General features: G+C 59.6%; 41 protein-coding genes and 3 non-coding genes across 44 annotated transcripts in view; 23 read left to right on the top strand and 21 right to left on the bottom strand.

Annotated features, from left to right (window-relative positions):
- Positions 1–376, bottom strand: part of BXZ73DRAFT_54923 (Phosphomethylpyrimidine kinase-domain-containing protein) — a gene marked incomplete at both ends in the record, with an annotated part of 2,083 nt that extends 1,707 nt beyond the window's left edge. Inside the window, 3 exons of the mRNA XM_048021243.1 lie at positions 1–63; positions 127–252; positions 308–376. The exon at positions 1–63 is cut by the window's left edge and continues 637 nt beyond it. Coding sequence (XP_047872617.1) covers positions 1–63; positions 127–252; positions 308–376 — 258 coding nt within the window. The remainder of the gene's footprint in view (positions 64–126; positions 253–307) is intronic.
- A 244-nt stretch (positions 377–620) lies between these two features.
- Positions 621–3,313, bottom strand: BXZ73DRAFT_92805 (Mak10 subunit, NatC N-terminal acetyltransferase-domain-containing protein; the record flags this gene model as incomplete). Its single annotated transcript, XM_048026488.1, has 13 exons — positions 621–767; positions 820–1,089; positions 1,151–1,230; positions 1,281–1,485; positions 1,535–1,666; positions 1,718–1,897; positions 1,944–2,012; positions 2,065–2,364; positions 2,417–2,578; positions 2,632–2,853; positions 2,916–3,041; positions 3,101–3,168; positions 3,229–3,313. 13 exons carry the CDS (start codon positions 3,311–3,313, stop codon positions 621–623), a joined length of 2,046 nt encoding a protein of 681 aa, XP_047872616.1.
- A 185-nt stretch (positions 3,314–3,498) lies between these two features.
- BXZ73DRAFT_92804 (tryptophanyl-tRNA synthetase) lies at positions 3,499–4,942 on the top strand (the record flags this gene model as incomplete). Its single annotated transcript, XM_048026487.1, has 6 exons — positions 3,499–3,687; positions 3,741–3,953; positions 4,005–4,085; positions 4,135–4,250; positions 4,303–4,439; positions 4,491–4,942. 6 exons carry the CDS (start codon positions 3,499–3,501, stop codon positions 4,940–4,942), a joined length of 1,188 nt encoding a protein of 395 aa, XP_047872615.1.
- A 69-nt stretch (positions 4,943–5,011) lies between these two features.
- BXZ73DRAFT_54940 (uncharacterized protein) lies at positions 5,012–5,856 on the bottom strand (the record flags this gene model as incomplete). The annotated part of the gene is made up of 2 exons (XM_048021248.1): positions 5,012–5,609; positions 5,666–5,856. The coding sequence occupies 2 exons, from the start codon at positions 5,854–5,856 to the stop codon at positions 5,012–5,014; spliced, it is 789 nt and encodes a 262-aa protein (XP_047872614.1).
- A 538-nt stretch (positions 5,857–6,394) lies between these two features.
- On the bottom strand, positions 6,395–9,544 carry BXZ73DRAFT_92803 (P-loop containing nucleoside triphosphate hydrolase protein; the record flags this gene model as incomplete). The annotated part of the gene is made up of 4 exons (XM_048026486.1): positions 6,395–6,869; positions 7,293–8,075; positions 8,128–9,441; positions 9,525–9,544. The coding sequence occupies 4 exons, from the start codon at positions 9,542–9,544 to the stop codon at positions 6,395–6,397; spliced, it is 2,592 nt and encodes an 863-aa protein (XP_047872613.1).
- A 367-nt stretch (positions 9,545–9,911) lies between these two features.
- Positions 9,912–10,288, top strand: BXZ73DRAFT_92802 (mitochondrial ribosomal subunit S27-domain-containing protein; the record flags this gene model as incomplete). The annotated part of the gene is made up of 2 exons (XM_048026485.1): positions 9,912–10,200; positions 10,257–10,288. 2 exons carry the CDS (start codon positions 9,912–9,914, stop codon positions 10,286–10,288), a joined length of 321 nt encoding a protein of 106 aa, XP_047872612.1.
- Positions 10,289–11,311: 1,023 nt separating this feature from the next.
- BXZ73DRAFT_81660 (uncharacterized protein) lies at positions 11,312–13,237 on the bottom strand (the record flags this gene model as incomplete). The annotated part of the gene is made up of 1 exon (XM_048023546.1): positions 11,312–13,237. One exon carries the CDS (start codon positions 13,235–13,237, stop codon positions 11,312–11,314), a length of 1,926 nt encoding a protein of 641 aa, XP_047872611.1.
- Positions 13,238–14,404: 1,167 nt separating this feature from the next.
- On the bottom strand, positions 14,405–16,309 carry BXZ73DRAFT_81659 (uncharacterized protein; the record flags this gene model as incomplete). The annotated part of the gene is made up of 3 exons (XM_048023545.1): positions 14,405–15,034; positions 15,115–16,024; positions 16,047–16,309. 3 exons carry the CDS (start codon positions 16,307–16,309, stop codon positions 14,405–14,407), a joined length of 1,803 nt encoding a protein of 600 aa, XP_047872610.1.
- A 2,797-nt stretch (positions 16,310–19,106) lies between these two features.
- Positions 19,107–21,176, bottom strand: BXZ73DRAFT_106592 (uncharacterized protein; the record flags this gene model as incomplete). The annotated part of the gene is made up of 1 exon (XM_048016658.1): positions 19,107–21,176. One exon carries the CDS (start codon positions 21,174–21,176, stop codon positions 19,107–19,109), a length of 2,070 nt encoding a protein of 689 aa, XP_047872609.1.
- Positions 21,177–22,001: 825 nt separating this feature from the next.
- Positions 22,002–24,179, bottom strand: BXZ73DRAFT_92801 (DNA glycosylase; the record flags this gene model as incomplete). Its single annotated transcript, XM_048026484.1, has 8 exons — positions 22,002–22,040; positions 22,459–22,653; positions 22,742–22,814; positions 22,909–22,962; positions 23,033–23,167; positions 23,219–23,409; positions 23,653–23,673; positions 23,712–24,179. The coding sequence occupies 8 exons, from the start codon at positions 24,177–24,179 to the stop codon at positions 22,002–22,004; spliced, it is 1,176 nt and encodes a 391-aa protein (XP_047872608.1).
- A 110-nt stretch (positions 24,180–24,289) lies between these two features.
- On the top strand, positions 24,290–24,360 carry BXZ73DRAFT_t185. Its single transcript has one exon. It is a non-coding gene; the product is annotated as a tRNA-Gly (tRNA).
- A 1,090-nt stretch (positions 24,361–25,450) lies between these two features.
- Positions 25,451–26,761, top strand: BXZ73DRAFT_92800 (uncharacterized protein; the record flags this gene model as incomplete). Its single annotated transcript, XM_048026483.1, has 4 exons — positions 25,451–25,549; positions 25,604–25,916; positions 26,010–26,408; positions 26,679–26,761. 4 exons carry the CDS (start codon positions 25,451–25,453, stop codon positions 26,759–26,761), a joined length of 894 nt encoding a protein of 297 aa, XP_047872607.1.
- A 2,148-nt stretch (positions 26,762–28,909) lies between these two features.
- On the top strand, positions 28,910–29,960 carry BXZ73DRAFT_81656 (uncharacterized protein; the record flags this gene model as incomplete). Its single annotated transcript, XM_048023544.1, has 4 exons — positions 28,910–29,352; positions 29,420–29,736; positions 29,772–29,816; positions 29,878–29,960. 4 exons carry the CDS (start codon positions 28,910–28,912, stop codon positions 29,958–29,960), a joined length of 888 nt encoding a protein of 295 aa, XP_047872606.1.
- Positions 29,961–32,315: 2,355 nt separating this feature from the next.
- BXZ73DRAFT_92799 (uncharacterized protein) lies at positions 32,316–33,581 on the top strand (the record flags this gene model as incomplete). Its single annotated transcript, XM_048026482.1, has 3 exons — positions 32,316–32,988; positions 33,047–33,449; positions 33,500–33,581. The coding sequence occupies 3 exons, from the start codon at positions 32,316–32,318 to the stop codon at positions 33,579–33,581; spliced, it is 1,158 nt and encodes a 385-aa protein (XP_047872605.1).
- Positions 33,582–34,266: 685 nt separating this feature from the next.
- On the bottom strand, positions 34,267–34,337 carry BXZ73DRAFT_t184. Its single transcript has one exon. It is a non-coding gene; the product is annotated as a tRNA-Gly (tRNA).
- Positions 34,338–34,886: 549 nt separating this feature from the next.
- On the top strand, positions 34,887–35,457 carry BXZ73DRAFT_6993 (uncharacterized protein; the record flags this gene model as incomplete). Its single annotated transcript, XM_048021780.1, has 3 exons — positions 34,887–35,092; positions 35,152–35,287; positions 35,347–35,457. Coding segments are annotated over 3 exons (453 nt in total), but the record flags the coding sequence as incomplete, so codon positions are not given.
- A 2,001-nt stretch (positions 35,458–37,458) lies between these two features.
- Positions 37,459–38,281, bottom strand: BXZ73DRAFT_106586 (OPA3-domain-containing protein; the record flags this gene model as incomplete). The annotated part of the gene is made up of 5 exons (XM_048016657.1): positions 37,459–37,645; positions 37,695–37,919; positions 37,972–38,094; positions 38,152–38,198; positions 38,246–38,281. 5 exons carry the CDS (start codon positions 38,279–38,281, stop codon positions 37,459–37,461), a joined length of 618 nt encoding a protein of 205 aa, XP_047872603.1.
- Positions 38,282–38,750: 469 nt separating this feature from the next.
- Positions 38,751–40,507, top strand: BXZ73DRAFT_92797 (uncharacterized protein; the record flags this gene model as incomplete). The annotated part of the gene is made up of 7 exons (XM_048026481.1): positions 38,751–39,139; positions 39,163–39,325; positions 39,378–39,537; positions 39,633–39,824; positions 39,879–39,982; positions 40,034–40,349; positions 40,383–40,507. 7 exons carry the CDS (start codon positions 38,751–38,753, stop codon positions 40,505–40,507), a joined length of 1,449 nt encoding a protein of 482 aa, XP_047872602.1.
- A 404-nt stretch (positions 40,508–40,911) lies between these two features.
- BXZ73DRAFT_54895 (uncharacterized protein) lies at positions 40,912–47,564 on the top strand (the record flags this gene model as incomplete). The annotated part of the gene is given in 16 exon segments (XM_048021239.1): positions 40,912–41,708; positions 41,756–41,832; positions 41,882–44,032; positions 44,044–44,634; positions 44,688–44,741; positions 44,797–44,925; positions 44,980–45,151; positions 45,344–46,043; positions 46,106–46,237; positions 46,290–46,379; positions 46,430–46,534; positions 46,586–46,669; positions 46,719–46,779; positions 46,834–47,029; positions 47,079–47,238; positions 47,346–47,564. 16 exon segments carry the CDS (start codon positions 40,912–40,914, stop codon positions 47,562–47,564), a joined length of 5,718 nt encoding a protein of 1,905 aa, XP_047872601.1.
- A 3,478-nt stretch (positions 47,565–51,042) lies between these two features.
- BXZ73DRAFT_12456 (uncharacterized protein) lies at positions 51,043–51,621 on the top strand (the record flags this gene model as incomplete). The annotated part of the gene is made up of 1 exon (XM_048017468.1): positions 51,043–51,621. A coding segment is annotated over one exon (579 nt), but the record flags the coding sequence as incomplete, so codon positions are not given.
- Positions 51,622–55,139: 3,518 nt separating this feature from the next.
- BXZ73DRAFT_t186 lies at positions 55,140–55,210 on the top strand. The gene has a single exon. It is a non-coding gene; the product is annotated as a tRNA-Gly (tRNA).
- Positions 55,211–55,577: 367 nt separating this feature from the next.
- Positions 55,578–58,057, bottom strand: BXZ73DRAFT_106583 (uncharacterized protein; the record flags this gene model as incomplete). The annotated part of the gene is made up of 4 exons (XM_048016656.1): positions 55,578–55,676; positions 55,751–55,843; positions 55,889–56,017; positions 56,408–58,057. 4 exons carry the CDS (start codon positions 58,055–58,057, stop codon positions 55,578–55,580), a joined length of 1,971 nt encoding a protein of 656 aa, XP_047872599.1.
- A 1,119-nt stretch (positions 58,058–59,176) lies between these two features.
- Positions 59,177–60,125, top strand: BXZ73DRAFT_54902 (Phox-like protein; the record flags this gene model as incomplete). Its single annotated transcript, XM_048021240.1, has 4 exons — positions 59,177–59,293; positions 59,361–59,609; positions 59,718–59,792; positions 59,949–60,125. 4 exons carry the CDS (start codon positions 59,177–59,179, stop codon positions 60,123–60,125), a joined length of 618 nt encoding a protein of 205 aa, XP_047872598.1.
- Positions 60,126–61,002: 877 nt separating this feature from the next.
- Positions 61,003–61,869, bottom strand: BXZ73DRAFT_54925 (uncharacterized protein; the record flags this gene model as incomplete). The annotated part of the gene is made up of 5 exons (XM_048021244.1): positions 61,003–61,118; positions 61,205–61,359; positions 61,417–61,603; positions 61,661–61,774; positions 61,830–61,869. The coding sequence occupies 5 exons, from the start codon at positions 61,867–61,869 to the stop codon at positions 61,003–61,005; spliced, it is 612 nt and encodes a 203-aa protein (XP_047872597.1).
- Positions 61,870–63,000: 1,131 nt separating this feature from the next.
- BXZ73DRAFT_106580 (uncharacterized protein) lies at positions 63,001–64,700 on the top strand (the record flags this gene model as incomplete). Its single annotated transcript, XM_048016655.1, has 2 exons — positions 63,001–63,844; positions 63,901–64,700. The coding sequence occupies 2 exons, from the start codon at positions 63,001–63,003 to the stop codon at positions 64,698–64,700; spliced, it is 1,644 nt and encodes a 547-aa protein (XP_047872596.1).
- A 742-nt stretch (positions 64,701–65,442) lies between these two features.
- On the top strand, positions 65,443–67,488 carry BXZ73DRAFT_106579 (uncharacterized protein; the record flags this gene model as incomplete). Its single annotated transcript, XM_048016654.1, has 1 exon — positions 65,443–67,488. The coding sequence occupies one exon, from the start codon at positions 65,443–65,445 to the stop codon at positions 67,486–67,488; it is 2,046 nt and encodes a 681-aa protein (XP_047872595.1).
- An 832-nt stretch (positions 67,489–68,320) lies between these two features.
- On the bottom strand, positions 68,321–69,191 carry BXZ73DRAFT_106578 (uncharacterized protein; the record flags this gene model as incomplete). The annotated part of the gene is made up of 6 exons (XM_048016653.1): positions 68,321–68,491; positions 68,541–68,572; positions 68,653–68,671; positions 68,723–68,872; positions 68,941–69,082; positions 69,133–69,191. The coding sequence occupies 6 exons, from the start codon at positions 69,189–69,191 to the stop codon at positions 68,321–68,323; spliced, it is 573 nt and encodes a 190-aa protein (XP_047872594.1).
- Positions 69,192–70,517: 1,326 nt separating this feature from the next.
- BXZ73DRAFT_6958 (uncharacterized protein) lies at positions 70,518–71,051 on the top strand (the record flags this gene model as incomplete). The annotated part of the gene is made up of 1 exon (XM_048021778.1): positions 70,518–71,051. A coding segment is annotated over one exon (534 nt), but the record flags the coding sequence as incomplete, so codon positions are not given.
- An 8,289-nt stretch (positions 71,052–79,340) lies between these two features.
- Positions 79,341–81,445, top strand: BXZ73DRAFT_106575 (UDP-Glycosyltransferase/glycogen phosphorylase; the record flags this gene model as incomplete). The annotated part of the gene is made up of 11 exons (XM_048016652.1): positions 79,341–79,392; positions 79,454–79,613; positions 79,679–79,829; positions 79,889–80,089; positions 80,149–80,229; positions 80,286–80,335; positions 80,394–80,640; positions 80,697–80,786; positions 80,840–80,959; positions 81,012–81,082; positions 81,133–81,445. The coding sequence occupies 11 exons, from the start codon at positions 79,341–79,343 to the stop codon at positions 81,443–81,445; spliced, it is 1,536 nt and encodes a 511-aa protein (XP_047872592.1).
- A 1,951-nt stretch (positions 81,446–83,396) lies between these two features.
- On the bottom strand, positions 83,397–83,738 carry BXZ73DRAFT_13838 (uncharacterized protein; the record flags this gene model as incomplete). The annotated part of the gene is made up of 1 exon (XM_048017489.1): positions 83,397–83,738. A coding segment is annotated over one exon (342 nt), but the record flags the coding sequence as incomplete, so codon positions are not given.
- Positions 83,739–84,286: 548 nt separating this feature from the next.
- On the bottom strand, positions 84,287–84,814 carry BXZ73DRAFT_54907 (Cerato-platanin-domain-containing protein; the record flags this gene model as incomplete). The annotated part of the gene is made up of 2 exons (XM_048021242.1): positions 84,287–84,561; positions 84,634–84,814. The coding sequence occupies 2 exons, from the start codon at positions 84,812–84,814 to the stop codon at positions 84,287–84,289; spliced, it is 456 nt and encodes a 151-aa protein (XP_047872590.1).
- An 836-nt stretch (positions 84,815–85,650) lies between these two features.
- On the top strand, positions 85,651–86,710 carry BXZ73DRAFT_54903 (DUF1014-domain-containing protein; the record flags this gene model as incomplete). Its single annotated transcript, XM_048021241.1, has 6 exons — positions 85,651–85,746; positions 85,820–86,215; positions 86,285–86,347; positions 86,413–86,442; positions 86,502–86,542; positions 86,608–86,710. The coding sequence occupies 6 exons, from the start codon at positions 85,651–85,653 to the stop codon at positions 86,708–86,710; spliced, it is 729 nt and encodes a 242-aa protein (XP_047872589.1).
- Positions 86,711–89,717: 3,007 nt separating this feature from the next.
- BXZ73DRAFT_54950 (uncharacterized protein) lies at positions 89,718–90,536 on the top strand (the record flags this gene model as incomplete). Its single annotated transcript, XM_048021249.1, has 2 exons — positions 89,718–90,140; positions 90,315–90,536. Coding segments are annotated over 2 exons (645 nt in total), but the record flags the coding sequence as incomplete, so codon positions are not given.
- A 1,678-nt stretch (positions 90,537–92,214) lies between these two features.
- On the bottom strand, positions 92,215–94,318 carry BXZ73DRAFT_54937 (UDP-Glycosyltransferase/glycogen phosphorylase; the record flags this gene model as incomplete). Its single annotated transcript, XM_048021246.1, has 10 exons — positions 92,215–92,527; positions 92,576–92,646; positions 92,703–92,822; positions 92,881–92,970; positions 93,026–93,272; positions 93,330–93,379; positions 93,436–93,519; positions 93,581–93,781; positions 93,841–93,991; positions 94,068–94,318. The coding sequence occupies 10 exons, from the start codon at positions 94,316–94,318 to the stop codon at positions 92,215–92,217; spliced, it is 1,578 nt and encodes a 525-aa protein (XP_047872587.1).
- Positions 94,319–99,198: 4,880 nt separating this feature from the next.
- BXZ73DRAFT_81640 (uncharacterized protein) lies at positions 99,199–100,156 on the top strand (the record flags this gene model as incomplete). The annotated part of the gene is made up of 2 exons (XM_048023543.1): positions 99,199–99,906; positions 100,139–100,156. 2 exons carry the CDS (start codon positions 99,199–99,201, stop codon positions 100,154–100,156), a joined length of 726 nt encoding a protein of 241 aa, XP_047872586.1.
- A 1,430-nt stretch (positions 100,157–101,586) lies between these two features.
- Positions 101,587–103,726, bottom strand: BXZ73DRAFT_106569 (UDP-Glycosyltransferase/glycogen phosphorylase; the record flags this gene model as incomplete). Its single annotated transcript, XM_048016651.1, has 11 exons — positions 101,587–101,899; positions 101,950–102,020; positions 102,077–102,196; positions 102,254–102,343; positions 102,399–102,645; positions 102,704–102,774; positions 102,840–102,920; positions 102,981–103,181; positions 103,241–103,391; positions 103,457–103,616; positions 103,675–103,726. The coding sequence occupies 11 exons, from the start codon at positions 103,724–103,726 to the stop codon at positions 101,587–101,589; spliced, it is 1,557 nt and encodes a 518-aa protein (XP_047872585.1).
- Positions 103,727–106,558: 2,832 nt separating this feature from the next.
- Positions 106,559–107,418, top strand: BXZ73DRAFT_92788 (Calcipressin; the record flags this gene model as incomplete). The annotated part of the gene is made up of 3 exons (XM_048026480.1): positions 106,559–106,866; positions 106,963–107,221; positions 107,293–107,418. The coding sequence occupies 3 exons, from the start codon at positions 106,559–106,561 to the stop codon at positions 107,416–107,418; spliced, it is 693 nt and encodes a 230-aa protein (XP_047872584.1).
- Positions 107,419–108,261: 843 nt separating this feature from the next.
- On the bottom strand, positions 108,262–112,597 carry BXZ73DRAFT_92787 (oligopeptide transporter; the record flags this gene model as incomplete). The annotated part of the gene is made up of 24 exons (XM_048026479.1): positions 108,262–108,603; positions 108,681–108,828; positions 108,881–108,950; positions 109,012–109,028; positions 109,079–109,148; positions 109,181–109,247; positions 109,301–109,383; positions 109,426–109,494; positions 109,515–109,532; positions 109,596–109,644; positions 109,704–109,751; positions 109,793–109,804; positions 109,873–109,910; positions 109,984–110,119; positions 110,172–110,242; positions 110,296–110,324; positions 110,379–110,392; positions 110,467–110,601; positions 110,654–110,710; positions 110,762–110,825; positions 110,881–110,948; positions 111,000–111,097; positions 111,202–111,304; positions 112,223–112,597. The coding sequence occupies 24 exons, from the start codon at positions 112,595–112,597 to the stop codon at positions 108,262–108,264; spliced, it is 2,181 nt and encodes a 726-aa protein (XP_047872583.1).
- A 1,183-nt stretch (positions 112,598–113,780) lies between these two features.
- On the bottom strand, positions 113,781–115,130 carry BXZ73DRAFT_92786 (NAD(P)-binding protein; the record flags this gene model as incomplete). The annotated part of the gene is made up of 6 exons (XM_048026478.1): positions 113,781–114,208; positions 114,272–114,414; positions 114,442–114,460; positions 114,516–114,643; positions 114,730–115,030; positions 115,088–115,130. The coding sequence occupies 6 exons, from the start codon at positions 115,128–115,130 to the stop codon at positions 113,781–113,783; spliced, it is 1,062 nt and encodes a 353-aa protein (XP_047872582.1).
- Positions 115,131–115,718: 588 nt separating this feature from the next.
- On the bottom strand, positions 115,719–117,831 carry BXZ73DRAFT_106565 (uncharacterized protein; the record flags this gene model as incomplete). The annotated part of the gene is made up of 22 exons (XM_048016650.1): positions 115,719–115,821; positions 115,880–116,000; positions 116,066–116,123; positions 116,189–116,216; positions 116,277–116,298; positions 116,363–116,390; positions 116,442–116,549; positions 116,607–116,637; positions 116,695–116,710; positions 116,771–116,782; positions 116,841–116,865; positions 116,917–116,948; positions 117,006–117,031; positions 117,080–117,105; positions 117,156–117,173; positions 117,224–117,233; positions 117,289–117,346; positions 117,405–117,459; positions 117,511–117,567; positions 117,631–117,666; positions 117,706–117,715; positions 117,791–117,831. The coding sequence occupies 22 exons, from the start codon at positions 117,829–117,831 to the stop codon at positions 115,719–115,721; spliced, it is 921 nt and encodes a 306-aa protein (XP_047872581.1).
- A 1,652-nt stretch (positions 117,832–119,483) lies between these two features.
- On the top strand, positions 119,484–120,778 carry BXZ73DRAFT_81635 (NAD-P-binding protein; the record flags this gene model as incomplete). Its single annotated transcript, XM_048023542.1, has 5 exons — positions 119,484–119,526; positions 119,588–119,886; positions 119,943–120,099; positions 120,157–120,348; positions 120,405–120,778. The coding sequence occupies 5 exons, from the start codon at positions 119,484–119,486 to the stop codon at positions 120,776–120,778; spliced, it is 1,065 nt and encodes a 354-aa protein (XP_047872580.1).
- Positions 120,779–121,560: 782 nt separating this feature from the next.
- On the top strand, positions 121,561–124,638 carry BXZ73DRAFT_92784 (uncharacterized protein; the record flags this gene model as incomplete). Its single annotated transcript, XM_048026477.1, has 9 exons — positions 121,561–121,609; positions 121,666–121,731; positions 121,782–122,552; positions 122,604–122,942; positions 122,994–123,087; positions 123,117–123,166; positions 123,217–123,658; positions 123,692–124,174; positions 124,278–124,638. 9 exons carry the CDS (start codon positions 121,561–121,563, stop codon positions 124,636–124,638), a joined length of 2,655 nt encoding a protein of 884 aa, XP_047872579.1.
- A 752-nt stretch (positions 124,639–125,390) lies between these two features.
- BXZ73DRAFT_81633 (galactose mutarotase-like domain-containing protein) lies at positions 125,391–127,077 on the bottom strand (the record flags this gene model as incomplete). Its single annotated transcript, XM_048023541.1, has 8 exons — positions 125,391–125,425; positions 125,491–125,768; positions 125,840–125,933; positions 126,002–126,302; positions 126,371–126,658; positions 126,723–126,764; positions 126,820–126,918; positions 126,979–127,077. 8 exons carry the CDS (start codon positions 127,075–127,077, stop codon positions 125,391–125,393), a joined length of 1,236 nt encoding a protein of 411 aa, XP_047872578.1.
- A 952-nt stretch (positions 127,078–128,029) lies between these two features.
- Positions 128,030–129,037, top strand: BXZ73DRAFT_54939 (GTP-binding protein ypt1; the record flags this gene model as incomplete). The annotated part of the gene is made up of 6 exons (XM_048021247.1): positions 128,030–128,092; positions 128,165–128,284; positions 128,420–128,516; positions 128,574–128,704; positions 128,773–128,876; positions 128,935–129,037. The coding sequence occupies 6 exons, from the start codon at positions 128,030–128,032 to the stop codon at positions 129,035–129,037; spliced, it is 618 nt and encodes a 205-aa protein (XP_047872577.1).
- Between the last annotated feature and the right edge of the window lie 1,147 nt (positions 129,038–130,184).

The raw sequence follows: 130,184 nt of genomic DNA, 5'->3' as shown, positions 1-130,184 counted from the left end.
GGCGTCGTAGAGCATGCCTGTTTTGAGCGCGTGAACGTTGGAGTCTTCCAGCACCGCGCGGAGCTATGGGGAAATGCCATATGTGAGTCATTCGTAGGCGCCTAGAGTGTTTGAGACTAGCTATACCTGCTGAGCTACGAACTCGGGAGGGGAAGGGTGTACGGCCTGAACGCCTTGAGTGTTCTGAGCTGTCAACGCAGTGATAACAGCCATTCCGTAACAGCCATGGACGGTAAACGTCTTCAGATCAGCCTGCGAAAAACCATCAACATTAATCGCTGCGAGATGACAGCGGCCAGATACTGACTTGAATCCCAGCTCCTCCGCTGGGGTCAGAACCTGCAATCGTGAGTGCTACCGGAGGATGGCTGGCCATCGCAACAAGTGAGTCGTAGGCTGACGTCGTGGAGGATGCAGAACAAGTCGTTTGAACTTTGCCCAGCCTTGCCTCAACTTTGGCACCCACGGGCCGGTCCGGCGAAGATGCGGTCCGGGCCGATTCTAGATGAAACTGCACGATAATCAAGCATACAACCTACCATCTACGTTGTACAATCTAGGTAGTCGCGGTGCGGCGCGCATAGATCCACCACTACGGTCGACAGCGCCGCAGTCGTCGGTCACGACGAGAGAGGAACAGTCGGAAACCAAGGATGCACCTCGGGTATCCACTTCAACGTCCTATGGTTGAAATTGGGCAGCTCAAGCTGGCTCCTCGGAGTATGTTGTGTGAGGTTCTCGCAGACATCTGCCAGCTTTTGCAAATACTGCAGAAAGAAGGTGAACATATAAACGAAGACGGAAATGAAAGACCCTTACTTCTCGTCGGCCGTTGGCTGAATGTCCGACCCACTCTTGCGGCGACTCGCTGAGACGCGAGAGGATGTTTTGGGCCAGTTTGAAGGTCTCGGAAGGGGAGTAGTGAAGGTCCCGCACGGCTTCGTCCAGCTGTTGCGGGAATCGCGTGAGATCCGCTACAGGTTCCGCTGGCACAAGGTCGTTGAACTGCGGCGCGAAGAGCCACTTGTATCTTCGCATGAAGTTCAGAGCAATTCGGGACCACGGCGACGTAATACAGTTAGCTGTCAGCTACGAAGCAGAGGAGTTAGCCTCCACATCGTCAACATAAATCGGCAGCCGGAAGGCTCACAGGAACGAGAGTCACCGAGATCATCTGCAGCGCCGCGAGATGCTGGGATTGGAATATAAGCTCGTGGTGGGCCATGGTACCTGGTCGTCTGATGAGCTGATGAAGAACGAACAAGGGGGGAATGACGAACCTGGTGGGACTATAAGAAGCAATCTTTCGATGCAGTCCAGATGTGCCTCAAGGACGTTTGCAAGGCGCCAGTATGCGATCGGCTTCTCATCAGGCGCATATAGCTCTTGTTGGAAGCCAGACAAGATGACCTCTCGACATGCTGATAATCGCCGCATGAGTGCCGTTTGAGGGATGGCTTTGAGGATGGCGGCAGCGTCGGCGTCCTGTCTCTGATGAAGACTGTGCCTCATGGCATATTGTGAGAATACTCACAGGTGGTCGGTGTTGGTCAACGTCTTTCAACATCACATCATACAACATATGCCACTGTAGGACCTCCTTCATCAGGTGTCGTCGTCGTCGCGGAGGGTTGTACCAACTCGATCGAATGTGGGGGACCATCAACTGAGGAACGGTGTCAACCTTGAGCAACGAGAGTTTGATCGGATAACCCACCTTGACGATCCGTCGCTCAATAACATCTCGCATCGTTGCCTTTTGCATATAGGGAGCGCTGCGCTCGAACGCGGCCAAAATGGTCGAGTACGGCGTCCCGAGGGCTTCGTAGAAGAACCGCTCAAGTAGCCATGTTGTCCGATGGGAACCCAGCACGAATCCAGAGTCGAAGAAGAGACTCTGTAGAGGAATGAGAGCATGGTCAAAAACTGCAAAGGAGACTTGCCTGGAGTGATGAACGGTGAAATGCGGCCGGTGGTTCCCTGTTCAGCGCAATCCACGAATCTCCGCGGACCTGGGGAAGCGTGACATCACTCGATCTCGACGGAGAAACAACAAGGTCTAACCTTCCATTTGAGTAGCGACGGCGACGTCACGAGTTGCCCGATAGTCACCCAGTACTCGACGAAGTCTTGAAGGACATCCCAGCTTTGATTTGGCGGTGGCATCTCAGTGACGCGTATTGGCATGAAATTTGGTAGTCGCCGTGCAATGTAGGGGTCCATGACCAGTAGCGCAGAGGATCCCTGCGGCAGCTCTTGTGGCAATGACCGTACACGGTGGATGAGCCCTTGGGCTACAGCCAAAGCCAACGGTAGGTTTTCGACTTCTCGTAGGGGCTCGAGCTTGTAGAGCTCCATGAGGGCCTGAATGCAACATCAAGTCAGGAGTGGTGAAGTGAGAGCGCGATGGGCTTGCCTTCCGCAGAGCCAGCCTATCGCAGAGCGCAGAAACCTGTTGCGGCGACAAGTTAGACTGCCGCACCCAGTCGCAGGCGATGTCCAGCATGTGCAGAACCACGCTGGTGTTGATTCCCTCTAGCAAGGACACGTCGCACTTCTCCCCTTGCCAGTCCTCGATCTGAAAACGCGTCTGAGCACGGTCACACAACGGGACGCACGGCGGGTACGGACATCCTGCACACGGTTCTTCGACAGCTCGCGCCACGCGAGGTCGCAGCACTTGAGCATGCCGAGAACGCCCGCGCGGAGGACGATGGTAATAAGCCATCGCGGCCGCGCCAGATCTTCGTCGTCCTCGGGGATGAGGTACTCAGGGTTGATGTCCGGCAGATGGTGGACGAAGAGAATGGTAAACACGCTCTGGGAGAGCGTCTTCCCAGAATGCCATTCCATCTGTACCGACAAACGAAAGACATGAAATAGGGGCGGTAGATACGACGCAGGGCCGGATTCACCTCGCACGCGAAGGTCCGGTCCAGGATCCAGCAGACCTCCTCCGGCAACAGGGGCGCGAGCGGGTCGAACGGTGGGCGGCGCTGCTCCTCGAGGATCATCCCGCTGTCTAAACGAGGCTCTCCGATCTGTGGTTGCCGTGTGTGAGCAGGCAGCGCGAGCCTTAGGACGGTGGCGCTTTACGCACTTCGAAAGCACTCATTGCGTCCATGAGGGTCATGCCGTCCATGAGGATGACCTCTTCTGGTTCCATTTCTGCGCGCACCGAGGGGATTTGAGAACGACGATGTACTCGACGAGCGATAACAGACGTACCTTGACCCGCAGTAACAAATAGCCCTGTTACATCCTCGAAATCGTCGCCACCGGGCATGTCGAACCAATCGTCGAAGTCGGACATCGCAGCAAAAGCGCTGGAGAGCCCAGACCAGAGGGAAGAAACAGAGGAGTAGAGCCCAGGGAACGTGGCTAAGAGAGAAAGAGACTGGAGGGTGAGATGATGGACGTCCAGGCAAGAGCAGTGACTGCGCCACCCAACGCGCTCCGGGACGCGTCGGCAAGCGCTGTGGCCAGTGGCGGCGGCCCATGTCTCTCCTCCGCCAGCACGTCCGTAGTGCCGCCTGCAGTCTCTTTCCTTCATGCTTGCTCTCTCATAGCCCTAGTCATGTGCGGCGCACCGTCCATACCAAGGATGTCGCGCAGATCGCGTCTCAAACGCGGCCTCCCCGTCCAAGGGTGGTGTTTTCCGGGATACAGCCCACTGGAATGCCTCACGTACGTGTTTCACGCGCTCTGCTTCATACTCCCTCCCAACATCACGCATATAGCTGGGCAATATGCTCGGCGCGCTCATGAACTGGGTCAAGCTTCAGCGAGAAGCCGCACCAGAAGACAAGCTCATCTTCTCGATCGTCGGGTGGCACGCCCTTACGCTACCTCAAGATCCTAAGGCACTCAGCGCTGCGCGGAGAGAGATACTCGCCGTTCTGTTGGCGTGTGGGATTGACCCCAAGCGGTCGATTGTGTTCCACCAGGACGAGGTGGGTGTGCTCCATCCTCTGCATTCTAGCGTATTCTGACCTCTGCTTCAGAACCTGCACCATGCGGAGCTAGCCTGGATCTTGAACTGCATCACACCCATGGGGAAGCTGCACAGGATGACCACCTGGAAGGTATATACTGCAGTTTTTGTCTTGCGTGTCTACCTACAATCTCGGAAAGTCCAGGCTCGCCGCGTCTCGGAACGCCCGCGATGATTCGGAGGTAGACGAGTCTCTCCTCAACGTTGGACTTTTCACCTACCCTGTATTGCAAGCCGCAGATATCTTGGCTTACAAGTGCGTATGATCGTGCTATATGCATACAGGTGGTATGCTCACCGTCGTACAGGACTACGCACGTGCCAGTTGGTGAAGACCAACAGCAGCATATCGAGCTGTGCAGAGACCTGGCGGTCACCTTCAACAAGACGTTCAAGGGGGGCAAGGACGACCCGCCAGTGTTCCCTCTGCCTTGCCATGTCATTCGTACGTGCTCCTTCATCTGCCATGCCCCTTGAGTCTAACACATGCAACCAGCTTCGACGTCATGTCGAGTGCTCTCGCTAAAGGACCCGTCGTCGAAGATGTCGAAGTCGTCCCCTGATGTCAACTCCCGGATCCTCCTCACCGATTCGGCTGAGCAGATCAACAAGAAGATCCGCAGGGCAGTAACTGACTCGATCACGGGGATCTCCTATGACCCCGACACGCGTCCCGGAATTGCCAACTTGGTTGACATCCTTGCTGCATGCGAGGACGCCAAGCCTCAAGACGTCGCTGTGCGCTACGCGAACAGGAGCCACGCCGAGTTCAAGATGGACGTCGCGGAGGCCGTGGAGGGGCTCATGAGCGGGCCGCGACGCGAGTTCGAACGTCTTCGCCGAGACATTGCGTATCTCGACTCGGTCAGCAAGTCGGGCGCAGCGCGCGCGATGGAGATCACCGAAAAGACAATCGACGAGGTCCGCAAGCGTACCGGACTCTACTAATACTACACTCCTCCATATCGTACCTAATTCCCTGAAATGCTACTCTACTCATACATCCACCTTGGCCGTTCAACACATCCCCTTTGTGCTTGGCACGGGCTCGCTCCCCGCCAACGACCCCATCTCCGCCAGCGTCCCCGCAAACAGATCGTCGAACTCCCGCTCGAGCCCCACCCGCTGCAGCGCATCTGCGAACCCCTCCCCCGCGCCCCCCGCGTCAAGCCGCTCGAGCCACTCCTCGAGCGCGTCCGTGCCGGCGAGCAGCGCGCTCCGCAGCCGCGTCCGCTCCGTCTGGCTCGGCCGCGTCACCCGCGCCTCGCGCCGGCGCTCGTCCAGCGCGTCCTCACCGCCGGCGTCGGGCGGGGGCGGCGAAGAGATGCGCGCGGGCCGCGCGGCGGACGCGTTCGAGTCCCACGCGTCCGCGCGGAGGGTGGCGAGCCAGCCGGCGTCGAGGTCGCGCAGCCAGGCGAGGAGCGCGGGGAGCGTGTTGGGGTCGGGGGCGTAGCCGGGGATGGACTGCAGGACCTCGCTCGTGAGGCGGAGGAGGAGGGCGGTCCGGAGCGGGGTCGAGGGGTCGACTGGGGGGATTTGGAGGATGAACGAGAGGAGGCGGTGGGTGGCTTCGAGGTAGGCTGCGAGCGTGGGGAGCGAGGACGATGGGTCTGATCTGTGGGAGAAGGCATTGGATGAGATGAGGGCGAGAGGCTCAGAAGAGGCTCAAACCGTTTCTTGTAGTTTCGAGTGACGTCGAGGAACTGCTCTTCCAGGTATTCGACCAGCTTGCGTTCTTGGAGGGATGACAAAGGGCGCACAGGGACAGGCGCGACCGGAGTACTCAAGGTATCCTCTTCTGCGACGATATCTGTGCCTGGGGTCGGAGGTTCTATATCAACCTGTACTGAGAGGTCGTCCATATGATACCGCGCGCCCGATGTGACTGTCTATCTGGATGTATTCGATGAAGTTAATCCAGAACTCGCAAGTCCCATGAGACAAAGCTTGCCTGAGATGCTCAAAATGCGCCCCGTCGTGCGCTGTAAGACGGCGGCATAGAAGGCGGAAGGAAGAAGGAAATAGAACCGCGAGCGACCCATGACATCGACTTCCCACGCACAGCCTGAACGGGCGTGCAGTATATCTCCAAGTTGGAGAGGCCAAGGGGAACGCCAACTGAGAACACCAGGACGACGATGGTCACCTACCATCAACTCGCCAACGCTCGCGGAGTGTCCTCAGCACACCGCAGAAGTCACAGAGATCCAGGTAGCTGGCCGGTAGGCCGCGTCAATTAGTACCCTTACAGATGTACAAGGTCTATGTAGTAGAGTGGTGGTCTAGGTCATGATGCGCGAGTCGTGGTGTCCATTACAATTATCTAACGTACTTGGTAAGATCCCACTATGCATCCCCTTGAGACATTGGGCGCGCCGACGCCGCTGCCCTCCCCAGCCTTCAGAGCGCGCTCGCTGAGTGTGGCCCGGCGACTTTGAGCCCCTTGGCCTTGATCATCTTCTTCGGCGACGCGGCCGCCGTGTAGTTCGACGGCGGCGTGTACGCAACCACAGGCGGGGGGCCGTAGGGAGGGCCCTCGCTCGCATCGGAGGGCACGAACGGGCCCACGTGCGACACGTAGTTCGCTTCCGTCCCAGGAGGGATGAGATCGTCGACGGACGCGGCCCGCGGCGCGTGTGCCCAATGGGCGTCCGAGCGGTCTTGGAGGTACTTGGGGAAGGGCACGGAGCGGGACTTGCGTTCGGAGGGTGCGGGGTCGGCGCGAGCGAGGTGGGGGGTGGAAGAGGTGTGGATGGCGTGCTGGCCAGTGATGATGTAATGTCGCCCAAGCAAGGTGCCGGGCTCGAGGGAAGAAGCGGGGTTGCGGACCATCAGGGGCGTACCGGTGGGTCGCCCAAAGACGAGCGAGACGAGGCTGATTACGGGGATGAGTAACATGATGGGGCAAGAGTATAGGGTGTGTCGGGTCGCCGGAGGCAAAGGAGCGGAAGTGTCGCGGATGGACGAGCGTGGTGAGCAGGAGGGGCCGGGAGGAGGGATGGGCAGCGAATGGGCAACGACGCCGCTCGGAGCGAGCTTTTGAACCGGGCTGGACGGGCGGACAAAGCAGGGCAAACAACCTCTCACGTGGGTGAAGGGTGCGTGAAGGACGCGGCGCGACAACCTGAAGGGCACATCGATGAGAGAAGACCCGAAGAGCGACGAGGGTATACATACGTGAGCGATTTAGGTGTTTTATGCGACCTGTGGCATGTGTACGATCGGCTCAGAGCTAGCCTCTACAGGTCTGCGACGCCGAATCTTTGCCCGGGCTTCCGCGACTGCGGTATTCCTTGACCCCTTGCGCAGCAGATGCATCATCTCCAGACACCAGTCCATGGCGGCCTCTGTTGTGTGCTGCAGGTTGTACGCCTTATTGCGGTCCGGAAATTGGATGGTGTATCGGAATGTGAGCCAGAGGTAGACGACGAGCAGTTTGTGAATCGTCTCGAGGGAGCTGAGTGAACGCTGGATCATCCCCAACGACGGGTTGTCTTCGCCCTCTAGCATGACCAGAGTATCGTTGAGGGGCTTGAGCAGCTGCGCGCGCTCAAGGACCTCCTCGACAGTGACATACGATTTGCGCGAGAAGATTTGGAGCAGTTTCTTCACCGCAGCCGCGCACTTGGGGTCCCGCCACGGCACAGGTGCGTTGCTCAAGGTGACGCGGTCGGGAACAGGGAGCTTGATGTTCAGATCGTCGAGAGCCTTCAAAGTGTGCGTGATGTCCTGTAGTGACTGGAAGTCGTACAAGGGAGACTGCTTCGAAACATACTTGTGCACCATAGCGACGGTGAGATTCGACGAGCCCACGGGCAGCGCGCTCACGATGGCATTGAAGGTCCCTTTGGTCATGGTTACATAGCCGTGCGGAAGGGGCTGGAAGGCGGCCGCAACGGCTTCGCGGAGAGCGGGGAGGTCTTCCTGTTTCAATGTAGTCACGACACCGGCCGGATTCTCGTCGTGGAGACCAAAGCGACCGGCGCGCCCCGCAATCTGCTTGATTTGCGATGTCGACAGAGGTGTGAAGCTCTTGCCATTGAATTTCTCCACGGCCTCGAAGATGACGCGTTTGATTTTCCTATGCGGGGACGATTAGTACCAGGTTCGTGATGAAGGAACGACAGACATACAGGTTCAACCCCATCCCAATAGCGTCACTTCCAGCGAGGACGTCGTAGTTGTTGTTCGGATCGTTGAAGAGTGCAGCTTGTTCCGTGCGGAGTTCGGGAGGAAGACGTCCGTAGGCGAGAGCGCACCTGACTCCTTTGACCTTCTGCTCGATTTGTTCCTTGACGTGGAAGAGGCCGCTCCGCGAGAAAGTGACGACGCAATCGCCTTTGGTAATTTGCGAGAAGTCCCCCAGAGCCTTGTCCGCAACGACCAACGGCGTCAGGCGTTGATACCTCTTGACCTCCAGTGTGTCGCCCAGATCCTTGATCATGGCCTCGACCAGAGGGACCGCCGACTCCTCGCCGCATAGGTGGATCTCCTCCGCGTTCAACCCGAGCACCGCGGTGACCCACGCCCCTCCCCGCTGCGGGTCCGCAATCAGCTGGATCTCGTCCACCACCGCAACCTGCCACCGGGACGAGATCGGGACCATCTCGACCGTGCAGCTGAGCAGCTGCGCGTCCGCGCTCACGATCCGCATCTCCTCGCCCGTGATCATGTTGCACTCGCGCGCCCAGCGCGGGTTGCCCTTCTTCGTCACCACCACGTCCCGCTGCGCGTCGTCGGCGTCGGCGACGTGGCTGTCCGCGTCCGGCTCCGCGTCGGCGGCGTCGATGCCAGCGGGCACGATCTGGCCCTTGTTGAGCCGGTCGAAGATCTCGTACGCGAGCAGGCGGAGCGGGCCCGCGTAGAGCCCGCGCTTGGACGCGGCGAGGGCGCGGAGGGCGTGGTGCGTCTTGCCCGAGTTCGTCGGCCCGACGTGCATGATGAAGCGGCGCGGGCCCACGTAACGCGCGGCGGTGTAGTCCCACTCGAGGAGCGAGCGGTCCGCGGCGTGGAAGAGGGTCTGCATCTGCTGGAGGACGGCGGGGGAGACGTGGGGAGCAAGCGCCTTCGCGCCTTCAGGGTGGCTCGCCCATTCGTAGAGCATCTGGCAGAGGTACTTCTCGTAGGCGTCGCGCGAGTTTTCGTGCAGGTCCAAAGACATCCTCTTGAGACGGTCTTCTTCGTAGCCAAGGACCCGGAAGACGTTGCCCTCGCTCAGCTCTTGGGCGTAGACGTCGAGCACAGTGCTCGGCTCTTCGACACCGAACTCAGCGAGTCGAGTGCAACAGGTTTTGAAAACGTGGGTGAACCGGGTTCTGACGGATCTGGCGAAGTAGGACGGGATTTCGACTGGTGGAATATAGAGTGCCTTTGGAGGTTTCGCCTGCTCTGACCGCTCCCCCTTTTGCGGCCTCTCCCTGGACACGGGAGGCTCCTCCTTCTGCCTCCTTGGATTCAGTGTGGAATGGGCCCTCTCCTTTTCCGTTATCCTCCTGGGCTGACGGTGAAATTCGTCCGGGGGTAGGGGAACCTTCGGTGGTCGATGATCATGGCTTCGACGCGCCTTTGAGCCGTACGAGTCTTGCAAAGAGGTAGACGACTGGGAGAATAGACGCGCACCAGCAGCAAGGAGAAAGTTATGTCGGCATCGCTGTCGAAGGAGGGGCGTGAGGATCATCCAGCTGGTAAGAAGGGGTCTTCTAGCTGCCTTTTCAGCAGATGAGCAGCGGGAGAGGAAAAGGAGCAGAGAGCAGAAGGACGAGGGACGCGAGGGCGTAAAGAGGGTCGTCGACCGTGACGCGCTGCCAAAATGGCCACGTGTTCGATTCGCGCGCTGCAGCCGCGCTTGCCGCTGCTCAGCTCGACGTGTCCACCGTCCTTCGTCCTCTCCTCGTTCCTCGCGGGCCCACGACGCGCCATGACAAGCGTCGCACCCTCACGGCTGGCTGCGCTTACGCAGCTGCGCTGCAAAATCTTCCAAACCGCCTACAACCCCACCTGCATCCGCACAGGCGCGAAGTACCTTCGCGCCCACCTCCGTGGCCCCGCCATGGTCCAGTACTACCCCGACGAATTCACGGTGGCAAAGTTTAACCGCATGAAGCCCGAGCTCAAGATCCCAGACTTTGAGGAGATTCAGCGGCTGGAGGACGTTGCGGAGCGGAAAGCGAGAGGGAAGGGGCCGCCGAAGAAGGCCAAGTCGGCAGGTGCGTCCGTTGCGTCCGTCCTTGTTAGTTGTGCGCTGACGGGCGTGGGCATGCAGCGGACAGTCGTCGGTTGGCGAGGAAGCGGTAGAGAGTGGGCTATGTGCGGCGTTACACTATGCGTACAGCGGTATAATAAACCCGTCCTGTGTTTTCTCCATTCCCTCGTGTGGGTCAGCAACAAACCAGCATCCCGTCTCTCATTTGTCCTCAAGCCTAGCCTTGCAGAGCGTAGCTCTCCAATCTCAAATTTCGAAATAGGATATAACCTCAAGTACCGGCCCTCGTAAACCCAGTGCGTTCAAACAACTGAGAGCGATGTCTTGCCCTTGGTGACTAGCCCAGTCAAACGTCTATTCAGCTTCGCCCGCTACATCTGTCATCCGAGGTCGATTCTTTGGCCACCGAGAAACGCTAGTTTTCGAACGAGCATGTAGGTCCGCTCTCTTGCTTCATCCGCGGCTCGTGCTCATACACGTCTGTAACCTCCATATCCTCACAACTGCGACGTTTTCCGCATCCCAAGCAACCATCGCCCTCGCCGAGATCTTGACACACACCTCCTTACGCCCAGTGGGGTATCAACGAGGCTGGGCTCGCGCTGATGCCTGGACATCAGAGCACAATCACGCTCTCTCCGCATGTCTCTGCTAGGCTGGGATCGGGCCGCCGGGCTTTGACTCAAGAACGGGGCAGCACTTCCGGAAGGCTGAGAGCGACGGGAGGAGAGCAAGTACCTGCGGTGGACCGAAGCTGGAGGCGCACATAAGGTGTGAACCGCCGCGGTCTCGGTACGTTATCAGTCCTTCAGGCGGTGTTTCGCGTGCATCCGCCTTTTGATTGGCAGAGTTGAGAGCCGAGGCCGATCAGGGATATGGGACATAGGAAAACCGCACTTAGCTAGAGAAAGGTTTCTCTATTGTCATCGTCACGCCCTTCTGAATATCCAAACTCGTTCACGTCGTACTATACGAAGAGCGAGTCCAACAGCGAGTGCGTATGTGATCGAGAATCTATTTAAGCATTGCAACCACCCATAGCTGCATACGAAAAGGTCGAAAACTATTCAAGAGTCGGCGCGAGGCTTCGGCGATGCAAACTGCAAAGACAGAGGTCACTTCGTGGGTAATTCCAGATATGTGACCCCTCCGAAGACGACAGGCCCATCGACGAACTTCTCGAGTGCAGATTGTACGACCAGCCCCGGGCGAGGCATAAGCGTGTGGGCGATTGCTTGCGGAGGAGCCTCGAGTTTGCAGACATTGTCCCACTCCCATGCCTGCCACTCGAGGCGCTCCAACCGAAGTCCTTTCGCGGCCCTCGACTCTAGCACCTTCACGAGCTCGGCCTGATCATCCCACAGCGTCACCGCCGCCATCTCTTCCCACCGTGTCGGTTTCCGCTTCATCGTCCTCTGAAGCCAGCCGTAGTCGCGGGGGAACGAGACGACGAGGCTCTTCAAGTTTGGACAGACCACAACGCCGGGCTGGGTGTTGGGTGCGCGCTGGGGCCGTACTAGCAGCGCCGGAAGCACCTCGTCGAAGCATGGCCCTGCGATCTCGAGGGACGTGATGGAGGGGAAGGGGCCGAGGATGTCGAGCTTGCCATAGAATCCCCGCTGGTGTAGAATGATGCGCGCGACGTTCGTGCCGTGCTCGCGCAGCAGTGCGACGCAGTCGTCCAGGGTCTCCGAGGCAGGCAGCGGGTCGCAGTCGGGGCCTTCGGAGCGAGTGCGCGTGATCCGGATCGACGCCGCGTCCCCCTTGAACATCACGACCTCGGTCTCCCACTTCGAGTTGAACGGCTGACAAGAGTCGCTGAGGCGGATGGCGTCCGCCTCTTGGATGCGCCGCGCCGGGAGCGCGTGTCCGGTGAAAAGGTCCCGAAGCTTTGAGTCCTTCGTAATGATGTCGAGACTGGTACTCTGAGGGAATGTGACGCAGTCCAGGTAGAGCATGTGTGAGCTATCCGTGCCGACGTTGGCGACCACTGCTTGGAGGGAGGGGAGATTGACCACACCAGCGGCTGCCCACAAAGGCGAGTCCGGGTCAGGAATGAGTTCTTCGACAATTCCTTGTACGTTTGAGTCGTACATTGGGCAGTAGTCGTTCACCATCCATAATTTCAAGCGTTCGAGGTCCGGACACCCCACCAGCGCGTTCACGAACCCCTTCACGTGGTCTCGGTCGAACTGCGCGGGGGTGACGCATATTTCGCGCAACGTGGGGGTGACGAAGTGGGGGAGGAGGTCGATCGGGATGCAACGGAGGCTCTTCAGGCGAGGGGTGCCTTTGATGTGTTTTTGAGAATCAGTGGTACGTTTCCAACCTTTGACCCCTTCTCGGACTATCCCGAAACCGGCGTGTGAGTTGGAGCGCGCACAAACTTGGTCGTCGTAGGCGAAACATGTCGAATCCCAGTCTTTATGCATCCCTAAGTGACCTGGGAAAGTGATGCCCAACGTCTCGAGGTCCGGCGCGCCCGTTGCGAGTACGTCAGATAGATATCTTAGTTGGTGTGCACCATCGAGATGAACGTAAAGATCGACAAGGCGATTGGCGTGAGGGCCAAGAGTGAGAGCAAAGGAGCGGGGGAAATGGTGGACTTTGATGCGAAGAGGCTGTGGAAAAGATCGCTTAAGAGCGAAGGCTGCAAATTTGCCTCGGGAGTTCAGGAGGCTTGGGTTGCGACAATTGAAGGACAGTTGCTTGCCGGGAGATTCGATGGCTGCGGCCCATAGGCTTGCGGTCTTCAGTGCGATAGCACGCCAGTGGCGACAGACATGGGCTACCGCTATGCTACGCGTATCTTGCCAGCAGTACGAGAACACCTGGGAGAGCAATTCGGTGGAAAGGGCTCGATGAATGGGCGCAATGTCGTTATGGAAGGAGAGAAGGGCTAGAGCACTGTTGCGATACTCCTCGACGCGGGAGGCAATCCAGATGCGTCTAGCTTCGTCATCTGAGAGGCCAGAAAGAGCTTCACGGTCTATGACGAGGATTGAGTCGGGATATGTGAGGAAAGGGGTCGTGGCAGTCATTCTCATGTTTCTGGAAGTGGTCGTAGATTAGTATCTGGGATAACTTCGACCGACTCTCCTGATCACCGAACCAGGACTTACGCGAAGATGGTTATTCTTCAAACACCCGTGTACGTGTTCAAGAAGAGCAAATTGTTTCCACGTGTCGGCTTCGGGCGGTGGGAAGCAGGTGCGCGCGCCAATCCTGCTGAAGCGCCGCGCCGACTGCCGCGGTTCAACGGCACGTGCCGGGAAATCTTGGGCACCGGCGTTCGTTGAACTTCGCCGTTATACACATGATCGTTATATCTCCTTGTCTTCACTTGTTTTCATCCGCTTTGTGCACCTAGCACACCACCGACTCCGCAGTCGCCTGTTTCAGCCGCATCAAGCTTGATTGATGGGATCGAATTCCGTGGAAATCCACTAGCGGGGGACTTCGCGAAGTGGAAGGCGAGAAGCTGAAGACAGCCGAGCCGGCAGGTGCGTGCGCCGTCGTCCCCTTCCATGCGTTGACCGCTCTGAGTGTGCAGCGAGCAGTTGTCGCTTGTCGGGGCAGCGGTCGAGACTCGAGAGCACCTTGGCAACGCGTCCAACGTTTTGCCCACACGCGATCAACTCCCAAAACCCTATCGACCAACGTCTCGAGCTCAGCCTGGTCGACTAGCGCCGGCTTGTGCGATGCTGGCAAATCGAGTGCCGGAGCGCTCCACGAGGGCATATTGGAGTCCCCAGGAAAGTAGGTCGGTAAGATATTGAGGTTTTCGTCTTCAGGGCCTCCAAACCCGGCGTCGGCATGAAGCGACCAGTCGCTGCAGGACGGGACAAGGTGGAAGGCGGGGGAGAAGGGCCTGCTGAAGCGGTAAAGTCAGCAGGTGCGTACATCACGCACGACGTCCTGTTCTCTCGCTGACGGAGATGGTGCGCAGCAGTAGACGTTGGACAGCGATGAAGCAGAACCGACGAAACCCTGCTTAGTATTGTGTACAGCGGTACGATACTCATGACGTGTTTTTCCGTCGTTTTGTCACGTACACGTTTTCAACACACGAAGAATATATTCCTGTCACGCACCTTGGACGATGGCCCCTTGCATACAGTCATACATTCCGTCACGGTGTTCACAATCGATGCAATGTCTTTCACAAACAACCCTGTTCTACAACCGCCGACCCGCCCAAACGCGATCTATTCCGACGAAGCCTGGTATGTAATCCCGCCAAAGACGACCACACCGTCGACCCACTGCTCCAACCCCGCCTGATTGTACAGCGTCGGGTTCGGGAAGTCCGTGCGGACAACCGCTGACGGAGGGAACTCGAGTCTGAGATTCGTATCCCACTCCCATCCCTTCCACTCGAGATGCTTCAGACGATACCCCGCCACCGCTCGTCGACCGAGCATTCTCTCGAGGTCTGAGCTCCACGACCTCAGGCTTCCCGCAAGCTTCTCTTCCCACTCCGCCAGACCGGTAGTCATCATCTTCCCCACATCTCCTCGCGCTTGCAGCGGCAGAGGAAAGGTCACGACGAGAGTCTCCAGGCGAGGACATGTGAGCTCGTGAGGCCCTTCGACATGCTTTGATCGTAGTGCTGCCAGGGTTGATGCGATGCATGGGCCAGCGACCTCGAGGGAGACGAGGTGTGGGAACGCGTGGAGAACGAATTTGTCGCTACCACAGTTTACGATCGGCCATGTCTGCCGGAGGACGAGGTGGGTGATCACGGTGCCATTGACCTGGCGGAACATGGTGATGATTTCGGGAGGATTGATACTATTTGCGCGTATACCGGATGAAGATCGCAGCGTGAATCGGACCTGTGGCACGCCGTTCGCGAGCGTGACGAGTTCGGTGAGCGGGCGCATCGTCTCTTCCCGTACGAGTCACAGATGTGCACAGCGTCGACGGTTTTCATCCACTCCGCGAGTTGCACCGATCTGGACAACTCCCAGACGGTGGAGTCATCCACCACGACCTCAGTGTGTGGAGGAAGTGGGAGGGAGAAAAGGGAGACATAAGCGGCCATCATTGGATGTGTTTGGACGTTGAAGACCAGCGATTGCAGAGCGGGTAGATCGACCGTTCCGGCATCTTGCCAAACTGAAGGAGAGAAGCTGGGAAAGAAAGTGTCGACAATATCCACGCTACCCCCGTTTTCGTCCTCGTCGTCAGTGTCGTCGGTACGTTCGCCATTCAGGCACCACGTCAGGTGAGTCAGGTTCGGGCACTGTCTCAGGGCATGAGCCAACGCCGCGACGTGGTTTTGGGTCGATCGTGAGGGGGTCAAGCACAGCTCGCGTAGTGTGGGACAGGTGAAGTACGGGAAGATGTCGACGGGGATGCAGCGGAGGGTGTGAAGGCGCGGGACGACGGCGAAGGCGATGCGCCAAGCTTTTCCCCTCCATTTGCAGAGGTCATTTGCGACGGTCCAGTGTGTATCTGCGTCGATGTCTGCATTGGTCCAGTCGTCGTATTTCCCAACGCGTCCCACGAACGCGATTCCGAGGACTTCAAGCCTGGGTGTTCCCTTTTCTATAATCTTGCACAGAGCAGCCAGTTGCCCGGCGCCGGTGAGGTGGACGTACAGATCGACAAGTCGAGCAGCATGCGGAGCAAGCGCGTTTACCGCGGCATTCATGAGAAGATTGATCTTGACGCGGATAGGCTCGGGTGAAGACCATTTAAACACGGACGCTGCGAATGCGCCACGCCTATTTCTGCGCAGCTGGCGGGTGTTGAAGGAAGCGGGTGGCTCGAGTCGGGGTCTGGAATGGCTGCCTGCCACAGCTTCGGCGTCTTGAGCGCAACTGCGCGCCAGTGACGACAGACGTGAAGGAGGTGGACGTGCGCTTGTCCTGCCAACAGTGCGAGAGGACCTCGGAGAGGATTTCGTTCGGGCAGGTGCGGTGGATGGGTGCGATGGAGTTGTAGATCGAGAGGAGAGCCAGCGCGATGCGTCGATATTCTTCAGCGCGAGCGACGACCCGTGCGCGGACGGCGACATCCGACAGGCCACGCAATGATTCCAGGTCGGCGGCGGGAACGGTGTCTGCGAAGGAAGGGAAGGGAAGGGTATCGACGACGGCGGTCATGATAATCTGTTGATCATGTCAAAACGCGCTGCAGTATCCTTACATTGGCTGGAGAGGCTCACCAGAGTCTCCGATAAGCTTGATTCAATGGGTTTTATGGGAATTAGACGGGTGTTGTATCGCAGGTGCCCTCTCGGCGTATGTAATAGTGGTGGACAACAAGCTCGTCGCCTCGCCTCCATTGGCTGTATGATTGCCATTGGTCCGCCGCTCGCCGCACGTCTTTCCCACGGCGGGTCTCAACGGTTCGAACCAGCTCGAGTTTACAAGCGCCAACGCGGGTCACGATCAACTCACAAGCGCAGAGCGTCTCCAGCGTTCACCCTCCTCCCGCCAACGCTCAAGCAGAACCTGGCGAAGTGCGGGGGCATTCTGCTTGAAGTTAATACGGTACTGCTTCGTCGCTCCGCCATCGAGTAACTCGCCCGAAGACCAATATCGCCTCGACTCCCTGGACGATGTGCAGTACTTAGCAGGCAAACATACTTTGATTGGCCCACAACGATATGTCTCGCTCTGTATCGCACGGTCGATGTTTACTTGAAAAGCGTTATAACCACCGTTTCAGGTACCTATGTGATGCGTGGTCTATTCCACAAAGTCCTCTTGGAGAGTAACCCCGCCAAAGACTACCGGACCGTCAACCAAGCCTCCAGCGCCGTCTGGCTATACAGCGCCCCGCTCGGCATTTCCGTGCGGACAACCGCCGACGGTGGGAACTCAAGCCTGAGGGCCTTATCCCATTCGCACATCTTCCACTCCAGCCGTTGCAGACGGAAGCCCGCCTCCGCCCGTCGACTCAGCGCACTCTCGAGCGCCGAACACCCTGCCTTCAAGCGTACCCCCAGCGCCTTCCCCCATTTGGCAGGATTGTTCGCCATCAGCCTGTATGCGCGTCCGCGCTTCTTGAATTCCATCTCGAAGGTGACAACGAGCGTCCTGAGGCGCGGACACACCAGTATCTCAGGGGTGTTCCTGTCGCACGGCTTCTGCAACGCATCCAGAGCCCGGCCGACGAAGCCCGCGACGTCTAGGGAGTGGAGGTTTGGGAATGCGTGGAGCAAGTACTCGTCGTTGCTCCAGCGCCCGATGAGCCAATTCTGATGGAGGACGAGGTGGGTGATCGCAATGCCGGGTTTGCGGAATATATTCGTGAAGTCAAAGAGGGACAACGACCCCCTTCTGACGGCCAGAGCGTGAACCGAACCAGCGGCACGCCGTTCTTGAGCGTGACGAGTTCGGTGGGCCGCTTGCTGAGGTGCGGATGTGGAGGGCGTCGGCGGATGCGATCCACGTTGTGAGCGGCGCCGAGTGGTAGAAGAGCCGGACAACTCTTCGGCTTCGCCACGACCTCAGTATGTAGGGGAGTGGGAGACATAGGAGGGAGGCATAATTGTCCACCATTGGATGTGTTCGGATGTCGAAGACCAACGATTGCAAAGCGGGAAAAGCGACCGCCCCTGCGCCTTGCCAATATGACCATGACAGACTCGGCAGGGGAAAGAAAGCCCGACGATATCCACCCTACGCTCATTTCGTCCTCATCCTCGTCGGTCCATCTGCCATTCATGCACCACATCAGGCGTGTCAGGTCGGGCACCGCCTCAGCGCATCGGCCAATGCCACGATGTGATCTTTGGTACATCTTGCGGGGGTCAAGCACAGCTCGCGCAGTGTGGGACAGGCAAAGTGAGGGAAGATGTCGACGGGGATGCAGCGGAGGTTGCGAAGGCGCGGGGCGCCTGTGATGTACCAGCCTTCATCCTTCCATCCGCACAGGCCGGATTCGATGGAGCGGTGAGTGCTCCCGTTAATGTCGGCGTTGTCCCAGTCATGGTACTTCCCAGCGTATCCCACGAACGCGATCCCGAGCGTCTCAAGGTTCGGCACGCCCGTGTCCACGATCTGACAGAGCTCCTTCAACTGCGCCGCGCTGTTCAGATGGACGTATAGGTCGAAGAGTCTGGCGGCGTGCGGCGCAAGGGCGCAAGCAGCAACCCTAGGGAGTAGGTTCACCTTGATGTGGATAGCCAAGGGCTTCGACCACTGGAACATGGACGCTGCGAATCTCCCACGCATCTTAGTGCGCCGCTCACCGAAGTCGAAGGAGGGTGGTTCGTCTGAGTCGAAGGAGAGCGGTTTGTCCGAGTCGGGTGTCGGGATGGCTGGTTGCCACAGCCGCGGCGTCTTGATCGCGATCGCGCGCCAGTGCCGGCAGACATGCAGGAGGCGAACGCTGCCCATATCATGCCAGCAGTGCGAGAACACTTCGGAAAGGAGCTCGCTGGGGAAGGCGCGGTTGATGGGTGCGATGGAGTTGTAGATGAGAGGAGACCGAGCGCGATGCGGCGGTATTCATCGGCACGAACGACGATCCATTCGCGCACTGCCAGATCTGAGATACCGGAGAGCGACACATGGTCTGCGGAAGGACAGAGTCTGCGAATGAGGGAAGGGGAGAGTATCGATGGCGGCCATGGTCGGCACAGAGACGTTGCAAATACTGACGACCCATCATCAGAATACGCACGCGATGACGCTGCGTCTCACTGGGCTACTTACCAAGAAAAGACCCTAGCAAGATTTCGCGTTCTCGGTTCCAGGACAGAGGGTAGATGCAAGTGGTGCAGTAGTTTGGGACAAGAGGCTCGGCGCCAATTTTCATGCGTTTGCAGCGCGTCTTATGCATGGTTTCGCCGGCCCGCCGACCAAGAACATGGCAGGGATAGGGTTGACATCTATGTATCGGTTCTGTACATGACTCATGCGACTCGGCGTTATGTCAACAACCCTTCATCTACTCCTCGGACGCATCCTCAGAAGCTGGCGGCGTAGCTACATCAACAGGTACGTAGTGGAATCCCGAGAAGTGCACCGAACCGCCGTCCACCAGCGTCTCCAGCTCTGCCAGGGTGTCGCCAGACAAATCGGGCCTGTATATCGCGGTCGCCTCGTAGACCAATCCGTGCCCGCGGATCCACGACCGCTCCGCCCACTCCAGGCGTACGAGTCGGGTTCCACGCGCCGAGCGGCGCGCGAGCACCCTCACCAGCAGCGCACGGTGCGTCTCCACCGTTTCCAGCAGCGTCACTTCGCTCGCCTCCTCGGCGATGCCTCGCGCCACGGCGCTCACCTCCTCCTCGTCCACCACGGGGAACAGGACCGTGAGCCCTCGCAATTGGGGGCACACAGCCGCGGCGCCCGGTGCCGCGGAGACGTCGTCCGGCGACATCAGGGCCTCCAACACCGCCGGGACGCAAGGGCCGGCGATCTCGAGGTCCACGAGGTGCGGGAAGGCGCGGAGCAGGCTCCCTGTGTCCACTTGACGCGACGCCCGGTAGACCTCTTCATCGTCGTAGTCGTCCGAGTCGAGAGTCTCAAAGTGCGGGTCCGAATCCGAGTCCGAGTCCGGGTCCGAGTCCGAGTCCGAATCCGAGTCCGAATCCGAGTTCGAGTTCGAGTTCGAGTCCGGGTCCGGGTCCGAGTCCGTCTCGTCGTGTGTCTCCGCGGCGGCTTCTTGCGCTTTGATGAAACGGCGGTACTTGTGATCTTGACCGGCCACGAAAGACATATGGATAGAGAGAAGAGTGACGGCGGCAGCGTACGTGCGGAAGAGCGCGACGAGAGGAAATGTCAATAGTGTATCGCGGATAAGCTGGGTCGACTCGGACTTGAACTCAACACGCTGCGAGCGGCCGGTGCAACCGATTGCGAGAAACCCCCATGCAATCGGTCTCCATTCGTGCGACTCGTCGAGCCAGTCCCGCAAGCGCACAGTGTCGATTGTTTGCAGGAGAGACGTAATGATGCGTACGCTCCCGCGCCGCAAGTCAAACGCGTCGAGCGTCCAATCATCTGTGTCATAGGAGCTGGGCAGCTCAATCCGGACGGTCGCTGTGGGTGGGACAGATATCGGCTCGAGGACCTCAGCGACACGAGATAGGCTGCCAACGATATGAAGCGACTTGAGGGAGGGTATGTCCACCGTTTCAACCGGATTTGCTGTCGGAATGGGGTCCTCGTTCAGTGAGATCTTGAGGTGGACGAGATTCTGACATTTGCGTAGTGAGGTAACAAGCTCGTGGTGGATGCTAGTCTCGAATAGGGGTTTGGTGACGTGCGCCGTGAGTAGTGTTGGAAGCGCAAAGTACGAAAAGAGGGTGATGGGCATGTGGAGCAGAGTGTGGAGGCGAGGAGCGACTGGTGTCCTTCCCGTTAACGTTCTCGATATGGAAGTCCACTGAGCGTGATCAAAGCCCCAGGGTTCCCGAAAGACAACCCCGAAGGTCTCCAATCGAGGAAAGCCGGAGGTGAAGGATTCGCAGAGGGCGATGAGCTCCCTCGTTGAGGCCACACTAACGTCTAGGTAAACAATTTTCTCTGCGTATGTAGCAAGGGTGCCGACGGCTTCGGGTGGTAAGTCGGTGTAGGTGAGGCGAAGCAGCTCGGACGCGGTCCGCTTGAGAATTCTTTGTACGCGGGCGAGTTCGAGTTCCCGTGTAGCGGTGGCTAGAGGAACGTCGTCCCTCCTGAAGATGTCGAGGAAAGCCTTGTTTGCAGCAACTGCGACCCAGAAGCGCGGGGTTTTGAGCAGGACAGAGCGCCAATGCCGGCAAACAAGCATGATACGCATGCCCCGCGGATCTTCTCCGCAATGAGAGAAGATTTCGGCGAGCATCTCGGTAGGAAGGGTGCGGTGAATGGGGGCTAGAGTGTTGTGGAAAGTCCGAAACGCAAACATCTTCCTACGGTGCTCTTCGACTTTCTCGAGAGCCCATTTTTGCACGGAAGAATCAGACAAGTCGGCGAGAACAGCGCGATCTGAGTCCGAGAGCAAGTCTGCGAAGGCGGCGGGAACAGAGTCCATTTCTGCCATAAGCAACACCGAGATGAAGAACTCAGCTAAAGGCACCGATAACAATCCAAGGGTAGACGTACTCAACAGCGATGGCTTTCTGCGTTGTTGGGACTTGGTCAAGAGTACTTGGTCGTGCCGGCACAGGGCAGTGGCTCGAGCGACGAGCGTCGAAAACCCGACGCGCGTCGACCCCGCGGGAACTCTTACATAATCCGCCCGAAATTCGCGGGTGGGCGAGGTTTCTCTCCCAGGCCCTCCCCGCTCCCTTGTGCCCCGGAAACCTTCACAACGTGCTCAAGATGCGTTAATGGGCGTTGGAACGCCATTTCACGCCCCGGACGACCAACCTTACGTTCTGGATGACACATCCTTCCGTCCTACGCGCGCTCTTCACACGTCGACGGAGACCTCAGACCATCGAGAACATGTCTGGAGGGTGGAAGGTTGACTGAAAGGTCTGTATCTTGCCGGCCATATGCACTGTCGGCACCTCTGTGCCCCCGTCCAACATATCCTGTTCCCTGCCGAGGATCTCGAATGTCTTGAGCCTTGCAGTACTTACCCCTCTGCAATGTTTGTCCCTTGCTTAGAGTACTTTGTATGTATGTATGTACCAGGAGATGAATGAAAGCCGGTTCCTGCTGTGTTTCTCTTCAATGTGACATTTACTGGAGTTCAGATATTATGCGCAAGCTACGCGACTCTGGACACGGCACCGTGGCTCTGTCGGACCAACCTCGAATATCCTCGCATTTTCCCCCACTGTCTCGGCCACCATCATTACTACCTGCCTTATCCACATCGATCTCATTTCGTCTCTGTATATTTATCCTCCTATGCTCTGGATTTACACTTGGTCAAGCCCTTCCGTGCCTGCAGGATGGACGTATAGACCGACCAGGCGCCCTCGGGGGACATACATAGGGCGTGTCCGTGTCCGCGAGAACCTTGAGGTCCAGCGGTAAGGGCTGCGAAACCGGTGGACTCTGTCCTCTCATCCTCGCGGCACTCACATCCGCGCCTCGCGTCGAGTCGTGCGTGTCAAATAGCCCTCCTTGTTCGACTGGCGGGTATCGACAGGCGAATTAGAAACTGGAATATGGTAAGAGCACACGGCACGGGGACGCACAGAGCACGACGAAAACAGGAGAGCCAAAGAGCGACCGCCACAAGACTAGAAGCGCACGACCCGCATGGACCACCACCGCGCTCACACGTCCTCCGTCTTTACGGCAACTGCGCCTTCCGTCGCCGCCTGGAGCGGCGTCTGCTCGCGAGCCACCACCACCACCTTCGCCTCTTCCTCGAACGAGATCTCGATCTTTGGCTTGGCCTCCTCCTCGTCTTCCGACTTTAACTCCATCTTGGGCTTAATGCGCCTAGACGTCGCGGTCGCCTTGATCCCTTTGCGAGCACTGGGACAGAGCCCGTCGAGCTCGCTCAGCTCGCACTGGTCGCATTTCGGCCCGGTGGGCGCGCAGATGGTCTAAAGCACATACGCGGGCCGGTCAGAGCCGGGAAATGAAAAAGAACCAGCGGCACAGTGGGCGAGGAGCGACGGTCGGGACACGCACCTGGCCGAAGCCTACGAGCAGATGATTGATCTCGGGGTGGAGCTCGCGCGGGAGCCAGGACTGCAGGTTCAGCCTGTGCGGCAACGGGGGTCAGCCGATGGGCGCGCTGACGGGAGAAGATGGCTGGCCTTGTCTCCTCGGGAGTCTTTGTCGGCGGTTTGTGCCACCCCAGTCTGTTCGTGATCCGGTGGACGTGCACATCCACACCGATCCCGACATTACTGTGAGAGTGCATTGTAAGTACCCCCCAGATCTCAACAGTACGTCGGAAACCGAGGCATGGACACGTACATGTTCCATGCGACTTGGAGGGCCAGGAAGGCCATCTTTGGGCCTACCCCCGGAAGGGAGCACAGCTCATCCACGGTCTGCGGGACGTCACTGCCGAACTCATCGTGCAGTTTTTGGGCGGCTTGTTTGATGTACCTAGAAAGGGAGTTGGCAGTTGGGCATGAGATGCAGACGATGACAACTAACTGGGTTTTGCGCCGCCAGAACCCGACCTTGCAGATGGCATCAGAGATTGTCGAGTCGTCCGCATTTCGGAGGGCGTCCACTGAGAGGGTGCCGCCGAGCGCCTCGCGCAACTTGCTGACAGCGGCGTCTGTGACTTCATCTTTCGTCTGCGATGAGAGCATGAGCGAGACGAGGGTGGAGAAGCGTTGGTTCTGCGGGAGAGAACGTGCATCAGAAGAGAGTGGTGACACGAGAAAGCTATCAGCTGCAGTGTCAGAGGGTCTGTACGCATTCTCGCAAAGTTTGCCTGCTAGTCCATGGGAGATTCAAGAAACGAACTTGTGAGACGTCCGCATTTCGTCCAGTGAACATAAATGGGAACGTTCCACAACAGGTAGGTTGAATATGTGAGCGCTGCCTCGTGTAGCACCAGCAAAGGTTCAGACACCATGTACCTTAGGTTCTGTCTCTTTGAGCTGGGCGCGGTCGCATCCCATGGTGTCCACGGGGCGACCACGCGCGCGCGCATGCGCTTGATGGCGTCGTATGCCTCTTGCCAGCGCAGCGGCGCCGGGTGGGGCGTCGCTAGCGCGGTTGCCACGGGCTTCTGCTTTCCAGGTTTGCGCGGTGAAGACGCGGACGCGGACGCGCGTTTGGCCCTCGGGCGCGGTGCTGGCTTGGCCTCGCTGTCGGAGTCTTCTTGCTTCAGGTCTTCGCCGGTGAGCGGGGAAGCACCCTCGTTCAAGAGCGCCGCGCTCGCGACCTTTCTCTGTCGCCCGGGCAATCTCGTTCTGCCGGATGCGCCAGGGGTAGAGGGTGGCTTCGCCAGGGATGAGTGTGCCTGTGCTGGCACCGTAAACGTGTCCAGGGAAGGCTTCAGGCGTTTGGAGCGCCGTACAACCGCCTCGTCCCCTGGCTCAAATAACGTGACGCCGGTGTTGAAGAGACTGGGTCGTCCCGGCGGTAACGCACTTCGCTTCATCTGTGGTGGTTGGTTGGATGTGGTGACAGTGAGACAACAGGGCTTGAAGAACGCCTTGATTTTGAGCAATATAACGTGTATATCAATGTTTAAATCAAAGAAGTTGTCAAGCATTCGTGGTGTAGCGGTAACATTGGGTCTTCCCATGGCCTAGCTCCGGGTTCGACTCCCGGCGGATGCATTAGTCGAAATACAGTTTGCCTTTTTTGCAAATATTGCATTCGTAAATTGTGATCGAATACCCTTATGTGTGGCTTACTGTACAGGTCCGTCATGGGCGCCTGCATTGATGAGTGGGTTGCCGCGAACGTGTACTGTATCAAACTCGATCAACAAGATCTGGCGGAAGGTAGGCTTGTGACTCCCTCTCTTCCAACTTCTAATACTTATGCCCATTGTTACCTCTTCGAAGTCAGAGCAGCACTAAGGTGTATACCTTTGCCTGTATACATCGTCACTACTTGAGCAGCGTCGAACGATCAAATTGAGATAAGTTCTCGCCTCGAGTTATTCCAGGCCGTCAGGAACGCAGGAACGACATGGGTTGGAACAAGGTGATCAAAATGTCTAGGTTCCTCATGTCCATTTCGAGGCTCACCCCGTATTTGTAGGCTTCCGCACGTGAGAGGCAACTCTTCCATTGTAGGAGAGTCGTCCATATTACTTAGACACCAGCATTGTCCGCAACATCCGCCGCCGCACCGTGGCGTCCGCGCAGCCTTGTACGTCCGTGCGCTCTGTTGATTCTTGAACGGACATAAGCTAACAGTTTCAACGTGGCAACCCGTGTACGCATGACATGGATCAAGCACTTCATCTATGCGTTCTCAGATAGGTTTGGGCCTCTAAAGATTTCCCCGCAGCATGCCGAAGTGGCTGCTGCTGCTACCGACCGCGGAGCCCCGGAGAGCGTCTTATACCCTCTCAGATTGCCAGCGCACATGGCCACGGTACCAATCACACGCGCTCATATCCGGGACTTCGAGGCGGCGTGCACTACCCTCAAGCTCTACGCGGCCCATATGCGTCCCGGATGGGCCAGACCCTCTTCATCCAGCGCGCCAGCACTTCCGCCGCCGCGTGTGTGGAGTTCACATGAGCCATCTTCCGGATTATGAGCAACATTCGGTGCGCATGGTATTGTCTTGCTTCTCTTTCTTCCTTCCGGTACTGACTCCGGAAAACGTCGTATAAAGGATGGATTACTCTGCCCTGGGTAGGACCTTCACTCGCCACGTCCCGCAACTCCCAGCCCAGCCTCAACCATCAGGATGCTCTCCACGTTCTCGCTTGTCTTCTTCGCCGCCACGAGCGTACTTGCTCTCCCCGTGTGCAACGTCGTGCTCCCCACCTCCACCACCTCCAGCAACGTCGCCTCACGCGCCAGCATTAACGACCTGAACCTCTTCCCCGTCTCCCCTCAGCTCTCATACTGGACGACGGATCCATCGCTGCCGAAGCCGTCGCCGCTCTCGGACGCGACCTTCCGGCCACACAACGAGATCACCGCGCTCTCCCATGACTACGTGACCGCACCGGACGGGAAGAAATCGATGAAGGCCCACTACCCCGCGGGTTCCTACACGTTCTCTGGGCCCATCCAGGGCGGGTTCTCGTTCTACGCCCCAGGCCCGGCCAACCTCGACCTCACGACCGCGAAGGAGGCCACGTTCGGGTACGACGTGTACTTCCCGTCCGGCTTCAACTTTGTCAAGGGTGGCAAGCTTCCCGGTCTCTGTGAGTGCGTCACCTTAGCGTACGCTGGATTGGGCACTGACTGCGCTTATTCTCTCGCCCCGCTCGCCCTACCGCCGCTATCTCGGCCCTTAGATGGTGGCGATAGCGACGACGAGGCCATGTCCTGCTCGGGCGGGCGGCGCGACGACGGCTGTTGGTCTTCGCGACTCATGTGGCGCACGGGCGGCGCGGGCGAGCTCTACACCTACCTCCCGCCGGACTACCCGGAGAATGACGCGGTGTGCGACCAGCCGCCGTACTCGACGTGCAACTCGGTGTACGGCGCGTCCGTCGGCCGCGGCTCGTTCTCGTGGAAGACGGGCGGGCGGACGACGATCTCGCAGCGCGTGCGCCTCAACGACGCGGGCAAGGCCAACGGCGAGCTCGAGCTCTTCGCGAACGGGAAGAGCGTCGTGAGCGTCGGCGGGCTCGTGCTCCGCGACTCCTCCGCGGGGCGCATCCGCGGGATGCAGATGCAGACGTTCTTCGGCGGTGCGTGCCCCCTCTCCCACTCCCGCTCCGCGTGTGCACCGGGCGTCGCTTCGTTCCCGGCGCAATCTCCTCGCGCCGTTGTGGGCGCGACGCGCGGGGACCACTTGGATGCGGCGTGCCCGAGGGAAGCAACGCTCCACGCGCGGACGCTCGGTGCCGCGCACGCCCAGAGGACACCGAGGCGCTGGGCAGATGGCCCTCGGTGCCTCCGTCTGCTTCCTTGCCGCGCAGACCGAGCTCGATTCGCTGATCCGCGCTCTCTCCCCGCAGGCTCCGACAGCAGCTGGGCGACGCCGACCGACCAGAACGTGTACTTTTCCGACTTCTCCGTCGCGATCACCGAGACGCTCTGAGCGGCGCGCGCCCGCGTGGTGCCCGCGCGGCTCCGCGTGCGCGGCCGCTCAAAGCGCGGGGGGTGTGGCACGGAGAGCGGAAGTATGGGAGGACGTCGCGAGGACATGCGACGGGGCGCGATGGCGTTGCCCGGGCCCGGGCTCCCCGCGCGTGGTCTACAGATTTATGGGGTGCTTCTGCAGCTCCTCCGCGCGCCGTATGGGCCGTGGTCATCTGCGCAGGCGCGGCGCGCCTTTCCCCCGGTCTTTCTGTCTTTTTCGGTCTCGCTCAGGTCGCGGTCGGGGCTGGCTTCGTATGATTAGGTTCTCTGCGCCGCTATGGTGATACCCCGGTTCCGTGTTTTCACACCGATATGTATCTGTTCTGTTTCGATCTGCGGTCATCTTTGTACGAATGAACGACTTTCATGAAGCAATATAAACGTGTGTTTGTACCATTTAGCTCTCATTGCCGGACTCTCCCACTCACGTCCTTACGCTTGCGATTGGATGAACGTCGGTTTATCTTCGCGCAGTGATCAAAGCAGCTAGGAAAGGCTATTTCGTTGTTCGGCACAGTGCCGTAAACGTCTTTTCCTTCGTGGCGCCTGAGTGCATGTCCTGGACAAGCCGAGATCGTCGACCACGTGAAAGGGGCCGCCTCATGGAGTGGAGCGGGACTGAGAATCTCCTGTTAGGGCTCTTGTTTTGGGGAGCTCAGCTCGAGCACGAGATAGACATGGAAGCGCCAAGAGGCACATACCGTCGGTTCTCTGAATCTTGCTGTCGTGGTCCCTGGAATCTATCAGAAATTTTTGACATGCCACCGCGGAATGGGGAGGAAACGGGCGCCGATCACGCTCATTTCCGACGACCGCAATCCCGACCATCGCTGCCGGCTTCCGCAGTCGAAAATTCAGCTATACTTGGATGTTCTAAGAAACCAAAGACATTCAGAGTCGTCGAGAGTCGAGAGTCCGAATCAAGTTGCAGATCTTTTGAAACCCCACAGGCGCCTATCTTATCTGCCTGCAGACGCTGAGGGTCATCGCGCTTGGCAGCAGGCGCCGCCCGCGCATCTTTCCTCCGCACCACCATCGACATTCTGTAACACGATGTTGCTCTCCAGCAGCATCATTTGGGCCTATCTAGCCCAACCTGACTTCCTTACGCTCGGATGCCGCGCTCGGATGCCAAGGACAGGTTCATGCCACGGTCGTCATCTCTCATCTTGCTTGAAGGCACCTACAGCGACGATGGATGGCCGTGCAATCGCCGGTATCCGTCGTCAACAGTTCCTCAGGCCTCAAATTGTGGGCACGCTCGGCAAGGAGCGAACGCGCTGACAATTTGAATGGTACGTGTTGACATCATCGTGACACTGCCGCCACGCCCGCTGACTGATTACTGTTTTACAGGCTTTCGAGATTTCAGAGTCGAGCAGAGTTTCGTGCTCGACTCGAAGAGCGGTTGTCGTCATCAAGAGCGGCCCTTCGCATCAGTGACTTCATCTGTTTGAGGGCCAACATCAGTTTACGGCGTAAGTACTTTCTAGACGTAAGTCCCAGCTGAAGACCTCCTCCCTATTAAGTTCTGAGCGCAGAAGTTGCCGGGAGCTACTTCCAACACATGAATGTCCGAGCAAAGTAAGCGATGGTACTTGTCACTCGGACTTGCCGTCGTTCATGGAACCCGTGCGTTGTGCTTACTCCATTTAGGCAATGATTTCATATTTCAACGTCGTCGCTGCACAGCTCCGTCATTTGCAACTGTGCCCGTCCGATCTCGGCCATGCACGGTGTGTGTAGTGTCCCCGGTGGTGGAGTTCAGATGTACGTTGGCGCCAGCCCGGGTGTTACGGTCGACTGACCACTCTCTCTTTCAATGCCTTGCGCTTATTCTTTTCGGTGACAGGCGCGTGTAGTGTCACTGTGGGCGTACCTCAGAAAGATAACATCATGCGAGTGGCCGAACACGTTTCTTGTTTCGGCGCAACAAAGCTGATGCCACTGCACCTCGGTATAAAGGGGAAGCACCCTCGACGATGTTTCTTTGCTCGACGCCCCAGTCCTCCCTCCCCACTACGCCTTCTACGACCTCACAGCTGCGCTGTGCTGTTTGCTCTCTCATATTTTCTAGTTTCACGCTCTCTTCACTTACAATATCGCCATGCTTTCCCTCGTCACCCTCGCTCTCGGCCTCGCTGCCACTGTCTCCGCCGTTCCGCTCGGGCCCGGCAACACCACCCTGCACCACGCGCGGGCCGCATCCACGCTTTTCCCCGTCGACCAGGGATCCAAGTCCTGGACGGTATCCAAGGGCCAATCCGGGGCTCTCCCACTGAGCGATGACACATTCCGGCCGTTCAACGAGATCAAGGACCTCACCCACGACTACGTCTCCGCCCCGGACGGCGTGCTCTCGATGGAGGCCGTGTACCCCAAGGGCTCCTTCAAGCCCTCCGCGAGCCCGCGCGGAGGCATCACCTTCTACGCGCCGGGACCCGCGAGCGTCGACCTGACGACTGCCAAGGAGGCCACGCTCTCCTACACCGTCCTCTTCGAGGAAGGCTTCGACTTCAACAAGGGCGGCAAGCTCCCGGGCCTCTGTGGGTGTCTCCCCGTCCGCGCCCGTGCTGATATCAGTGCTGATCAGCCCTTTTCCCCCTCCGTCGCGCAGACGGCGGCAACAGCGACAAGGAGGCGGTCGGGTGCTCGGGCGGCCGGCGCGACACCGGCTGCTTCTCCGCGCGGTTCATGTGGCGGCGGGGGGCGCGGGGGAGCTGTACACGTACCTGCCGCCGGGGATCGACGCGAACACGAAGGTGTGCTCGGTGCCGCCGCAGTCGGAGTGCAACGACGTGTTCGGGCAGTCGGTCGGCCGCGGCGCGTTCTCGTTCACCCCGGGCACGCGCGCGACGATCGGCCAGCGCGTGCGGCTGAACGACGTCGGGCAGGAGAACGGCGAGCTCGAGCTGTTCGTGACGGGAAGAGCATGTTCACCGTCGACGGGCTCGTGCTGTCGACGGCAGACGCGGGCCGCATCCGCGGGATCCAGATGCAGACGTTCTTCGGCGGTGAGTGCGCGCGCGGTCGTGGGGTGTCGGGTTCGAATGCTGAGGGATCTGCGAACTACAGGGAGCGACAGCTCGTGGGCGTCGCCCAAGGAGCAGCACGTCTACTTCAGTGACTTCTCGGTCGCCATTACCGAGGCGCTCTAAAGTCACTGCACCCTGGCCTCGACCGCGTTGAGCATGCTCGAGCTCCAGACATGACCAACGCGACTGACCCGGGCATCGACAAATGGCAGTCCTTCGGCGTAGTAGCTTGAAACCGGGTATTTGGCTCTCGTCTGTGATGATTGAGCGCGGAGTGCTTTCGAGGGGATTACTTCAGAGGATTGATGGATCTTTGGCTGACTGGATTGCCCGTTGTACCCCAAGGCATACTATATAATGACCATGTTTATATTTTAACTGGTGGACATCGAACTCGGTGCAACAGCAAGTGAAGTGCTGCATTGTGAATAGCAAAGTTCCAGACAGGTTTCAAATCTCAGATGTCGCAGTCGATCGAACGACGATGACGTCAAGGCAACGATGGATAGCCCGACCGGACGCCAAACTGAGCTGCGGGGGCCGTTATAAGCCTCGGAAGTGTCCAGTTGCGCAAACGATCCCCCCATTTCTTCTCCCTCCTGTCTCATGGGCCCATGACATGCAATCTACAAACCGATCGTGGAAAATCTTCTCAAGGTCGCAAAAACAAGGTGCCAATATACGCGCATATACACCTGCCTACCAAGACCGAAGAGGGGCTGGGATAGACGTCGGGACGGCGCATCTGCCGATGACGGAGCAGGCCCAACTTGGTCAGGTACGCTGCGTACACCGCTACGCTGGCCATCATCCCAACAAGTACTGCGTCCCGCGAAGCGCTGTCCTCGATCTCGCATCTCCGGTATCTTGTCAAGCTCACAATGGCTGCGTGTCCTCTGCATGTCTTCTCATGTCGAGATAGGCCTCCAAACCTGGTTCTAAACACACTTTGCGCATTACTTGATCCAGGCCCAGACGCGAAATCTCGCCGCAAGCTGTGCCGTGGGCTCCAAAGGCGATCCAGATCAGTCCTGCGCATGCGGATGAGATCTCTTGGCATTGGCACCGTGGAAGTTGGTCAGGGCGCAGTCGATGGGCGAACGGAGGCTAGCGCTCGGAGTGTCCTTCTGGTGCGGCGACTGTGTGTGCGGCCCAGCCGTTGAGTCGAATTTCGCTGCGGGCATGTGCACGACCGGGAGCTCACATTCTGGTTTTCTAGGGTGCACTGGGCTCCAACGAAGAGCACCAAATTTGCTCCGCGGAAACGTCCATGCGCGTAACGCACCCTAGACCCGAAGCGCCTATAGAGGGACCGCCGACAAACGCCCATTTTTGCGACTTTCATGTCCGGACTATTTGAGGTCCCACGTCCGGACTTTCGGCGGTCCTCCAGCACCAGGGCGGTTGCCCGTCCGGACCGTTCGGCAGTCCTCCAGGAGCGCTTTACGGGCGCTAATTCGTGTTTTCGCCGCAAAAAGTCTTCAAACCCCGCGAAAAGCTCATCGCAGCTGCTCAGAGCAAGGTGGCATGGAATGAACAGAGAAATTTGTTGTACTTAGCGGGAATTCTCGACCTGTGCGCAAAAGTGGGCTGTTGAATTCTGATTGACGCCGGGATGATTACTAAATGATGCTTTAAAGCTTTATTGACTCCCTCCAATAAGTGTTTCAACTGAGTAATAGCTTTGAACAAACCCTCCTCCCACTTCCCGCATCGGCGCCTACCTCAGGTCTTACTTGGCTGATGTCCGGGCTTCGGCAGACCCTTCCCGGCCCCTTCAAGGTCATGTCCGGACCTTGCAGCCATCAGTCGGACAGCCTCCGGATGTCGGATGGCGACCGTCCGAGGCCATCAATCGTCCATGTCGCGTCCCAACGCCTCCCCCCTTCAACGCCACTGGCCAGGATGCTCGCGAGTCGGCCCGGTTGTTTTCGCTCCGCGCCGAAGGATATTATGGTGTTTCGGAATAGGAGGCCGGACGGACATCAGATCCCGCGAGCGCGCCGACCTGAGATGCCGCGCTCCGGCCTCGCGCGCACTCATTGGCAGCACGCCTGGAACGGCCGGAGGTGACTTGGAAATGGCGCGGGCGGAGGGCTTGTTTGCTGCCCGTGTCGCTCTTTGACCTCTGCGTGTCACTTATTGTTTAGGGATTAATGAGAAACAGGTCGCAACAACACGACATACGGCAGGAGAACAAAGGCAGCGCTCAGTGGGACAATGGGGCCCGGAAGGAGGAAGGCACCCGATCTGGGTGGTAGCGTGATGGCTCCACTGGACGCCCACAGTGCATAGATATTCGCGCGCGACGCGCCTGCTGCTCCCATCCCCCTCCTCCCTCCCTCCCCTTCTCCATCCCGTTGCTTCTCGGCTTCGTGCCTCTCGCACAGTCGTTCTTTATTCACCACTGTCTTTAACGACCTGGTCAACTCCACTCCGCTCTTCCCGTCCTTCACTCGTTCACAGGACTCCGACACCATGTACGCCTTCAAGACTCTCGTTGCCATCCTGGCCCTTTCTCTCGTTTCCGTTGAGGCTGTTCCCGTTCGCCACCGCCGCCGGGACAGCTGCAGGGCACACTCGAGCAGTGCTGTCCTCGCCACGACTTCGACCGCGTCGGTCACCACCGACGTCTCGTCGGTCACCACTTCCATCGCGGACTCGACGACCTCGGCCTCGGCTTCGATCATCACCTCCAAGTCTTCATCCAAGGCCGCCACTTCCTCCACCCGCAAGGCTTCGAGCACATCTTCCTCCGCGTCGTCGTCTGCGACCGGGTCTTCCAGCAACTCGAGTGGCCTCAGTGGTCTCCTCAAGAAGCTCTTCCCCGTCTCCGACTCCGTCTCCTGGACCACCTCCACTGCCGCTAGCGATGCGCTTTCCCTCAGCGACGCCACGTTCGGTGTGACGAAGCTCATCAAGGCGCTCACGCACACCTACATGAACGCACCCGACGGCAAGATGTCAATGCAGGCGCACTACCCCAAGGGTTCGTACACGTTCGGTCACAGCCCGCAGGGTGGTTTCTCTTTCTACGCCACCGGTCCCTCCGACTTCTCCCTCGCCGACGCCAAGGAGGCGACGCTCTCCTACACCGTCATGTTCGACGAAGGCTTTGACTTCAACAAGGGCGGCAAGCTCCCCGGCCTCTGTGAGCCTCCATTTCATCTCCGAACCGCAGCCCGCGCTAAACCGCTTGTTTTTCCCAGATGGCGGTGACTCTGCCACAGAGGCTGCGTCTTGCTCGGGCGGCCGTCGCGACGACGGCTGCTGGTCCGCCCGGTTCATGTGGCGCACCGGCGGCATGGGCGAGCTCTACACCTACCTCCCGCCGTCGTACTCCGCGAACAAGGCCGTCTGCAACGTCGCCCCTCAGTCCGAGTGCAACTCCGTCTACGGCGCGTCCGTCGGTCGCGGCTCGTTCAACTTCGCCGCCGGCACCCGCGCCCTGATTGGCCAGCGCGTCAAGCTCAACGACGTCGGCCAGGAGAACGGCGAGCTCGAGCTCTTCGTCAACGGCGAGAGCGTCTTTACCGTCCAGGGTCTCGTCTTCCGCGACAAGGAGGAAGGCCGCTTCCAGGGCATCCAGATGCAGACTTTCTTCGGTGGTACGTGCGACTTGCGTTCGACGGTGATGTTGCTGAGCTGACGTCCCCTCACAGGCTCGATGCTTCGTGGGGGTCCCCCAAGGACCAGAACACGTACTTCTCCGACTTCTCCGTCGCCGTCACCGAGAAGTTCTAAGCGTCTCGCGTCGTTTCGCTCTCCATGACGACCCCCACGTCCTTTCCGCATGCTTCTCACGCCTCTTTCCGTTCCGTCACATCCCATCGCTTCCCATCGCATCGCATCGCACATCGCTAGCTCGCTCGCTTTCACAGGTCCACGGTACCTCTCTCACCACACACGCATCCACGCTCCGACTGCACGTCTCGTTTTCCCGCTTCCCCTTCATCTCCGGCTCTCCTCCCCTGCAGGCTTTTCTCCACCCCACATTCGCGCGCGCCCGTGCTCGACGCAGCCCGTCCTCCGCTTTGCTCCCCGTCACCCCGGTTTCGGTTTGCTTTATCTATCTCCACCCGCGTCTCTAGCAGACGCGGCCGACGGGTCGTGAGCGCCGGCGCGCGCAGACGCGCCGCAGGGAGGGACACACGGGACAGGGCGCGCTAAACCACAGTAAACGTATACGTTATACTCCACTTGACTTCCGCCATACGCATCGCTTGTCGCTGTGTATTGTAGCTACTTGGTAGATCGACTTCTGCCATGGCTCAGGGGTTTTTGAGAGCTGTTGTCGAATAAAGACACATTTGCCATTTCTTCACGTTGTCTGCCGGTGTCATGATCAAAGGCTCTGATTCCTGAATGTAGTCAAGTATCGCATTGGTCGAATCGCATAGACTTCGGTGGGGCAAAAAAAAAATTGAAATGCATCCGCCGGGAGTCGAACCCGGAGCTAGGCCATGGGAAGACCCAATGTTACCGCTACACCACGAATGCTACACATGTCTTGCTTGAAGTATCGAGAGAGCTCAACAATAACAAAATACGTAATCCTCTAATCTTCTCGCAACTCCTTTCAATATGCTTCTGCTCTGTTTTAGCTTGCATCCGAAACTCCGAAGCTCGAAGATCAGTGCTCGCGCTCAGCGCTCAGCTCTTCGATGCGTAACCTACTCATGGGGTTAGGGCCAAGCGACGGGCGCCAAATGATGCGACGCGACTCCGGGAGGCGCTGGATCCCATCCACTCCTCCTCCATCTCCTTCATGATCCAGTCCTAGCAGCGCCATTCCCGATCGAAAATGAGTACATATCAATATGAAGAAGCCGAGACGGACCACGAGAGAGCGATTTTCACCCACGCGGACAACCGTCCTGTCAAGTTCTACTTCTGGGGCACGCACCAGGACGAACAAGGCTCCAACTGGGGCCTGGAGGCGGGGCGGCGCGACGCGTTGCGGGCCAAAGTCCTTGTACGTCCCCCCTTCCCTCCCCTCTGAGTTATTTCGTCCGTTCACGCTGCGGGCGCGTCTGGGGCGCACAGGCGAACGGCGGCACGGTCTGCGAACACGCGAAGGACGCGGACACGGTGATCGTGCGGCGTGCCGGGCTGGAGGAGCTCCGCCGCCGATACCGCTCGCTGCCCACGCGGTACGCCGAAGGGCCCGATTTCGTCAAGGAATGCATCAGGAACAAGAAGTACGCGCACCATCCCGTCTTGCCGCGGCCCATGGGCGGGCTACCCTCCCGGGGGTGAGTGTCTCGGCGTGTGGCGCGAGCGGTGGTTGGCATGTGCTGATGGGCCAGTGCAGTGTCAGGCAGCGCATCGAGTTCACGTATCGGGACGAGTGGAACTTGGTCCGGTACCTCGCGGTGCGGATTCCGTACCCAGAGACTGGTGGGCGGATGGGTAACGGGGTATATAACGAGCTCATGGAGGATGCTCGAGTTCCGGTGCGTTGGTGTCTCGTCGTCGCATGCGTCTTGGAGCCTCATCAAGTGTTCAGGACTCGGATTTTGCCTGGGCACTCCGGCATACAGCACACTCGTGGCGAGAGCATTACAAGAACAACCAAAAATGGTTCGATGACATGATCGAGAGCATCGTCGAGAAGAATCCGCCCCCGGCAGACGGCAAAGGCTTGTACGGATACAGTCGGACAGTCACCAAGCGGTCCTATGAGCAACGTATGCGGTCCGACTCCGAGGATGAAGAGGAATACGATCCGCAATTGCGAGCGGGGCCTTCCAAACGACGGCGTCGCCGAGTGTTTGAAGAAGAGGAGGATGAAGAGGAGGATGATGAAGAGGAGGGAGCGGAAGAGGAGTTTCACCTGGAGGACATACGCAACACGCCGCAGGAGGAGGATGAGTTCGAGCCGACGCCAGGCCCCGAAGACGCGGGTCCCTCTCATACTCAGCACTCCCCGCCCATAGTCGCGAAGATGCCCCCTCCCCCAGTCCCCGCGAAGACGTCTCGGAACCCTCCCGCTCCGCGCCCAGCTCGCCGACCCCAGGTGTCACAAATGCCCATGAGTTCCCAGGCGACACTAGTCGGGAACGCGGTCTCGCAAATCCCCCAGCCGAGGACTAGTCAGCCGAAGAAGAAGCGTAAAATTATGAACTATGTTCAAGTACCCGAGGGCATCCCGCACGACCAAGTTCAGTCCGAAGAACCTCCGCGTCGGACGGGCCGAGGAGGTAAGGGCAAGGAGCGCGCTCTGCCTGAGGAAGACTACGAGTTTGAGACAGGCAGGGATCCGGTGGACCAGGACGAGCTCGCTGTGCAGGATCTGCTGGAAGATGTAGTCCTGTCCAGTCAAAGACGCCACTCTCGTGGGCAGAAAGCACAAGATGTCTTCGTGGTCGACTCAGAAGAAGAGTTCGAAGTGAGCTCTCAAGATCTGGAGGCAGACGAAGGGCTTGAGGAGTACGAATTCGTGGCGGATTCCACAGAGTTCGAGACGGCACCCCAGGAACTCAAAGAAGAGAACATTTCTGAAGAGTTCGAAACGGCACCCCAGGAGTTCGAGCTGCGACGTCGTCCGCGGGAAGAAGACGAAGGAGATGAAGATGCGACCGAAGAGGAAGAGACGGACAGCGACGACCAGCGCATGATACAGAACATCGGTCTCCCCAGTCGACCTCGGGGAGGCCCTGTCCGGCGACCCGTCCCCCAGCGGGAGGAGGAGGAAGAGTCGGATGACGACGATGAGAGTTTCGCGGCAAGCCTCAACCTTCTCGGGACTATCTCAACCCCTCCTCTCCGACCCACACCCACCCTCGCGCAGAAGCCTGCCGAGCCTGCGCTCCCCACCCCCTTCGCTGCACGCACACGTCAAGGCCAGCAGCGGCAGCGTGCCGTCGCGCGCATGTCTTCATCGGAGAGCGCCGTCCCTCTCCGTGGCACGACGGCGAGTGTTGTGAAAAAAACGCTAGAACGCGAGGCACTCGAGGCGGAATCATACGTGCCGCCAGCGGGGACGCGTGCCTCCCAGGAGACTAGACGACGAGCCCGAGAAGCGCAGGAAAGGAGTGGACGGGATTTACGGTCTCGCAGGGTACCGCGGTGATACGCACGGATGTCGATGATTTATGACATACACTATCTAGGCAATGGACTTGCGCCCTGTGCACGCTACTTACTCGAGGAACATGCTGCTTTATTGTAGGACAATTGTAATTACTTCTCGATCGGTCTGTGAGTCTCTGATCCCGCGCACTCACCATTGTGCACCAAATTGGAGGGGCCACCATACGTCCATGTTCGGACCCGCACCGAACGTCCTTACTCCTCCCGCATGCGATCCGTGTCTCTCTCGCGGTGGACGAACGCCGCCAGTGCGACATCTCCGTCTTCGGGCCAAGGGGTTCTTCCACACTCGCCTCCCTCGCACGCACGACCAACTCCGACGCGGCGGACAGCCCTATGTGCGTCCTCCCTCTACACGCAGCCGACTAGTGTCGCCCGCTCGTCGGGATGCTTGAGGGCCGGCACGAGGGTGGGGGAGGGGAGAAGGGCGAAGCAATGGTGAATAATGATTATTGTAGCGTTGCGTCTATGCAAGAAGTAGGGTGATATTAAACACAACAGTAGCACGGAATGAGGTAGTCCAGTACTATGAGGACGAAGACGAGCCTTGCGGACTGTCGGCGGATGGAGACTCGGGTTGAGACAAAGGCGGGCGTATACCTCGGGTCAAGTCCACGATTGGCAGGGGTAAAGGGGTGCCCTCAAACTCAGCCCAACCGCCGCGCAGCCCAATCTCCACCACACGGGTCAATATCCGTGCAAGTTCATCGTGCCTGCTCGTATGTCAGCGGTCGGTGGCGACAAAGAAATGTGTGGACGCACTTCGCAGCTTCGTCGGCCATGCGTTCCTCCTGCAAACGCGCGAGCGTGTCGACGCGCTGGTTCAGCCCCTCCACGCTCTCCTTGAGCTGGTCCAGTTGGTCGTCCACGTCGTCGCGTCGTCTCGCTTGCTTGTTTGACGAACGCCATGTCTCTCCTAATATGAGGCCTGTAGCGACAACAAACAGAAAGCCTTCAGCGAGCGCGTTGGCGCCATTGTCGATCGCTCTACGCGGGCATGAGCATAACATGGGGAGCACGGGAGATGGCAGGTACATACTTTGTTTCAGAGAGCGGTCGGACGTGCTTGGCAGGCTCGCCGAGAAGATTCGTGCGCATCTTAATTTCCGTTTGGTACATGCGCTGCGCTAAGCCAACGCAGATTTGGCGGAACATCTCATGCCTAGTGGTACAAGTTCAGATGAGCATACAGAGGGCCTAGTAGAAAGCGTGTACGCACTGTTTGGCTTGCGTCTTCAGCTGGGCACTGATAGGTTTTGCCAGTGTCTTGCACCGTTGAGTGACGCGTATGTGCACATGGCTTGTGAACTCACTCGGATGACTAGTGACGCAATCTTGGCGGTGGCCATCGTGCGGGGAGTGCGGGTTGACGAGGGACGTCTAGATCAGGATAAGTAGAGACAGTGAAGCGGCACGGGGTGAAGCAGTAGTAGCGGATGAAGTGGACGGAGGGAGCAAGGTTCTTGAATTGCGCGACGGCGCGGTGAGCGTCGTGTGCGACGGCACAGATGATGTGCGCGCCGAGGGGCCTCGTCAACCGTCGCCGGCCCGCCACCCGCTACATATGTAGGGGGGAAGAGCGCTGAGCAGTCCCCACCCTGCTTCAACTTGCCCACCACCACGACCATCATCCCCGCACCCCGGAAAAAGCCTTCAAGGCACCCCCCAGACGTACCCGAAGACCGCGATATGGTCGAAGGGATCACTCCTGCATCCGTAAGCACTCACATCCAGGTGCAAGGTTCCCAATCTCACGTTGCATATATGCAGGCTGCACACGGCGTAGCAGAAGATGACAGCGCGCTGCGTCTCGAGAGGATGCGGGTCCGAGAGGCTCTCAACGCGCGCGACGTCGCCGTCAATCGTCTCGCCGACGCGTGCGCGTCCGTTCAAGAAAAGTCCAAGGCCGTCCATGAGCTCCAGCAGGAGAAGGCTGAGCTTCAGAGGCTACTTGATATATGCAATAAGAAGAGGGCAGAGGCCATCGACGATAAGGAGAACGGGCCTTGCAAGTGCCAGGAAGATGCGATATCGGAGGATGAAATGTATGCTGAGGGCAAGAACGAGCTCAAGGCTACGATGAAGAAGGTGGAAGATCAGCTAGCGGCTGTGCGGGTCTCGGATCCTGCAGGCGGCGGAGAGACAGACGACAATAAGTACAAGGTGAGCAATAGGTGCTCTGCCATCACCACTATGTCTTCATCGTCGTTTTTTAGTCTGCTGTAGCGAGGATCACCAAGTTGTTGAACGACTGCTCCTCCGCGACGACTCCGCTCAGAGACGTTGCCAACGTGTATGCTCTTCCTCCGCTGTCGAGTCCGTTCACCATGCCTCTCACTCCGGCGATCGATCAGCCTGACTCTCCTTGGACACCCATCGACGGAGAACGCACAGTGAGCACCTTTGACCCGCCACGCGGAAATTCACCTGACTAGGATTTCCTAGACACTCCCAACCCTCAGTACCACGGAGAAGATCAATGCAAGATACGCTGTGCTTGCTTCTCTCCCACTCCCTTCGGGAATTCCAGAGGATTCTCTCACGCCCATTCTAATCCCTTCGCCGCATTCTATACATGAATTTATCGCAACGACATCCGGGGTAGGTGCGCCTGGTCTTGTGGTCCGAGCCAATCTAACGAAGTCTTGAAATTTATCAGCCCCTCCGCTCCCAGTAAGTTTTGAAATCGCGCCCTACTAGTTGACGTTGCGCATTTTGGCAGGCTGGGCAACTATCGTGTCTTCCAGCAATCGACGACGACCTGGTGCCCCGAGCGCGAGGAACATGGGTACTACCTCACTCCGGTCTTCAAGTGTAGCACCAACCCCCGGGTCAACACTGCACATCGTTGGTCTGCTGCCGACATTGCATCCAGATTCGACATACCCACAGGTATCTATATTCGCACTAGCGAATCGATACTAGCTTAATAAACACCGACGGCAGAATGTTTCTACAACAAGGACGGAAAGTGGTACTACGCCGGGATATACAAGTCGTTCCGTCTCGACGATCTCTGTCCGCAAGAATGGGAGTGCTTATCGACCGAAGTAAGGCCATCTTCATGGTCTTCTTGCTCATCTCTACCACTTATCATGCAGACTTCGCAAGCCCTCATCAAAGAGACACTGGCAGCGCGCAAGAACACCTCTCCACAAAACATCTACGAGGTCTCCCAACTCTACTCGGCGGGTGCTCTTCGCGTGGCTTGCATCGGTGTCCAATGCATCGGCTTCAACAACGCTCTCTACCGTGACGTCCTCCAACATGCTGTCCTGTGTTCTCAGTCTGGCAAATGGCGCGGCTCCACTGGAACCTTCTCTCCTGGACTTGGACTGACACCTGGAAGCGCTGGCGGTGGTACTGTATGGAACAGCCCGACGACGAGCTGCGTCCCTCCTGGTAGCGGCCCGGGGAGTCCGATTGGAATGGGCATCGTCGGCACCATAGGCAACGGGCGGGGGATCATTGGGCTTGCACCTGGTGTTGCTCAGTCCCCGCAGACACCGACTGTCAGGGTCACGCAGCAAGGCTCTCAAGACTCTCAGACTACTTTTGGTGGGCGCCCCGCCTGAACTTCGTGGAAGGGTCTGTGTCGATGGTTGCTCTCCGTGTTCTTTGTTCCCGCTTGTAACGTCTAGAATTCCGGACTCTGTTTGTGGTTGGGTAGCAGTTGAAGGACGTGTAGTATAGAAACACATATGTACAGTTCGAATCCGCAAATGTTTGGTCCAATCACTCGAGTTTTCGCAGTATGCATCCACAAGTGAAAGCAACAAACCATTGAGTGTGAGTGTGGATTAAAGCGCTTCTTATATGCTTAATAAACCGGTCAATAGAACGGCGAGACACGCATCCTGATTAGTGGAAACTCTAATTACACGGCACACGCTGTGAGAGACGCGCAGTGCGCCCCGCTCATCCACCATCCACCACATCGACCAGCTATCCTCCACGACATCCTCCACAATCCTCCCTGATGTCGCAATGGGGTCAGGGCTACCAGTATCCCATGCAGACGGGGTATAACCCCCAGCAGTTCCAACAGCTTCCTCCTCAACAGACGGGCTTCCCTGGCCAACAGCCAGGGTTCCAGCAGCCCCAGCAGACGGGCTTCCCTGGTCAGCAAAGCTTCCAACAGCCTCAGCAAACTGGATATCTCGGACAGCTTCAGCCCCAACGCACCGGCTTCGCTGGCCAGCTGCAGCCCCAGGCCACAGGCTTCCCTGGCGGCTTCCAGCAACGCGCACCCCCGCCCCCCGTCCCGCCCGTGCCCCCTCTCCCCTCTCAGTTCCAGACGCAGCCGCAGCAGAACCAGAGCGGCTTCCTCAGCGCGCAACCCGCGAGCAACTTCATGGGGGGCTCCCCCGGGCTCTCCCCGCTCCAGGCACAGGCGACCGGCTTCCCTGGGGGAAGCGGGGGCCTGCGCCCGCTCGTTCCGCAGGCGACCGGCTTCGTCGACCCGCGGCTGCAGATGATGACGAACACGTTTCTGCCCGCGAACACCGCCTCGCCCTACAACGCCGCAGGCCTCCCGCAGTTCCAGCAGCAGCAGAGCGACTTCAGCCTCCAGCAGTCGTTCCAGCAGCACAACCAGGCGCAGCGCGGGAGCGCCGCCCCACGCGTGCCGTGGACGCTGTCCAAGGGGGAGAGGAAGCAGTACGACCAGATCTTCCGCGCGTGGGACACGTCGGGGACGGGCTTCATCAACGGGCAGACGGCGTTGGAGGTGTTCGGGCAGAGTGGGCTGGATAGGAATGATCTTGCGAAGATCTGGTGAGTGGTATTGGTTTATGCGTATGGCTTGTTCTCACCCAAGGCAGGGGTCTTGCGGATGTCGACAACCGCGGCAAACTGAACCTCGCTGAGTTCCATGTGGCCATGGGTCTCATCTACCGAAGTGCGTGCGGTTTCTGTCATTGTATGCGCCCTTCTGACTCGCATACAAGAGCTCAACGGGAATGAGATCCCCGAGATGCTTCCGCAGGAGCTCGTCCCTCCGTCACATCGCGATTTGGAGAACTCTGTTGACGTTCTGAAGGACATTCTCAAGCACGACACTCGCGCCCGTTCTCCGGCCGCCCCTGACGCTCAAATATCTCGTCTGCGCGAACGATCCTTCTACTCCAACGCCGAGGGTGCTGGTGGCCGTCAAGATGCCACTGTATACAAGTTCAAAGACGAGGCTCCGAGCGGCGGCTTCTACCAGCCTCGCAATCGTCACGTTGACCGTGCCGCCATCCGCACGGACAGCGAGAGCGCCAGCCCGGCTGCAGACCTCGATGATATGAAGCGCCAGTTGGAGAACACCGTTAAGATGCTGGACCGCGCCGCGGACGAGAGGGACGCTCGCACTGCTGAGGACGACGCGCTGGAGCGTGAGATGTCCGACTTGCGCTACCGCGTCAAGAGGGTACAGGAGGACATCGACTACGCGTCGCGTGGTCCGCGGTCCGTCGCCAAGGACGATGAGCGCCGCAAGCTCGAGCGTGAGCTCCTGGAACTCATGCACGAGAAGCTCCCCGACCTCGAGCGCCGCGTCAAGGACCGTGAGGAGCGGAAGGAGAGGGAGAAGCGAGAGTGGGCACGCGACCGCGACCGGCGCAACGAGCGGTTCGGACGTTACGACGACCGCGACGACCGCCTCGGGTCCAGCAGATACGACCGCGACCGCGACTACGAGAGACCCCGGAGCGCTTACGACCGTGAAGACCGCGACCGCGACAGGGATTACCGCGACCGGGATCGCGATTTCGACCGCGATAGGCCTTACTCCCGCAACAGGGACCGCGACTATGACCGTCCGCGTAGCCCTGCCGTTCGTGACTCTCCTGCACCACCACCACCGCCGCCTGCGCCCACAACTTCCTCTCGTGCTCCTCCCTCCGCGCCGTCGGAGCCCAAGAAGCCCATGACTGCTGAAGAACGCCGGGCCCTTGCTCAACAGAGGATCCGTGAACGCCAGGCCGCCCTTGGCATAATCGACCATTCGCCGTCTCCCACTATAGACACCTCAGTGGGAGACCGTCTCGCTCAGGAGAGGAAGGAAGCCGAGGAGAAGGCCAAGGCTGCAGAGCTCGAAGCTGAGAAACGGGAACAACTTCGCAAGGAGCGTCTGGAGGGCGAAAAAGCGCTGAAGGAAGGCAAGTCACCCACTTCATCCGCCGTTCCTGCAATCCCACCTGCTGTTTCCTCGCAAGTGCCGACTCCTAAGCCGACTCCCCCACCTGCTCCGAAACCTAAGGCCCCTGCTCCGCCCCCACCACGCAGCAAGGGACCTCCGCCGCGGCCCCCTCCTTCTCGTGTTACAGCGGCCCCAGTGGCTCCGGCGGCACCCCCAGCACCTCCGGCAGCACCTCCCGCTCCTGCGCTTGCGCCTGCCGCTGCCCAGCTTGATCCTGAGGATGAAGCTCTTCGCGCTAGAGAAGAGGCCGTTCGCAAGCAGCGCGAACGACTTGCACGTCTTCGTCAGCTTGAGCAGGAGGAAGATGAGGCACGGCAGGCAGAGGAGCAATACCAGGCTCGTCAACGTACGCTCAAGGAGCAGAGAGAAGCCGCGACCAAGGTGGCGGCGGCACCTCCCCCACCTCCTCCTGCTCCAGTTGCTGCTCCCGAGCCCGTCACCCCGGCCGTTCCACCACCTCCTGCACCCCCAGCACCCCCAGCACCCCCAGCGCCACCTGCTGCCAACCCACCCGCCCCCGGCTCGTCATCTCACAATCCTTTCAGCCGCATGATGGGACAAGGAACGAGTGCAGTGTCTTCCCCTGCTGCTGTCACGGCTAGCAGCACGAACCCGTTCTTCAAGTCACAGACTGCTGCCCCCGATGCTCCCGCGCCTCCCCCTGCGCCCCCGGCCCCCGTACGCACGCCGTCTATCCCCGCGCCACCCAAGAGCCCCGCACCTCCCGCCGTCAGGACTGGTTATCACACTGCCCCCGCGGACGACGATGACGACTGGGATGAGATCAAGGAGCATGAGAGCGACGACAGCAGCGACGACGAGCTTGATTCGTCGAGGGATACGCGCAACAAGCTCGCCCAGCAACTGTTTGGCAACATCATGCCGCCCTCTCGCCCTCAGTCGGCTGCGGCCTCTGGTCCTGCTGAGCCGGCGAGCCCCGCCCCTCCTCCACCGCCCCTCCTCCTCCATCGGCGCCGCCCATGACCATGAATATCCCCGCGGCAGCTAACGGAGCGCCTCCTCCCCCGCCCCCTCCCCCTGGAGGTGCAGGCGGTGCGGTCGCTGCCCCCGCCCCCAGCGGCGGCCGCAATGCGCTCCTCGGTGCCATTCAGGCGGGAGCCAAGCTCCGCAAGGCGAAGACGAACGATCGCAGTGCCGCTGCATTGTCCGGTTCAGTCCTAGGGGATGCCGCACCCCCCGACCACATCCTCAATGCGGCTCGCGCGCCCTCCCCACCTGCGCCTGAGCCTGAGCCCACGCCGACGCCGGTTATGTTGTTTGCCGAGCCCCCGGCGCCTGTGGAGTTACCCCCGATGGACACGCCGAGGAATTCGAACCGTGAGTCCGTTGACTGGTATGCCGGGCTGGCTGCTGAGGGCTCGGCGGTGCAACGCCTCGCGACGGAAATTCCGGACACAGTTCAAGAGGAAGAAGAAGAGCCTGCACCCGCACCCGTCCCTCAAATCCAGGTCGATGGCGGCGATGACAGCGCAATGGCTGATGTGGATATGAGTACTGGTGAGTAGATGACGCCTTCATTCTGCTGAACTGTTCGCTAATGCATCACGCAGAGTACCGCGTGCGCTCACTCTACACGTACGAGGCCCAGCGTGCTGAAGAATTGTGTAAGCAGTCGTGCCTGCTTTTTTGACGAGCTCGAGTCATTGACCAACCACTTAGCCTTCGCCGAGAACCTGATCATCACTGCGCACCCCTCCAAGACTGGTAGCGACTGGTTGTACGGCACAATCGTTCGTGACGGCAAGACCGGGTTCTTCCCTAAAACCTACGTGGAGCAGATCACTCCTGGTACCCATCCAGTCCGATCCGCCTTCAATTTCTTATGAGCTAACACGTATGTAGCCATCGCCCACGCGATGTACGACTACAACGGCGCGAACGCGGACGAGCTCCCGTTCTCGGAAGGCGATCAACTCACGATCGTGGAAAAGACGGATGCGGATTGGTGGAAAGCCGAACGGGGTGGAATGGTGTTCATCGTGCCCGCGGCGTACCTGACACTTGCAGATGGTTAGTGTGCTCAGTCCTGCATCCCCAGCCCACTTGTTCACGTTGCCCGCAGGCTGAGAACTCTTCTTTTTCTTTACATGTAACTCTCGACTGAATCTCGGACAATAACAAACTACGCGGTCGCACACACACGAATAGTTGGCATGACCCCGCTTACAGCACCAAACCCGCTTCCCACCGCCGTGGGCGCAACCAGTCCCGGCGCGGAAGTGCCCGCGCCCACGCGGCTCGACCTGCACATCGATGTTCCAAACGTGGACGAGATCCCGAGCGACGATGAGCCGGATTCGGAAGCAGAGTCGAGTGAGTATGAGACCGCAAGCGACTCCGAGTCGGATTCGGACGAGGAAGAGCCCGATGAGGACGCGCGCGGAGAGGAGCGCGCCGCGCGTGAGGCAGAGCGTCAGCGTGTCCTCGAAGCTGCCGGCCTCATCGTGAAGCAGGACGCCTCAGCGCAACCGCCGCCGCGCCCGGTGCGGCGCAAAAACAGCCGGCGCGCAGCCCCCGCGGTACCCGACCGCGCGCGCGCGGTGTCGCCGCTGAAGGAGCTCCCGCCGCTCCCGCTCGACGACGCGTACGAGCGGTACGAGGCGTTCCGGCAGAGCCACCTCGCGGTCGCGGCCTCCAACAGGCTCTCGGTCGCGTCCATCGACAGCGTGGGGACGTCGAGCCCGACGGCGTCGACGTTCTCAAGCGCGGCGCCGACGAGCGCGAGCGTGGGCACAGAGGGCGGCGCCGAGGGGCGGCACGGCGGGGGCAGCGGCTTCCTCAGCTTCTTCGGGCGGTCGAAGACGCCGGCGAACGACGGTGAGGCCGCGACGCCGACGCGGCCTGTGATCTCCGCGCCGATCCTCCAGCGCGAGCCGTCGCCGGGACCAGAGGCGGAGTTTGGGACGGTGAGTGCTCGTGTGGGCGTCCGGGTGTGGGAGGGGACGCTGATGGAGAGCACACCGGACAGTCGTGGGCGAGCCTGGTGGACAAGTCCGCGCTCACGGGGATCCCCGCGGGCGAGCGCAAGCGACAGGAGGCGATCTTCGAGCTCATCGTCACCGAGGGCGCGTACGTGCGCGACCTGCAGCTCGTCGTCGAGGTGCGTCTGGATGGCCTGGGGCAAGGGTGGCTGACCGAGGATGCGCGTGCAGCACTTTTACGCGAACGTGTACTCCATCCTCGACCAGAAGGCGCGGACGGTCATCTTTGCGAACGTGGAGGACATTCTGCTCATGAACACGGTGCGTCGACTGCAATACGATATGCGTATACGCTCAGGGGACATTTGCAGACGTTCTTGAGCTCGCTGGAGGAGAGGCAGAAAGACTGCCGGCTGTACATCGACAAGATCGGGGACATCGTGCTGTCGAACATGGAGAACCTCTCTGTGTACATGGTAAGGCGGATCTTGGACGTTCGTTTCGTGTCGCTCAGTCATGCTCTTTAGGACTACTGTGTGAACCAGGCCACGGCCATCAAGGTGCTCCAGAGCCTCCGTCAATCAAACCCCGAGCTCTCATCGACTCTTCAGGTAAGACACTCGGTTTTGCTCTGAGGACTTGTGTCTGATACGCCTACAGCGGCTCCGCGACGACCCGGCCGCACGGAACCTCGACCTTTCAAGCTATCTTCTCGTGCCCAGTACGTCGTTCGTCGTTGACGTATTTCCTTGTGCCCATGGTTTATTCCCCGCAGTGCAACGGATCACGCGGTACCCGTTGCTGTACAAGCAAATCATCCAGTACACTGACCCAGGCGAGGACCGGACGGGCATCGAGCGTGCGCAGGCGATGGCCGAACGCGTGCTCAGTCACATCAACGAGACGATCCGCGAGCAGGAGGGCCGAGAGCGGCTCAAGGAGATCTCGAAGGACCTCTGGGTCGGCCAGGGGTGCGTCTCCTCCCCACATGACGGCTTTGGCGCTGACACCAAAACGCAGGCGGCTCGACCTCACCGCGCCGACGCGGTACATGGGCACGCGCAAGCTGCTGAAGGAGGGCGTGCTGACGAAGGCGAAGAGCGGGCGCAAGCTCCGCGCGTTCCTGTGCAACGACATCCTCGTGCTCACCGAGGCGACGACGATGTCGCTCTACCGCATGGTGCGCTCGGGGTCTCTCGTGTCATGTTGCGATGCCGTCGCTGACGCACCCGCCGCAGCCGCTGTCGCTCGGGGAAGTGGAAGTACGCGAGTCGACAACTTCGAAAGGTGTGCTATTTCGCCGTTCGTCTTCAAACGGTTCGGCTCACTCCCCGGACAGACGACGCAGCGTTCCGGCTCGCGATGGCCTACCCGCGCGGAGGCGACACCATCGTACTTCGGGCGACGTCTGTGCGCGATGCGCAGGCGTGGATGCAGGCCATCTACACCGCATGCAAGCACTATAGAGACGCGCTGAGAAGAACGACGCGGCGATCGCGAGGTTGAAAGGGATGCATTTCAGACTAGTGGTATGTGTTCGGGATATAGGACACACGTGAACGTTTAACCATAGCAGTATTAATGGGGGCATAATTGTATATTCTATTCGTGCGGCTTGCATACAGGAAGGGGGAACGCAGCGACGACAGCTAACGAGAACAAGACGAACCTTGGAATGGAAGTGAAAAACAAGACCCAAGGGGATCTAGAGGGTACGGCAAGTTAGTTGATAATCGACACTCAAGGCATCACGCAGAAAGATTCAGAGAACCGCGTCTCGACAGTTGCCCTTCCAAAGGAAGAGGCTCTCAGACGGCACTTCCTAATTGCATTCGGTTTGGGGATCATCCGAAGGAGGCAGCCCGTGTCGGCGCAACGATCAGAGAGAGGAACTCACCCAGTGCACCCCACGAAGTTTTCACAATGGCCGGTCGAGAGCGCGTGCCATGAACGTTGCTTAGAGAATGATCTGAATGTGCGAGACTAGTCAGTAAACATTCTGAGAGTCGGATTCGCAAAGGAGTATCAGAGGTGCAATTGTTTGGCTATATGCTCTGCCTTCTCGTCACAGCCAAGGGCTACGACTGGGGCGGCAGCGATCTCATCATTTACAAAATTGACTGTGAGCTCACCTGTTGAAGTGCACCACGAAGAAAGTGGGGGGAGTGTGGAGGATGTCGTGGTGGAGAAGAAAGAGATGAGGCGGTCCGAGGAGGCGCTCGTCAGAAATTTGTTTGCGAGTACGTGCAACACGTGATGTGGGCGCCTCGTCTCTTGAAAATCCCGCCTCCCGACTCACGCAAAACGGCCATCACATACATCGCAACAGGGTGCGTCTGCCCTGAGATATTCATTCGATGCTTTCGCTGAGAGAAAACTTTAGCTTGATGGCCAAAATGGATCCATTTCGCGCCTTCGCAGACGTGATACCGGAGTCGGATCGCACTCTTCTCGCAAACCTCAGCTCTGCTACATCCGCACAACAATGGGTTCTCGAACGAGCTGAAGAGCACAGAAGGAAAACGTTCGCCTTGTACACCCTCCATAACACTCTGGCTCCCATACACCGCACTCTCCCTACCGAAATGCTCGCCGAGATATTATCCCATTGCGGAGGAAGCTCGCGATGTAGTATGCAAATCATGCTTGTCTGCAGACACTGGCGCACTCTTCTGCTCAAGACCCCGCGATTCTGGGCCAACGCTGCTGCTGACAAGTCGTTCCTCGATTTCTGTACGTGGCCCCATCTATCCCGCATGAAACAAGAACGCAGGCTCGCCTACGTGCAAAGCACCCTCCAGCGGACCGCACAAGAGCCTCTTTGCCTCACCTATAATGCTCTTCCAGTCGAAATCGCCGGCACCCTCAAAACATGGTCTGAGAGACTCGTATACCTCGACGTCGCTGTGACCCAAGCGAGTGAGCTCATCGCGCTTTGCGAAGCATTCACCTCCGGCTTCTCTCGTCTGGAGACATTCGGAGTCAACACCGAACGCATGTACTGGCCCTCCACATCTTTTCGAACTTGGTGTGACCTCCCATCCGGGAGGACGCCAGTCGCCCCCCGCCTCCACACCTTGCTCCACGTCAACCTCGGCCTCTTCTCGTACTTCGCGCTTCCCACGTTGCGCACAGCTCACATCATCGGACCAATATTCGACGGCGATCCAACTCTCGAACTCGTCACCGCTTTGGGAAGATGTCCAGGCTTGGTTCGCCTCAAGCTCTTTGTGCGGTACTGCCAGGACTTCATTCGCGAAGAGAATCCAGTGACAACGGTGGACCTCCCCTCCCTCAGGTCGCTCAAAATCGTTGCCATCCTTCCCCTTGTTGCCGAACTCCTCGGACCGATCTCGGTCCCACCCACAGCATTTGTCCAGATCCAGATGTCTGACTCAAACCAGCGGGAACTCGAGCTCTCGGACGCGTTCGACTCGCGGAGCACCGGCATCGTGTCCCTCCTGCAAACCATTGACGTCGTAAGCCTCCAGGACTGGGTCCCACAGTCATATAGCGGCATGTATCCAGGCATGCTCTTCACAGGTTGGACGGGCAAGACGCGGCGTGTAGAGTTCAAGGTCGCGGCGACACATCATCTGCGCGGACCACGGTCGACTGCTACCCTGAGAGCGCTTTTCCGCGGACATGCCGCAGTCACCCGCCTCTCTGTCCAGATGTCTTTTGCGGACGGTCGAGATCACGAATACCACGGCAGCCTTGACCCGATGCCACCGGACGTTCCCATGGAAGAGGACGACGACTTGGAGAACGACCGCCACGACTCCGACATGGACTACGACTCGGAGGAGGATGAAGACGCCTCTGAAGAGAGGTTGAAGTCTCGGGCTCCGTGCGGCGTAGACACGGGAAGCTTGCTCCGCGCCTTCCCGCAGCTCGTGGACCTCGAGATCGCCGGTCCCTGCGTTGACGCTCTTCTGGACACCTTGACGTCGCCGGACGACGTCGCCGCCGGGCTGGGCACGGCGGTAATCTGCCCCCACTTGCGGGTCCTGCGGGTCCTGTTCCCAGTAGACGTCGCGGAGGTGGGGGTTTTAGCGCCGGATTTCCCCACAGAAGCGGACAGAGTCGGGTTGCTGGAGGCGATGGAGAAGCACTGCGCGCAGCTCAAGAGGGTTCTCATGCATCGCTTGGCACGAGGAACGCAACTCGTCCGTCTGGAGTGGGCGGAGATACCGTGGGCGAACTACGGATTTGGGCGGGTCTCGGGGGCTACCGCAGTTCACATTCCCAACACCTCCAGTCGCTATTTGACCCAGCTGGAGGCGTTGGTAGACGGACCGGTTGTGTTCTCAGGCTTCTACTACGAGCCCGATGCAGCGCCCCCCAGCCCATTTGTGTTGCCGACGTTCTGCCCCCGTCTCGTGAGCACGATCTCACCTGTTAGTAGAATTACCGCATGTTCTAGTACGCCTACTATAGAGCGTCAAACGAGGAAGACAAAAAAATCCGATGTAGCCCTGCCATGGACTTCAACGGCCGCCGCACCGTAGATTGCACATATGGGAAATCCCTGATCCAAGGGATTCCGATGACATGCGCAAGGAACTGGCCAACTTCTCAACAAAGCGTCTCCACGTGTCAGTCGGAGTCGTCCGCGAAGGAGGCACATTTTTCTAGTAGGTTTTCTCGAAGAATATTTGCATCCTCGTTTTCAGGAATCTCGTGCGCATTGCTTTTGGGCATTAGGCAAGCGTTGAATATCGCGGAGGAGACATTAGGAATCAAATAACTTTATGCCGGGCCGGGGTCGTGGGAAAACAGCGATGAGTCGATATCGTGAAGCTTGCGGCGAGCTTGTTGTCGAGTGTCCGCCGATACTACATACGCCGAGAAAGCACCTAAGATACTTGAAGGCCCGCATCCTCTCCATAACAAACATTGGGTCAAGCGTAGAGACTGGTGAGTTACTCTGGACAGAGTGAGGAATACTGCAAGCGCGTTTTAACATGGTTACCAGATTATCATGACTACCGTCGTCGATACCCTTCCCTTCCCCGCCTTCGCAGAAACCGTCCCCTCCGTCGACCGGGAGTCATTGCGTGGCCTGTCGGATGTCGCCGTCCGCGCACGGGTCGTCGCTCGCGCTGAAGAATATCGATGCATCGCGGCGGCTCTCCTCTCGATCTACAATTCCGTCGCGCCCATCCACCGCACCTTCCCGAACGAAATTCTCTCCGAGGTTCTCTCCCACTGCTGGAAAGACACGCGCAGCATCGGTCTCCTTCATGTCTGTCGTCACTGGCGCGCGGTTGCGCTCAAGACGCCGAAGCTGTGGCAGGCAGCCATCCCAGACCCCGACTCAAGAAACCCTGGGCTCCTCTTCAGCGCGCGCGGCGCATTTGCAGCGTCCGTCCTTCAATGGTCTTCACCCGAACCTATCCGCGTCAAGATCAATCTTCTCATGAAGGCTGCGGTCGATGCGCTTTCTCTGCATGCTGCTCGACTTGTCGATCTGTACGTCCACCTCACCGGCGGCGGGCAGCTGGCCGCTTTGTGCAAGATTCTAGACCAAGGCACACCCAGGCTTGAAGCACTCGGGATCGCGTTCGTTGGACGTGTTGGGAAATACGAGGACTGGACCAATGCAAACATTGACGCAGACACACACCGGACCGTCGTAAAAGACCTCTGCGCATGGAAAGATGAAGGCTGGTACATCACAGGCGCACCGCGCCTTCGCAACCTCCGCTGCATCCCCGTCGACATCTTCCCGCACTTCGCCTGTCCCGCGCTGCGCGAGCTGTGCTTGACCCCTTCACGATCGACCAATGACCACGTCGTAGCGTTGGCTCATGCGCTGAGGCAGTGCCCGAATCTGACCCACCTGACGTGGTGCTTGAATGGCGAACGTACCGACGGCGAGGACGAGGACGAGGACGAGGACGAGGACGAGGAAGACGAAGGTAGCGTGGACATCGTCGACACTTTCTTTCCCGGCTTCTCTCCGTCAGTTTGGCAAGACGCCGGGACGGTCGACCTCCCCGCTCTGCAATCGCTGGTCTTCACCGTCCAAACACATCAAAAGATGGCCATCTATTCCTCCCTTTTCCCCTCCCACTTCCCCCACACACTCAGGTCGTAGTGGATGATTCCCCCCGCTGGGGGGTGTCCAACTCGGTACACCTCGCGGAGTGGATGAAAACCGTCGACGCTGTGCACATCTACGACTCGTACCAGGAAGAGGCGATGCGCCCGCTCACCGAGATCGTCACGCTCGCGAAGGGCGTGCCGCAGGTTCGTTTCACGCTGCGATCTTCATCCAACGTACGCGCAAATATAAATGCCCCCGAGGTCATATTCATGTTCCGCCATGCCAATGGCACCGTGATCACCCACCTCGTCCTCCGGCAGACATGGCCAATCATAGACTGGGATGACGACAAATTCGTTCTCCACGCGTTCCCGCACCTCGTCTCTCTCGACGTCGCCGGCCCATCCGCCGCATCGACCCTGGAAGCACTTCGATCAGAGGACGGCCGACGGTCTTTTGAGCTCACATGTCCTCGCCTAGAGACTCTCGTCGTGACCTTTCCTCTGCCGCTGCAAGTGCGGGGAGATGTGGGGAAGATGATGACTACCGGTCCGGCGGAGTGGGAAGAGAAGCTTGCGGGAAGCCTGACGTCGTGGAGCTCAGACCTCGAGAAGATGCTCAGTCAACGAGCGGCGGCAAAGTATCGTCTGAAGTATCTCGAGTGGAAGGGATGGGAGTGGGATATGAACCTTAGACTCGATTTCCTTCCGTCAGCGGTTGTCTTCACGGACTTCCCGAACCCGGCGCTGTACAATCAGGCGGGGTTGGAGCAGTGGGTCGACGGCGAGGTCGTCTTTGGCGGATTACATACCAGGCTCCGTCGGAATAGATTGCGTTTGGGTGGCTCAGCGGATGTGAAACAGGGTTTTTTGTGAAAACTATTGCATCAATTGTGGTCACCGTGGCGGAATGTATGACTGCATGCAAGGGACAGCCATCTTCCGAGGCGCGCGACGCGAGGTCTAAAGTGAAAGAAAGGAAAGTATATTCTTCGTGTATTGACGGAACGACGAGAAAACACCTAATGAGCATCATGCCGCTGTACAAACAATACTAAGCCATGGTTCCGTCGGTGCATTTCCAAGTGACGTCTATCCGCTGCACATCCACCTCCGTCAGTGAGAGAACACGAACGTCGTGCGTGATACACGCACCTGCCGACGTGTTCCGCTTTTGCGGGCCCTTCTCCCTCGCCTTCCACCTGGTCCCGGTCCTGCAGCCGCTGGATGTGACCTCCACGTCGACGTTCGGCTTTCAAGTTGGCGGCTCCGCACGATTGGCGGAGGACATCCGACATGCTTCTCAGCGCGTTTGGAGACTCCGGGTCTGAAATGGACGGGCGATGAAGCTTGAAGCTGAAGGGCAGGGGGCTTTCTATGGAACTTGAGACGCGGGTTTGAATATAGTGGATGGGCGGACTACCAGGAACAGTGCTTGTTTGGGGGAGGCCGAGCCTTTCTCAGGCGCGACTCGTGCGCGCGCAACCTAGGTCCATCTTCAGCCCGTTGAAAGAGTACAAGTCGAGAAACGCCTCTTGGTCAAGCGCGCGAGTTTGTCCAGGACACTGCCAAGGGGCCCGAGAGCCGGAGCCCACGCACTGGGAGAAACAACGCACACTTGGACGTCGGGGAATGCACAAAGACGAGAAAGAGGGTGCGAACGTACCTTCCATGATCTAACCGGCCTCGTTCGGCAGAGCAGCAGTTGCCATAAGAGTCTTGAAATATTTCCGTAAGGACAAGTGCGAGGCGACCGTCACGCCTTCGGCGCGCATCCGTACGCGATGCCAAATCTTGTGTATACTTTGAAGCCCGCGGGATCTTATGTACGTAGCTGCCAAGAGTCGCTAGAACTAGAGAAGCGGGTCCGAACAGAGAAGGGACGTTATGGACGAGGATGATGCCAGGGAGTGCTTGAGGAGAAGGGAGCTGGGAGCGCAACTGCGAGACAAACGGGTCGGCGCTTGTATCAGTTTACGCCTTGCCTCTTCCCTCAACCATTGCACCCTCCCAAGCGTTTACGTCTGGTTTGTCTCGACGGGCTCGATCGACTCAACGGCAACTCCGAATAAAATTACTGGCTACACGAGTCGATCGGCGCGGCATCCCCGCCTTCTGACGCTGCGCACATCCCTCTTTTGGACCAAGTTGTCCGACCAACCCTGTTCTCGATCACCGCACTGCGCCAATGCCTGGACCTGCTTCAGCTCAAGCGGCCCGATTTTGAGATGTCTTTCGCAGGTGATCGTTGATCTCCTAACCTCGAACCTCAGTCGATCACTGCCCTCTCCGCCCTTTCCCATGCGCGCGTCACTGTCATGTTTTCGGTCCAAACTCCAGACGTCCTTCTCTGACGGCCGCAGCCGCGAAAAATACCGCAGCACCCAAGCACAAGCCACGGCCAAAACAAAGGAAGACGGGTTGGACATCCACGCCCACGACTCTGATTCCGATCCTACGAAACTCTTTCTCCGGCGGCGTGGACACAGGAGGGCCTGGTTGTTTCGGGTCTGAATCCGCGGAGGCGCGGCCCACGACGCGGTCCGTTGGGCAGGCGGACAGAATGAGGCTGCGGGGCGTGATTAAGTCGCATCGAGGGTGCTCACGCATCTCTCGGCTCACGGATCTGTCTAATAAACCGTGGAGGCACAGATACTCGGCCTGGCTAGTCTCGGCGGTGTGCAGGCGGGCCCATTCCATCCAGGGATTCCTTACCACAGCTGGAGAGGCCATAAGTAGAAGGTAAGTAGCCCACTGTACTACAAACGACGTTCAGAATCAGCATAGTGGGCAGTGGTGTCTACAATGCACCGGGCGATAGATATTACAGGACTACATCAGAATCCGGTACGCTGTGGGAAACTGAGACCACAACTGGGTCGTATGGGCCAAGGGAAATCATATGTAGACTCATACCACATTGCACAAGCCCCACAGTCTCGGCCGATATTGCTAAGTACGGACCAGATGCATTGAACCTATGAAAAGCCGACGTTGGAGTGACAGTAACATGGCTATGCGCCAAGGTATGCATTCGTGGTGTAGCGGTAACATTGGGTCTTCCCATGGCCTAGCTCCGGGTTCGACTCCCGGCGGATGCACGATCGTGACTTATGAAAGTCTTTTTTTCTCATTTTCCCCTGGGGGACCTGGGTGTTCCCGTATCAGGCATACGGCAGTATCAGAAACGCTGTAGTATCTGGTCACGTATGTTGATGTCCGGAAAATCCCTTTGCAAGAATCGCCTCATTGACTTCTGTCCTGGTTGAAAGACCCCAGGTTGCTGGACATTCATATCCGATTGGAGGCAGACGTACAAATGTGGGCTCTTGCGCGACACATCTATGTCGTACCACGTAGCATATAACTAGTCCCATGGTTTCATCCAGGCAGTCTGACTCACTCTCTGCAGGCTCTCCACAAATGTGAGCATGCACATCTCGCCGCGATCGCTCGTCCTGAGTCCTATTATTCCCCGAGCAATGCCTCCTTGATCGTCGCGAGTCGCGCGCGTTTCTCCTTTCCGTTCTTCCCGAATGCTTGTGTCAGAACCAGACGCGCCTCGGCCTCGACGGCCGTCGACAGTGCCGGCCAGGGTGTCGCCCGTGCGGTAGATCTTTGAGGCCATGGCCTGTCCGGACCTCCAGGAGCTCGTAGCCAATCTTATGGACGTCGGTGACCAAGACGGTGTTCGACGGCTGATTGGCATTGAAGGGCCACATGATCCTGGGATACTAGTATGAGATGCGCATCCGAACGAGCATGATGGGGGGACGTACATTGGCACCGTTGGCCGCTGCAGTCGCCTTGGACGCGGTGGGGAGCAGCGGTCCGGCGATGTAAACTGGACGACCCGTTTTACCGGAGGCATTCGTCTGCTCGTTTGAGGGCCAATTCCTGTGCAAAATCTGCAGGTAGAGCGACATGGTTTGTGCGATCGGAGGCAGAGACGGTGTCCGCGAAGGCGGGAAATGGCTGCATGTCCGTTGTCATGGCTAGATACGAGAGGTGATCAGGAAATGCAACCAGTACAGTTGTTCTGTGCATCGTACCTCGTCGTGCAAGCAGCAGTCCTAGAGGTAGAATGAATGCGCGACTGCACATGCTACTAATAGAACCACGTTTTGATATTATACCTCGATCGCCCAGACCAAGTTCTGGCATTCTGCGTATAAGACTCCTAGTTAACCCTCTGGATCCAGTGGCACGTCACAGAGCATGCCCAAACACACGACCGGACCATCCACCAGTTCGCTCAGCCGCGACGAACCAATTTCCGACATATCAGGCATACATACCGCGTTCCCCCAAGCCGCCTGCAGCACGGTCGTCCCCGTCCTCATCCCCTCCTCGTCCCACACCCCCTCGCCCCACTCCAGCTGCTCGAGCCGCGCCGCGCCGTGCGCATCCCGCGCCTCGAGCGTCCGCGCGAGGAGCGTGATCCACCTGCGCGCCGCCGCGCGCACCGCGCGCACCTGCCGCACCCCGAGCGCCGTCACCGCGACGGGCCCCGCCCCACTCCGACTCCGGCCCCGACTCCGACTCCTACTCCTACTCGGGCGCCGCGCGGACGACGGGGGGAAGGCGACCCGGAGCGCGCGCAGGCGGGGACACACGACCGGCGACGCGGGGTCGGTGCCGGGGTCGGTGTCGGGGCAGGTGAGGCCGTCGAGCACGGCCTCGGCGCACGGGCCCGCGACGTCGAGCGCGACGAGGTTGGGGAACGCGCGGAGGAGGTCGCCGGTGTCCGCGCCGCGCGTGCCGTCGTCGTCGCCGTCGTCGCAGCCCCAGTCCCATTCACAGTCCGCGCCCGTGGGGTGATTTTGGACGGTCCCGTGGCCGTGGTGCGAGTCGTCGTCGCTGCCCTCGCCCTCGCCCTCGCCCTCGCCCTCGCCCTCGCCCTCGTCGGCCGGGGGATCGAAGGCGGGGTAGCGCGTCGTCCGGCTGTGGGCGAAGGGCATGTGCACGGAGAGGTGGGTGATGGCCCCGGCTTGCATGCGGGCGGCGGCGCTCAGCGCGCGGGACGCGGGAGCGAGCCAGTGGACCCGCGGCCACCATTTGAGCTCGAAGCGCTCGGTGTCGTTCGTGCGGCCGACGACGGACATGCCCGGCGACGACCCGGCCTCCCGCCAGTCGCGCAGACGCACGGCGGCGAGAGAGCCGATGAGCGAGTCGGAGGTGCCGCCGCCGCTGTGGTTGGTGAGCACGAAAGGGTCGAACTCCGTGTGTTGCACCGACCGCGCGACCGAGAGCTGGGCTGATGCGCTGGGAGGGAACGAGAGGGTGTGGAGGTGTGGAGCATTAAACGCGGCTGCTCGTTGCGGGTCGGCACATCGAGCTCTGAACGACTCAGCGTACTCCGACGACCAGTCCCCGTTGAAGATATCATCGACGAAATACAATCCCAGAGCTTCCAGATGGGGATACCCTGGGGACCGCATGGTATCGCGCAAGAGGCCAAGCTGTGACGGGTGCCGCAAGCTCACTTCGAGTTGGACGAGATGCGTGGCTGGAAGCGCCGAAACGACGGTGCTATCCAGTCCTTTGGTTATGATACGCAGCGGCCTTGACGTCGCTCGTTCGAGGGGCGCCACCTTCTGAGTGGTCATCGACGTGTCGACGTCGATAAGAGACTCGTCGCCCGCAGCGTCTGCCCAAAAGCCCGAAGTCTGGAGTATCACAGAGCGCCAATGCCGGCAGACGAGCATCAGCCCGAGGCTGCGTCGACCTTGCCAGCAATGAGAAAGCACTTCGGAGAGCATTTCGGGAGGAAGGGCGAGATGGATGGGTGCGAGGCTGTTGTGGAAAGAACGAAGGGCGGAGATGACCTTGTGGTATTCGTCCGCCCGAGCGATCGCCCATTCTTGTGCCGCGACGGCAGGGAGACTGAGGAGATGTGTGAGGTCCGCGGCGGGTATTGCATCCACGAAGGTGGGGGGAGGACGCATATCTGCTGTCATGATTTGAGCTAACCGGGGCAAAAGCGTGGCATGAGTATGGCATGAATATACACAGGCATGGCCCGTACCTAGTTCACCTCCATAAGCCGTGGGAGGGGAAAATGGCCTCTGTGTGGTTCTTATGTATACGGGCCCATGCCTCAAGGCCTCATGGCTGTTCCCACATATACGAATTGGAATACGAGACGAATTTCAACAAACTCAATAGCATCGGATCGATCAAGATAAAGAACTAACACTACATCAGCAAGTAGACGTACAACAGCGTGAGTTACGGAGAACGTGGAGCGGCAGCCAGAACTAGGCGCCTATGGGAAGCAGGAAGGACATCCTCGACGAGCGGGGGTACCATGCCTATACCAGAAGGATGTGGTGAAGACGTGCGGACAGAAATAGGATGGGAATAGCGGACCAGAGCCATGGCAGGTAGCATGTAGACAGGCGAGTTCACCTCGAGTTCAGCATCTCCTCATCTGACGACGACGAGGCCCCGGCGCGCGACCGCGACGGTCCGCGCGAGTGCGGGTGCGAGCGGTACCCCTGCTCGTCCGTGTTGCGCCCGCGGGCCTCCTCCCCGCGGATCTCGCTCTCCGTCATCGGGTAGCTAGCGCAGTACGCACCTGGGCTCGAACGTGCATGGGAGCACGTACGCCGTTGTGGGCCCTCGACGACGACGCCGGGGACGCCGTGCGCGGATGTGGTAGGAGGACTCGGAGAGGATGTGCTCTGTACCGCACCCCGCCACCGCATACACGAGCTGGCGGGGTGCGGTGCAGATCGCGGCTTGGGACGACGCCAGAGTGGGAGGAGGAGCTTGGGAGGAGCCAAGACGCACTGCACTGCGCACCAAGTCGCAACAGCGCGCCGGCACGGGGCGGCCCGTTTCTCCGAAGGCTGCGCAGAGCCTCACGCGTCAGAGGTTTGTCATGTCGGGCGCACTTGCAAGTCTCCAACCTCTCCAGCAGGTTGCACTCGCTCCGAGTCGCCGCACCCTTCCGCTCCTTTACGCTTCCTCGCCTTCACTACTCGCATGCTCTTCTGCTGAGATTCCGCTCACATCTCCAACCCCTCCCCACCGGACCTACTGCGCCGCAACCCACCATACCGATGTACTCGAAAACGTCCCACTCCGCCGAGTCGTCCGAGTCCTCAGGAAAGAACATGCTCGTTCTCATCCCGGACAGCATCGACGTCGAAGAGGAGGCCAGGTTCTACGACGACATCGTCGATGTGCGTCCAACTGCGCTTCTTCACCTCGTTCCGGGCCCCCTCCTTATTCCCCTAAACACAGAGCGCATCGACGACCGGCCAAGACATCTACCCGTACGGCCAACACTCGCCCACGCACTCGTCCCCGGAGTCCCCGACGTTCGGCGCGCACGAGACCCAGAGCGTGTTCTCGAAGGACATCTGGCTCGGGGACTCGCGCGGGGAGAGCGCCGCGTTCGCGCGCGACGTCGAGGTCCCCGGGTGGACGAGCGTGGGCGACCGGCGCGGCGGCGCGTACGTCGTGTACGACTGCGTGATCAAGACGAAGGAGGTGCGTGCGCCGGTGCGTTCGTGGGCGGTGCGCGCGCGCTGACGGCCTCGACCCTCGATTGCGCTCGTACGTTTGTGTGTCTGTGTGTGTCTGCGCGCGCGCGAGCAGGGCACGGTGATCCATGCGCTCAAGCGGTATAGCGCGTTCGCCCAACTCGCCGCGAGGCTGCGCGCGACGCTCCCGGTGAGTCTCTTGCCTCCCCATGCGTCCCCCACCCCACGCCCTGCCCTGCGAATGATGCAGAACGGGGGATGCTCTCAAACGGACCACGCCCTCGCATCACCTCCACACACCCCCACAGAGCCGGCACCGCTGACACGCCCCCTTGCGCGCCCACAGGCCAGCCAGCAGCTCGCGGTCCCCGCCCTGCCGCCCAAGTTCCCTCTCGCCAAGTTCCGGCCGACGTTCCTCGACCAGCGCCGGCGCCTCCTCCAGCACTGGCTCGCCGCCGTCCTGCTCCACCCCGAAGTTGGGGGGTGCCAGGCCGTGCGGGAGTGGGTCGTCGACCGCTCGTGATGCGTCGAGCGTGTCGGTCGGGGGGATGGGGCCGCGGTGGGGGTGGGCCCGTTGGATATAAGTTATGCCCTCTTTGCGTTGTGTTTTACGTATACGTTAGAGTGCTCCGTTTTGCCGCGTTGCGCACGCGAATAGCTGCGACGCTTGCTTGTTCCCTGGCTTCCTACGAGCGATTTGCGGCCTCTTTCAAGAGAACGCGTGGTGTATATTGGAGGTGAGGTGAGGTGAGGTGAGGTGAGGTGAGGTGAGGTGAGGTGAGGTGGGCGGCAGAGCAATGATTACTGGCCAGAGGAAGGAGGGAAATAGTGAGCACCATAGCGGAGGATGGTAGTCGTCCGGGCTGAGGAAGGAGCGTGGAGCTGACAAGGAGTGTGTCAGTAGGTCCCGGAGAAGTGATGAGGGCGGTACGCTTAGTAGACCGTGAGTGAGAACATATCATATGTTCGGGGCAGAGAAACCCAGTGGCTTCTTATGAAATGTGTTTCCCGCCGGCGGTCTGCGCGAAACCGGACCCACAACAGTAGAATGTTGTAGGGTCTCAGTCAGGACTCCCCAGAACCACAGGGCTGCTCAATGTGATTTCCCCGCGCGTCGGCCTACCAGAGCGTCGGAGAAGGAATAGCCAGGTGCATTCAGACAAAAAAAGCAGGATCAGAGAGGAATACAAGGTGGATAACACAGCAGTGATCACGGATCAGAGGAAGGAAGGAGAGAGGACGGATACAGTGCCAGTAGTACAGCGGAGGACGAAAGAGCGTGGACTAAACTCGTGAGCAAAGGCGTGGACCAAAGCCAGGGACGTGTGGGAGTAGGTGGCGAATAGCTCGTGCGTGGCATGTCCGAGGAAATCAAGCGATGAGGGATGGAGCAGATGCGCCTAGTAGGCCGTGAGGGAGAGAACATATACGTTCGGGGCGGAGAAGCCGAGACGGCCCTTCGCGTACCCCTCTCGGTGGATGAGCTTGTCGAAAAAGAGGCGTTCGCGGAGCCAGTCTGGGACAGAGAACAGGTCAGAGATGAACCAGTGTCGGAGGGGGTGGGGAGGGGAAACGCGCGAGCAGACGGAGAGTGACACTCACCGACTCGGCGGAACTGTGAGGGCGCGACGGGCGCAGGGGAGTAGTACTGCTGCCATCCCGCGGCGTTCTGCTGGGAGGCGTGTCTCCGGACCTGCTCCTGCAGACGCGGCGGGAGGGACTCGAACTCCTTCTCGGTGACCGTCTTCTCGGTGTAGCTGTACGCATGAACGGTCGATGCGTGCGGACAGAATCAGACGGCGACGGGGACGTACTCCCTGAAGAGCGTGGTGGTGACGTCGCCGAGGGTGACGCCCTGCGAGTTCTTGACGATCGTGCACCACGGACTGTGCTCGGTGATGATGATGAGCTCCTCTACGCGGGGCATCGTCGCAGGCTCGTCCTTGGCGGTGAAGGGGATGTCACGGTCGCGGGACTCGTGGTTGTACCCACCTGTCTGGCCTGCACACGAATGGGTATGAGAGGAGGCGGAGGGGAAAAGAGCGGGAAGGAACGCACCGGTGGACATGTTGAAGATGAGCTGGAAGGTTTCGCTGGAGTTCGAGAGGATGGGGTTCAGCTCGAGCTCGACGCCGAGGAGGTAGAGGTCGGTCTGGCTCAGGATGGGGCCATCTGGGGATGAGAGCTGTAGACTGTGGTGGTGCGCATGAAGCAGTGAAGGACGCACATGAGCTACCAGGGGCCCATTTTCCGATCGTGTCCGCCATAGTCGGAGAGTGGAGTTACGGTTAGATTTGAGGAGGTGAACGTGGATCGGTGGATCGGGGATCGGGGGCGGAGAGAGAGCTTGGGCTGAGGAAGGGGTGACGGTGGTGGTGGTGGTGGTGGTGGTGTACAATGCCCGGTCTTATACTGCAGGTGGGACAAGGACCCGAGCGTGTGGGGTCCGAGGCAGGGCGGGAGGAAGGGGGCGATGGGCGCGCGGTGTCGGAAACGGGCGAAGGGCGAGATGGGCGCTCCGGGGTATCAGATCACACTTTTGGGCGACTTGCCATCCAGTCCACACCCACATGGATCACACGCACAGATGGCCACAGATCTACATGTATTTTCTGGCAATAACAGGCTGGACCAGGTTGAACGCCTCGCGGTGGCACCAAGTAGCGACGCGAGCGAGCCATCGGCTTAGTACCGGACCGTACTCGGGCCGTCAGTTGCGCGCGACACAGCGAGCTCCTTGGGACTGAGCGCGGCCGACGTTCTTCTTCCCGCACCTCCTCCCCCGCTGGTGACACCCGCGCCGTCGTCGCGCGCGGTCTCGGAGCACGGGGAATTTTCTCGCGCAGTCGTTCATCTGAGCGTATCGGACCCGCCATCGCCGCCATCGGTGACAATCATCCTCACCCTGGACCCCAATCGGATTGCACACTCGACGCCGACAGGCCCGTTCTTGTTCTCCTTCGTCTCCTTGCCTCTTTTGACGCCGCAGAAGACCCGTTCTCATCAGCGGAGGGCCTCGTGAAGGCCTCGTGGTGGCCCGGGCGTTTTAGACTCATCGCTCTGGGCGGTGTAGACAGCCGGACCCACCATCGCCCTCTCTGCCAAAAACTGGCATATTCCCCAGCTCCTTGACTTCCACCCTCTCATCACCTCCTTCGCCTCCTGCTCGAAGCCCCACCGTCGTGGATATCAACACCTACGTGGACACCGCGTAGAGAGGACGGATTCCGAGTCACCATCCTTGTTCCGCCGTACATTGCGGCCTCCAAAAAAGGTATGTTGCGCCTCGTTCTCCCTGTCCCCGACGCCCCCTCATCGCCGCGCATACAGCCTCCTCTGCCGGTGTCCTAGCCCCCATACACCTGAGTCATAGATAATCCCCCTGCACGTTGGCCGCCATGCACTTCACGCCCGTCGTTCCCCCGCGCCCTTCCCCCAGTGGCGGAAGCAGCACATCTCTCAACCCGCCACCACCAGTAATCCCCCAACCCGTCTCTCCACAAAACCCGCCGACCCTGTCCCCGTGGGGTCCACAAGGCGGCTACCCAGCCCAGTCCCCGTACGTTGGCGGGTTCCCCATGCAAGGCTCGTACTTCATTCCCCCCGTCAACCTCCCCGCCGGGGGGCAGACCCCCATGATGCCGCCCAACGCCGGCTTTGCCACCGACTTCACTGGCTTCCCCAACGCCGGCGCTGCCGCCGCGCCTTCGCCCTACGCGCGACCCGGAGCGGCACCCGGAACCCCGTACATGGGCGGCGCCCCGCCGGGGACCCATACGGGCTACAGCACCTTCCAGCAGCCCCTCCCGCCCACGGGAATGCCGTACGGGATGGTGAACATGGCCTACACCCCGTTCGCGGCGCCTATGAACCTCGCTGGTGCCATGCCAGGCGGGATGCCTGGCATGATGCAAGGCATGATGCAAGGTGGGATGCCAGGCGGTATGCCCGGTATGATGCAAGGCGGGATGCCTGGTATGATGCCCGGTGGGATGCCTGGTGGAATGCCTGGTGGAATGCCTGGTGGAATGCCTGGCGGGATGCCTATGCCGGGCATGATGCCTGGGTACCCGTTTGGCCCCGCTGCTGGGATGGGAGGGATGGCAGGCGCGGGGATGGCTGGTGGCGCTCCAAGTGCTGTACCCATGCAGCCGAGCGCGTCGGGTGGAGGCTTGCGCCCTCCAAACCCGAAGGAGCGTCAACCATGGGACGAGATCGACAGGTTTATGGAGGGTGATGATTGTGCGTGTTGCTTTTGATCACATTTGCGCTCGAGCTCACCATGGTCTTGCTGGCAGATGGCCCTGTTCTGCGAACTATGCTTGTCGGGAAGACGAATGCTCATGTCCGAATCAACCCCCTCCTATCACCACCCGACGATGGGCTCACCAAAGACTACCTTCGATGGAACATGCTCTTCCCCACCAACAACTGCCAACGCTCCACAGACCGCCCCGGACGCTCGTGGTACGACGGTCGCGAGGCTCCCGCAACCTGGCCCCGGGTAACCCAGATCCGGCTCGTCTCCCGCTCCTTCCCCTGGACGATCGAGATCCCGGCCTCGGACGCGCGCATCGGCGTCACCTGCGGGGACGTCGTCGAGGCCGTCCACGCGCACATGTACGGCCGCCTCGCGCAGCAGCAGTTCGACTCGGCCTCGCGCCAGCAGAAGCGCCTCCTCTCCGAGTCCTTCTACCACAACCGCTCGACCGCGCACGGCGTCCCCGGCGGCAAGATGGCGCAGACGCTCCTCCGCTGCGACTGGCTCGGGCAGGACACCATGTTCGGCGGCGTCGTCGAGGACCCGCAGCTCGTCGCCGACGTCTGCCGCGGCGTCCTCCCCTGCACGTTCGAGATCAAGTGCGTGCGGCGCTACCCGATGACGGAGAGCGAGATCCGCGAGGAGGAGGCCCGCGGGCGCAACGCGGACGAGCAGGGGTACCACTCGCACCCGCACTCGCGCGGGCCGTCGCGGTCGCGCGCCGGCAGCTCGCGCGCTTCCCGGCCGACCTCGCGCCACGGCTCCAGTCGGCCACCGACGCGGCCGCCGAGTAGGGTTTTATCGTCGTCAGATGAGGAGACGCTGAACTCGAGGTGAACTCATCTGTCTGCATGCTACTTGTCATGACTCTGGTCCACTACTCCCATCCTATTGCTGTCCACACGTCTTCACCACATCATTCCGGTATAGGTATACCCCCGCTCGTCGAGGATGTCCTTCCTGCTTTCCATAGGCGCTTCGGCTGGCTACCGTTCCACGTTCTCTCTGTATAAACTCACTCTTGTACGTCTACTTGCTGATGTAGTGTTAGTCTCTTTATCTCGATCGATCCGATGTTATTGGGTCTGTTGAAATTCGCCTTGTTGTTGTTGTTGTTGTTGTTGTTGTTGTTGTTGTTGTTGTTGTTGTTGTTGTATTCCCTTTTAACGCCCTTCAGGGCCAAGCCCTATGGTAGGCGGTACGCTACGTGTGTGCCAAGTGTGTTAACTACAGCCGAGTCTGGGATGATAACATAGAAGCGCCCTCGCGGACGCACCAGGTAGCGGCCAGGGGTCTGGCCAAGGGAGTAAAGTACCGAGGGGACCGGTGAGACCAGGTGGGGGCCGTGAGGTGGGTAAGGTAGCATATTAATATTCGCCTTGTATTTCAATACGTATCTGTGGGAACAACCATGAGGCCTGAGGCCTGAGGCCTTGAGGCATGGGTCCGTACTACATAAGACCCACACAAAGGCCGTTTTCCCCTCCCACCCCTCATGGAGGTGAACTAGGTACGTTTAATCCCTGTCTTGATTCATGTCATACTCATGCTACCCGTGTGCTCCAATTAGCCCCAAATCATGGCAGCGGATATGCGTTCTCCCCCCGCCTTTGTGGATGTGATTCCCGCCGCGGACCGCGCACATCTCCTCAGCCTCCCTGCCGTCGCGGCACAGGAATGGGCGATCGCTCGAGCGGACGAATACCAGAAGGTTATTTCCGCCCTTCGCTCTTTCCACAACAGCCTCGCACCCATCCATCTCGTCCTTCCTCCCGAAATGCTTTCCGAAGTGCTTTCTCATTGCTGGCAAGGTCGACGCAGCCTCGGGCTGATGCTCGTCTGTCGGTATTGGCACTCTGTCATACTCAAGACTTCGGGCTTTTGGGCAGACGCTGCGGGCGACGAGTCTCTTATTGACGTCAATGCGTCGACGACCGATCAGGAGATGGCGACTATCAAAACCGTCCTCAAACGCGCGAGCTCAAGGCCGCTGCATCTCATAATCAAAGGGCTCAACAGAACCGTCGTGTCCGCGCTTCAAGCCACGCAGCTCGTCCAACTCGAAGTGAGCTTCCGGCACCCGTCACAGCTTGACCTCCTGCGCGATACTTTGCAGTCCCCTGGATATCCCCATCTGGAAGCTCTGGGAGTTGTTGTCCCCCTCTACAGGAGGTATTTCACGGATGGTTTCTTCACCGGGGCCTGGTCTCCGGAGTACGCCGAGTCGTTCAGAGCTCGATGCGCCGACCCGCAACGAGCAGCCGCGTTTAACACCCCACGCCTCCATACCCTCCATGTTCCCATCAGCATCTTCCAGGGGTTTACCTTCCCCGCGTTGCGCACCGCACACCTTACTAGCCCCGTATTTCCGTCCCACCACACTCGGGATCTCATCGCGGGGCTTCGCAAATGCCCGGATCTGGTCAACCTCTCGCTCTTGATGAACCAGCCCATGAAGCCCCTCGAAGACACCGCACGCGAGGAACCGGTCCACCTTCCATCGCTGCAATCACTCGCCATCTCGGACGAGTTCCGCAACATCGTCGCGCGACTCGACTTGCTCTCGTTCCCTGCCAGCGCATCCGTCCGGCTCTCGGTCGCGCGGTCGGTGCAGGACACGGAGTTCGACCCTTCCGCGCTCACCACCCCCGGCGGCGGCACCGTCGCCCCCCTCCTCAGCTCCCTTGACACCGTGCATCTGAGCGACTGGCGGGAGGCCGGGTCGTCTTCGGGCATGACCGTCGTCGGCTGCACGGGCGACACCGAGCGCTTCGAGCTCAAATGGCAGCCGCGGGTCCACTGGCTCGAGCCCAAGTCCTGTGCGCTGAGCGCCGCTGTCCGCGCGCACGCCGGGGCCGTCACGCACCTCTCCGTGCACATGTCCTTCGCGCGCAGCCAGACGACTCACTATCCCGGCGCCGACTCTCCCCAGTCGGACGACGGCGAGGGCGAGGGAGAGGGCAGCGACGACAGCTCGCACTACGGCCGCGCCGGGACCGTTCAAAATCACCCCACGGGCGCGGACCGGGGATGGGACTGGGGCTGCGACGACGGGCGCGTGGCGGACACCGGCGGCCTCCTCCGCGCGTTCCCCCGTCTCGTCGCGCTCGACGTCGCGGGCCCGTGCGCCGAGGCCGTGCTCGACGGCCTCGCGTGCCCCGACGAGCACTACCCCCACCTCGACCCCGACCCCGCGGCGCCGGTCGTGTGCGGCCGCCTGCGCACGCTCCGGGTCGCCTTCCCCCCATCGTCCGTGTGGCGCCCGAGTGGGAGTGGGAGTGGGAGTGAGACGGGGAGCGGGACGGGGCCGGCGGCGGTGGCGGCGCTCGGAATGCGGCAGGTGCGCGCGGTGCGCGCGGCGGCGGGCGGGCGGATCGCGCTGCTCGCGCGGACGCTCGCGGCGCGGGAGGCGCACGGCGCGGTGCGGCTCGAGCGGTTGGAGTGGGGCGAGGGGGTGTGGGACGAGGGGATGAGGACGACATCGACGGGGTCGCGGGCGGCCAGGGGGAACGCGGTGTATGTGCCTGATCTGTCGGAGTTTGGGTCGTCGCGGCTGGGGGAATTGGTGGATGGTCCTGTCGTGTACTTGGGCATGCCCTGCAACGTGCCAGAGAGGACTGTGTAGCTAGGACACAGGATTGAATAACTTGCAGTAGAACTTGGTCAAGGCGATCGAGGAACTGGGCCTACGTGGGAATAACACCACGTGCTACTACTATTACTGGCATGTGCAATGTCTCCCCTCTTTCCTCTTCCCATCACCACTGGCCCCTAGCTTGTACGAGGTACGATGCACAGAGCTGTACTGACTGTATATCCTGATCACCACTCGTATCTAGCCATGAGAGCGGACATGCAGCCATTTCCCCCCTTCGCGGACACCACATCAGCAAAACGGGGGATTTGAAGATAATGCGTTGCAGTGCGTGATCAACGGCCGTATTGCATGGTAAGTAATCACAAGACATATCACGTATTACAGGGTGGTAGCCGTAGACGGCCATCGGTCGTCTGGCATGGCAATCTACCGCCTGCTAGACGCCGGTTGGTCGGACAATTGTCTTCTCCCGCCGCGCATTGTAATACACGAGGGGGCCGATGGCAATACACGAGGGAGACGATGGCAATACCTGGCTGCACGCATGGTAGTTGTCCGATCATACACAAGGCGGGACATGGTAATCTGACGCAATGATTTTAGACCGTTGTCATAGGTTGGCATGTAAGATCGCATCTTGTAGCACACACAGGCTGGATAGTGGTCGATTAAAACACACAGTAATCATTCAGAAGAAGCTATCAGATAATGACAGATATAGTACGAGACTACTGGAGGTATGGAGACGCAAGAACAAAATTCAATCGCGAGCTTTCCGCACTTTGAACGCCCATCGGAGTCTGTAAGACGAGACGATGAGTGAGTGCTGCCGGAGATAAGCGCATGCAATAAATACCGTTCAATCCTTGCCGCCCGACGCGTCGCCGAAAGGCTCATCGATGTCGCAGGTCTCCGCTTCGTTGTCGCTCTCTTCAAGCATCTGATCGCCTGCAGTGGTCGGGGGACGGACTGCACACTTTTCGTGGCCGTTCCCAAAAAGCTCTCTGAGGTAGTATAAGTCAGTCGACGTCTCGATGAGCAGTGAGACTGCACGGAAAAGCGATACTCACTTGACTCACCAAGACCTCAGCTTCATAGCCCAGTTGGGCTTCTGCCGCATTGACTTGAGTAAACCGTTGACGAAATCGTTGACGTCCCAGCGCCCATCGGTGTCGCTCCAGGTTGGCTCACTTGTTACGTAGAAGCGAACCTGACGCAATACACATCAGCAAACGCCACACGAAGTCGCCGAGGAGCTCACCAGCGCTGCTGTAGCGACGACGGAGTACAGCGTGAAGCTGTCGGCATCCACGTTGGTCTTCTCGGCGACGGACTTCTGGCCCGGCTGCTTCCGAGTGAGAAACCCGCCGGCATCGCCGCGGATCGCAGCCGTCGGGTTGCCGTACAAGGCCTTGCCAGTAAGCCTGGTAACAATATGTAACTGTTAATTGAGTCGTATGGTACAAACCTGACGCTTACCTTGAGTATCAACTCGCCCTTGAGGAGCCCTTTTCGAGCCCGTGGCCTGGTCGGGTCGACCTCACAGAGGTTGTACATTGCAGTAAAGTAATTTTTGGCCTCGAAAGTCTCGATTTTCGCATCAAGGACTTTCTGGCAGTAACTGAGCGACTAGTCATTCATCAACACAAAGAGATATAGAATAAGACGTACTTATCCGGGTGCAAGAAGAGGGGGCGACGAGGACCATCGGCGCGACGAAGCGGCTGCATTGGAGCGGCAGGGGCGGGACATGAGCCGGAACGGGGCGCTTGCTGTGAGTCCGACTGGAGGCACCAAGGGTAGCCTGATCGCGTGATTGGACCTCAGATAGACACATTCGCATGACTGGGCTACGTACCGGTGTGCGCCTGATCCCATTCTCTGAGCCACCTGCCACCCGGGGTGTGGTGGGACCTGTGGCCGTGTCCGACTCACCCCGGGCGTTGCATAAGGCTGGGGAAGATCGTGATCAAATGAGAGGAGGAAATGGGGATGGAGATGTCGCACCAGGTATGTGCTCTTCATATAGCTGACTGTGAGGCGAGTGGCACCAGGAGTGATGATGGCGGTTGCGGCAGGCGTTCAGTAGACGCGCAGCCCGCGCCGACGCGTCTTATTGTCTGCGCAGGCGCTGAACGCGCGCAATGGCCCCCACCTCCATCTATCATGGGCCTCCGCTTTTACCACCACCCTAACAAAGTATTTAAAACTATGCATGCCTATCGCGATGCGGCGCTTCTGGGTGCGTTGTCCGGAATCAGCAGAGCGCGCAGCCAACAGCGCCCTCCAGGCAGCTCAAGCCGTGCTCAGCCTTCGATTCCGGACGACGCGCTCCACGTCCTCGCCCACTTCGCCCACTTCCGCACGCTCGCGAACAACGTCGACCACCCCACCGGCCGCGAGCCCTTCTCCCTGCCCGAGCTCGTCGAGCTCGACCTCTCAAAGGCGTACGATGTCGACCGCCTCGACCGCCCCCGCCCCGACTCGCCCCATGCGGCACGCCTCGACCGCCGCCTCCACGCACACCGACGGCACGCCCGACACGCCGCCACGGCGCTCGTCCTCCCGCTCGTCACGCGCGTCCAGGCGGGCGTGCTCCGCGCTCACCTCTTCCCCCGCCTCCGCCACCTCGTCTTCGAGGGCCGCGAGAACGACGTCTCGGACGCGGACCGCCTCCCGCCCCACCCGACCCTCACCTTCGTCGACGTCTGGGCCAGCGCGCCGACGGCCACGGCCCCATTGCCCGCCCGTGCGCATGCTCGACCGCGCGCTCGCGAGCCATGCGGAATGCACGATAGGAGTGTGCAATATATATAATGTGCCAACCAGTATTCCCATCTCACCATACGTTATCATACATGTCAAACTATCGTCTTGCGGGCGTTGGTCCATCTTCCGTATGCCATGCTCTGCAAGCAATAGTAGAGCAGACAATTGATTGCCATGTATTACCATCAGCTGTCTAGCAGACAAAAGACTGTATGCCCTTATCAGGAAGCGCCGAGCGCGGTCAGACCCCGCGATGCGTGACAAGAAGATACGCCCTTTGCTGATGCATGTCTGCCTCGGATCGCACGCACCTGGTCGCTCTTCCTGCAGACTTCGCGCAGGAATGGGCCCTCAAGCGAGCAGATGAATACCTCGCCATGTCCTTCTCCCTTCGCACCCTGCACAACACTCTCGGCCCCCTTCACCGCGCCCTTCCTCCCGAGATGCTCTCCGAGATCTTCGCGCATTGTTGGCAAGACAGAAGCAGCGTCGGAATCATGTCCGTTTGCCGTCACTGGCGTTCTCTCGTCCTCAGAACCCCGCGATTTTGGACCGCTGTCGCTGCAGAGAAGCGTTTCCTCAACTTCGTACAGTGGGAAAAGCTCTCTAGGAAGCGGCAGGACCGGAGACGCGTGGAGATCGACACCATCCTCACACTCACCAGATCAGAGCCCCTTAACCTGCTGTACAATGGATTCGTCGCTCAAAGCTCGCTGTTTCCACATATGTCCCATGTGGCCAAGCTTGACGTTCGAGTATGGGACCTCATGCAGCTGCTAGACCTCTGCAAGACGTTCAACCAAGGATATCCGCTCCTGGAGGTCTTTGCAGTGGAGCTCGATCACCTCGGATGCGAATACCCATTGGAGGCGCTCAGCGCGGTATGGGAAGGAACTAGCGGATCTTACACCACGCCTCCACACGCTTTCCCGGATCCCTGTCGACCTGTTCCCATATTTTTCGTCCACCACCTTGCACACGGCGTACGTGACTACACATGTCTTCAAAGGAGAACCACTCCTTGCCTTCAGCTCTGCCTTGAGCAAGTGCCCCAACTTGCTTCGCCTCACCATGAAGGAGATCGTTCACCCGTCCACCTCTTGTCGCTCGATCGCGCCCGTTGACGTTGTGGAGCTTCCTTTGCTGCAGTCCCTGATCGTTTACGATCAGTCGTGTAACATCCCCCACGTCCTTGAACCTCATGGTTTCACCAGCCACAGATATTCAGCTATCGGAGATCGAGATTTACAAAGCTCTCAAACCTTCCCGACGTTCGCCCTCCCGTGGATCAAGGGGTGGCAGCATACCTCAGGCACACCGTCGACGCCCTGCGGCCCTGCAGCTGCGAGACGTGCTCCCGAATAACTTCGATCTCCGCAAGATGGTCGTAACAGGCTTCTCGAACGGCACGAAGCGCGTCGGGCTCAGGCTCCAGTGCTTCAAATACTTGACATACCCCTGGGCGGAGGAACTCGCAGCCTCGCTCCGCGCTCTCGCGGTCGTCACCCACCTCTCGCTGCACATGACCTTCGATGAGTCCCGGCCAAAAATCCACCTTTCCGGCGACGAAGACGAGGATTCGTCCGAGGACGAAAAGGAGGGCCCGTCGAGCGGCGACGACACCCCCGGCATGTTCGCTGTGAAGTCGTGCCAAGTCAGAACGGGCAGCGTGGCCCGCGCGTTCCCGCAGCTCGTCGCGCTCGAGCTCGCGGGGCCCTGCGTGTTCGCGATGCTGGACGTGCTGGCCATGCGCGACGGCGCGTCCGTGGTCCCCGAGGCGTTCTATCCGCGCCTGAAGACGCTCAAAGTCGTCTTCCCCACCCGCCGGGTGTTCGCGTCCGGCCTGGACGGGATCCAGACGGGCGGAGGCCAAGCGCAGTGGCTCGCGCCGCAGGTGCTGGCGGCCGCGAGGAGGCACTGCGCGCTCCTGACGCGAGTGCTGACGCGCCGCTCGGGTATGGGGACGCGGCTGGAGCGGCTGGAGTGGGGCGAGGCGCCGTGGGAGGACGGGGGCGGGGTGCGCTCGAACGCGACCGCGGTGCACATGCCAGACCGTTCGGAGTACGACGTGTCGCAGCTGGAGCAGCTGGTGGATGACACGTTGACCTTTACGGGCTTTAGATACGTCCCTGGTGCGTCTACAAAGGACATTTAGAGGACTGGGCCGGCGAAGTGGTTACTTGTGTACGAGAACGATAGCTTGAATGCAGCTTGAATGCAATTTGAATGCCTCTTACTACTTTGCTAGTGAGTGTGACGTCATGGGAACTATATGGATAATCGTGGGATTTGCTTAGTAATAAATGGCAGCGCTTGGTATCGGGCCTCGAGGCCGCGATCATCGCTTCCTAATCGCGTGTCTTGCCTAGAGGACTAGGCCTTAGGGAGTAGATAGGTCACATGAGCCTCGTGGGAATATGGAGATTCCCACATGTCACATGCTAGATCGTGGGATGGGAAAAGCGGAGCGCTCGCCCGGAGGGTATCGTGCCGAAGCTAGGCACGACGCGATCGGAGGTCGCGTCCCCTCCCGGTCCTATCCCACCCCGCTCGACTCCCGTCGATCCGCGAGCGGATACGCTCCCGCCCTTCCCGCGAGGGAGAGCGACTCGCCCAAAACGAGCACCAACAGTCGCGATCCCGAAGCGCGGCTCGCCCAAGCAGCGAGTGCAAGTTAATGATTATTACAGTTTCGTGCGTTTCTTCCAGGCGCTTATGGACTCGTTTGCTACAAGGACGCGTGCAGTGTCAGTTTTTTGGGACATGTGTAAGGGGAGTATGCACTCTATGTTTCGCCAATACTTTAGGAATGCTCGGGATTGCCAGCCCCCAAGCGCCGCGACAATGTCCGGGTTCGTTCCGCGCATCAGCCATTCGGTAGTCCCGCCGATGCGGAAGCAGTGCCCCGTGAGGGACGCGAGGCCTTCCGCCTGCCAAGCCGCCGCGCATCTGTTCAGGAACAGATCGCGCGTCATGGGCGCCCAGCCCCCGCCGCCCGTTTCGAAGCTGAAGAGGGGCGCGTGCCCCGGATTGAGTCGTTCATGTAGAGGTGGTGCAGTAGCGCCCATGAGGCCTGGGTTCTACCTCGACGTCGCGGAGGACCACTTTCGCGCCTTGTTTTTGGTCGTCTTCGTCCACGGAATGGCGAACCAGCGAAAGTGCCTGCGGCGGTGATCCCGCGCTCGACTGTGGCGCTGCGCGACACATGTCTGTCCGCTTTGGCGGCGCCGGCTGATGGGATGACGAGCTCTCCCAGTCTGCGCGATGTGAGCTCGAGATGCGCGCGAGTGCGTGAGTCTTACCGGCGACAGCCCCAGAAGGCGCAGCATGCCACTGCCATCACGGCGCTGTCGAATGTGTTCGCGAGGTCCAGTTGTCTCAGAAGCGCTCCATGTGCGCCACCGTGACCGGCGCGCGCGGCGCGTTTGCCGCGGGCGCGCGCTTGGACGCCCCGTCGCACACGGACTTGAGGAGCCGCATGTCGGCGAGATGCCAGGGTGCGCCGTGAGGGTGTGCCAGAAACCCAGGCCCGCGATCCAGTTGTCGATTGTGTGCGCGCTACAGAGCCCGCGTGGTTCGCGACGAAGGACGCCAAGAGAATGTCAGGTGCGGGGAAACGCGCGATTCGGGTATGTTCTGTTTGTCGCAGTATTGATGGAAGCGCAGAAGTCCGGCGCCATAGTTTTTTCTCGTCGTGTTTTCCAGTTCGCTAGCGCTATCATGTATACGTTTTCGAGCTGGTCCGGGATACGATCTTCAGCAATCTTTTCGAGCGCGTCCGCTCCTGGGGCGGACCACTTCGCTAGTCGGTCTTCTGCGGGCACGAAAGGTCTGAAGGTGAAGGGGCAATCACGTTCTCGGGTCTCGGTTTTCTGGGTTTTCGTCCGGCTAGGGCTCGCGGTGAGGTCGCGCGCGCAGAGGTTCCGACGCCTCCGGGTCGCGTAGATCTCCCCTTGCCGGACGCGCTCGCACGTGCGGGCGCGGTCTTCTTTCGCGCTGCTTTAGGCATGGTACGCGAGGAAGATGCCGATCTCCGGCGGCAGGGGAAGGGTGTGAGAAGGGGGAGGCTGCTTGGCGCGCCGCGAGACACGTGATCAGCGATGTTGATGGCCGACTCAACATATTCTAGGTGTAGCCGAATGTTCCTGGTCATGCATACCATTTCGAGGCGACGGATCACGAGGTTGACCTGAAAGTTGCGGCTCTTGCCGTTGCCGACGGCTGCGATGACGCCTGGTTGTCGCTCCGGATCAGGACGTCGGAATCCCGGATGTCCTTGGCCTCGAGCCAGAGCACGGCGAGCTCTACCGCCAGCGCTCCGCCCAACCGATGTCGCGCCCGTGAGTCTTCCACTCCGAGAGGGGGAGCCTCCATTGCCACGCCGCGCGCGCGCCTCCGCCACCAGTCCCACGCCCCACTCCGTGGAGGCATCGACCCAGATCCCAAGGTCAATCGGCTGCCGCGCGCGATCAGCTGACGCGTGACGCCCTCGCGCGCGAGGAGATCTGCCCACCACTTGATGTCTGCGATGAGGGAGGGCGGGGTATCGTTTTGCGCCCGGGAAGGGTCCGCGCCGAAGTCCGCGATGAAGCGCTGGAGGTTGGAAGCGCGAGCGGCCTTGGTGTACACGAAGTGATATGTTGCAGGTCCCGTTGAGGCTGGTCGCGTCCTTCCAGGAAGGCGCTCGCGCTTGTCGACCGCGCGCGCGCGGACGTCTCCACCTTCGCGAGGTATTTCCGCGTTTCTCATCTGAGAGCCCGACGCGCTTCGCCGCGATCCACCATCGGAACCCGGTGTAGTCAAACAGTCACTATGGGGTGACACTTCTCCATGTTCCAGCGCACGCCGAGGGGTGCGTGGCGCTATGATGTCCCACATGTCTGTCCGTACAGGTAGGCGCCGGCGGCTCTTCGGCTATGGGGGAGCGCAGGTTCGCGAGGTCGTCTACCCATTTGGTGTTGTCGCCCATGTCGAGCGCCTCGATCACGTCGACCGTCGCGTCCATGGTCTGGCCTTGCAAGCCCGTGCCCGAAGATATTCCGAAGGGACGGTGTGGTCGATGAAGAATTTCCCGGGCGCGTTTGAATGACCAGGTAGGCCTTGTGATCTGGACGCACGGGTATGTTGCGGAAGGCCGCCTCGACGTCCATGGAGGCGCCCTGAGTGCCTGGCGGGGCGATCGCGATCTGGTTCTCATGTTAGCTCGAGGTCTCGAAGTGTTCCCTGAAGCGATTGGTTCGCGGGCGAGCCGGGCCACATGGTGCCGGTGTCACGAGAGGCGCCCCCCCGCGTGGTCTCTAGTCGCGAAGGCGCTCCCCGTGGCGCTGGCACTATGTGGGGCGCGCGGCGCGATGCGCGAAGCTCGAAGGCACGAGCCGCGAGGTGCGATGACGCGAGGCTCTATGGCGCGACGCGATGTTGAGGGCGCGGCGCGATGCTCGAGGGCGCGATGCGCGACACTATGCTCGAAGGCGCGATGCGCGGCACGATGCTCGAAGCGGGCGCAATGCGCGTGGGTTCCCGAGTACAGGTCGCGTGGGACGTACCTTTTCTGCCAGCTGCGCCGCAGTACCCCAAGTGGTCGGGAAGAGGTCCGAGTCGATGCGCCCGTTCACCGAAAGTCCGTATTCGTCGTCCTTCGAACAGTCCTGGACCAGACGCAGCTTTCCGTTCGCCTTCGGCACGACCGTGAGAGGGGACGAGATGAACGGGCCGCCCAAGATGCTCTCGACCCGCTCGCGTGTGTACGGCCCTGACATGCGGCCTGCCGCGACTTCTCCGTTTACGTATTTTTCTATGAAGTCCATGTGTTCGTTCGCGCCCGGATAATTGTCGTGGATAGTGGTGTGTATGATGGGCGCCATGTCGCCAATCGGGAAGCCTTCTCGCAGCCATCGCGTCAGATTCTCGTGCCGGTGCCGAAGTCCGAGATCGTCCAGAGCCGAATCCCAGGCGGCCGGGTCGTATGGGGTTGTGACGCGCTCACGCACGGGAGCTGCTGCATTGCGCTGCACAATGGGAGGTAGCGCCACAGAAGGAGCATCAGTGACAGTCGTTCGTTTTCGGGCAAGTGTACGAGCTGCAAGGGAGAACACCGCCCAAGTTCCACGCAGAGCAGATCTCGTGGCGGTTGTCGCACGCGAGAAGGCGGTTGTCGTCCCAGAATACGTAAGGCGGGCCGCCGGAGGGGTTCCGCTTGGTGCGGCATCGGTCCGCCTTGTGGCCGTCCTTGTTGCAGATGAGGCAGAACAGCCTGCGGCCGTTGAAGCGTCTGCCTGACTGAAAGGACTGCCCATTGTCGCGCCCGTTGTCGCGCCCGTTGTCGCGCCCGTTGTCGCGCCCGTTGTCGCGCCCGTTGCCGCCGCCCGAAGATCCTCCGGTTGCGCCGGAGTTCCCACCGCGCGCGTTGCGGTTGGCCTTCCAATTGGAGGCGCTAGAGGTGGTCGCTTGTGCCTGGGCGGCTGTGGCCATCTGGTGCCGCGCGAGTATCATCGTCTTGACGTACGTCGGGCCGCCCACTTCGAAGCGGGACTTCTTTCCCGGAGCCTCCGTGAACCAGGAGTGTCGGAGGTCTAGATCGAATTGACGCAGAGCGGGGAAGCTGGTTTTGTAGTCTATCTCGTTTTTGATGTAGTCTACGTGCGCCCGCCAGCGCGCGATGATGTCAGGTGTGCATACTCCCGGCATCAGACCCTCCAGCATGTTCTTCCACGCTTCTTCCCAGTCCGCAGCCGACATCAGACGCTCGTCTGGGAATACGCTGACCTCGAGTATGTGGTGCTTCTTCTCCCCGTGCAGCGGCTCGGCTTTGACCAGCTTCCGCTTTGATGCCTCCGATCGGATCGCGCGCAAGGATTCGTTGGTGAGGGCGGAGAGGGGAATGTAGTGTCCGGTGCGAAGCATGGTGATCAGGCGGGTGTCATGGGGGCCCTGTTGAGCGTGAAGATGTCGGGAGAGTTGTCGGCCTCGCATACCATACCTCATCTTCGTCCTCCTCCAGCTCTTCGTCCCCCGCGGTGTCCTCAGAGCCGCTCGCGGATGATCGCGACGGCGATCGCGACAGGCGCCTAGCCGCCGCCTTGCCGACCTTGCCCAAAGACTTCTTCGCGCGCTTGAGCTGTGCCTTGCCCGAGTCGAGGACGCTTCGCCTCCGCTTGATCGCGCTGGATAGGATGGCCTTGAGGTTGCGCTCTCGGACTTCCTCCGCTTCCTTGCGTTGACGCTCGGCCTTCTCGTGCTTGCGTGCGGCTTCATCGGCTTCGCGCGCGGCGTGTCTTTCCTCCCTCCTGCGCTGTTTGGCCGCCTCGCGTTCGGCGGCCTCCGCGGCGGCTGCGCGCAGCATCTGGCGCGCCGCATCCGGCTCGTAACCCTCTTTCATCAGAGCCTCGAACTCCATGGGGAAGTCGAGGTCGCATTGGTCGTCCTGATTGCCTTGGGTGCCCCCCGTCCACGCGTCTGCGGGCTTGCCGACCTTGGCCGGGGTAGACGCCTCGGGTGCTGGGCTGCCACCCAGGGGCGGGAATTCGATCGGGTCGATCAACCCGGGTGTGTCGTCGTCTGATCCCGGGGCGTCTGAGTCTGGCTCGGGGGTGAACTCGACTGCCTTCGCCTTCCCTTTCTCAGCCCTGGTCTTTCGTGAAGCGCCCGGACTAGGTTCTGCCTGGCCGGCTTCGTCCTCCGCAGCGTGGGTAACACCGAGTATATGCGTGCCCGAGCTCACCGTGTAGGAGGACGGAAGGGGGCCGGGGTTCCCTGGCGCTGTGCTAGCCGAGCTTGCCGACGGATCGCCCGCAGATCGCCCGAGTTCGCGGCTATACCACTTGGAGCCTTGTGCGCGTGCGGGCTTGGAGACCCCCGGAGGGGGTGGATCCTTGTCGACGTGCATGTCAGAAGAGAGTAGAGACGAATCGAGTGACTATATGCGCTTTGTGTGCGCGTGTACGCGGAGGGGGAAAGGAAAGAGGCTTAGGCCTCGACGCGCTGACGCGCGCTTTCCTCATCCGGCGTCCACGCTTAGTAAGCACCAGTTCGGCCGAGCGCTCGTGCCTCGCGCTCAGTCCGAACGACACCCTCGCCTCTTGCTGTGACCTTGTTCCAATTTGTCATTGAGGTTGTTTATTCCCGCACCTGCCAATTGCTTACTCACTTTTCTCATCGACAGGAAAATTCAATTCGTGACTAGTTGACTGCCGAAGCTTACGTCCACCCAACGGCGCAGGCGTCGCCACAACAGCGTCGCTCTCACTGAGCTTCCTTCGTCCGATCGGCGGTGTGCAGTTCGCGACGCCCGCGCGTTATGGCCTGTCTTCAGCTAATGATAGACAAACTTCATAGCGTTCTTACGTGGTCACCAACTCTTTGAGTGTGCGACGCGTTTGTCCTTCCACTCTGGTGTGTGCCAGATACTAATACGGATGGTATGCGACATCATTGGAAGACTTGATCATACATCTCCCAGAACGCCCGGAATTTCGAGAAGTCGTCACTTCTACTTGATGCCGACGGACCACGTCTCCACGGCGGCATCGAAAGATCACCGACGAGGGTGCTTCTCGCACACTTCTACAGTCAGCTTTCGCATGCTGTCCGCCCGCCCGTGGTGATTGGTCTTTTCCATTGAAGGGCACATCCCGGATGTGCTATCATTACGGCCGTTATCAAAATGATAGGCCTGTTTGTCAAAAGGTCACACACAGGACTTTCCAACTCAAACCAGACTCCGCCCTTACCGACTCGACGCGGACGGCGCTTCTCACGCGAAGGGTCGCGAGGACTCGCTATTCACGGGTAAGTGTCGCGTTGTGACTCCGCACGAATTCCTCTGTGATTTTTTTTCGAATAGGCCTGTCGATTTGATAACGGCTGTAATTTCGCTGTCCGCCACGCTTTCCTGCACATTCTGTACCAGAGTTGCGTGGGTCTCGGGGGCGCCTGATGACGGGCTAGCATTACGCAGATTACTTGTTACGTTTTGTCAGCACAACATCGGCATATGCGGGCAAGGAGAAGCTCGCTCGCCTACGACGCCCGGGTAGTCTGGCGGGGTATAAGGGAAGACGCAAGGCGGTGGGAAGTGCCTCACAACTTCCCCGGACGACCGACCCCCCAGCATGACCATCACTACATCCAAGCACGTCGTTGCCAGCTGCATCCTCGGCTGGGGTCAGTCCGTCGATCGTCTGCTCAATGCATTGCGGAGCCTCGGCTAACTCGTGCGGTACAGGTCATGCACGCCCCATGATCACCTTGGCCGCGCGACTCGTCCAGCTCGACCCGGACGTGCGCGTCACGGTTCTCGTCAATACCGCGCACTTCGACCGGCTGGTGAAGGAGTCGACGCGCAGCTTCGGAGAAGCCGATGCTCAAGCCGCGCAACGCCTGAGGTCAGATCCACCGACAATTCTTCCTACGGCTCGGTACGTGAGGCTAACGCTCGGTCGACCCATAGGATCGTGTGTGTTGGGCAGGCTAACAACACGCTGGGAGACGGCCTTATCGGGCCTTTCTGGAAGACACTGCTTGCCGGGGAGGGTCCTGTATGTGCGCACACCGGCATTCAGCACAGCGCCTGGCCGAAGCCGAACGCGGTCGTGCTTGACGTGAGACGCCCCTTATCCATTCAAATATGAAAGGCTCATTTCCCTTGGAATGCGTTAAGATCTTCGTTATTGAGGACACCAAGACCGTTCGGTCCATCAGCGGCTCCAGCGTGAAGGTGTATTCGTGGTGGCCTGGTGAAACGTACACCTTGTTGCATTTGTTCGGAGACAAGAAGATCGGAGGTCGCGGGAACATCCACCAGATGATAGAAGAGGAAGTAAACAGATCTGGTCGCTCCTACAATGAGGTGGCGATGGAGGTATGACGCCGGTCTTGCATCTTGGACAACGGTTGTTTAACTGACGTGCCGCCACTCAGATGATCAACATGCCGAGAGGGGAGGTGGTGGAGCTCCCAGGGCATCCCCCAATGTACGACTGGGAGCACAGTCCTCAGGATGTAAGACGCGGTTTCCTCGTCTCGGGTTTCATGGTTTCTGAATGTGACATTTGCAGTTCCACGTTCCCGACGACGTCACGCTCTCCGTATTCCCCTTCGTGAACGCGTCAGTTCAAGGACAGTTTTGCTTGTTGAATACGCTGGACTCACATTGTAATATTCAGTTCTCAAGCAACAGTCGACGGGGTCATCTCGATCTCCTTCGAGTCCTGGGAGCCCGAAGCGTTCAAGCTCGCGAGGCAGTGGCTCGGTGAAACGGGTCGTCCCGTTTACATTGCCGGACCGCTGCTCCCCACCGCGTCTAAGGCGACTGCAGCGGCAAACGAGAAGTCGCAGTCGACGGAGGGTGCGGCGATCCAGCAGCTCCTGGACGACACGCTTGCGCGTTCGGGACCGCAATCCTTGCTCTATGTGAGCCCCTAATCTGGTTCCGTCCTCCTCGTCTCACTGACGATATGCACGAACAGATCTCATTCGGATCGATGTTCTGGCCCGTTGGCTCCCCCGAGAAGGTCTGGGCGTTCCTAGACGTTGTGATGGAGAAGGACATCCCGTTCGTCAGTCTTTTATGTGCTCGCGGTCGACGTTCACCTACTGACGCACCGCGTAGATCATGAGCCACGCTTCTCCCATGGCCGTCGTCCCCGACGAGGTGAAGACGAAGGTACAGGCGTACGGCAAGGGCATCTTGTCGCCGTGGGCACCACAGCAAACCATCCTCGACCACCCGGTATGTGTCAGATGTCTTCTGCCTGCTCCACTCCTCACCCACACCCTCGCAGGCGACCGGTTGGTACGTCGGTCATGGAGGCCAGAACGGGCTGACGGAAGCCATCGCCGCAGGCGTGCCAATGTACGTCCCCGCATTATGCTCGTTCGGATGCGCATCTCATAATGTCACAGGATAATGTGGCCCTTCAACGCCGACCAGCCGTCGAACACCGTCTTGGCCACCGACGTCCACAAGATCGGCTACGAGCTCCTCGAGGTCCGCACCGGCCACGGCCTCAAGAAGATCTACCGCACGGGCTACACTCCGGTCGGCACCGTCGAAGCTGTCAGGGCTGAGGCGCGTCGGGTTCTCACACAGGCCTTCGGAGAGGACGGGAAGGAGAAGCGAGCGCGGCTCCCGGCGATCAGGGAGGCGTTGCTTGGGGAGTGGAAGGAGGACGGGCGGTCGCGGCGGGATGTGCTCGCGTTCTTGGAGAGCCTGTAGAGAGTGAGGACGTCGACGGCCCATGATGCGGTGCCGGATGAGATCACAGAACTGCCTAGATGTTAGATGTTTGTAGATGCTCGGTTTCACTTTGGATCCACTGGGAGGGACCTCGGAACTGAGGCCCCACTTGTGCGTCGTGAGTAGAGGTGCGCGCACTGACGAACACAGGATCGTCCCGCTTGGAGTGAGCGACGTCGACTCGTTCCTCATGAAGCGCGAGAAGTACGCGTCCGACAAGCCCCACGAGCAGCAGGGTGACTAGTTGAGGACATCAACAGTAGAACATTTCAAAGCCACCAACATGCATAGTATCTCTCACGCCGAACTCATGGATTCCGCAGCCATCAAAACCTACGACGTAGGTGTATGTAGAGTAGATGCCTACTTGACAATACGAGATGCCTCGCCACGTTGACGGTGGACTCCTGGCAAGCGTCGATGCTGGGACTCGTCGGTCAAAAATAAGTGCGGCCTATGATGGCGAAGTTCACGGTCCCGTCTACTAACGCCTCGAGCGGTGCCCTGGTCTCTGGTTCGAGACCCGGAAGCTCCCGTAACGGCGCGAGGCGTTCCCACTCGCCCATCATCAGTCCGCCATCCAGGACGTCGCCTGCCCCACCCAAGACGTCGCCCGGCGTTTCCGACCATCCTAGGTGCTGGAGACGCGTTCCCCGGGTCGACCGGAGCTTGAGGACCTTCATGAGGAGCGAGAGGTCGGCCACGACCTCGGCGACCCATTCCGCTTGAGTGGGCTTCCTGCGCCCTTGCCGCGCCGCGGGAACCGTGTCGTGCTCGAAGACAATGTCGAGGCGCGCGAGGGAGGGCGAGACGACCGAGTCCGGTTGCGTGTCGCTGTCGGCGGTCGAGAGCGCGTCGAGGAACTGGTTCGACGCGGTGCCGGAAAATCGGAGCTTCGTGAGCTCCGGGAACGCCCTGAAGAAGACGGGGTCGACACGGTCTCGCCGCGGTGTAGGGTCGCGGCCAAGATGCAAGTCCGTGATGGCCGCGAAGGGGCGGAAGAGGGCGACGAAGTCGGCGGTGGCGGGATGGTCACTAAGAAGCATTTTCACGACTTGAGTGCGTCCAGACCAGAGGCCGAGGATGGCGCCCGTTGAACGGATTTCCATGCGGTCCGCGCTCGGAGGTCGGCCGGATTGACGGGGAGGAAGTCTGATATTCCGAATGGGGTCCGGTAGAATTCAGTCGTTTCGACAGAGAGCTTCTTGCAGCCAGGGATCGCGCGTGTCTTGAACGCGGCGCGGAGTAAATGTGGAGCATCGGAAACGGATAGTTGATCGACGGAAGGGAGGACCGGACCAGGCCAGTTCGTGGGAAGTTGCTCGTTCTCGGGGAGCACTCCGTTGAGCACAAGCCGGTCGATGGCGTGGCACCTCGCTAGCGCACTGCGAAGTTCGGTAAACACTCGCAGAGTGGGACACGGCAAGCTGAGTTCGATGGATCGCAGGGACGGCACTGCCAGGGCCGGAAACCACCATGAAACGCATTGGACGCTTCGGAGGCGAGGAAGTGAAGAAGAGTCGATGAGAGGGGTGTAAGTGTTGTGGATCACGTTTGCCCAATAGCCGCTTCCTTTGTAGCTAGCGGCCACGACACAAGCAAGGCGACAAAGGGCAGGCATCCCGTCCTTTAGGATGTAGTGCAGCTCCTCGAAGACCTCTTCGCTCGTGATCTTGATCATCATGCTGGAGATTCTGGAGGCGTGACGCGGGAGGGTGATGCTTAGAAAATCCCGGGGAAAGCTCAAGATGTGGAGACGAAGACGGCGCGGGGCGGAAAGCTTGAGGGCGAACAGGAAGTACTCGTATTCCTGACGTCTCCTTTTCTTTTCCTCCGAGGATGCCTGGCTTTCATCATCATCGTCATCGCTTCCAGACCCGCCTTCGTCCTCGTCTTCGTCTTCGTCATTGACACCAATTTCACCCATGTGAAACGTCCCGATGTTAAGCGCGTTGGCCCAGATCTCGGAGCATCCCAGCGCAACCTCACGCCAGCGCCGACAGACGCGCAAGAGCCGCAGTGCCATGCGTTCTGATGTCCATCCATGTGGGACGGTTGCGAAGGCGAAGATGAGGGAGAGAAGCTCGGTAGGGAGGGTGCCACCGAGCACGGTGGCGTTGTGCATACTGCGGTAGACGAGCACAAGATGTTCGTATTCTTCCACCTTAAGGAGTGTCCAAGTGCCTACTTCGGCTTTCGTGTTCAGCTTGCGGAGATCTTCTCGGTCGGCCGCAGGAAGTGTGGCTCCCAGCTGGTGCGCGTCGATGATGTCCTTCGTGCCAGGACGATCTTTCGTGTCGAATGGAAGCTGAGGGGAATCTGTGACCATAACTGTTTGCCTGAGAGCCGATTTCAGCATCGCAGAACAGAAAGCTTGCGCAAGATACGTACCGTTTGTTTTGGGGTGCGTCGACGTGGCTGGAAGCAACCGGCAACGGCTGGCGTCGGTAGCGGCACAACCGGTACTTACATAGTATGTATCACGTGGTCGTTCAGCTGGCATCCGGACGTAATACATAGAGCTGTTTGGAAATGCACTGTAAGTAGTGCACGAACTTGACGCCACTTCGGTGTCTCCACCGCTCCACGGCATAATTATCGGCCTGCTGGCCAAACACCTGCCGGACAGGGACATGGAGCAAGGACACCAACACTCCAACTCACGATTACCACGGTGCACTATCGGGCGGTCCGCAAATGACTGTTCAAATTCCGCACTATGACAAAACACATCCGCTTGACATCAAGACATCCGCTACAGTAAATCAACACGTACAACGAAGTCCATAGTACACGACCCCCTCACGCCCCAGTGCCTCATCACGTCGAGGTGAAATTGCAGTTCGTGGTGTCGACCTGCACCGCGCTCGCGTTCACCCGGCCGAGGAACGTCGCCTGGTTGTGCGTGAGGGCGTTCATCGCCTCGAGCGCGATGTTGAACCCGCCCGAGGCGGTGTCGATCGCGAGCACACTGATGGTCGTGCCCTTGAAAGTGAGGTTCCAGCATGTGCCGCAGTTCGCGGACCCGAAGCCGCTGACGGCGAACGCGCCACCGATGTTCGGGAAGCCGGGGAGCTGGCCAAAGGTGTTGAAGCCTGGGTGCGCGATGCACTCAGCAACGGACGGCAACGCAGGGAGATGGAAGAAGGCGGTGGAGAGACGCGCACCCTGGCTCTCCAGCCCGTTGGGTCCATTCGAGCACGCGACGGTGTCGAGCGACGTCGTGTTCACGTCGTAGGTCTGGTCGAAGGAGACAGAGACCGTGGTGGGCCCGGCCCGGGGTGCTGAAGGCAACGCGAGCGCGGCAGAGATGGCGAGGAGCGCAGCGGCGACGGCGGAGACCTTCATGTCTGGGTCGTTGGTTCCGGAGCGACCGAGGGCTAGAGGAGTCTCCGGGGCTGGGGCTGGAGGACCCCCAGGGGTGGGGCCTGCGCGTTATATACTTGTCCGAGGCACTCTAAGGGACCGGAAGAGAAGCGTCCAGAGCAGCAGAAGCCATCGTTGGAGTAGAACACGGTGAGAGACGTCGAGGAAGAGCAGCGGGCAAGTCACGCTGCTTCCATCTTGTCAGGTGCGCGTGGCGCTCTCGGTGGCTCTGTTTAGGCCAGAAGCAAAGCGTGCGCATCGTTGCGGCGTCGTCTCGCCGCGAGAGCATCCATTGGCAGACAAGGGCGGAGAGAAGCGTGCGCAGATGACCGTCATGGGAGTGCGGCGGGGGGCGGGACGACGTGGGGAGGCCGGATGGGGGTGTTCGCATTGCGCCGAGGCGCGCCCGGGAAGGCTTGTTGAGTGCGACAGATGCCGTACGGGGGAACGTTGCTGCTTCCCAGCACGAGGAGAGGCGGGAATAAAGCGTCGAGGGTAGGCTCAGAGCAAGATCTTTGATTGAAATTGTTGATAAATGCCGTCGAACCGCATGCTTCCCTAGCGGAGACGGTGCAGGAACAACGGGAGTCCTTGGGCGGGATGGGAGGGCGGAGATGATGGTGGTGGGAGAGAGCAAAGTGGGAGACGCTCCCGGGCTGGGTGGCGGCAGGCGTCGGGGTTATCAGATAAGATCCGCAAGGCGTCATCATTTCGATCATCTTCAGCTGCTGTAGCGGCGAAGCGTCCGCGTCAATCCTTTCCTCTCTCTCTCATCTTCGTTCCCGTTCCCCGCATTCCTCACCTACCACAAGCACAAAATGGCGCCAAAGGGGGGAAACTCGAAGAAGGAGGCAGGGCGGGCCAAGAAAGCAGACAACGAGGTCAAGAAAGCCACAGCAGCAGATGCAGAAAGGGTGCGTACGCGCCCCCGCCTCCCAGTAGTCTTGCGTCGATCTCAACACCCTATGTCATCTCGCGCAACCGTAGGAGCGCAAGGAGGCAGACCAGTGGGCCCAGGGATCGAAGTCCAACAAGGCCAAGGACGACAAGGAAGAGAAACGCAAGGCCGAACTGGCGCGCAAAGCCGAGCTCGCCCGCTTGCTCGCAGAAGAAGAGGCCTCCGCGCCCTCCAAGGTCAAGGCTGCGCCCAAGGCTGGAACGAAGAAGGCCGTTGCTGCGAAGAAGGACGTCAAACCTGCGGGGCCGGGCGCGATTGCTGCTGGCGGTGGCCTCGAAGCCGTGTCCGACGATGCGCCGAAGGAGCTGGAGTCATACACAGCGACCGGCATCGACAACGCACTGGATCTGCTGGAAGTCGTGACCGCGAAGATGGACAAGGCGAGCGTGGGCTCGCGGGCGGCGGATATCGAGAGGCATCCAGAAGTGAGTGCTAATCTGACTACATGCGCTAGACTCGGGGCTCCGAGGCTGATTGTGGGCGTCACATTGCAGAGGCGATTTAAGGCCGCATTTGAGGCGTACAAGGAGAGGGAGCTTCCCAACGCTCGTGCGGATGTGAGTCTTACCTTGTGTCATCTTCCTTCCGGAAGATCAATTAACGGCTTCTCTGACTCGTGCAGCATCCCGGGTTGCGTCTGCAACAATACCACGTTTGTCCCACTTGACACATATGCAAGGGGTCGCTGATTAACTGAATTATCCCGCACAGGACTTGTTGTACAAGCAGTTCCAGAAGTCACCTGAGAACCCGTACGTTCGCTCGCACTGCCTGAGTATGGCTTGCACCGTGCGCTTGTTTCTGACTTGGTATGCAGCTTCAACCAGACGACAGTGTCGTATGATGCCTCAAAGGAAGAGCGGGTTGAGGCGCTGTCAAAGAAGGCCGCAGGGATCTCCGACAGGCTGAAGGAGAAGTAGGCACGAAATACGGTATGCGACGCAGCATAGGTGAGTCGGGGTGCGTTCTTCGTTGGAATGCTGAACAACAGCTATTGTACAGTGAACCACCAGTGTCTGATCACGCACGGAGTTAGTCACGTCCACCCATAAGACACGGCCAGATGTACTCGTAATCTGCAAAATGTATCGATGCCCATTTGTATTCTAATTTGCCGCAAACTCGCGATCCGACTTTGACATCCGTTCGATAACGTGAGCTCGTTATTTTCCGGCTCTCATGATCGCACCCGGGTTAATCTTGCAACGGGTGTTTGCCTGCCGGGTATCGAGGAAAGTCATTGCCAATTGAGTACAGCTGTCAACTGTACGGCCACGTGATACATACTGCCGGCTGCGGCGCTACTGGCGGCAACCGATGCCAGACTCCAGTCGTCTCCAGCCACGTCGACGTGCGTAGACCACTCGCCCTAAAACAAACGGTGCGTATTGTGCATAAGCTTACCGGTCTGTGATACTGAAACCAGCTCTCAGGCAAACCCGTCATGTCGACAGACTCCCTTCAGCTTCTACTCGACGCAAAAGATCGTCCTGGCACGAACATCGACATCGACGCGCACCAGCTGGGAGTCACGCTTCCTGCGGCCGACCGAGAAGATCTCCGCAAGCTGAACACGAAATCCGAAGTGCGCACATGGACACTCCGCAAAGCAGAAGAACACGAACGGCTTTTGCTTGTCTATCGCAGCATGCACAACACCACCGTCATCCTCAGTAGCACCTTCCCCACCGAGCTCCTCTCCCTCATCTTCGCCTTCGCAGCTGCCACAGATGAATTGGGAACGGAAGGTCGTATAGCGCTGCGACTCTTGCGCGTCTGTCGGCGCTGGCGCGAGGTTGCGCTGGGATGCTCCGAGATCTGGGCCAACGCGCTTGACACTGGGATGTTTCACATGGGCGAAATCGGTGTCAACAACGCGGACACCGACGATGAAGATGACACAGACGACGACGACGAAGACGGAGACGAAGACGAAGACGATAAAAACCAGGCAACTCGGGAAGAAATGAAGTGGAGACGTCAAGAATACGAGTACTTCCTCTTCGCCCTCAAGCTTTCCGCCCCGCGCCAGCTTGGTTTCCACATCTCGAGCTTTCCCCAGCATTTCCTGAGCACCACCCTCCCACAGAACGCTTCCAGAATCTCCAGTATGACGATCAAGATCACGAGCAAAGAAGTCTTCGAGCAGCTGTACTATATCCTAAAGAACGGGATGCCTGTCCTGTGCGACCTTGCTTGCCCCGTGGTTGCTAAGGGGAGCCGCCTTTGGACAACCCTGCTCCACAACACTTACACCTCTCCTATCGACTCTACTTCCCTTCCTCGCCTCCAAGGCGTCCGAACCGCCGCATCGTTGTTTCCGGCCCTGGTAGTGCCGTCCCTGCGAGACATCGAACTCAACTTGCGGTGTCACGATCTCCGAGTGTTCACCGCACTTCGCGGTGCGCTAGCTAGGTGCTATGCGATCGACCGGCTTGTGCTCAACAGAGTGTTGCCCCAGTATGAGCAACTTCCGACGAACTGGCCTGGTCCTCCCCTCCCCTCCGTCGATGAACTCGCCGTTCGCGATGATCCACATTTAGTCTGCGCGGCGTTCAAGACGCGGGCGATCCCTGGTTGCAAGAAGCTCCTCGTCCACACGACTGTGTTCTCCAGGACCCCCTTCGGCATATCAGACCTCCTCCCCGTTGATCCGGCCGACCTGCGAGCGATCCTCGCGACGGCGGACCGCATGGATATCCTTTACTCGGGAATCTTCCCGGGCCTCTGGTCTGGACGCACTCAAGTCGTGGAGATGCGTCTTGGTGCCTATCCCGTCTTCACCGCCGATTTCGTCTCCCTCCTCCGCCCCTTCGCGGCCATCACGGACCTGCATCTCGGCGACTGGCAACTGGGGTCAGAGCCCGTCCACCCGGTCTTCTTCAGGGCGTTCCCGAAGCTCACGACGCTCCGCATTTCCGGCCCTGCTTCGAACCAGTTCCTCGTCGCGCTCTCGGCAGACGACAGCGACACGCAACCCGACTCGGTCGTGTCGCCCTCCCTCTCCCGCCTTGACATCATCTTCGGGCACCACACAGCCCTCGCCGCGGGGCAGGAGCTCAGGAACCCCATCCAAGCGGAATGGGTCGCCAAGATCATGGCCGACTTCTCGCTCCTCGTGAAGGTCCTCGAGCTTCGCTCAACGCGGGGAACACGTCTCCAACACCTGGGGTGGTCGGAGAAGCTAGGCAGTGTTGTGGACGAACACGTTCTGGATATATGCCTCTCGCCGTTGCGAGAGCTTCCAGGTCTCGCACCCGAGGCCACGGCGCCACTCGAGGCGCTAGTAGACGGGACCGTGAACATCGGCGACGTACGTAGCACTCATGTGTGACCTACGAGCACGGTTGTTTCGCGTCGTCAACGCTTGGGAGTCAACCGCTAACGCAGTGGCAAGGCGTCTAGCATTGTCAAGTAATACCCATCTACATCCATCTATGTCGTCGCTTTTGATGTGTGCGGGGTCTGTGAGAGCAGCGGCAAGATACTCGTGTCGGTGATCGTATGTACCTTCTCAGGGTGCGGTGGATGCGGACATGGCCCCGCTGCGGCGTTGCGGCGCGTGCTGAGCATCCGTTCACACTGCAGTGAGTGAGATGGTACAGTATCGTTTGATAGTGCGCGATCTGAACGGGTCGTTTTCGTGCTGCCCCCATTGCGTACCTTGAAACCGGAAGCTCTGAAGGGACAGCCAAGTATATTCGCAACCTGGCAGTGTCAGAGGGAAGTCCGAGTCATTGCCGATTACGACTGCACGACCGCGTGATATTGACAGTGACGGCGCGACCGCCCGGCGCCAGCTGCCCGTCGCGGCTCGCCTCCAGCGCTCACGTACATAGACCACCGTTCACCCCAAAACAAACGGTGCGTATTGTGCACAAGCTTGCCGGTCTGTGATGCTGAACACGGCTCTCAGGTAAACACGTCATGATCACGAATTCCCCTCAGCTTCCACTCGACGCGAAAGATCGTCCTGGCACGAACATCGACATCGACGCGCACCAGCTGGGAGTCACGCTTCCTGCGGCCGACCGAGAAGATCTCCGCAAGCTGAACACGAAAGCCGAAGTGCGCACATGGACACTCCTCAAGGCGGAAGAACACGAACGGCTTGCGCTCGTCTACCGCAGCATGCACAACACCACCGTCACCCTCAGTAACACCTTCCCTGCCGAGCTCCTATCCCTCATCTTCGCCTTCGCAACCGCCCCAGATGGATCGACTCCGTCGGATCGCATGGCACTGCGGCTGTTGCGCATTTGTCGCTGCTGGCGCGAGGTTGCGCTGGGATGCTCCGAGATCTGGGCCAACGCGCTTGACACTGGGACGTTTCACATGGGCGAAATCGGTGTTAACAACGCGGACACCGACGATGACGATGACGACGACGATGATGACGACGACGAAGTCGGTTTTGCAGACGGCGGCTTCGGAGATGGCGGCTTCGGAGATGGCGGCTTCGGAGATGATGACGATGAAGATAAAAGCCAGGCATTCTCGGAAGAAAAGAAGTGGAGACGTCAGGAGTATGAGTACTTCCTCTTCGCCCTCAAGCTTTCCACCCCGCGCCAGCTTGGTTTCCACATCTCGAGCTTTCCCCAGCATTTTCTGAGCACCACCCTCCCACAGAACGCTTCCAGAATCTCCAGAATGACAATCAAGATCACGAGCGAAGACGTCTTCGAGCAGCTGTACTACGCCCTCAAGAGCGGGATGCCTGTCCTATGTGACCTTGCTTGCCCCGTGGTTGCTAAGGGCAACCGCTCGTGGACAACCCTTATCCACAACACTTACACCTCTCCTATCGGCTCTACTTCCCTTCCTCGCCTCCGAAGCGTCCAAACCGCCGCATCGTTGTTTCCGGCTCTGGCAGTGCCGTCCCTGCGATCCATCGAACTCAACTTGCGGTGTCCCACCCTACGAGTGTTCGCAGAGCTTCGAAGTGCGTTGGCTGCGTGCCACGCGATCGACCGGCTTGTGCTCGACAGAGTGCTCCCCCGAAATGCGCAACTTCCCACGAACTGGCCTGGCCCGGCCCTCCCCTCCGTCGACGAACTCGTCGTTTACGATCTTCCACATTTAGTCTGCGCGGCGTTCAAGACACGCGCGACCCCTGGCTGCAAGAGGCTCTTCGTCCAAACGACTGCGTCCTCCAGGATCCCCTTCGGAATATCTGACTTCCTCCCCGTTGATCCGGTCGACCTCCAAGCGATCCTCGCGACGGCGAACCGCATGGAAATCCTTTTCTCGGGGACCACCCTGTACTTCCGGTCTGGAGACACTCAAGTCGTGGAGATGAACCTTCATGACCGCCCCATATTCACCGCCGATTTCGTTTCTTCCTTCCGCCCCTTCACGGCCATCACAGACTTGCTTCTTGCCGAGTGCCGACCGGGGCCAGAGCATTTCCACCCGGTCTTCTTCAGGACGTTCCCGGAGCTCACGACTCTTCGCATTTCCGGCGCCGCTTCCAACCAGTTCCTCGAAGCGCTCTCGGTCGCTGACAGCGACGCGCAACCTGACTCCGTCGTCTCGCCCTCCCTCGCCCGCCTCGACATCGTCTTCGAAAATCGTGCGATCCCCGCAGCGCAACATGCGCGCAGGAAACCCTCTCAACCGGAATGGGTCGCCGAGATCATGGCCGATTTCTCGCTCCTCCTGAAGGTCCTCGAGCTTCGATCGACGCGGGGAACGTGTCTTCAGCACCTGGGGTGCTCGGAGAGGCTGGGCGGCGTCTTGAATGGTGGGCTGGGGGTAGGCGATTGGGAAAAAATGCTCATGCGGTTCCGGGAGCTTCTGGGTCTCGCACCAGAGACCGCGACACCACTCGAGGCACTAGTAGGAGGGACCGTGAACTTCGGCACCATAGACAGTGCTCCGTTTTGACCGAACAGCACGTTTGTTTTGCGTCGTCAACGCTTGGGAGTCAAATATTAACGTGGCGAGATGCCTCGCTTTGTCAAGTAGCCATTTACGTACATCTACTTCGTCGGTTTTGATGTCTGCGGGATCAGTGAGAGCGGCGGCAAGACACTCATGTCGGTAGCTGCGAAATGTTCCATCATCGTACAGTTGACAGCCCGACCACTACAGCTCCAAGAACTTGAGCATGTATATCTTCATCCCAGGGCGGGGGGGAAGTGGATGCAGACGTAGCGCCTCGCTGTAGCGATGCGCGCGCTGGGCGTCCTCGCGTCCGTGAATGAGAAACGAGTCAACGTCGCTCATCCCAAGCGGGACGATGGTGTTCGCCAGTGCGCGCGCCTTTACTCATGACGCGTAACTGGGGCCTCAGTTCCGAGGTCCCTCCTGGATCCAAGGTGAAACCGAGCATCTAAAAACATCTACGTCGTACCATGTAACATCTAGCCAGTTATGCGATCTCATCCGGCACCGCATCATGGGCCGTCGACGTCCTCGCTCTCTACAGGCTCTCCAAGAACGCGAGCACATCCCGCCGCGACCGCCCGTCCTCCTTCCACTCCCCAAGCAACGCCTCCCTGATCGCCGGGAGCCGTGCGCGCTTCTCCTTCCCGTCCTCTCCGAAGGCCTGTGTGAGAACCCAACGCGCCTCAGCCTTGACAGCATCAACAGTGCCGACCGGAGTGTAGCCCGTGCGGTAGATCTTCTTGAGGCCGTGGCCGGTGCGGACCTCGAGGAGCTCGTAGCCGATCTTGTGGACGTCGGTGGCCAAGACGGTGTTCGACGGCTGGTCGGCGTTGAAGGGCCACATGATCCTGTGATCATGAGATGCGCGTCCGAACGAGAATAATGCGGGGACGTACATTGGCACGCCTGCGGCGATGGCTTCCGTCAGCCCGTTCTGGCCTCCATGACCGACGTACCAACCGGTCGCCTGCGAGGGTGTGTGTGACGATCGGAACAAGTAGAAGACTGGCATCTGACACATACCGGGTGGTCGAGGATGGTTTGCTGTGGTGCCCACGGCGACAAGATGCCCTTGCCGTACGCCTGTACCTTCGTCTTCACCTCGTCGGGCACGACGGCCTTAGGAGATGCGTGGCTCATGATCTATAAAGTACATCAGTAGACGGGAATCGATAGCGAACACCAGCAATTGGATGCTCACGAAGGGGATCTCCATCTCCATCACAACGTCGAGGAACGCCCAAACCTTCTCGGGGGAGCTGACGGGCCAGAACTGGGATCCGAAAGAGACCTGTTCATGTACCCAATTGGTAAGACGTGGGCAACGGAGTAGATGAAGAGCTTACGTAGAGCAAAGACTGCGTTCCGGAACGCGCAAGCGTGTCGTCCAGGAGCTTCTGGATCGACGCACTCTCCGCCGACTGTGTCTTCTCGTTGGCCGCTGCAGTCGCCTTAGACGCGGTGGGGAGCAGTGGTCCGGCAATGTAAACGGGACGACCCGTTTCACCAAACCATCGCCTCGCGAGCTTGAACGCTTCGGGTTCCCAGGACTCGAAGGAGATCGAGATGACCCCGTCAACTGTTGCTTGAGAGCTGAATATCGAAATATAAGTCCGACGCATCCAGCGAGAAATCTGCCCTTGAACTGACGCGTTGGTCCAGGTGGATACGGACAGCACAATGTCTTCGGGGAAATCGAACTGCAAATGTGACGGTGAGAAACTATGAAACCTGAGACGGTGAATATGCGCCCTACATCCTGGGGACTGAGCTCCCAGTCGTACATTGAAGGATGCCCCGGGGGCTCTACCACTTCTCCTCTCGGCACTGCGGCGGTCATCTGAATCATGGCGTGTCAAATCAGATACACATCATCTGGGCGCAGAAGCCAGGCGTCGTACCTCCATTGCCACCTCCTTGTAGGAGCGACCGGACCTACCAACCTCCTCTTGTATCTGCTTATGGACGTCCCCGCGGCCTCCGATGTTCTTGTCTCCGAACAAATGCAACAAGGCGTACGTCGAACCAGACCACCACGAAAACAGCTTCACGGTGGAGCCGCTGATCGAGCGAATGGTCTTGGTGTCCTCAATAGCAAAGATCTTGACGCGACCCCAGAGAAATGAGCCTTTCATATTTGAATGGACTAGGAGCGACTCACATCAAGCACGACCGCGTTCGGTTTCGGCCAGGCACTGTGCCGAATGCTGGTTTGCGCACATACAGGACCCTCCCCGGCAAGCAGTGTCTTCCAGACAGGCCCGATAAGGCCGTCTCCCAGCATATTGTTAGCCGGCCCTACGCACACGACCCTACCGGTAGAACGAACGTTGAGCGTTAGACCGGCATACCAAAGTAAACTGCCGGGAAAGTACTGATGAGTCTGACCTGAGGCGTTGTGCCGCTTGAGCGTCGCTCTCTTCGAAGCTGCGCGTCGACTCCTTCACGAGTCGGTCGAAGTGCCTGGTAGTCACGAGAACTGTGACGCACACGTCCGGGTCGAGCTGGACGAGTCGCGCGGCGAAGGTGATCATGGGGCGGGCGTGTCCTGCACCGCACAAGTTAGCAGAGGCTCCGCGATGAATGGAGCAGACGATCGACGGACTAACCCCAGGCCAGGATGCAGCTGGCAACGACATGCTTGGATGTAGCGGTGGTCATGCTGGAGGGCCAGTTGTCGGGAGAAGTTGTTGGCGTTTCCTACCGCGTCGCGCCGTCCACCCTTATATCTCTCCAGACTACCCGGGCATCGTGTGCGAGCGAGCTTCTCCTTGCCTGCGTATGGCGATGTTGTACTGGGAAAATGTAACAAGCAATATGCGTAATGCAAGCCCCGTCAGCCGACACACCGGGGCCACCATTTGTCTGGGAGCTTTATTGGGAGCCGTTTATAAGGTTTAAAGTCTACGCGCATCCAGAATAAGTATTTCTATGGGTTTCTATGGGCGAGAGAAAACCTTACTTGCCTTTCTCTCGGCTTTAACGCAGCACTAGCCAAGAAAGATGGTCGCCCCGGCGTGTGGTGGTCTCCAAGACCTACGGAATTCTGGCACAGGATGTGCGAGAAAGCGTGGCGGACAGCGCAAATAATGGTAGTACATCCGGGCTGCGCCCTTGGGAAGACCAATGACCGCATGGGGACGGACAGCATGCGAAAGTTGGCTGTGGAGGTGTGTGCGAGAAGCACTCTCTTGCGATGCTGTCGTGGAGACCGGCGTGATCTGACCGCATTACAAGCGATGACTCCTCCGAAATCCGGGCGTCCGACATGAAGATCTATGATAAAGTCTTCAAATCATGTCAACGATGTCGCATGCCATCCCATCAGGAAAAACCCAAATCCCTATTGAGAGGTAATGTATTGGTAAGCCGATATACGCCAAAATACTGCAGCTGTTTCAACTCACCGCAGTTTACAGACGCTTTGTCAAACTATCGCCTTCCTTCCGATCGCTTATGGGGTGGATGATGTATAATTTGACGTGCTTGAGTAGATGTATTGGATATCTGTATATGCAGTTAGCCAATAACGATACACTCGACTGGATCCTGACAGCTAGTAGCGATGGTGTATGAGTTCCCTCGCTGTTCACACATCAGCGCTCAGCAAGCATAGATGGAATTTACAGAAAACTGTCATTGCTTTATGATCTAAGTACTAAGACAGTGTACAGATACCCGAACCTACGATACTGGTTTTTCGGCAGAGGCTCTACAATATGCAAAGAGAACGTACCTGGATGTGCACCCAATCCCGGCATCCCGTCGCCTAACTCTCCACGCACATGCTGCTTGCCTTTTGCGACGAACACGATTGCGGGCGGGGCGCGGTGGCCCGTGGGTAATGAGGCGGGGAAGTTGCAGCCCGACGAGTAGACCTGCTGATGCGGGTTCGGGGCGTAGCTCAGCGAGTCGAGCCGTGCAGTGATCGCGGCGTTGCTCGCGGAGTGCGTGTGGGGCGCGTGTGCGTAGCCCGAGTTGAAGACGACGTGGACATTGGACTATGATGCGTTCGAGCGTGTCGACGTGTTGCCCTTCGGCGCGGGCTGGGAGGAGGGCGAAGAGGGCGGCAAACCAAGGTGGCAGGTGCGCGGCGGACTTGATGAGGAAGGTGATCATGAGCGGGCCCGCGACAAACGCTCCGGGACTTTGTGTCGTCAGGGATAAGGTACCGCGCCTGGGGTGAGCTGGGTGTAAGGTGTTGACCGTGGTGCCATGGCTGACGATTGGGTCGAGACAGAAGCACCCGTCGCGCTCGCCACACATGAGTTGATGACCACGTCGCGCCTGATCTTCACGCCCAGCATCCGGTATTAGATAACCTCGGGGAACGTGGACGTCGTAACCAAACGGCGTCGATGGAGCATGCAGGCCACGTGCTAGACGCGGGGGATGTGGACTCCGACAGACGATGGTGTGAGCTGGCAAAGAGGAGCTCGGGCTGTACGGCGGCGCACCCGCGTGCCTAGGAACGGGACGAGGAATGGGCTTCGGCGGCGAAGTAGCTCCGTTTTGTTAGTGGATGTGGATGTTGGCGCGGACGCGGTGTTGTAGGGGGTGACATGAATTATGGCACGGATAATGGGAGGATGTACGAAGAGACGACAGCCATGGGGAGGCGGAAGGAACGAAGCTAGGAGAGTGATGGCAGTCACAGTCGAAGTGCGGAATATTTAGCGCACGGACTACACGCGCGCTTCTCGTTCTCGAGTGTATCACAGACTCAGTTGAGTCAGTAGCGCCCATGGCAACGCGCGCGGCGCGACGCGCGTCCCCACATGTGCCAGCCTCCTCCACCACCTCCACCTTGTCAAACTCCCCATCTCCTAGCGGCGTTGTTGTTCTCCGCCGCGCACTTCTCAGACCTCCATCCTGCCACCTCACCGGCCATGCCCCAGATCACGTATTTCTTCGCCGCCGCGCGCTGCCGTGGATTCGTCTGGGTTGCGTACGACGTCGACCACGACCACGACAACCTATGAGACGTCAACGACGATGAGACTCGACCGGCTCCTCCCTCAGCTTTTACGGTCCCAATACGTGGACGTCCCTTTGCAACTCAACCCCACCGTCGAGGGCCCATGGTCACTCCTCATCTCTCCGCGGTGACACCGCACGTGAGTCCAGCACATTTGACATCCGGGTTCCGGGTGCACGATCTCACGAACAGGTCGACAACACACATCTACACGGAGCCCAAGATCCCCGATGCTGTCAGCCTGTGCAACTTTGGCATCCAGGTGGTGAGTGTCTCACTCTTATGATCGCATGGACTCGCGGTGCGGGCGAGAGGAGTGACACCAACAACTGGTCGTACTCCTTGAGCCACTTCTCTGCCAGATCGGTCTCGCTTGCGCTATCGTCGACGCCTACCTCCTCGCTCGAGGTTAACACGTCTTGAGCGCGGCGGTTCACCACCTCCCATCCTCCACGTCAGAATCCGCGAGTGCCCCCGCCGCGATTTCCCGCCCGTGCCCCTGCTCACCCGCTGCTCTTCTAGGAACTACATTGTCTCTGTCGGCGAGTGCGCACTTGTACCACCGCGGCGTTTGGAGGGCGCAGCCAGCAGCGCGTGTCCACTTTCGTCTGGCGGCCATTTCGTGCCCACACGGGCAAGACTTGCTCTGGATCGAAGAGCGCAAGGGACGGATCAAGGTGCGACGGTTACGGTGCATCCTTTTGTCGGCTTCCGTCATGATCGAGGATGACGAAGAACACGAGCCGGACGATGCGCACTCGTGTGCGGCGAGCCCGACGATCCTGGACATGGACATCTGTCGCCGGTGAGGTAGCGTACTTTCCTCCTTCCGTTCTCCTTTACTGACCCGTTTTTCCCCGGGCGTGCTCTGAGCCCTCCCTCATCCTTTCCTCCTCCTTCGCTGCCTCGCCTCGGCTTTTCTCTCATCTTCTTTCCTCGCCCGTCGTCCCCCGCGCTCATGCGCACACAATCAGACCCCCGCGCGATACACGTGGGACTGGCGCGCGTACGCGCTCCCTGGTCGTGTCCGCCCCGGAACAGCCTCCTGGTCGTCGTCCAGGTCCCTCCAGCTTGCGGCTGCAGCATGAGTGCCAGCGTCTCGCGCGTACGTCGTCGGCGGGTGCACGGTCGTTGGTACCTGGCGGCATGCGACCGTGAGCAGGCCCAAGGTCCCGCTAGTCGAGGGCATCTTCGTCGTCTCTCGCGGCGATGGCGGGCGTGAGTGCTCGTCTGTGGCTCCCGGCGCAAGCCGCGTGCATATCGCATTCGCGCGCGCGTCCAACTGGTAATCCCTCGCGACGGAGCTCTCAGCAACTGCTGTGCGCTTTTTCGCAGGTCTAGCAGGCCCCGATACCGTTTACACCGCGTCGTCATTGCTCGTTGATAGGTACATCTATGTCGCTGTTGCTAAATACTGGTCTCGTCTGCATCTCAGATATCCAATCAATGTTCATTTTTGCCCCATATGTTATGTGTGATGAGTGCTACTGCTCGATATCCAGTGCTTGAAGCTGTGATTTACGGGCATGAATGAGACTAAGTGCATCTGGTGAGGGCCTGCTCTCGCAACTAAATTTTCCTTCTCCGTGTAATGGTTTCTCATTAGCAGAGGGGTAAGCGAAAAACAATACTTGTGCATAACACCATAATCGAGCTCATTATCCCTCACAAGCCTCAGTAACATCTCATTATGGATTTGGGTTTTTCCTGATGCCGTAATATCAGTATCTGGATGGACCGTAGCACGCACCAGAGCGATGCCGCCGTGGCGACGCCTGCGCCGTTGCGTGGATTCGGAAAGCTTCAGCAGTCAACTGGTCACGAGTCGGCTTTTCCTGTCAACGAGACAGGTGAGTTAGCAATTGGCGGGTGCGGGTATGGACAGCCTGGATGACAAACTGGAAGGAGGTCACGGCAAGAGGCCTCCCTTTATCACCAAGCAAATCCCACGACTACTGTGCAATTTCACTCAATTGGAATTGTCACGGTCACACGCGCACGACCTCCTGCGGAAGTCACAGCACACGCTGGCAATTGAAGGAACCAGTATGAACGGCTGGTTCGAGGCCGAAAACAGCCTACAGAGAGCAGAATCAAGCCCATGTGTGTAAAACTCCGCTTTCTTGGCCCTTAAATTATGATTTTCCTCCACCAGTTTGCAGTTGAGACTCGAATGTCTAGAGATCTAATGTGAATTTTAGACGTCACACGTCACAAGGCCCCGTCTGAAGTTCCAAACCGGTCATTTGCGGCCTGCCCCCACTGCGTCACTTCAGATTCTCCCTTGAAACTGGAAGGTCTGGCCAGTCACATATCAACCCAACCTAGCAGTGTCAGAGGGAAGTCATTGCCGATTACGACTGTGCGACCACGTGATATTGCCGGTGACGGCGCGACCACCCGGCGCCAGCCGTTGCCAGTCACGACGCGTCCAGCGCTCACGTCAACGCACATAGACCACTCACCCCAACACAAACGGTACGCAATGTGCACAAGCTTGTCGGTCCGAGATGCTGAAATCGGCTCTCAGATAAACACGTCATGATCACGGATTCCCCTCAGCTTCCACTGCTCGGTCGTCCCAGCACGAAGGATAACGACGCATACCAGGTCGGAGTCACACTTCCTGAGGCCGACCGAGAAGATCTCCGCAAGCTGAACACAAAAGCCGAAGTGCGCACTTGGACACTCCTAAAGGCGGAAGAACACGAGCGGCTTATGCTCGTCTACCGCAGCATGCACAACGCCACCGTTCTCTGTGGCACCCTCCCTACCGAGCTCCTCTCCCTCATCTTCGTCTTCGCAACCGCCACAACCTGGTTGGGAACGAGAAGTCGCGTGGCACTGCGGCTGTTGTGCGTCTGTCGCCGCTGGCGCGAGGTTGCGCTGGGATGCTCCGAGATCTGGGCCAACACGCTTGACACTGGGACGTTCCACATGGGCGAAATCGGTGTTAACAACGCGGACACCGACGACGAAGGTGAAGACGGATTCGGAAACGAGGAGGATGATGAAAAACAGGCAACCTGGGAAGAGAAGAACGGGAGACGTCAGGAGTATGAATACTTCCTCTTCGCCCTCAAGCTTTCCGCCTCGCGCCAGCTTGCATTACACATCTCGAGCTTTCCCCAGCATTTTCTGAGCGTCACCCTTCCAGAACACACCTCCAGAATCTCCAGAATGACAATCAAGATCACGAGCGAAGACGTCTTCGAGCAGCTGTACCAAATCCTCAAGAGCGGGATGCCTGTCCTATGCGACCTCGCTTGCCCCGTGGTTGCTAGGAGCCACCGCCTTTGGACAAGGCTGATCCACAACACTTACACTTCTCCTATCGACTCGGCTTCCCTTCCTTGCCTCCAAAGCGTCCGAACCGCTGCGCCGTGGTTTCCGGCCCTGGTAGTGCCATCCTTGCGATCCATCGAACTCAGCTTGCGGTGTCCGAATCTACGAGTGTTTGCCGAACTTCGCCGTGCACTAGCTGAGTGCCACACGATAGACCGGCTTGTGCTCAACGGAGTGTTGCCCCAGGATGTGCAACTTCCGACGAACTGGCCTGGTCCGGCCCTCCCCTCCGTCGATCAACTGTCCGTTTCCGATGCTCCAGATTCAATCTGCACCGCATTCAGGACACGGGCGATCCCTGGCTGCAGGACGCTTTTCGTCCAAACGACTGCGTCCTCCAGGACCTCCTTCGGAATATCCGACTTCCTCCCTGTTGATCCGGCCAACCTCCGAGCGCTCCTCGCGAGCGCGGACCACATGGAAATCCTTTACTCGGGGACCTCCCTGGACCTCTGGTCTGGACGCACTCAAGTCGTGGAGATGCAACTTGGCAGCCCTCCCGCCTTCACCGCCGACGCCATCTCCCTCTTCCGCCCTTTCGCAGCCATCACGGACCTGCATCTCGGCGACTGCCATCTGGAGGCAGAGCGTATCCACCCCGCCTTTTTCAGGGCGTTTCCGAAGCTCACGACGCTCCGCGTTTCCGGCTCCGGGTCCAACAAGCTCCTCGACGCGCTGTCGGCCGCCGACAGCGACACGCACCCTGACTCCGTCGTCTCGCCCTCCCTCGTCCGCCTCGACCTCGACTTCGAGCACAACACGGTCCCCGCGGCGAGGCAAGGGCGCAGGAAGCCCACTCAAGCGGAATGGGTCGCCGCGATCATGGCCGACCTCTCGCTCCTCATGAAGGTTCTCGAGCTTCGGTCAACCCGGGGAACGCGTCTCCAGCATCTGCAATGGTCGGAGAGGCTAGGTGACGTCATGGGTGGCGGACTGGGGATACGCGCGTGGGACAAACGTTCCGCGCCGTTGCGGGAGCTTCCAGATCTCGCACCAGAGGCCACGGCGCCGCTCGAGGCGCTAGTAGATGGGACCGTGAATTTCGGCACCATACGCAGCATCGTGTATATGTGACCGACAAGCACAGTTGTTTTACGTCGTCAACGCTCGGGAGTCGGCCGTTAACTTCAAGGCAAGGCGTCTCGCATTGTCAAGCAGCCATCTACATACTTACATATCCACGTCATCGGTTTTGATGGGCCGTCTGCGGGATATGTGAGAGTGGCGGCAAGACACTCATGTCGATGGTCGCGAAACGTTCCATCATCGTACAATTGACAGCCCAACGACTACAGCTCCAAGAACCTGCGCGTGTGTATCTTTATCCAGGACGAGGATGTCGTGGACATAGCCTGCAGCAATGCGCACGCTGAGCGTCCTCACGTCCGATGAGCAACGAGTCAACACCTCGCAACCGAGAGGGACAACTGTGTTTGCCGGTGCGCGCGCCCTTTAGTACTCATGGAGTTCCAAAGTCCGTCCTCCGAAGCAAATCGAATTGGCACCCCGTACCAAGTAGTACGTCGTACCATGAGCCATCTACTAACTAGTTCTGAGCACTGCACCATGAGCCTCCCTCTCTCCCTATAAGCTCTCTAAGAACGCGAGCACATCCCGCCGCGACCGACCGTCCTCCTTCCACTCCCCAAGCATCGCCTCCCTGATCGCTGGGAGCCGTGCACGCTTCTCCTTCCCGTCCTCTCCGAAGGCCTGTGTGAGAACCCGACGCGCCTCAGCCTTGACAGCGTCGACAGTGCCGACCGGAGTGTAGCCCGTGCGGTACACTTTGTTCAAGCCGTGGGCGGTCCGGACCTCGAGCAGCTCGTAGCCGATCTTGTGGACGTCGGTGGCCAAGGCGGTGTTCGACGGCTGGTCGGCGTTGAAGGGCCACATGATCCTACGATATTATAAGATGCGCATCCGGACGAGCACAATTCGAGAACGTACATCGGCACGCTGGCGGCGATGGCTTCCGTCAGCCCGTTTTGGCCCCCGTGACAGACGTACCAACCCGTCGCCTGCAAGGGGACGCGTGAGCAGGCTCAGAAGGGGGGCGGTCTGCGCGGAGACGTACTGGGTGGGAGAGGACCGTCTGTTGTGGTGTCCATGGCGACAAGATTCCTTTCCCGTACTCTTTCACCTTCGCCTTCACCTCGTCCGGTACGACGGCCATGGGAGAGGCGTGGCTCATGATCTATGTGGTGCGTCAGTGTTGAACCTCGACTGCGAACAGTGGGGTTCAAAGACTCACGAAGGGGATGTCCATCTCCATTAAAACGTCGAGGAACGCCCAGACCTTCTCGGGGGAGCCGACGGGCCAAAAAATCGACCCGAAAGACATCTGTTTATGTACCCAATCGGTAAGACGTGGACGACGGGGTAGATGAAGAGCTTACGTAGAGCAAAGACTGCGGTCCCGAACGCGCAAGCGTGTCGTCCAGAAGCTTCTGGATCTCCGCACCCTCCGCCGACTGGGATTTTTCATTGGCCGTCAGGGTCGCCTTAGACGCGGTGGGGAGCAGCGGTCCAGCGATGTAAACGGGGCGACCCGTTTCGCCGAACCATTTCCTCGCGAGCTTGAACGCTTCGGGTTCCCAGGACTCGAAGGAGATCGAGATAATCCCGTCGACTGTTGCTTGAGAGCTGAATATCGAAATGTGAGTCCGCCATATTCAGCAAACAAGACTGCTCTCGAACTGACGCATTCGTGAGGGGGAATATAGAGAGCGCAAATTCGTCCGGAAGGGGGAACTGCAATGCGACTATCAGACTCTGTGAAAACCAAGGCGAGTGAAACCAAGGCGAGTGAAAACCAAGGCGAAGAAGAAGTGTCCTACCTGCTGAGGACTGAGCTCCCAGTCGTACATTGGAGGATGCCCGGGGAGTTCCACTACCTCCCCTCTTGGCACGTTGATCATCTGAGTAGCGGCACGTGAGTTAAACAACCGTTGTCCAAGTATGCAAGACCGACGTCATACCTCCATGCTCACGTCCATGTATGAGCGACCGGATCTGCTCACTTCCTCCTCTATCTGCTGATGGAGGTTCCCGCGACCCCCGATCTTCTTGTCCCCGAACGAGCACAAGAAGGTGTACGTTTCACCAGGCCACCACGAATACACCTTCACGCTGGAGCCGCTGATGGACCGAACGATCTTGGTGTCCTGAACGGCGAAGATCTTGACGCGACCCGGGATGGATCAGCATTCTGGATCTGAACGGACCAGGGGCGACTCACATCAAGCACGACCGCGTTCGGCTTCGGCCAGGCACTGTGCTGAGTCCCAGTTTGCGCGCATACAGGACCCTCCCCGGCAAGCAGGGTCTTCCAGAAAGGCCCGATGCAGCCGTCCCCAAGCGGGTGGTTAGGTTGCCCGACGCACACGATCCTGTGGGTCGGCCAAACGTCAGCGTCGCGTACCGAGTCGTAGGAGGGAGTACTGGTTAATCTGACCTCAGACGTTGCGCCGCTTGAGTGTCGCCCTCTTCGAAGCTGCGCGTCGATTCCTTCACGAGCCGGTCGAAGTGTGCGGCAGTGACGAGAACCGTGACGCGCACGTCCGGGTCGAGCTGGACGAGTCGCGCGGCGAAGGTGATCATGGGGCGGGCGTGTCCTGCACAGCACAGGTTAGCTGAGGCTCAGCACCGAAGCGAGAAGATCGCCAGACTGACCCCAGGCGAGGACGCAGCTGGCGACGACGTGCTTGGATGTGGTGACGGGCATGTGGAGGGCCGGTCGTCCGGGGACGTTGTGAGGCTGTTCCCACTGCCTGGCGTCGAGCCTTATATCCCGCCGGACTGCCCGTGCTCGCGAGTCCGACATCGCATAGAAACGTGGAGGAGTTGTGCCTTTCTGACATCGTGGTGACAGGGCGCATGCTTTGCCGTCGGGGATCACTACTCAACTGTGCGGGAGATCCCAGGATCGTCAGGTAGCCTCCGAGACGCGCCACAACGCCGTGCCCTAGCAACTCCGGAACAGAATCTGTGGGAAGTTTGAACAATGGTAGCGCAGCAGGGCTGCACCCTTGATGAAGACGGCCAACCACCGCGCGCGGCCGGACAGAATGCAAGACGGAGGTGTGTATGTTGTGATACTGTCGAGGAGGAGTCGTGGTTTGTGCGCGATCCATGATCAATTGTGCCTACGTCAACGATGTCACATGTTACCTGAATGGAAGAGGCGCACCAGATCACCCACCGATCATCCGGCCGTTTTCGGTGTCCCTCCTCACGACTGGAAAAACAGTCAGTTGGAAGAAAATCGCGCTGGTTACGGGTGTGGTGTGAGGGCTTGAGGCTACGTCTTGCGAACAGCGCGATGGGACGGAACCTCTAAAGAATTTGGTGAGCGCGTGCGCCGTTGCGTTGGCGGCCATGTCATCGAAGAGCTTCAGCAGTGATGGGTCAGCTTTGCCTGTCGACGGGACAGGTGTGAGAAATTGGCGGATGCAGGGTAGGTACAACCTGATTTACAAATTGGAACGAAATCACGGCAAGAGCAAGGACGAAGGCCAGATAAAGCGCTGGCCATGAATGAATCCCACGGATACCTTGGTAAGTCCCATCACGTCACACTCACTAGCAAAGATCTAGTAGTGTGAGGCATTCAAGAACTATTGTAAAAGCTATACAAGTCGCCATTCCGTCAACCCTGTCCTCTAAGCGTCCTTTGTAGGCACATCAGGAATGCACACACTGCTCCCCGAACAGTCCGCCTCGCGCCGTTCAACAGCTGTGCCTTGCATAGTCTCGATCATCCATCCGTTTTCGTCGTCCCTCCTCAAACACGACGGAAATGGATGGACGACCCGGCCAACCGGTGCCTCTTCAGCAGCTCCCGGGCCCGCCGCTGCGCTCGATCGTCGCGTGTCAGGATTTGGTCCAGGCCGATCACAAACACGGACGACCGCTCAGGCGCTCAGGCGCGGATACACCGCCTCGGGGACCGTGGATGTGCCGTCGCGCAACGCCAACACGTCCTCGGTGCGGCATCCTGGCTCGCCACACCGAACCTCTCTGGCACAGATCAGGCACGCCGCACGTACGCCGCGTCCCCCCTCGCGCGCGGCACCGTCCCCATCCCCCCCTCGTCCCACACCCCCTCGTCCGACTCCAACCCCCAGCCCCCCGCGCCGCGACCCCACCCACTCGAGCGTGCGGAAGGTCTCCGCGGAGACGACGCGGGAAAGGCGACAAGGCGCGCGCAAGTGGGGTTGAACGCACGAAGGAGAGAGTCCGCGGCGGCCCAAGTCAGCGTCGTCAGGGCAGACGAGACCATCAAGCATGGCGTCGGGGCATGAGCCGTCGCGTTGAACACGGAGATCTAGAGAGCGCGCAGAGGAGGCCGCTGGGGTGCGTGGTGCGTGGTGCGTGTGTCGTCGGAGTCGGAGTCGGGAAAGCACCACTGAACGGTCCCGCGTCCGTGTTGCGAGCTGGGTTGCTGCCTTCGCCCACACCAATGTAGAATCGGCGCCGGGGAAAGTGGGGGCGAAGAATATGTGCACGGAGAGGTGGGTGAGGGCGGCGTGCGCGTGGACGAGGGGCTCAGCGACTCGACACGCGCTGTGCAGCCGAAAACGGAAATGATGTGCGCTCCTCGTGGCGCCAGTCTCGCCAGTCTCGCAAATTCGAGGTGTCGAGAACTTGATGGGGGAGGCTAGCTGCGGTGCTGCGATTGGTGGGAGCGGAAGGGTTGAACAACATTCCTACGCACATGCGGAGATGAGGGCGTCGAGCAGGTATAGTTCGCCTTGATGGAGGTGTGTGGGGAGAACGGTTCCTGGGGAACCAGGGGGCCTGTCGTCTTCATCGCACATGCGTGCGTCGGTGTGCTAGCTTGTGTTCGAGGTTCTCAGGCCGGGGAGGTGGGTGGCGTGGTCCACAACTAATTTCTGGGCGTGTCGGGTGCCGTGTGATAGTCGGAGAACTTTGGAGACAAGGCAATCGTAATGCGAAGCAGTCTGCTTAAGGGTAAATCGATCATTCAACTTGAACAGTGAGTCACTCACCGCCGCCGACACGAATATCATGACTCATCGATAACCAAAAAGACAGCATGCGCCCACGGTACGCACACAAACGAATCCTGGGTCCCGAGTGGCAAGTTGAGTGACAGTACGAGCATCGAACCGTGGCGCAGTCATATTCCTGTGCTGATTTTGGGTCCGCCCTGTGGAGGATGAGGTACTGACGCAAGACGGACTGTGGCGACCACGTAGCTGCGGTACACCGCTCGCCAGAATTGGAAAGTAGCACTTTCTCGAAGGCCACCCACCGCCAGCGAGGCTATGTTCCGTGACCGGACATCCTGGAGAGGCTGGGTCGGTAAGGGTCGGTAGCCGTTCGCGGAGAAAAGCAGGAGCGTTGTCCAAGCCTTGTCATCGGAGCAGTGCCTTGGCCCAGCCGCAGCGAACAGGCGCCCGTGGTGCTTATGTCAGCCGGCGCGCATTTTCATAAGACGAGACGCGCCTCTGCCTCCATCGCTACTTCCTTCTCCACCATCCACCACTCCCCTCCCTCCCTCTCATCCACCTCAACACCACGTCACTCCACCATGCCCCACCTCTCCCTCTCCATCCCCGGTTCTCCCCGCTCGCCCTCCTCCCCGCCGTCGCTGACGATGTCCAGTCCGTCGGTGTCGGCACGTACGAACACGCTCGTCGTCACGCGCCTTCCCCCTCATTTCTTCGAACCCATCATCCAGGACGCCCTCCGGAGCCACTTCGAGACCTACGGGCCCCTCCACACATGGGCACCCATCCGCGGTTTCGCGCGGGTGATCATGGTATACTTCTCAGAGGAGGACGCCGAGATCGCAAAGGAGACCAACGACGGGCTTGTCCTCGGCGACATGCAGGACCAGTGCGTCTTTCCCCTCACTATATGCGCGTTCTTCACCAGCTGACAACCCCCATCCTTTCCTCTCGTGCTCCGCCTTCGATCACCGGTCTATCGCAGACCCGACTACCTCATGCGCGTCTACCGCGCGGACCCGACACCCATCGAGTCGGATGAGACGCACGAGCACAACCACTACCTCCGCCCGCCCGTAAATGAGAAGAACTTCCTGATCTCGCCCCCTGGCTCTCCACCCGTCGGCTGGGAGCCGATCCGCGAGGACCCCCCGAACTCCACGCCACTCGCTCACGACCTCATCGCCGCACTCCGCAAGCTCGAGATCGAAGCCGCAGCTGCGGCGCGCGGGCCCGGGCTCGAGGTCCTCCTCGAGCCCGAGGACGGGTCGGGATCAGCGTGTGCGTCGAAGACTGCGACGCGGTGGCGATCGAGGTCGACGGCGACGTGCGGATGGACGGCTGCGATGACTGGGCGTATGGGGACATCGCGCCGTCTAGGGTGCGGAACGCTTGGCGGCCGACGCCGACGTCGATGCCGCCGGTGCCGGTGTCCGCTTGAGTTGTCCCATTGCTATCCACTGTGAGTGTTTGCTCCATTCGCCTCTGGACGTCCAGGACCATCGCCTTTGGACGGTGGTTTGTGCGGGCGTTCGTGTGATGTCAAACATTTCAGACCTGTACCGACTCTACGGAGTCTGAAGATACCTTATATTGCATTTTCTATCTGACTCTTATTCACGGTTCGGCTTCACTGGGTATGCGAACGCTAACACTATGCCTCCTAGATGCCATTGTTGCCATACACACCGCTTCCAGGCCTTTGCGTCTTGGTTTGTAAGTCTCAATTCCTCTCTGTTCCGCCTTCCCTCCCTAGACCGCGCGAGATGAGAGCCTATCAGACCTGTTCTGACCCTTCTGGAGAAAAACCATTGCCAATCGTTCCTTCTGATGCACATATCTTCCTCCCGATCCATGACGTCGACGAGGACGCTAACCCAGTTTGCTCTACAGAATCGCTGCCTTAACTCAAACCCAAACCCGTAACGACCATTATGCACGCTCTCGTTTGTGTCACTATTTGCACCCCACGGACTACACAGCTCGGATATCCACCCCTCGCATCTCATACCGCATAATGTTTCCTCGTCCATCGTTTCTCACCTGGGTACCCTCTATGTTTCCATATACTCTGGTTCATCTGTATAGTAGCACGCAGCTGTGGGCGAGTTCGTCTCTTCTTTGCATTGATCATGGATTGCGATAGACGGTCTCATGCCGGTTGGGTCACCAACAACAGAGACCGTTGCCAGGTCGAACACAAAGGTTTGCACGAATTCTCGCTACAGGATACAATCTTGTTTACACAGACGTACATCGTACACGGCGCCGCGCCCTCGCCCGCTCAATCCAACGCCCCGTTCCCGTTGCAGTAGTCCACGTTGCCGACGGCGGGGTTGCCCGCCCAGGCGGGGAACGGCCTGGGCACGCCCGAGGCGCCGAAGACGGCGAAGCTGAGGACGAAGACCATGACCTGCGCGCCGCCGTCGAGCGCGCCGCCGAGCACGTAGTTGTACTTCCGGAACCAGGCCGGGTGGTAGCGGCGGAGCCAGAGCTGGGACGCGAGCCCGACGAGCACGGACGCGAACACGGGCGAGTTCGTCCCCGCGGACATCCAGGACGAGTACTGGTAGATGATCGGGAGCACGACCGAGTCCACGCGGAAGCCGCGGATCGTCGGGTAGCGCTGTGCGGGGCGTGCGTGCGGGTGAGTGCGAGTGCATGGGAGGAGGGAGGGGTGGGGAGGGTAGGGAGGGGACGGACCTTGACGATGAGCCACTGGATCGCGGTGGGGATCATGCCGAGCAGGAGGCTGAGCGGGATCCAGAAGTAGGGCCCGCTGGGACCGTAGAGCTCCTTCGCGAGCGACCAGGTCACCGCGGCGCTGTTGAGGGACTGCGGGTACTGGCCGCTGGAGCATCGTGGGTGAGCAGAGGGACAAGCGGCGCGGCAAGGAAGCGGACCTCCAGATGTTCGTGCCGCGGGGCTGGAGGAGGATCTCGCGCTGGGCGTCGACGACGGAGATCATGACGACTGGGGAGGAAAGTCCGAGTGAGATGGGCGCGCGCGGAGCGTGGGGTATGAGTCGGTTTACCGTAGTTCACGATGCGCCTGGATGTGGGATCGGATTAGATTGTTATGTGATGTGTGCATCGTGGGACGTACCGAGGATGGTGCCCCAGATCTGCGTGAGGAACATCACACGAGGCGGGATCTTCAGGTATTGCCCATCTTGAGGTCGCTCGCCAGGTTGATCGACGTACTGACCACGTCGTGGCTCCACATCGAGAACTGCACAAGTCCGACGGGGTGAGATGAGTTCTGGGCTGGCTGGGTGGGACATACGTAGAGGTTCGCGACGGGCTTTCCGGGGTTGACCGCACCGGCGACCATTTCATCAGCTGGTTCGTCGCGATACCGTTGCCCATGCGCGCGAACAGGATCGTCGAGAACGGCGTAATGAATGCTGGTTGTTTGCTCGAGTCAGCGAGAGAAGAGCGAGGTGCACCGGACGGGATTGGTCTCACCTCCACCAGGAGCGCAAGGATGTACGACCACCACGGGAGCGTGGTCTGCCCTTCAGGACGACGATCAGACCTGCGAACCAGCGGACGGCTCAGTCTGGCAACTCGACATCTTCCCGTGGGGACACGTACCGGCGAAAAAGGCGAGGACAACAGGCGCCGTACCAGTACCAGGGAACCTCCTTGTACCTCATGTTGACGATCTGCAAGCGCGGTCTCAGCCCAGCTCGAAACCACGACGACCGAAGGAGATATGGCGCGCCTTCCAGTGCGGGTCCGGCTGCGACTTGTCCCGCGCCTGCTTGAACGACTGCCAGACGGACGGGCCCCAGAAGAAGATGACGTGGGCACGAGGCCACCGATCTGCGAAGGGAGCCCGGCGATGGTCGTCAGCGGGGCCTCGAGAGCGCCAGAACGAGAGGAGCCCTCACCCCGAGGTTTGCCGTCAGGTTCGCCCACGCGTTCGACCCTGACATCAGGAAAAGCGAGCGGAGTCAGTCTATGACTGGAATCGTCGAGATTCGAGGGGGCACGGAACGAACCGGTGAGCGCGGGGAGACCGATCTCCTCGAGCGCGGTCTCGTTGAGGGTGAACGTGGGCCCGAAGACGTAGCGCTGGTTGTACACGGTGCCGTTCTGCGCGAAGAGCGACGTGGAGAGCATCGGGAAGGCCAAGGACTGTTGGCACCACGTCAGCGGCTGACCCGATTGCGCAGCAGGACATGCTCACATTCCACGCGTTGGTATAGTATATGCCCATGATCACGATGTAGCAGATCACGTATCCGACCCAGGAGTTCGCTGTGCGAGTGTGTAGCACGTTGGTCCTCGATAGTGAATAAAGATCGCTGTACCTTGTTGGATCAAAGGAAAGCTCAAGTAGCTGTAGAGGCGCGTCTTCAGTACACATAGCTGGCCCAGAATGTGAGATGCTCACCTAGAACCGATGTACTGCCAGTCCAACGAGATGCTGAGGAGCCCGAGGCCTTCGTTCCCGTCGATACCGCCGAAGAGATTCGTATGACATCCTGCGCGCCGCTCGGAACGTGCTGAGTCGTCAAACAGAATATGTTGATGCCGTTCAGGAGCGGGAAGATGTACGCCGGGAAAATCTCCCAGATGAACATCCCCGTGAAGGACGCCCAAAAGAGCTTAAGGCGCTTCGAGTTTGCCGAGTGTTGAAGTGAAGACCTGAGCGAGGAAGTCAGCGACAGTTATCGGCGGCGTTGGGGCGAATATACTTTGGAAGATGGTGACGGTCGGGAGATTCTGCGCGCGACGTAAGTCGTAAAGACGGGCTTTCAGCGCGAGAAGACTCACGGCCCAGTACACCATCTCGCTTGGGTATACACTTAACGGACGGAGGATGCCCACCAGACCGTATCTGTACCGTTCAAGTGAATAATGAAGGCATCGAAGCAGCAAATGGAGGCACGTACCCAAAGCATGCGGTAGAGAATGTCGCGAGCACGGCGGTAGTCGCCTCTACGTTGGTGTCGTAGTACAGCTGCGCCGACATCAGTTTCTCCTGACAGCTGGGGCGCCGCTCGGAACGTACACGCTGCACGGCAAAATTCATTACAGCGGTGCTTCCGCCGGCGGCAGTAGATGCCACGAGCGAGGCGACCACATGCTGCGAAGGCGTCAGTTTACCGTCTCCGCGAAGGGAAGTCCGTCACACTCGCCTCCTTGATGCGAAAGTCTCCGGGTTGATGAAGTCCAGACGGGCGCGAGGGACGCGATCGCGTGCCTCGACAGACTTGCCGTTGGGAGCCAGCGCGCCCACGCCTTGCCGATGCTGTAGATGATGAGCATGAGGAACACGGTCGAGACCGTCATCTGGATCGGCTTGAAGAGATAGATCTGCAGAAGCGAGGTGTGAGAATCACGTCAGGCGCTCGCCATTCGCGCCATCCTCGACGAGGCGTCTCCGCCCTCGCCACCCGCGTCATGCCGTGCGTGTAAATCGCACAAACGGCACAACGCCGAACCGCACTCACACGGCGGAGAGACACCGTGTGCGCCGCGGCGGTAGACCGGGAGGGCTACTAGTCCGACCCCAGTGATGAGAAATGCCCCCAGTGTTGAGAAATCTGGTCTGGCGGTCTCGTCCCTCGTCCGATAATGTTGAAAATTCACACGCTGGTAGGAACATGTTCTCACTTTCGTTTTCAAAAAGAACGACGTCGTTCCGTGCAGAAACAAGCACGATCTTTCGCAAACATCTCTCAAATGAGAAAAGTCGAAGATTTGATACCCGTCGGCTACGATCCCATGACCAGCGCTTAGGTTGAAGCTGCGTGAGGGGTATTGGATGAAGCGTGGCTGCCCCAATTCGAATTCTCCGGCACGATATCTGTGGGAGGGAGGCGAAAACGCACTTTGGGTCAGTTCAAGCGTGACTTCGGCCACAGAACGTGAGTGAATTTCAGTCTCCGACGTTGTCGTTGGGGAGGATGCTGTCATCCCTGGACGTATCTGACAGCCTAGCCGAGCGGAGTTGATGTCGGCTGCGTGACCCGCACCGTGACTAAGCCTCGGCGAAATTTCTCAACTCTAGGGTCCGCGGCCGGGTCGTCCACTGGGGGCGCAATACGTACCAGTTTCCTTTGAAACTTTGCACACTGATTTCTTATGACACTACCAATATGTGTACGAAATCCGAAGACTATCGCAACAGAGATGGTCGAGACTCTCATGGTTTGATCTTGCGGGCGCTCCCATTTCTCAACTCTGGGGTCATGCTAGTAGCAAGCACGGGTCGGCAGAGCAGGCACTCACCTGACAGAGCGCCGCCCCGAGCCCGGCGAGCACGGTTCCGATGCACAGCGAGCGGAAGGTGAGGGCAGCGTCGCCGTCGTCGCGGGGGTCGATGAGGAAGCGGGAGACGTCGCGGCCGTCGGTGATGACCGGCTCGCCGTTCACGAGCTGGACGGTGCTGTCGCCCTCAAGTTCGTCGTAGAGGGTGCCCGGACCGCCCTCCGCCTTCGCGTCGGCGGAGTCGAACGATGCCGCGGTGTCGGTGCGCCTCCCGAGGATCTTGACGTCTGCCTTCTCGTCGAAGGAGGTGGGGGAAGACGGTGGGGCGTCGTCGACGACCGCGAGGGGCGCGGCGACGAGGGTGGGCAGCTGGCTGACGCCGTCGTGGGGGGCCATTGAAGACGGGCCGACGAGGTGCCTGCAGCGGAGGACGAGTGCCAGACGAAGTTGGGATGGGGGTTCGGTAAAGGCAGCCTGCGTCTTTTAACTTCTTCTTGGAGCAGGTCACCCGAATGGCCCTTTGGCGCCATATGTTGTGTCTTGACATGGCCACCGTCGACGGCATGCAGCTAGGCCTGGGATGGGACGATAAGGTGCGAGCTCCGGGCTTGAGCTACCAGGAACCTTTACTCTGCACGCGATATGCTATCAGCACTAAACCACGGCAGCTCGGTGGAAGCGCGGCAGAAGGAAGGAGCTTACGTGGATCTTCTGGCCGCGAGGTAAGAGACCGATGTAGCGGGAAGCACTGAAGCTGTATTATATGCGCGCTAAGGAACATTGCGTTGCGGCCCGTTACGATTAGAGGACACCTGTATCGCATGTGAACGTTTGAACAAGCATGAGAGTCGAAGGGTGCAATCCGGACACTTGCCACATGGTCTCCCCGGAATGACACTATCGTCTTCTCCCGATTGCCTTATCATGCCGTCATGTAGCCTGTTGAGCGCTGCAGGTGGCCCTTGTCTGTGTGGGAGACAGCTCGAGTCGGCCAAATACCCCCGCGCAAGTTGAATCGGTGCGCTACTTGCGCCATCATGATCATTGAAAGAAATATTGTGCCTCATCTTGAAGCATCGCTGCGTGCTCTGAGCGGAGTTGAATACGCTGGGGTGAGAGCAAAGGAAATCCCTTTATTTCAGCAGGTGAGCCCCAGGCATACGACAGGAAGTAGACAGAACTCAACTCGAAGTCATATGGAGCACGTAGCATATCATCGCTATACCGATCCAGCCCTGGCAATTGTCCCCGAAGTGCACAATGCACAGCTGGTAGGCCGCGATTGGCGAGCATGAGGTCCTTTATGTTATGTGGCGGCGTACCTCGTATCTAGCGTGACTACGAATCATTGAACGCGATTTCTTGTTGATTTCTTGGGACAAGAGGAGGAGTGAAGGAGACGCTCGACTGGTCCGTCTTGGGCATATGTCACGTGTTATCTCCAATGATACCCCGATCAAAACCAGTCGCTAGCCGCTAGGAACTAGTACTTCCTCGCCTCAATATTGCACTGCATCGCAAAGTACGCCAGAGGCGTCATAGGCGTTATCCTACCGACATAACGCACTTTCCGTATGTTCTACATGCCAAATCGACCAACAGGCTCAGCCCTTCTCCAACCAGGCTGCGCCAGCCTAGTTCGCGCCCTCCCCGCAATCAGCGCCTCCGCCTCCGGCTTGATGCTCGCCCACAAGTCCTCCACCGTCCGCGTCGGCGCCCACCCGAGCTGCGACCGCGCCCTGTCCGCCCGCGACCGCGCGTTCGTCCCGTTCGCGAACACGTACGCCTCGTGCTTCGCGAACTCCCCGATGCTCTCCTCCGTCTCGAATTTCACCAGCTCCGCGCTCTCGATCGCCCCGAGCGCGAACAGCGCCTCCGCGACACGCCTCGAGAGGTCCAGCCAGAGGTGCTCCCCGTTCTCGGCGAAGAAGTACCCGTCACGGCCGTGCGTGATCGAGGCAGGGCTCGAGACCAGGCGGCGGAGGATGATCGCGTACAGCGAGGCCACTACCCGTAGCAGGTCGTCATCGTCGTCAGCTGCGAGCGTGGGGAGGGACGGCGGGCACATACGGTCCTCGACGTGGACGTTGTCCCAGATCCCTTGGCCCTCGCCGATGATCCCGACCCGCTTGCGAATCAGCGCATCCCGGATCAGCGCCGGCACTTGCAGCGAGTGCGTGTTCGTCAGCCCTTCTTCGCAGGATCCCTTCCGACTTGCCGTAGATCATCGGCGGGCACACCTAAATGCACGCATGTAGCCTGCACGCGATCGTCAGCTATCTGCACCTACCGGCGGCGACTCGCGATCGCTCACCTTCCTTGTCCGCCTCAAGGAAGAGCAGGTCGACCGGGCGGTGCAGAGCCTCGGCGGGGATCGTGTCTAGTTTGTCGACGTCCAGATCAGAGTAGATGTCGTCCGTGATCAAGTTCCCCAGCTTGCGGCTGAAGTCGACGAGGACCCCGGTGCCAGTCTACAGCCATGTCAATCTCGTCGCGTTGGACTAGGACGGAACACAGCGCCCGCTCACGGTGTGCAAGACGAAGGGGCGGTCCCGAGCTTGGCGTGGCGCGTCTTCATCCCGCCCAGGATCGCCTTCGCCATCTCGACGTCGTCCGCGTTCGCAAAGTTGATCACGACGTGCGCCTGCTCGGACAGCTGTTCGAGCTTGTCGAGCTCCGCGAGCGTCCCGATCGCGGTCTTGACACCGGGGAAGTCCTCCTCGAGCCGCTTGGCCTTGTCGGCGGAGCGGACGTAGAGGGTGAGATCGAGCTTGGGGAGGAGCTCGGGGTCCGCGAGTACGCGGCTGAGGAACGTTCCGCCGACGTAGCCTGCAGAGGATGTGGTCAGTCCCGAAGCCATTCTAGGCTGGTGAAGTGACATCGTACCGGTGGCACCGAGGAAGAGAACAGGGGTCTTGGAGGCAGACATTGTGGAAGGGGAAAGATGCGCGGTGTTGGAGAGTGACTGGGAGGATGAGAGTGGTGGATCTTCATCTACGCTCTTATATTCGCCCGACGCAGCCCCGCCATAACATGGCAAGTGGCGTCCGTGGACGTGTATCTCTGGACGAGGTTCACAAACTGGTCGCGGTGGAGCTGTGCTGACTGAGGAGAGGGAGCGCAGCGCCCGGAGGTTAGACCAGAAAAGGGAAGAGAGCGTGAGGGACGCGCGAGCAGAGACGCGCTCGACGTTGCTGACTGCGCCGTTCGTTTGCAAGCGGCAGCGGTGACAAAGCGGTCCAAGTTGAAAGAAGCGCACAATGGAAACCGTGGGAACTGCACCGTGCCACGTTGCTCACAACCCGAGCACAAGTTCCTATCACCGTTCTGGGAATACAAAGGCCTCCATCATGGTATCAAGTACATTAGATTGGCATGTCCGACGATACTCAAACCGCCTGGGCACCAACTAACCTTCACTTTGTGGCCTAATCTCGCAAGGTGCTCCGTCATCAAGGTGAGATCGAGAGATAACTGAGCAGGAAGAGGTGGAATGGATCGAACACGCGTCTTCTGACTACGAAACCCTGACACTGAGAGCCGCGGCCTGGACGACGGCCGTTTCAGCGCCACTGGCATTGATGCTGCGAGCCTGAGGGTCGTGCCAGGTGCCCAAGCGTCTTGAAAGTGAAGTTAGCGGCGGGGAACACAGACGAGAACTCTAGCCAGGGCACGCACATTTCAGTAGGCATGACGGATTGCCTCCCCAGTGCGGTGGTCGGGATATTGGTAACCTGCGCACACTGCGCGCGCAGGTGCTCGCGCGAGTTTAGGAGGGCGAAGAACGTATTGGTGTATACTGGGGCAGAAGGAGAGGGACGATCAATAACGACTAGGACATCTCATAGCCAAGGTCGTACTCACGTACGCCGACCGCTTGATACAGCGTCATGCAGACGAGCGATTTTGGGTCGACGCTGACCTGAAGGAAAGATGAAGCGGGCACAAGTGAGATTAGAGCAAGGAGGTATGGGAAGTCGCACACACCGCGATCGCTGCGGCTGTGGCAAGGGCACTGATGGTTGACGAAATGTCAGCGCGGAGTCCCTTCTACAACCACGCTGTTTCCACGCACCTAATTACCATCCCACCGGCCACTGAAAACGTGATCTGCAGGTGCGGCTTTGGTGAATCGGACTTCAAAGAAAGAGCGTCACTCACAAGGGTGCTGATGATGCTCCTGGTGCGCCTTCAAGGAGATTGACGTCAGCACACCCAACACATTCCCACAGCTGCATACGTACAAATGCATGGTCGCTTCTCTAGACTTCCACATGAGAATCACGAACGTTGCCGAAAGGGTGATGTCGGTGACCGCAGTGACGACGCTCAGCGCAATAAGCAATGTCTGCGACGAAGTTAGACAGGATGTATACGAACATTACGAGTAACGTGCCGTCATGACTGTCCAGAAGGGAAGAATTGGAGATGTGGCTCTGCGGAAATTTACGCTGAGCAGATGGGCAGCTTTGACAGTCTGTCCGAGTACTTACACGCTATAGATCAAGTCTGATGTTTGGACGGTCAGCACCATGCAATAGTTGTCGCCATAGCAGTAGGTTCACTTACATATCCAAAGAGCTGAGTTGTGGTAACGTAAACAGCTGTGCCTCCCACGCAATGACTTGTGACGACTCACCGAAGCATGCGAACACTAGGGTCAACTGGACCCGATACCGATTAGCTGTGGATGGGTACCACGATCGAATACTCACAAGACCCAGAACGAGGGGCAGTATCTTGCTGACTGGATCATCATATCTATGAGCAGGAGGGGTGATAGAAGCACAGGTACGATACATACACGCCCATATTCTGATCACAAAGAACCTGCAACAGATTTAGAAAATATTATGCGGCATGTCGATCGAAACATACATTTGGATATTGAGCATGCACAGAGCCTACAACTGTGAATTCTCGTCTAAAATTTCCAAATGCGCAGAACACTCACATCTATGACCATCCGCGCCTATTGGGTGGTAAACACCCACGCGAGGAATCCAAAATGACGCAACGCACCGGAGTTGTCCTACCACGAGAGGACGAGTCAGCCGTTTTCGAAAAAGGGCAAGAGTGCGGCGCACCAAGGCTGTGTCTTGATGCGGAACGGATCGCCATGGGAGTTCGGGCCAAAGTTCATGACTGGGTTCGGATTGCCCAGGGTTAGCGGCGTACTGCAAGATCCAGAGCCAACACATACACGAGGTAATTTGCAATCCGAAACGCGTGAAGGTCAAGACGACAGAGAGGAAGACCTGTATGGCTCGGGTGCGTTGGACTTCCCGAAACGAGTTCAGGGGTCTCACAAGGATCTTGATGTACCCTTTCTCTGGCGCGGTGCGGTGCCTGATGTAGAACCCGACCTGTCCCAAAAGGACTTACGAGGTGCATTAGTGGCGCCACGCGCAGTTAGACTGTGCACGTACTCCCATAGAGTCTGACAGACGGACCGGCGCGAATGTCTAGGGGGGTGGTAGTATGAGGACTAATGAGACACTTACATCGATTCCACTGTCAGCTCGATTAATGCAATACCCAGACTAACAGAACCGTCAGCTCCACACGCGTGAAGTTGAAACGACGCACCTTCCATGGGCCTTGATATCAGCGGGAGACGGGGAAGACATGAAGGCAGGCGTGTAGGCTCGTGAGAGCGATGAGAGGGCGAGAGGGCGAGAAGACGAAAGTGATTCGGCATCCCTTCTTAAGGGAGAGACCGGGAAGAGCAAGGGAGAGGGGCCGGGGTAGAATGTGGCCGACGTCGAGCGCCCGTTGGGCTGCGCTGATCCGGAGATGGTTACATGGGCCCCTATGCACGTCGATCTGCCAGATCCCCGTGCACAGGGGAGGGACTCGGCAGTCGCTCAAAACTGAGCGTATTCCGCGGGAGACGGGCGCAGCCTCGCTGGCCACCTACCGCGTAACACCAACAGCGGAGAGAGCTCAGAGCGAGACGGTCGAGCTGCCAGCGCTGAGTCGGAAGCCGCGACGTTGACACGGGCGCAGACATTCCGCGACGTTGGCACGGGCGCGGACATTGCGCGATCAAGTCACGGGCGCTTGCACCATATGGGTCCGGGCGGATGCCTCCTTGTGGATATACGGATACGTCTTAGTCTCCTTTTTAGACGTTGGCCTTCGTTCTCGAGACAGAGCGGAACGCGGGCAATTAATGGGGTTTTGATCGGAGAACGTCGATGCCCATGTTAGACTGCCCGTCACGCTCCAAGTCTACTGGGGACACGCGCGCGGATGGCACTAGTAGCGGCTGGGCACGTCGAGAGCAGCCTGTGCACCTTCCAGCCCATACTTATACTCAATGTGTATCGTGCCGACCGAAGACAGCTTGCTTGGCGATTCTTCCGTGGTCCTCTCATCTGGGTAGTCGCCGCACCGATCGCGGTCTGATCATCCCTTCGATCGTGGTTGCGTCTCCGGTTCGCTCGACTGTGCGCTCGCGCAGAGACTGATGTCGTTGCGCACTTCGAGCACGCGTGAAAGGTGCGCTCGCCATGATGATTTGATGGTAGTTGGCTGCGAATAGTTACATACGATACTCGCAGGGCAAGACATTCTCGTTGCCCTGGTTCAGCTACGCGCGGCTCAAGACGCCATCAAATAAAGCAGCAGGTCGCGCAAACGACATGTACGCCCCTCGAGCATCGGGGCCGTGAGCGGCGAACCCGGGGAAAACGTACTAAAGCCGTCTGCTGCTCGCCCGTCTGCTGCTCCCTCGAGGACATATTTGTGTGCGGGGAGGTTGGCCCCTGCCATCTATCTCACAACCAAATATCCAGAAGAACGTCGGATGCTTACGGACAGGTAGGTCCTGAGGGGGAATTGAAGTTCGTGAGCAAACGACCAGATCTGGCTTTGAGCCTTGCCGCCGTTGCCACCCGGGACTGTCAGCACAATTCCCACGGGGAAGGCATCTGCCGAGCACCCATCAGGCGCTTGCTCTTCCTGCCTTGACCGCTTTGTCACCGCTGCCGCTTGCAAATGAACGCCAGTCAGCAACGTCGAGCGCGTCTCTGCTCGCGCGTCCCTCACGCTCTTCCCTTTTCTGGTCTAACCTCCGGGCGCTGCGCTCCCTCTCCTCAGTCAGCACAGCTCCACCGCGACCAGTCTGCGAGTCTCGTCCAGAGATACACGGTCTCACACTTACCATGTTATGGCGAGGCTGCGTCGGGCGAATATAAGAGCGTAGATGAAGATCCACCACTCTCATCCTCCCAGTCACTCTTCCAACACCGGCATCTCCACCCCACAACCTTTCACAATGTCTGCCTCCAAGACCCCTGTTCTCTTCCTCGGTGCCACCGGTACGATGTCATTTCACCAGCCTAGAATGGCTTCGGGACTGACTGACCACATCCTCTGCAGGCTACGTCGGCGGAACGTTCCTCAGCCGCGTACTCGCGGACCCGAGCTCCTCCCAAGCTCGATCTCACCCTCTACGTCCGCTCCGCCGACAAGGCCAAGCGGCTCGAGGAGGACTTCCCCGGTGTCAAGACCGCGATCGGGACGCTCGCGGAGCTCGACAAGCTCGAACAGCTGTCGAGCAGGCGCACGTCGTGATCAACTTTGCGAACGCGGACGACGTCGAGATGGCGAAGGCGATCCTGGGCGGGATGAAGACGCGCCACGCCAAGCTCGGAGTCCGCCCCTTCGTCTTGCACACCGTGAGCGGGCGCTGTGTTCCGTCCTAGTCCAACGCGACGATATTGACATGCTGTAGACTGGCACCGGGGTCCTCGTCGACTTCAGCCGCAAGCTGGGGAACTTGATCACGGACGACATCTACTCTGATCTCGACGTCGACAAACTAGACACGATCCCCGCCGAGGCTCTGCACCGCCCGGTCGACCTGCTCTTCCTTGAGGCGGACAAGGAAGGTGAGCGATCGCGAGTCGCCGCCGGTAGGTCGCAGACAGCTGACGATCGCGTGGCAGGCTACATGCGTGCCATTCAGGTGTGCCCTCCGATGATCTACGGCAAGTCGGAAGGGATACTCGCGAAGAAGGGCGTGACGAACACGCACTCGCTGCAAGTGCCGGCGCTGATCCGGGACGCGCTGATTCGCAAGCGGGTCGGGATCATCGGCGAGGGCCAGGGGATCTGGGACAACGTCCACGTCGAGGACCGTACGTACCCGCCGTCCCCCTCCTCACGCTCCCAGCTGACGACCCGCTACGGGCAGTGGCCTCGCTCTACGGGATCATCCTCCGCCGCCTGGTCTCGAGCCCTGCCTCGATCACGCACGGCCGTGACGGGTACTTCTTCGCCGAGAACGGGGAGCACCTCTGGCTGGACCTCTCGAGGCGTGTCGCGGAGGCGCTGTTCGCGCTCGGGGCGATCGAGAGCGCGGAGCTGGTGAAGTTCGAGACGGAGGAGAGGATCGGGGAGTTCGCGAAGGACGAGGCGTACGTGTTCGCGAACGGGACGAACGCGCGGTCGCGGGCGGACAGGGCGCGGTCGCAGCTCGGGTGGGCGCCGACGCGGACAGTGGAGGACTTGTGGGCGAGCATCAAGCCGGAGGCGGAAGCGCTGATCGCGGAGAAGGGTGCGAACTAGGCTGGCGCATCTCCTCGTATCTCAATGTGAGACTGCCTTGTGGATGGAGTCTTTGTCGAATGCACTAGAGCCGACTATATACATGGTACTCGTACCGGCGGGCGAAGTGCGACGGAGCACCGTAACGATGTAGATCAAATGCCAGCCGGCCGGATGTGAGAGCGAGCCGTCGCTGGTATGTTTTCCCCTTGAGGAGTGCGCGCTCTCGTACGTCAGAAGTTGTTCTCAGATGAAGGAGGTCGTTTGGGTCTGGACTCGGCTTCCTTACATTGGACCGATATGAGGCCAGAAGCCGCTAACTTGATTGCCCCGTGGATCCTCTCTGTCCGGCGCAGGCTTCTGAGAAGCATTTGAAACGCCTTTGGCTTCTCCTGCCGCAAGGCGGGACCTAATTTTCACGTATATAAATGCCTCAACGCCAACTACGTCCTCGCCCAAAGTATAACAATGCATGGAGTAAGTAAATACTTTGCCGACGCTTAAGTTATTCTTACCCAAGGCTTAGTTCCAAAACGGACATTTGGTTCTATTTGGTCAACGCATGGGCGCCAATCCCATTCCGCCTGCCTAAGCGAGACAGGCGTCTAAGAGAACAATGGCCTCCTCCCCGAGACAATTGACACTCGTCCCCCGCCTTCGGCAAAGGGAGAGCAGAACAATGAAACCATGGCAATCTCCTGACCAGCCGACACGCTTTTCAGCAAGCACCTACCGGCTGCTTGCCCCGCTCTCTCTCCCCTCCTCCTTCCCCACTCCCTCTTACGACGCGTCGACGACTCGACATGTTGTCGAGCATATTCATGACCTCGTTCCTTTTCGGCGCATCCTTTGGTGAGTACGTACGCTACATCGTGTGCATTGCATCTGACGTCGTGTCCACGATGCAGCCGCTTCTTCACCAACTGTAGTTTGCGTTGCCGGTCAATGCCTCCAGGGTACCACCAACACGACCAGTGAGTGCTCTTCCCTCTCTGCGTCCTTCCCCCATGCCGACCATGCAAAGTCGGCGCCACTTTGTCTGCGTCTGGCGCACCCGCCAGTCTCCTCCTCCTGCCCGGACAGTACACGTCGTCGTCAAATCCATCCCTCCTCCACGACACCCTCACGTCCTCCGGCGCCACGATTTCGTCCTCCCCCGGTTTGATGCGAACACCTCCTTGCCCCTCAACTCGCCCTTCAACCCGGAATCGCCGTCTATCCCCAGTCCAAGTACTCGGGCGATGCCTCGTTCACTCAGCTCCCCGGCTCCCCGCTGAACGGCTCCAAGATCTCCGCCGGTCCCTCGCGCTCTCGTCCAACGTCTGGGCCGCGCTCTCTTCTGGGAACAACGACCGGGTGATCTTCTGGGACACCATCCCCGACGTTTCCCAGCTCCCGTCGGGCGCGTCCGCCATCTCCCAGCTCCTCGATCTCCAGTCGTCCGCCTGCTCGCCGCCCTGCGCCGGGGCTGGCGTCTGCTCTGCGTCTGGGACCTGCGAATGCCCTACTGGTTTCAACGGGACCTCCTGCGAAACTTGCAGCAAGGGCTTCTTCGGGCCCAAGTGCCAGGCGTGCCCCGCGAACTGCACGACCTGCGACGACGGCATGACGGGCTCGGGCAGGTGTCTCGAGCCCATCGTCGCGAACGCGCCCTCGAGCTGCAACTGCCAGAACGGCGAATGCCAGTCCAACGGCCAGTGCACCTGTCTCCCTGGGTGGACCACGGCGACCAACGGCACCGCGTGTGCCAAGTGCGCCACCGGCTTCTTCCTGAGCCCGGACGGGAACTGCGAAGGTGCGCCCATCCTCCGGTTGTTTTTCGTGCTCGTTCTCACGTCGAGCGTAGTCTGCGGTCTCGGATGCACCGCGTGCGCGGACGGGAACGGCGAGTGCTTGACCTGCAAGTCCGGCCAGACCCAGAACGCGAACGACCGCACGCAGTGCATCGCCCAGCAGTCGACGACGTCGACGGGCACGGTCTGCCCCGACGGGAGCTTTAGCGACGGCGCCTCCTGCCAGGCGTGCTCTCCGTTGTGCCAGACGTGCTCCGGTGCCTCTTCCAACGACTGCATCGTGTGTGGCGCGGGCAAGTACACCTTGAACGGAACCTGCGTCGGGACGGATGGGAACGGCGTTTGCAGCGGCACGACGTTGGTGGCGGACAACAATAAGCGCGAGTGCGATTGTGAGTGCCCATTGTCTCCCCATGTTGGCGTTGTCCGACCCTGCCCCGCAGCATGCCCTTCCAAGTGCACGAAATGCCAGTTCTCGAGCTTCAACGTTGCGACAACCATCGACCAAGTGCAATGCACGGACTGTCTCCCGGGCTTGTCTTGTCTGGTGGCAAGTGCATCCAGAGCTGCCCCACAGGGACGTTCCTCGATCCGAAGGATAACGTCACTTGCTCAGGTATGACCGAGATCTATTGTTGTATAAATGTCCTCTGACGCCATGTACAGCCTGCGACTCGTCCTGCGGAACTTGCGTCGGATCTTCCACGTTCTGTCTGACGTGCTCGAACAACCAACTCGCGTCGAGCGGCAAGTGCGTCGCGTCGTGCCCATCCAACACTTTCAGTGCCTCCGGCCAATGCGTCACTTGCCACCCCGACTGCGCGACATGCTCCGGTAGCGGGTTCAACCAGTGCTCGAGCTGCCCGTCGGACCGTCCCGTCCTCACCAACGGCCGCTGCCTGCCCACCTGCAGCAAGAACCAGTTCTTCGACACAACCTCGTCCTCGTGCCTGTCTTGCGACTCGAGCTGCTCGAGCTGTTCGGGTCCGGCCCAGCAACTGCCTCGCGTGCTCGAGCAACACCCAAGTCTCCGGAGCGGAACCTGCGTCGCCGCCAACTGCGCGGATTCGACGTCGGTCATCTCCGGGCTGGGTGTCTGCCTCTCTGAGTTGGTCGTCACCGCCCCCGCCACGTCCTCTAGCCCCCCGATCACCGGCATCAACACGCCGACGACGAACACGAACACGACCACAACGCGCCCGCTCCAGTGGTGGGAGATCCTCCTGATGGCGCTCGGTGCGCGTTCATCTTCCTGCCTTCATCTTCTGCTGGCGCCGCCGGCCCGCAAGCGCCGCGCCGCGCAGACCGCCAACTTCGCCGCCGCGAAGCGCCTCCCCCACAAGGGCGACTGGCGGTACCGCCTCGCGCGCTTCGGCGAGCGGCTCTTCGGCCACCGCTCGCAGGGCCGCTGGATGCTCCCCCGCCACCGCCAGGAGGCCGCGCCGCCCCCGGCGTACTACTCGGACGACATCCGGATGGGCAAGGTCAACGAGGCGCGCTACTCGGACTACTCCGACCTCGACCGCGACCGCGACCTCTCCCAGCGGGACATGGACCAGAAGCGCAAGCTCCGGGCCGCCGAGGACGCGCGCCACTCGCGCGACATCGACCGCCTCATCGACGCGTACGGCACCGGCGGCGGCACGAGCTCGCGCGCCAGCTCCGCGCGCGCGCCCTCCCCGCTCCCCTCCCTGCGCTCCCACCGCGACCTCCCGGTGGCCGCAGAGCCGCGCACTCGTCGACGAGTCGATCTACTCGCAGGTGACGGGCCAGCCGCGGCGGACGCCGGAGCCGCGCATGCCGGTGAAGGACCGCGAGGTCGCGCGCGAGCGCGACTGGGACGTCCCCACCGCGCCGGCGAACCGGCTCTCGGCGGGGACGACGTACTCGAGCTGGCTGCTGCCGGAGCGGCCGCGGGAGCAGCGGCCGCCGACGCCGGCGCAGGAGTACGCGCGGACGGTCGCGGCGCAGGCGCAGCAGCCAGCGCCGCGGCTGGACGGGTACACGCGCGGGGCGTACTGGGTGCAGCCGACGCACACGGGCGGGAGCGGGGACAGCGGCGGGTCGCGGAACCCGTTCCTGCGTTGAGCGACCGTGCGTCACGATCGGACTCGAGGGGGCGGTGACCGTTTTCGTTTGGTTACCCTCTCGTCTTGGACTCTGTTTCTTTTTTCTTTTTCTTCTTTTCGACAAGGACACGTACATACCTTGCGCGGCCTCTGGAGCCTCGCGCCGCTTCTCTCCGTCTGTCTCTCCCCGTTGACGTTCCCCGTTCACGACACATTCTACCAGTAGAGTATCTCTCCGTCCCGCGCCGCGTGCGCGCGTGTAATTAGCTCGTGTAGCCATACTCGTCACAGCCTGCTGCGCTTCCGACGTTCAAGCAATCGTATCGCTGTATCATATCCTCGGTGTGTCCCCGGGGGCTGACGACGGTTCGCGTTGTAGGGGGTCCGGACGGTGTTCTCCGGCTCGGAGGAGTTCTTGGCCTGAGTTGATGCGTTGGGCGATGATGGGGCGTGCGCGCCCGCTGTGTCGGAGTTCGGGATGCCGCACCTGGAGAGAAGCTCGTGGATGGCCCGAGAATGTGCTTGGGCGAGGAAGGTGAAGTGGATATTGGGGAGTAGCTGGACTGTGCTGATCCTCGTAGTGGCTCGAGGGAGCTTTGTATGCGCGGTCTGGTGTCAAGTCGCTCGGGCGTGGGGATACCGCAGCTGGACCGAAATGTCTTTTCTTTCATGCGCGTTCATGAAGGTAATACGCCCGAGCGCGCTTTTTGCGTCCCGCAACTCCCTTGAACATAAAACGACTCCTATATTTTTTGGTATAACACGTTTGTCTTACAAAGCATTGATCCCATTCGGGCTTGTTGGGCCTCGTATGTAAGCGTGTGTGCCGTCTTTCCCGTGGGATTGGAACCAACCCTCGCGCTCCCCTCACGCGCATCCTCGAGCACGGAGAACCGGTAGGACGCGTGCCAGAAGTACGGCCGCGCGGGCCCGTAGATCTGGTCGACGCCGAACTCGGGGTTGTTGATCGCGTCCAGGAAGCTCTCCTGCTCGAGCACGACGCAGCTGTGGTTCTCGTACACCGCCGACGCCGCGGGGTCCGTCGCGTTCCCGCCCTGGGCGGCCTTGCGCGGGACCGGGTCCGCGGCGCTGAAGATCCCGTTGCACGAGTATATCTGCAGCGCGGGCTGGTTCGTCACCACCTCGAGCCTGCGGGAGGGGAAAGGAAAGGAAAAGACGGGGGTCAGTCGGGGAGGGCGGGAGGGACGGGGCGGACGCACTTGATGCCGGAGTTGGTGCTCCAGATCGAGAAGGGGGAGGACACGGAGGGGTCCTCGGTGTCGTAGATCCACGCGTTGTCGAAGCCGACGCAGCCTGCGTCGCGCCCCAGGTGAGCACGCCGTCTCGCACGAGTCTCTCCGCCACGGCAAGAGGCAACGCACCGGTGCCACAGTACTGCGCCGCGGCGGTCGCGTTGATCTGGTCCCCGATGCTCGTCGCGGTACGGAAGTCCAAGGGCGTGCCCTCGACCTCGATGAAGCTTCCGTTCGGGATCAGGTTCCCGTCGGTGGCGATGATCTTGGAGGAGTTGATCTGGACGACGTGCCCGCGCAGGTCCTGCGTCTCCTGGTACGCCTCCAGGTTCCAGAACTGGTGCGCGGAGAGCATGATCGGCGTGCGCTGCGTCGCGACCGCGGAGATCGACATGTTGAACACCGAGTCGTTCCCGAGCGTGTACGTCACCTGGCGCGAGTTCCAACGCGTCAGCTCGTCGTCGCGCCGAGCCCGCCGCCCAGCGCAAGAGCACGCACCGTGGTGATGACGGTCCCCGGGAAGCCTTCCGTGCCGTTGACGTCGATGAGCGCGAAGCTGACTTGGTCCGGCCGGTAGTCGATGGCGGTCCAGTTCCGGCGGTCGAAGCCGAAGTCGCCGCCGTGCAGCGAGTTCGTCCCGTTGTGCTCGTTCTCGGGCACGTGGAAGACCTTGCCCGGGCCCGAGGCGTCCTTGGAGATGGGGATGGTGAAGGTGCCGTTGCGGATGCGGTTCGCGTACCGCCCGACGATGGGACCGAAGAAGTTGCGCTCCGTCATGTAGCGCTCCTATATGGACACCGGGGATGTCTTCAGCGGGAAATCGAAAGCACCAGAGGCGGCTCAAACGTACCAGGTCGTCGTAGCCGATGAGGATATCCCTGAACTGCCCGAACTGGATGGTGGCGTTAGCGTTGGAGGATCGCGGGAATGCCGGTGGTAGAGCGCACCTTGTCCTTGACCCGGAAACTCGTCGCGGTCGCGCCGAACGGCATGAACGTGCCCAGCGCAGAGCCATCGGGCGCACTGAGGTTGAACTGCTGCAGCGGCTGCTCGCACCACGCGTCAGCACGCGTCGCGTCGTTCGAAAGCAAAGCAGCACGACTCACGTTGGCGTCGAAGATGCTGGAGTCTGCGAGCTGCGCGCGCGCGCAGCTCGCGAAGAGCGCGGCCACGAGCGTCGTGAGTCCGAGTCCGAAACGTGCCATCCTGTGGGTGTCGTGGGCGGCGTCGGACGCATCCCCACCGCGCGCGCCCCGTCTTATAGCACGGGCGGACGGCCAGGGACGTGGTCGTCACCCAGACCCGCAGTGGTCCCATGACGCGCATGGGGCTGCAGAGCACGGTCCGCGGGCATGTGACCGTGCCGCATACGACACCCGGAACGACCATCAGGGTTGGACGAGCGCGTGGAGGTCACAGGGATGGGGGAAGAAGACCTGGAATGTCGCAAAAGACTCCGCACGGCTGATGGACGCATATGCGGAGGAGGATGGGGCCCGGCGGGAGCGTTGAAGCGCATTTATAGCGCAGAGATGGGAATAGTGCTGGGACCCCGTTTGATGTCGGCACATGGGGTGTGGAGGGAGAGGCACAGAATTACGCAGTCCTTGGAGATCAAGAAAGCTTGTTTTCGTACTTGCAAGAACTTCCTGGCTTTGTATGTCTACGATGCTTCCGAATCGTGACGCCCATAGCAGCGGTGTTACTTATTGAACTTTGAACAGCATGCATTGCGAACCACCTGGCTGTGGACCAACATACCTCGTGGAGTGCAGAGGAATAAGCAAGGCCTGGGAACTCACAGCCAAGGACTCATCTTTCGAGACATGAACTGAAACAACCGTCGCAGTTGTTTGGAGTAGCCAAACAATGACATAAGCAGATGCGTGGCCAAGACGGGCGTCTCGGACGCCCCGAGGGGACCGGAGGGCTGTGGCCCTGGGCGGCGTGTTCCTCGTATATCTCTCTCTCTCTCTCTCCTCAGCCTCTCCGCTAGCCGACCCAATCACGCCTCCGCTGCTTTCAACACCGACCGCGAGCGCACCGCCAGCATAGGCTGTGCCCTCCCCCCGCCGCTCATTTCTCACCGCGCCCGTCTCTTCAACACCATCCACCTTTCGGGCACCCTCTGACTGTCGCACAGACTGACGGCGAACGATGCCCGAAGGCTACGACTACCTCTTCAAGCTCCTTCTCATTGGCGACTCGGGCGTGGGCAAGGTGCGTACACGCGCGTCCTGCGGACTGCGGACTGCCAACACATCGATCTCAGCGACTGACCATCGCTTGCAGTCATGCCTGCTCCTGCGGTTCGCGGAGGACGCGTTCACGGACAGCTACCTGAGCACTATTGGCGTTGATTTCAAAATCCGGACCATCGAGCTCGAGGGGAAGACGATCAAACTGCAGATCGTGAGTGGCCATTCGGTTCTGCCTCGTGCAACGCCCACCCCTCCCCACACCCGTCCCTCGCTGCTCGCACGAGCACAAGTTCAACTCTGGCCTTTTATGCTTTCCTACCCTCTCTGACACGGCTATCTCGTGCAGTGGGACACCGCGGGTCAAGAACGCTTCCGCACCATCGCGGCCGCGTACTACCGCGGCGCGCACGGCATCATCATGGTGTATGATGTCACCGACGGAGGTGCGCGCGTGACCCCTGACACGACGCCCGCGACTAACTGGACGTGTCTGCGCGTAGAGACGTTCTCGAACGTCAAGGGCTGGCTGCAGGAAATCGACCGCTACGCGTCCGAGGGCGTCAAGAAGCTCATCATCGGCAACAAGTCCGACCTCGTCGAGAAAAAGGTCGTCGAGTACTCGATGGCGAAGGTGCGTCGTGCGCCCCTCGTTCTCACGCGAGCATGACACGCTCAAGACGCATGCCTGGGGTTGTGCAGGAGTTCGCGGACCAGCTGTCAATACCGTTCGTCGAGACCTCGGCCAAGAACTCGACGAACGTCGATGAAGCGTTCAGCATGATGGCCAAGACCATCAAAGACGAGTGCGGAGTCCCTCGTTCCTTCTCCGTGAGCCACCCTGATTCACCTCCCCGTCTCCAGTGTCGACAGCCAGCAGCCTGGCGAAGCTGCGGACAAGTCCTCGACCGTCACCCCTGGACGGAGTCTCAATCAAGAAGAGGATTCTGGCGGCTGTGCGTGCTGAACACCGCCCCGTTGTATCGCCTTTCGCCGCCGCCGTTCGCATGTATCGATGCATATTTACTGTCCCCATACATGGATGTGTACCGCTAACGCACTGTTTGCTTCTCTTTAATCCTATATCATATTTGCCCCGTCATCCGACCCCCTCACGTTGCTTCGGCCAAGCAGGTACATGCCAAGTTCACGAAGAAAGTGGCTGACAAACAAGCTGGAGGCGAGAGCAGGACTGATTGATCAGTTTCAGGTACCGAAAATAACGTTGCTCCAACCTCGGAACTGCGCTTCGCACTGGAGACTATGTTGCGGTTGAATGCTACGTAGATAGGCGCAAGGGTGCGCTAATCAAGTGTGCATCCTGCCTTTTCGGTCGACTTCCCAGAGTCCCAAATGCACTCAGTTTGACCATAGTTCCGTACTGAGGCCTGAGGATTCGTGTGCAGCGAATATATCATGTTGACTTGAAGTGGTCCATACATATCTGCACTCCTCGAGCGCCGCCTACGGTCCATGGAGGCAACACTGCAAATACGTCTGCAAGCCTAACTCGAGGACGTCACGAGCACCTACGTCCTGGAGGCTCGTGGAGTAGAAGCGTGTACGGGTAAACAGTCTGTCTGCGACCCCAGTTTACCAGGCATGTAGCAAGCTACGACATATACTAGCCCATGCACCACCCTTCTGCGTATGCTGCCCAGATGTGTCTGGCCGTGAGGTCGGGCTATGCTGCTGTGGCAAGCGGGTACCCTCCCAGTCGCGGACGCACACACGCCCGCAGGGGCGTCGCTCCGAGGCTGGCGGCGGGCGCGGCCCGAGGCGCGTCCCCTCCTCCTCTCCCTCCTGTCCCGCGCAGAGTGGCCAACGCAGGGATATATAACGGCCTGCAAGCGAGCACAAACTTTAGTCCACACAACGTCCCCGAGCCCACCCCCCAAATCCACACCGCGCACCCAAGAACACAAATGTCTCATTCCCACTCCCACCCTCACTCTCACTCCCACTCTCAACCGCACGCGCACGCGCACGGAGAGCACGACTTCACCGCCGCCAACGCCGCCTACTTCGACGAGCAGGCGGACCACGTCGAGGCCGAGCACCCGCACTGGCCCGCGATGGCGGAGAAGGTGGTCACCAAGATGCGCACCGACTGG

This window comes from Epithele typhae (genome assembly GCF_022376455.1).
Source record: "Epithele typhae strain CBS 203.58 chromosome Unknown BXZ73scaffold_86, whole genome shotgun sequence".
Lineage (NCBI taxonomy): Eukaryota > Fungi > Basidiomycota > Agaricomycetes > Polyporales > Epitheliaceae > Epithele > Epithele typhae.
This window is presented reverse-complemented; position numbering and strand designations above follow the sequence as displayed.